Raw genomic sequence first — 144,179 nt, forward strand, 5'->3', positions numbered from 1 at the left:
GAATGAGAAATTCAGAAGTTACAGGAGAGAACATTCTGCTAGTCTCTGCTAGTCGGAACAGGAGCTTCAGACTTTTCGAGATGAGAGAGAGAGATGGGGTGGGACTCAGTTTGATTGATTGGCTAGGGGCCAATGAATTTGCCCAAAAGGCTGTACTCTGCCCAGTAGCAGATGGTGATTGGGTCCTGTCCCAAGGAGCACAGTTTGATTCCTGGAAGCATTGGGAGAAGGGCTCTCTCTTTCTCCTCCATGTTTTCTCCAGAAAGTGCTTTATTCCAGGTCAAATGGGTCTGAAATTGGCTGTGCCCTAGCCCAGGGTGTCGTCACAATACAAGCTTAGAATTGAAAGTATTGTCATACTGAAACTGTAAAGAGACATTGAACAGCAAACACTTCAAATGCAGGCTAGCTGCATTTCAGTTCATGAACACAAATTTGGGCTACAGGTAAGGTACATGTGGGCCGCTGCATGTGCTCTCTAAGCATTTAACATTCAGCAGAGAAATTCATTTGTGAGGGTCTTCTTGTAAACCTATTTAACGGGCAGCTGCTGGGCACTTCCAGGCAGCTCACTAGCAAACTGACTGGGAATTTTGACGGGCTCGCTGCTGACATAAAGAGGAAAAAACGGGGTTGGAGGGTGATAGGGTGCGACCGGTGCCTATCATTGGTCTGAGAAAACGTAGTGAAACTCAACATTCAGAATTGTCTCTTTAAAAAACACACATTTTGTTGGTGACCTGCAGGTTTTCCTGAACGCAGATAACCCGGACAAGCCATTTGTTACTCAGGAGCCCTCCAACAGGCTTTAGGCCTCTAGGTGTGGGTACACCGTAGAATAGCCGAGACCATTTATCGGCAGGTTGACATTAGTTTTGTGTTAATGGAATTAAATCAGTCTCTGGAACACAATGAGATATAAGGACCAGCACTGGGGTTAAAGAAGAAGAAAGAAAAGGAATTTTAATAAATAGGGGAGTGCCAGGTTGTCTGGAGAAGAGGGAACGTAGGTCCGCATGGTGCCGCAGTGGTTATCACTGCTGCCTCACGGCGCTGAGGTCCCAGGTTCAATCGAGGCTCTGGGTCACTGTCCGTGTGGAGTTTGCACATTCTCCCCGTGTTTGCGTGGGTTTCGCCCCCACAACCCAAAGATGTACAGGTGGATTGGTCACGCTAAATTGCCCCTTAATTGGAAAAATGAAATTGAAACTCTAAATTTGTTTTTTTTAAAAGAAGAGGGAGTGTGATGGAATCATCGGCCTCTGTACCTTAATAAATGTCAAAGAATGTCATTCCATTATAAATAGATGGAGTGACTCATGCATGTAGAATGTTTGAAGAACAATAAACAAATAGGAAGATTTGTGAGCAAGCCCACATGGAGTAGGCAAGTATTGAGAAATATGTATCAGCCAAATTTACTTAACCGCACGCAGAGATAACATGTTCAAGTGGAATCATTACCCCTATAAAGGTACTGCACTCCAGGATTTTTATCTAGTTTTGCATAAGGCTAAAGCGAGCAGTGAAAACAATATCGCTTGCAGGTCTCAGTGAGCTATTTGGTCATGAGTAATGATGGTACAGGTCTCATGGGCACCACAGGTAATGGGTTCTTAATTTGTTCAGCAGTTGTAATTATTAATCAGACACATCTGTTTCTTTCTTTTATTCATTCTTGGGATGTGTGGTCATTGGCTGGGCCGCATTTGTTGCCCATATCTAATTGCCCTTGAACTGAGTGGCTTGCGAGGCCATTTCAGAGGGGGCAAGTTAAGAGTCAACCGCATCGCTGTGGGGGTCTGGAGTCACATGTAGGCCAGACCGGGTAAGGACAGCAGATTACCTTCCCTGAAGGATATTAGTGAACCAGATGTGTTTTTATGACAATCCAGAGGGGTTTTCATGACAATCGGCAATGGTTTCATGGTCATCATTCAACCTAATTCCAGATTTTTTATTCAAATTCAAATTTCACCATCTGCCGCAGTAGAATTTGAACTCAGTACCCCAGAGCTGGGTCTCTGGATTACTATCGTAGTGACAGTGACAATACCACTGGGCCACTGCCTCCCCTCTAGAGCCCACGTACCAATGACAAAAAGAGAAAGAAAGTAAATCATCTTGAAATGCAGGCAAGGGCTCTAGACGCCTATGTTTACCAATATAGTGGGCGGGGGTGCACTTCAAGCTTGAAATGATCTTATACTTTGGCACCTGCTTGGCGTTTAAAAAAAAATGACGTCTGAACTGTTGACTATCTAAACCTTCAAACTCTGTTCCTGTACAAATGAGACAATTAGAAAGCAATTAAAGTAAACAGATCTGAAATAGGAAGGTGACAAGCCCGTCACTTCCTTTGAGGTCACCACACTGGACATCTGTAATTATGACAGTATCAAAAAGGGGTTGGAGAGGTTAAAGGCAAGATGGGTAATTTTAACCCCAGCAAATGAGAAGTAAAAATTTTCAAAAATTTCGACTTGACCCCAACCAACACCAAGCTGACCATTAACAGAGTTGGGGTAACCAATCCAATCTCAGAAGTTGAGTTGGTCAGAACGGCTTATAATGAGGCTCCATGTCTCTAATCTTACATGCTTTTTTTATTTTAACCCATTTCGCCCCTTCTCCCAGGCTTTGGGAATCCCAACAGGTAAAAGGGGCCGATTCATCAGGTCCATGTCTTTGCAGCACTGCCTGAGGGCAAGGAGGAACAGGATGTTTCCTTTAGACCCAACAAGCCTACTTGCTTCCAGATGCATATTCGCAAATGTAATGACTTAGACCAGGCCTTTGAGATTGGCCAATTGGAATACAAGTTCCCTGATACGAGTGGCCCAACCAGGGAACCTCTTTCTCTGTGTATAACAGGGAGTGTCAGATCCTCTCCACTCCCAGTGTAGGCAGCAAGCTGAATGCACATGGTCGTATTGCTGCTGGTTTTGTTAATAAAAGGAATTCTGGTGAAGGAACTTCTGCCTCCGTGGACTTATTACAGCAAACTCCCTCTGATCTCTACCCTGCAAATTCCCACCACCTCCATTCTCTGCTTACCTCCCCACAATGTGCCCTCTTCATATCTACAGGACATCCTAGAAACTTGTACCTCTGGGTTTCCTGGCCTGACCACCTAGGACCCTACTCCTGCTCCAAGTGTGTTTTTCCAGGAGTATCAGGGTGTAGACTTCAGCCAATCTCTGGGCCTGTATGATTCTTTTCAGAATGTTTGGGTTATCTTTCTACTGATAAACAGGCACATATTAAACCATTGAAGCATCATTGCTGCATACTACAAAGCCAACTGTGCTTGAAGGTGTTTCTTGGAGCCAGACCAATGAGCATGTGTGCATGTTCTGTTTTGGAGACCTGGAAAAGAAGTTTGGGTTCCAAATTTTGATTGTTTGCACCCACCGTTCAGGGGTAAAAAGCACCAGAAGTCTTTTTAGTGATGATGTTAATACCTGCAAAGAATGAGCAGTCAGGTCATGACACCAATTGGATGGAAGAACTACCATTTTGGAGCTCGATGCTCCAGTTAATGCCCTCTCTTAAACTTGCGGCCAAACACGCCTTCAACAGCAGAAGGATTCCTCAGAAGCTCTATTTAAAGACATCATCCTCTCCTTAAATTACAGGTTACACCCTGTTTGATTGCTTCTGGCTGCTGCTTCAATTCAACAAGCCTTTGGTGCTTTCTGCAGTTGTTTCAAGTTGCCTAAGTTTACAGGGAGTGGTGTGGCAATGCTTAGATTTTTGCTGACTTGAAGAGTTTTGCATAGCTAATTTGGTCCCAGACAAAGATGCGGTAGTTGGCCTTCCTCTTGGGGCGTGGTATGACTTGTAGATGGAAGTGAGGTCACGCAGAGCAGGACAGACTGATGGAGGCTGAAGGAGGTTGATGGTGAGAAAGGCTCTTAACAGGAGGTCATATCCATGCAGGGTGTTTGGGGAGAAATTCCTCTTCCTGGACCCCAATAATGATGAGTAAATGCAATCTCTGCACGTCACTAATGATGTTTTCACTGATATCTGCCACTTTCTGAGTCACACAGCCTCAGGGCAGGCCAAGGATCACGTTGCCAGTGATGCTGAAAGTGACCATGGCAATGAAGTTTAATGCCTTTAGATTCTTCCAGGGTGGATCTGTAGATAGTTGCAACATCTCCCAGTTTATCATCCACTGCTGTCTAGAGGGTGGGGAGGTGGGGTTCCAGCTACATCGGAGTCACCACCACAAACCAAAAGATGGCTCCTGAACAACTTGGACTATCTTCTGACTACATGACTGATGATCCCATTACACAAAACAGTGAAAGGGAAGAGGCAACAGCCCCTTTCTCATCAGGCTGTCCTTGCAGTAACCACAACCCCAATTCCCCATTGATCAATAGTCCCATACCTTGGCCGGGATTCTTCCCTACCGGCGGGGCGGTGGGTCCCGGCATGTTGGTGGCGTGAACCACTCTGGCGTTGGGCCGCCCCAAAGGTGCGGAAGTCTCGTACTTTAAGGGCCAAGCCCTCACATTGAGGGGCCAGGCCCCGCGCCAGAGTGGTTCCCGCTCCGCCGGCTGGCGTGAACGGCCTTTGGTGCCCTGCCAGCCGGGGCCGAAAGGACTTCGCCGGCTGGCGTAAGTCTGCACATACACCGGAGCGTCAGCAGCTGCTGACGTCATCCCGGCACATGCGCAGGGGAGGGGGTCACTTCCGCCTCCGCCATGGTCTTCACCATGGCGGAGGCGGAAGGAAAAGAGTGCCCTCACGGTACAGGCCCGCCCGCCGATTGGTGGGCCCCGATCGCAGGCCAGGCCACCGTGGGGTACCCCCTGGGGCCAGATCACCCGCGCCCCCCCCAGGACCCCGGAGCCTGCCCGCACCGCCAGTCCCGCCGGTCAGGTAGGTGTTTTGATTCCCACCGGCAGGAGTGGCTTGATAGCGGTGGGACTTCGGCGGAGAATCGCTGCGGGGAGCCCGCCGACCGGCGCGGCCCCGATTCCTGCCCCCTCTGGTGGCGGAGAATTCGGGACACGGTGGGGGCGGGATTGACGCCGGCCCCCAGCGATTCTCCGACCCGGCAGGGGGTCGGAGAATCCCGCCCCTGATGTTCCCTCTGTCATTGACCATCACAGCTTTCTCTTGGCCCAAGTGCAGAAATATAAACCACCACAAATTAAACATCCCAAAGCAAATTTATGAATGAGATTGTCATGATATTGCACACTGCAATCAAATAATCGGACTTGCGCATTTCCTTACTCCGCATCCTGTTTGTGTGTTTGCCTGTCCCACTGCTCTCCCAGTAGCTGCAGCATAGCTGGTAGAAAGTTGACTTTCAGTCGGAGAGATGTGTTTGGCCTGGAGCTCTGGGTTCAAAATGACCGGCTGCAGACTGCACCATCTCGGCATGCACGGCAGTGAGAACAGTCGTCAGTCTGAGCTGGTTGGCTGACAGGCAACAGCAAGGGCACTGGCAGGGTGGCAGCGGTGAATGGATGAACACTGCCCTCCTGAGAGAGGACAACAAGCTCTTGTTCCAGGCAGCCACTGACTTCCACAGAGCTGCACCTCAGCAATCCCAGTGACCTGCTGGAGGACCATTTGCTAAACTGCTGTGAGGCCCGGAAGACCCCCTGAAGGACTGGTAGCAATCTGGGCCGGCATTGCAAAACTCTGAATCATAGAATAGAATCATAGAATTTCTACGGGGTAGAAGGAGACCATTTGGCCCATTGTGTCTGCACCAACCCTCCGAAAGAGCACCTCACCCAGTCCCATTCCCCCACCATATCCCCGTAACCCCATCTAACCTTTGGACAGTAATGGGAAATTTATCATGGCCAATATTTGGACTGTGGGAGGAAACCAGAGCACCCAGAGGAAACTCTGAAGCGTCCGCTGCAGCATTTAGACATTGGAGGGCATCTGTTGCCTATGCAATGGGCATGAAGAAATCAGCCATCAGATGTTGCATCATGTTTGTATCAATAAATGTGCAAATGACGTTAGCTGCACTGGAAAAGAAGGACTCCACGCTCTGTGTCATCTTGGTGCTGTCTCCTACATGCTCTTTGACATTAGCCAAAGGCTTTCTGGCAGGCTTCCCAACACACCAAGTATTTTGTTGTACATGTCCATTAGCATTCTTATATAGGATGCACCATTAAAGTGCTCTGTGCCACTGGTGCTCTCAGCCTGGGGCCTCACCATATGCAAATCTCATCTCTATGATATCCTCTAAATTAAATGCAGTGCCTGTTACAGAGCTGAAAAACTTGCATTTGTGTAGGAGATTTCGGCACCTCAGAATATCCTAAAGTGCTTGATTACTGTGGGAATGCAGGAAATATGACAACAAATTTGCGCAAAGTAAGCTCCCACACACATCAATGAATGTGATAATGACCAGATGATCTCTTTTTGAAATCTTGATTGAGGGATTAATATCGGCCAGGATATTGCAGCTGACTCACTAACCCCTTCTTTGAATTGGTGCCATGAGATCTTTTACATCCCCATGAGAGGGCAGACGGGTTTAACACAAAAGATTGCACCTCCGACAGAACAGTATTCCCTCTGTATTGCACTGAAGAGCCACCTTTGATTGTTGTGTTCGTGTTCTGGAGGGGGGCTTGAACCCACCACATTTGGGGGAATCAGAGGTAAGAGTGTGGCCAACTGAGGCACCAGTGTGAGAGTGAGTACTCTAACCTTAGGTATCAGAGAGGAGAAAGACATAGAGGTCGGGCAGTGTCGCAGGGAGACTGTTGAAAGTAAGCAATGTACGCCGATTGTATCCGCGGCTTGGAGAGTAAAAGAGAATGTGGGACGTGCGGGAGGTCGAATGTGGGAATGTGAGAAGGATTAAATATGAGAAGGCTGTCACCTTTGATGGTGCAGCCCTGCCACTGCCCACGGCCTGAGCAATGGGATTTAGAACGTGCAGGTGCACCTGTCCCCTTCTGGTTAACTCCCACTGCATCTGGTTATGCACAAACACGTCCTGCACGAGAGAATTGCTGTCTGTAAAACTCCGACATTTCGACCAGTTTATTATCCAAACATTTTAACCAGGTGCCCTTATTTGGGAGATGAACAAAGGACAAACACAATTTCACAATTCAACCCAAGTTTATTTCAAAACACAATGAAACAGTTATCCCTTAAATGCCCCTAACAATAGTATGGCTTAAGATTCTTAATACTGTACTACCCATGCCAGTGAACTGGATTGAGTGCAGCGCCAACCCTCTCAGTCTCAGTCATCTCAGGTCCTTCGTCAGCGGAGGTGGATCTCGCATGCTACTTCTTTCTGTCCTCTGGTCCGCTGTGGAGTCTCCTCTGCTGCCTCTGCGACAGGCCTTCACTGGAGAGAGTCCTGGTGGTCAATTCTTAGTCTACTCTCCATGCTATTCCAGAAAGTTCTCTGGCCCTCAGCCAATGAGGTCTTGGGGGTGGGGATCGCACACCCAAAGGTGTTGCCGATTGCAACTCTGCAGGACACCAGGAACCCATCCCCAGGAGTCCATCTCCAGGTATTGTCTGCACGTAACCTTACTCCATATATGGTAACGGCAGGAAATCTGGGTGCCAGAAAGTCTGGCTTCATCTGGGGAATCCACAACAATCGATCCATTTGTATGGAACCGATTATCTCCTGATGTCCTGATTACAGGACAGGCCCAGACTTGTCCCGACTGTCTGTCTCTGCTCAGTGGATTCAAACTTGGCTGTTCGAATTCCCATTAGGTCTGCCTGGGGGCTGACTGTGGCTGTGATTTAAAATGTCCAATTCTTAATTTAAAGTGTCCAATTATATATCGGGCCTAAAAATCAGGCCGTTGTCCATTTTACCACAGAAGTATGTCAGTGCTGTGTAATGCTTTGGTCTTGTGGATGTCGTGATTTAAGAGCTGGAAATCTGCGTGAGATTGTGAGTGCAAAGTTCGTAGCAGTGCTAGGCACGAGGCATATGAATGTCGGATGTGAGATCTGATAGTGATTATTGAATTAAGGAGTGACAGGCTATTGGTAGGTCTGGTATTCAAAGGTGCGTCATTGGCCTTGGCCATTGTATGAGATCAATTGAACTTCTTGCTATAGACTATGCGGAGAGGTTGAGTCATTTAGAATTATGTTTGTTGGAGTTTCGCAAAATGAGGGGGAACTCTACATACCGTTTGCATATCATTAGCGGGCCTGACCTGGTATTCTCCCGGGTCTCTGCGATTCTCCGCCTCCAATACGCCGACTTCCTGATGGCACGGTCCACTTGTGCTTTTAAAAATCGTGAAACTGGTGTTGTGGCTGCTGAGGGAGAGTGAGGGTACTGAAAGTGTCCATCGCCATAGTTGCTGACAGTTGTGCTGCTGGCTGGGTGCTTGTGCCAGGGCCGGGGGGGGGGGGGGGGGGGGGGGTGGATGGTGGGGGGGTGACCAGGAGATGGATTGTGGGGTCGGGGTGGATGGGCATGGAACACCATTGCTGCGGCCGGAAAGGCAGCCATGCAGCTGCGCACACCACTAATAGCCCACTGTGGACTTAGGGCCACAGGTCGTATAGGTGTCCCCCCCAGGCCAGCCCCCTTAGGTGCCCTCTGGCTCCAGCTGACCCATCAGCTGTATGGGCGCGCTCCAGCACAACTTGTGCCATCTTGGTGGCTTGGATAAGTTTGTGTGGGAATTGTAATGTGTATGTGCGGCTGCAGCTTGTCAGCCTCCCGAGTGTTGATCATGGACCCGACGAATCCCTCACCGTTTTTAATTGGAATCGATGGTGTTCAACACGGCGCTGGTGCTAGCCCCTCTACAGTCGCTGCATTAGTCCAGGTTTGGTGCTAGATTTGCTGTGTGAAGGTCCATGAATCCTGTCTCGGTGTCAACACTAAGGGGGCGATTCTCCGTACTCACGACGGTGCGGAGAATAGCGGGGGTCGTAAATTTTTACGGCCACGCTGGTCTGATGCCCTCCCGCTATTCTCCCCCCCCCCCCACGCCCGCCTCCCGACACGAATCGCTGCCCGCCGTTTTTTTACGGCGAGCAGCGATTCTCAGCTGGCCGATGGGCCGAAGTCCAAGCCCTTTACGACCGTTTTTAGGAACGTCAAACACACCTAGTCTGACCGTTCGTAAAAACGGCCGTAAAGTTGTGATCTTGGGAACAATGGCACCGATTGGCACGGCAGTACCACGGCCGTGCCAAGGGTGCCATGGGCCCGCGATCGGTGGGCACCGATCGCGGGCAGCGGGTACTTACCCCGCGCATTCTTTATCCTTCCGCCGCCCCGCTGTATCCATTCGCGGGGCAGCTGAGGGGCATCCCGGCCCGCGCATGCGCGGGTTTCGCGCAAATGCGCGATGACATCATCCGCGCATGCGCGGGTTGGAGTCTTCCAATCCGCGCATGCGCGGGTGACGTCATGTGACGCGTCAGCCATCGCAAACTCTGGCAAGCGGGCTTAACGAAATTCGTTAAGCCCGCGATGCTGGAGTTCACGGCCGCGGCATGCTAGCCCCGACCGGGGACCAGAATCGGTTCCCGGTCGGGGGGGGGCGGAGGCTGGCGTCAAACCCGCCCGTTTTTGACGCCAGGCTCACGATTTCTCCAGGTTTCGGAGAATCACGCCCTAAGTCTCAGGAACATAGAATCCAGCGAGCATGTTTTCAAAACAGAGGACGCTGCACGTTCCTCTTCCTCCTCCAGAACGTTGCCCCGCTGCTCTCCCAGGTTGTGGAGGGCACAGCAGACCACAACGAGGTGGCAGATCCTCTGGGGCTGTACTGCAGGACACCGCCAGAATGGTCCAGGAAGCTCAACCATATCTTTAGTAAGCCAATGCACAGCTCAATAACAGTCCGGGTGAAAATGTGGGCCTCATTATAACGGGACTCCGCCTCAATCTTGGGCCTCCACATTGTCATCATCAACTATGACCTCAGCTGGTATCCCTCGTCCTCCAGGAGGCAATCTGGCAACCTGGGTGGTCCTTGAAGACCTTGGGGATCTCCGAGTCCCCCAGAATGAAGCTGCCATGCATGCTTTCAGGATTGCGTGCACACATATGCATGATCACGAGGTGGTGGTCGCACACAACTTGGAGATTTCAGAAGTGGACCCCCTTTCAGCTGATGAAGGGCACTCTTGATACCACGGTGCTCTCAAGGGCGACATGCATGCTATCGATGGCCCCCTGGACATCAGGTGCACCGGCAATGGCGGTGGTTCCTGCCACCCGGGCATTCTGCTGGACCCATTCCAGGTCAAAGTGAATGTAATGGGATAACCGGGCAGAGAGAGCATCCGTGACCTCCTGGATGCACTTATGGGCTGATGATTGTGAAATGCCACACAGGTACCCGCTTTGCCTTAGAATGACCCAGTAGAGAAAAGGTTCAGGACTGCAATGACCATCAAGGTCACCGCGAGCAGGTGTCCTCCTCCACCACATGGCTTCAGGTCTGTGTGGACGTGGTGCAGGTGCCTCACTGTCCCCATGGTGAGGCAGAGTGTTCAGCGGCACATGATGTCCGACAGCTCATTGTAGAACATACAAGGTCTCCTTCTCTGCTGCCTTCTGGTCCCCTCCTCAGTCTGATGGGCAGCCGGGTCTTGAGCCTGGCCAAATGCCCCCTGTTGTTCTGGTGCAGGCGCCAGGCTGGGTTGCCTTGCTCCAGTCAGCGAGTATTAATAAAGATTATTGCCAGCTCGAGTGGCTCTATTCCAAATTCATCGTTACTCTGGGAGGAAAGGCAGGAGAGAGAGATGGTCAGTAAGATTATCCATCCCAGGACCCTCAATCCCTCCCAACACCTTTGTCCTCATGGTGCTGGAGGCTGACAACCCTGCAACATCTCTGGTGGCATGCACCACCTGAATTAGCACAACACACCATCGCTCAATGACCACGGGCACTGCCTGTGTCATCTCATAATCGCCAATGGCCTCCCATCCGGCTGCAACCTCCCATCACAACAGCAATAGTAGGTCCTTCATGCGCTGTGCCTCATCAACACCTAAGTGAGGCATGATGGCTCCTGAATGCCCCAGTGCAGTTGGGTGGTTGCCATTGCGAGATCTACCATTCCTGATACCCAACCCCAACCTTTAACCCTCGACAATTAAGGATTCCACCACTAATCCTGACTTGGGGAGTGAAGCAGCTGACAGTGTTGAAGGATATATGGTGATGGTCAATTGGTTCGACGGGTATGACTTACAGAAATGTGAGAGGGCACAAATCTTTTCAAAGGCAGATGAAGGCCAGACAAATATGCACCATGGATACTCAGCCCTGCCACAATAGTCAATGCACCTGAGCAGCCAGTGCATGACCTATGACTTAAAAACCAATGGGGAGTCCAATATGGCCCCACCTCCCCCACCATTTACATGACTTCCCCCCCCCCCCCCCCTTCTCTATCTGATTGACATGCAGCCAGCACCTTGGAGAACAGCTTTCTGTCTGTCGACTCCCTCCTGCCCAGATCAGGAACCCTGATCACTCAGGGCATTGACAGCAACATGTGGGAGATTGTGCTCAGCTCTCATGCAGAGAATAACAGTGGCTGTGAGATGATCCTCATGAAGAATCCTTGCACTTTTATTTCTCAGTGGGCCCACCTGCTTGTATGGTGAAAACTAGCTTTCAGGAAAGGCATGCAGTTCAGATTAAATTGAAAAAAGTTTACCTTCTAAAAATCATGAGCTCAGATATAACAGATGTGTATTCTAGGAAAATCTTCTGAGTTTATGGAGCATGATGTGCTGTGTTAACATATGAAGTGTTCTATTGATTGAGGCAACAGCTGCCAGACCTGGAGCTTGTAATGGAATGTTAGCAAAAAGCAACACACCCTTTAAAGCTAACAGAGAGCAGAGTGGCCATTGCAACTTGCCTAGGCTTTGAAATTAACCTAAAAATTGAAATACTTCAAAGGTTTTCCAGCAAGCTGAGACCAGCCACGTGACCCCCATCCAAGTAGAAACCCCCAACCCGAAACCCTCCAGCGCAGTCTGAGCACCCCCCAAGACCAGCTCCCTTGAATGTGCCCTACCCTCCTGCACCATGACAGTGGCTGACTTGCCCTTATGCATACTGGAGCTAAGTGCTGAGTGCTACTGACTTCTGTGGTGATCCACCACTGTGTAATTGTGTGTGTGCCTGTATTAGGGGATGTACAGCAGTACCTGCAACAGGTACGTCGGTAGCCCCTGCCGGCTAGCTCCGCCCACAGGGAGCCGTATAAATATGTATGAATTCTCCTGAGCTGCCATTCTACCAGCTGCAGATAAAGAATAAACATCTCACTGTAATAAAGCCTCTCTTGTACCAATTCAAGTCTTTAAGTGCAATTGATAGCGCATCAATTTATTACAGTGAGATTTTCCGCATCATGGACATCAGGATAAAACCAGATCGCTCTGGTAGGGGGCCTCACGGTAGCATGGTGGTTAGCATCAATGCTTCACAGCTCCAGGGTCCCAGGTTCGATTCCCGGCTGGGTCACTGTCTGTGTGGAGTCTGCACGTCCTCCCCGTGTGTGCGTGGGTTTCCTCCGGGTGCTCCGGTTTCCTCCCACAGTCCAAAGATGTGCGGGTTAGGTGGATTGGCCATGCTAAATTGCCCGTAGTGTAAGGTTAATGGGGGGATTGTTGGGTTACGGGTATACGGGTTACGTGGATTTAAGTAGGGTGATCATTGCTCGGCACAACATCGAGGGCCGACGGGCCTGTTCTGTGCTGTACTGTTCTATGTGCTTGCAGCTGGATCCGCAATCACCAAACGCCAGAAAAGACTTTAATCCAGAGAAGTGTCGGAGTACTTTAGGTTGTACCGAGGGACCAGGCAGGGCTGCCCGCTCTCCCCGCTGCTGTTTGCGCTGGCCATAGAGCCTCTGGCGATGGCGCTGAGAGCCGCAGAGGGTTGGAAGGGGATGGTGAGGGGCGGGGTTGAACACAGGGTTTCTCTTTATGCAGACGACCTGCTCCTGTACGTGTCGGACCCAGATGGGAACTATACTGGGAATGCTGAGGGAGTTCGGCCAGTTCTCAGGATACAAATTAAATACGGTCAAGAGTGAAATGTTTGTGGTCCAGGCAAGGGGCCAGGAGAACAGATTGAAGGGCTACCGTTTAGGCTGGTTGAGGAAAATTTCCGGTATTTGGGAATCCAGGTGGCACGAGACTGGGGCAGGCTGCATAAGTTAAATTTGGCCAGGGTGGTGGAGCAAATGAAGGGAGAGTTTCGGAGATGGGATGCACTCCCGCTGTCGCTGGCAGGGAGGGTGCAGACTGTAAAGATGACAATCCTCCCTCGATTTTTGTTTATTTTTCAGTGCCTCCCGATCTTTATCCCACAGTCCTTCTTCAAAAGAGTTAACGGGCTGATCATGAGCTTTGTCTGAGCGGGAAAGTCTCCGCGGGTGAAGAAGGCAATGTTGGAGAGGAACCGCAGCGAGGGAGGGCTGGCTTTGCCGAGTCTGGTCAATTATTACTGGGCGGCCAACATCGCTATGATAAGGAAGTGGATGGTGGGTACGGGGTCTATTTGGGAGCGGGTGGAGGCGGCTTCGTGCAGGGGCTCCAGTTTAGAAGCCCTGGTCACGGCTCCTCTACCGCTGCCGCCGGCCAAGTACACCACCAGCCCGGTAGTGGTGGCGACCCTGCGGATATGGGGCCAGTGGAGGAGGCATGTGGGGGAGATGGGGGCGTCTGTCTGGGCGCCAATCTGCGACAACCATCGGTTTGCCCCCGGCAGAATGGATGGGGGGTTCCGAGTATGGCGGCGAGCAGGGACGGGAAGGGTGGGTGATATGTTCCTGGAAGGGAGCTTCGCGAGTTTGAGGAGCTTGGAGGAGAAATTTGGGTTGGTAAGGGGAAATTATTTTAGATACCTACAGTTGCGGGACTTTGTTCGTAGACAGGTCCCATCTTTCCCGCTCCTCCCGCCAATGGGGATCCTAGACAGAATAGTCTCTGGGAGGGATGAAGGGGAGGGTAGAGTCTCGGGTATTTATAAGGTGCTCATGAGGGAGGAAGGGTTCCAGACAGAGGAACTGAAACTTAAATGGGAGAAGGAGATAGGCGGGGAAATGGAGGATGGGCTGTGGGCAGAGGCCCTGAGTAGGGTAAACTCGACCGCGACATGTGCTAGGCTCGGGCTGATCCAATTTAAGGTCGTTCACCGGGCCCATATGACGGTGGCTCGGATGAGCAAATTTTTCGGGATAGAGGACAAATGCGCTAGGTGCGCGGGAGGACCAGCGAACCATGTTCACATGTTCTGGGCATGCCCTGAGCTGAGGGGGTACTGGGAGGGATTTGCGGGGGTCATGTCCCAGGTGCTAAAAACAAGGGTGGTGATGAGCCCAGGGGTGGCAATTTTTGGGGTTTCGGAAGACCCGGGCGTCCAGGGGGAGAAAGAGGCCGATGTGTTGGCCTTTGCTTCCCTGATAGCCCGGCGACGAATATTATTGGCGTGGAGGGACTCGAAGCCTCCGAAGACTGAGTTGTGGCTTGCGGACATGTCGAGTTTCCTGGGGATGGAAAAAATTAAGTTCGCCTTGAGGGGTTCTGTGCAGGGGTTCACCCGGAGGTGGCAACCATTTATTGACTTCTTTGCGGGAGAGTGAGCGTCAGCAGGGGGGTGGGGGGAGGGGGGGGGGGGGGGGGTAGAGTAGAGTAGGAGGGAAAATATGGCGGGTAGTACCGGTGGGAGGGGAGCGGGCTTGTGCAATATGTTACGGTGGAAGTATTGAAAGTACGTGGATGTTTGCACATTTTTGCCTTTTTTGCTTCCTTTCTGATGATGTCTGTAACTGTTTATAAAGCCAAAAACTACCTCAATAAAATTGTTTATTAAAAAAAAAGACTTTAATCACTGGCTGGCTTGCTTCGAGGCTTATATCACCTCAGCGGATCCCGCACTGACGGAAGCTCAGAAAATTCAACTTCTCTACTCAAGGTTGAGCTCCAGCATGTTCCCGCTGATACAGGACGCGTCGAATTATCCACGTGCCATGGAACTCAGTAAAGAAAATTACGTCCAGAAGACAAACACTCTGTTTGCAAGGCATGTACTCGCCACTCGCGTACAACTACCTGGTGAGTCGATTGAAGACTTCTGGCGGGCCCTTATCCCTCTAGAACGGGACTGTGGCTGTCAGGCCATCACGGCCACGGAATATTCCAATCTCCTCATGCGTGATGCATTCGTGACGGGGATTGCATCGGACCCCATCCGGCAACGACTGCTGGAAGGGGCCACCGTCGACCTAATGGCGACAAATATTTTAGCGCTCTCCATGACGGTCGCTTCTCGTAATGTAGAGTCCTACCCCGCTCGCCGCGAGCCCACCCATCCTACCCCTCGTGGACCCCTCAACCAACCCCCCTGACTGGGGCCGCTCCCGCACAGTATGCCTGCGCTGCTCGCCACACTCTGGGGGTCCCCGCTGCTACTTCTGCGGCCAACAGAAGCACCCCCACCAGCGTTGCCCGGCCCACGTCGCCACCTGTAAATCCTGTATCAAGAAGGGCCACTTTGTGGCGGTGTGTCAAGCCCGCGCAGTTGCCGCTATCACGCCCGACTTCTCTCCCTTCCCTCAGCCGCCATCCTCTGCTCCCGGGGCCATGTGCGACCAGTGGGCGCCGCCATCTTCTCCCCTCAGGTCCACGTGCGGCCCATGGGCGCCGCCATCTTGCGCCACCCCCACAGCGTGCGTACCATGGGCGCCGCCATCTTCCCCCCCAGGTCCACATGCGGCCCATGGGTACCGCCATCTTGCCCCGCCCCCACAACGTGCGCACCATGGGCGCTGCCATCTTGCCCCGCGCCCGCAACATGTGCTGCATGGCGCCATCTTCTTTCCCACAGGTACTTCGGACGCCGCCATTTTGTCCTCCCCTCGGGACTGGACCGTGGGACCCGGGTCGCTGCCGCTCCTCGTCGGAATCCTCGGACGATCGCCCGCTGCTCGCCTCCATGACGCTGGACCAGTCCCATCCTCACAACTTGGCCACCGCTTCAACGACGGTGCTCATCAACGGCCACGCGACCTCCTGCCTACTAGATTCCGGGAGCACCGATAGCTTCGTCCACCCGGACACGGTAAGGCGCTGCTCCATCACGGTCCATCCCGCCAACCAGCGGATCTCCCTGGCTGCCGGATCCCACTCTGTCCCCATCCGGGGTTTCTGTCTGGTCAACCTCACCGTACAAGGTGTTGAATTCAGCGGTTTCCACCTGTACGTTCTCCCCAACCTCTGTGCGACACTGTTACTGGGCCTGGATTTCCAATGTAACCTCCAGAGTCTCACCCTCAAATTTGGCGGGCCCCTACCCCCACTCACCATTTGCGGCCTCACGACCCTCAAGGTTGACCCTCCCTCCCTCTTCGCCAATCTGACTGCAGATTGCAAGCCCGTCGCCACCAGAAGCAGACGGTACAGCACCCAGGACAAGACCTTCATCAGGTCCGAAGTCCAGCGGCTGCTTCGGGAGGGTATTATCGAAGCCAGCAACAGTCCCTGGAGAGCCCAGGTGGTGGTGGTTAAAACTGGGGAGAAACACAGAATGGTCGTGGACTACAGCCAGACCATCAATCGGTACACGCAGCTTGACGCGTACCCCCTCCCACGCATATCTGATATGGTCAATCAGATTGCACAGTACTGGGTCTTCTCAACGATTGACCTTAAATCCGCATACCACCAGCTCCCCATCCGCAAATCGGACCGTCCCTACACTGCCTTCGAGGCGGACGGTCGCCTCTATCAATTTCTTAGGGTTCTCTTCGGCGTCACTAACGGGGTCTCGGTATTCCAAAGAGAAATGGACCCAATGGTTGACCGGTACATACTGCGGGCCACGTTTCTGTACCTGGACAACGTCACCATCTATGGCCATGACTAGCAGGACCACAACGCCAACCTTGCCAAATTTCTCCACACCGCATCTCTCCTCAACCTCACTTATAACAAGGAGAAATGCGTATTCAGCACGAACCGCTTAGCCATCCTCGGCTACGTAGTCCAAAATGGACTCCTGGGGCCCGATCCCGACCGCATGTGCCCCCTCATGGAGCTCCCCCTTCCCCACTGCCCCAAGGCCCTCAAACGCTGCCTGGGGTTCTCCTACTACGCCCAGTGGGTCCCACAATACGCGGACAAGGCCTGCCCACTGATACAGGCTACTCAATTTCCCCTCACGGCCGAGGCACAACATGCCATCGCCCGTATTCGCTCAGACATAGCCAAGGCCGGGATGCGTGCAGTAGACGAGTCACTGCCCTTTCAAGTAGAGAGCGACGTTTCAGATGTCGCCCTTGCCGCCACTCTAAACCAGGCAGGCAGACCCGTGGCATTCTTTTCCCGCACCCTCCATGCCTCCGAAATTCGACATTCGTCTGTTGAAAAGGAGGCCCAGGCTATCGTTGAAGCGGTGCGGCACTGGAGGCATTACCTGGCCGGCAGGAGATTCACTCTCCTCACTGACCAATGGTCGGTAGCCTTCATGTTCAACAACACGCAGCGGGGCAAGATCAAAAACGATAAAATCTTGAGGTGGAGAATCGAGCTCTCCACCTATAATTACGAGATCTTGTATCGTCCCGGCAAGCTCAACGAGCCCCCAGACGCCCTCTCCCGACGTACATGTGCCAGCGCACAAGTGGACCAGCTCCGTGCCCTGCCCAGCCTTTGCCACCGGGGGGGTCACTCGGTTGTACCACCTAGTCAAAGCCCGCAATCTGCCCTACTCTGTCGAGGAAGTACGGACAGTCACCAGAGACTGCCAGGTCTGTGCTGAGTGCAAGCCGCACTTCTACCGGCCAGACTGCGCGTGCCTGGTGAAAGCGTCCCGCCCCTTTGAACGCCTCAGTGTGGATTTCAAAGGGCCCCTCCCCTCCACCGACCGCAACATGTATATCCTTAGTGTGGTCGATGAATTCTCTAGGTTCCCATTTGCCATCCCAGGCCCGGATTCCATATTCGCTCTGTTCAGTTTCCCCGACTATATCCACAGTGACAGGGGATCCTCATTCATGAGCGATGAGCTGCGTCAGATCCTGCTCAGCAGGGGTATCGCCTCCAGCAGGACGACCAGCTACAACCCCCGGGGAAACGGGCAGGTAGCGAGGGAGAACGGGACGGTTTGGAGGGCCGTCCAGCTGGCCCTACGATCCAGAAACCTCCCAGTCGCTTGCTGGCAGCAGGTCCTCCCTGATGCACTGCACTCCATTCGGTCTCTACTATGCACTGCCACGAATAACACGCCCCATGAACGTGTTTTTACCGTCTCTAGGAAATCTACATCCGGGGTGTCGCTCCCGACTTGATCCGCAGCTCCAGGGCCGGTCCTATTGCGTAGACATGTCCGTGTCCACAAGGCGGACCCTTTGGTGGACAGGATATGCCTGCTCCACGCAAACCCCCAGTATGCCTACGTGGAGTTCACTGACGGCCACCAGGATACGGTCTTGCTCAGGGACCTGGCTCCCTCGGATGCCGATCCCACTCCCCACACCTCCCCACCCACGCGCCACCCTCCCCTCCCCCGGCGCTCCCAGCATCAGCCCCACCAGGTCCATCCCTCCTTCCCCTGCCCACGCTAGAGGACATGGAAGATTTCAGCACGCTCCCGGAGTCATCCAGCCACTGGCCAGCACCAACACCGCCAGCACCAACGCCGTCGACACCGCCTGTACAGACGTCGCCACCACTGTTGCGTCACTCCCAACGAACCGTCAGACCACCGGACAGACTTAACCTCTGACGGGCACCGGGTTGCAAGATGCACAATTAATTTTTGTTCCCCCTCCCCTCTGTAAATAATTCACGGATTCTGTATATAGTTCCACGTCACCCCCGCCGGACTCATTTTTAACAGGGGGTGAATGTGGTGATCCACCACTGTGTAATTGTGTGTGTGCCTGTATTAGGGGATGTACAGCAGTACCTGTATTACAGGTTCGTCGGTAGCCCCTGCCGGCTAGCTCCGCCCACAGGGAGCTGTATAAATATGTATGAGTTCTCCTCAGCTGCCATTCTACCAGCTGCAGTCAGAGGATAAACATCTCGCTGTAATAAAGCCTCTCTTGTACCGATTCGAGTCTTTAAGTGCAATTGATAGTGCATCAACCTCTTTGTTCCCTCGGATCCCTTGGCGCTTTGAAGAACTAGTAGTGATTTGCGCCCGGGTGACTTCCTGCTTGGGGTGGCATGGAACTCGCTAATCATATGTAAATGCACGCAGATGCATGCTAGTCAGCTTCTTGCCCTTTCTGGGCAAGATCCAGTTCGCGGTGGAGAAGGAACCGGGAAGATCACAAACTATCTGCCACAAATCTACTTTTTGGGCTCTCCCAGAATATTTCCGACAAAGCAGGATTTGCTCCAGCGCAACGTGGCCGGAAAATCGCCCCTATGTTTGTATTTCTCCTCCTTTTCAGTTCCTCCACCAATGCCTCCAGTGCAGTATCTAGAGGTGCTATGTTTTTTCGTCCGATGTCATTTCGTCCAACGACACTTCGTCCACGTCTTTTGGTCCAACGTCTTTTTGTCCGCACGTCTTTTGGTCCTACGTCTTTTTGTCCGATGATTTTTTTCGTCAAAGACTTTTTGTGACTTGTTACGTTTTTTTGTCGGATGATTTTTTTTGTCAAAGACTTTTTGTAACTTGCTTATTAGCACTCCACTCCACTCCCCACATTAACTTTTTGTAAATAGAAATCTTCTCTAATGCACATAGCAAGGTATAATATGCAATAAAGGATTTTTATTACCGGTCTCTTTCCTTTAACGAGCCTCGTTAAAGGATAGTTATTATCGTTCTCTTTCCTTTAACGAGCCTCATTAAAGGATAGATATTATCGTTCTCTTTCTTAATTCGCCCATCCCGAAATGGCAAAGTTCATTGTGTCAACGAAGAGCAAAAGGAAGGTAGCTGATGGAAATAACTATATCAACGATTTTCATTCGAGCAGTCCAAACCTAGGAAAAGAATACTGGAGATGTGAGAAAAGAAGGCTGTGTTCAGTGCGGATTCACACGGTAACGGAAAACAATGAGCCTAAAATTATTTATTTCTCTAATGAGCACCTTCATCCAGCTGATGTCGATTCGTTAAATGCTAGAAAAGCAGTTGCAGAAATAAAGCATGAAGCAGTGGAAAACATAGCAGCAAGTTCGCGTAGCATACTAGCAGCCAAGTTTACGCAGCTATCAGAAAATACCTGCTCTCAACTCCCTAGGTTGCCCGTCGTCTCAAGGACTATTCAAAGGTGCCGACAAAAAAATTCTGGATTTCCCGCTAATCCTTCGGCTAGACACGGTTTTGAAATACCTGACAAATATTGTAAACTTGACAATGGCGAACAGTTTCTGAGATACGATTCGGGCGCCGAGGATCAACAGCGCTTACTAGTATTCGCATCAGAAAGTGCTCTTCAGGATTTAGCATCATATCGTCATTGGGCATGCGATGGGACATTCAAGATTGTGCCACAATAGTGGTTTCAACTGTTCTGCATTCATGTACAAGTTAAAGGAAGCAGTTTTCCACGGGTCTTTGCATTACTGCCGAATAAAAGAAAGCAGACATACAAATTATTTTTTGACCAATTGAAAATTATGCAACCTAATGCAGATCCGATTGATATCATGGCAGATTTCGATTTCAATTACTTGCATTTTAGCAATTAAATTCACTTGCTGTATTGTATTTGCATTTTATCAATTAAATGGTTTTATACGGAGTTAATTTGTAATTGGATAAAAAGACGTTGGACCAAAAGACGTGCGGACAAAAAGACGTTGGACCAAAAGACGTGGACGAAGTGTCGTTGGACGAAGTGACATCGGACGAAAAGACGCGACACGGTATCTAGAAATGGTGGAGATCACTCCCCCACGTATCACAGGCTATATTCACTTCCCGTGTGGCAGTCACCGCATGTTCCCGCCACACTGCTCCCTTCTTTCAGAGGTTCAGGCTGGCTTTAGCCACAAAGCCTTGCTTTAAGGGGTGCTTGACATGCACGATACTGGTACCCTGCTGATTCACTCGCCAATCAATACGTAGCAAGATTATTGATGCTGGACACTGAAAGTATCGGAAATAATAAACAGCATGGGGTTGGCATGCTGCCTACTACATTGAATAGGCCAGGGTTAATCATGCATCCCAATCTCACAGAGGCTATCGAGTTTAAATTTTGAGTCTCCATGGCCTGAGTAAGGCAATATCTTGCATTACACTCAACATTTCTGCCTACGAGTTGTAGCGATTTTAATGGAAACCTGTACACCAACAGTTATCTGAACGTTGTGATTTGCTATTGCCAGATTTTCCCAAATAGTTGCTCAAGAACTCATTATGGCCAGAGAAAAGAGCAGCTGGCTTATCTAACTTCAGCCTCTATCTACCCTCTTGAGATGACTCTCTGTATCCCTGGAAGCAACCTCATTTATTGTGCCGCACTGTTGCTGAAGTCAGGATTGCTATCAGTGGGAGCACAATGAAAGGCCAGCCTTCAGAAAGTGCTGACACATAAGTTGGAGTAAGTTACCCGTGTGCATGTGGCAAGTACATCACTGGATTATAAATAGGCTAGCACAACCATATAAGTTTAGTAAAGATTTTAATTATTTGAATTGAGTGCATCTGAAGATGTTACAACTGATGAATGTACAAGTTACTCAGACACAGGTTAAACCAGCACACTCATAATTAAAGTTTAATTAAAAAAATGTAATGTGACATTTGAGAGCAGCATTGACCCGAAAGATTCAGTGCCTGTATGAAAAAAGGGATACAGAACGTCATACCTAATTAAGACAACCAGAACAGCTAAGCTTAGAGTTTGTTGTGTACGTAGCCTTTGATTAAAACTCAGCAAACTAAGCATTTGCTTTTCTTTTGAGATACGCTAAGTTTTGAAGAACCCTTGACATTTACTCTCCACTAAAGCTGAAAAAGAAAACAGTGCTTCAGCAGTTCAAGCAAATCTGTGCTATGGTTGCATGTTCTGGTTCATCTAAAGATACTGCTCCTTGATAGTCATGGTATGTATGTGCTTTCTTCTTCAATATTTCACTGTGTACGCAGTCACAGTCAGGATTGTGTTCCTGGCTTTGCAGCAGTTAAATCAATCACAAACCCTAAACGGAATAGGAGACCCTGGCTGGTTTGCAATTCGCCCATTGATAACTCGACATTCAAACATTTTGCTCCCATTGTGAACTTTAAAAGTGGATTCAGAAAATGTGCATTGGCTATTCTCCTGTTCAAAGGCTACTAAAATGCACTGTCACCTGCTCAAATGAGTACTTTTCAGGACTTTATTTCCACAAAGTGAACCAACTAAAAGAAAAGGTCCAAACGCTGGGATTTCCATGTACAGATTCAGTAACTTTAGTCCAAATGAGTAAAATTTGGTAGAATACGGGTTATGCAACCCATTGCTACAACCTTGACTTTATTTTTTTTCAAATGGATCGCAGTTTCATTAATGCCCATTGGGTGCTTGGTCTTGTTTATTAAAACTGTTGTTGAGCTACAATTTGGGCATCTTTCGACTCAACGGACGTCAACACACCGGGGTTCCTTCGGTGAGGTATATGCAAACCCTGTTCCAGGTGAATGAGAAAGGAAACTGCTCCCCATCACCCCATTCTATTCTCTGTCTGAATTGGCCAAAGTGCAGTAGTTACACTGAGATAGTCACAGGTAGGGTCACTGTGGTGAAAGAATCGCATACTCAATTTACAACGCTACCAAAAATAATTATATCCACTTAAAGAGATCAGGGATGTTTGAAAAAAGTAACAGTTATGGATCATATTTCATTAGGTATGACACTGTCTCATTAGTAATAAAGATCGATATGTCGTTTGCTTAAAAGTATACCACTGTACCTGTTAATGTAATTTTGAATCACTTGAGACTTAACAGTTATCAACAAACATTTAATTCAAATATATAAGAGAGAATTAGGGTCATCACATTGCAAATTGGAAACTACATGAACTTTTTCTTTCTTTGCACAGAGTTCACCAACACATTGAGTAGGCCTGCAGCAAAGCTTTGGACCCTGTAATTTATTTTTAAGGCATACGTGAAACTTCACAAGTTATTTAAAGTGACACTGCTGCATAACTGTTATACTTTAAACACATAGGGTACCTCACCAAAATATTAGTCCATCTTGATAATTACCGATGTTGACTACAATTTTAAAATAAAATAATTTAAACAGAAGAGACAGCTTTCCAGTGTGTGCAATAGGCAAGGGTTGTGACCCAGTCCGCATCTGGTATGTGTGGGCACTTACTCTTCTTTTCGCTACCCACCCATGGAGTTAACTTCCCGATGAAAAGGTTAATGCATTGCCCCAGTATCACGTGAGCATGAATGCTCCCGAGCTATTTATCAATTCAAGTTCACCCCCTCACAAAAAGGGCCCAAGCCAGCAAATGATTTCACCTCATGTCCTCCCGAGTGAAACAGGTCACACCACTAGGGGCACGTTTTCCTTGTAATCTAACGGTGCCACTGCACACACCGAACAATACGCCACATAAGCAGCAACGTGTGTGCAGTAATGATTTGCATTTCGGATGTCATGAGACCATCGCTATGTGTATGCTACGCAATCTGGCCGCAGCAACCCAGGTAGAAATTACAGTATTTAATTCTTCCACCTCACATGAGACAACTCAGTAGTTATGACAACAGAATTAAGCTACCTCACATCCTTTGTTTTTGCATGGCGTGCCACAAAGAGGCTACAGGCCACGCAGCCAACACTTCAAAATAGGAGAGCACACCTGTGACATGAGTGTGAATCAGCTTAACTTAGCTGCAGTTTTTTTTTAAGAAGAGCCATGAATGCTGGAAACCTGAAATCAAAATAGAAAATGTTGAAGTTACAAAGCAGGACAGACAGCAGCTGAAACCATAACTGTTATTTCTGTCTCAGATGCTCACTGGGCTACTCTGCAAATTCAACCTTTTCTGCTTTTACCTCAACTGTGCAGAGATCTTTCAGCTCTTCCTCAAAGGTAGAATGTCCAGTTATCCAATACACTACAGCTTAAATTCTGTGATAACAGAAGCAAACTATGGCTACGCAACGATCCTTGAACAGACAATAATCATGGAAATTCCTGAGAGGATTGGGAGTTTTGGGCGGGTAGAAGAAGTACACATGATGAAGAGCTTTTATTCTGAAACTTGGTTCACCGGCTTAAGTGGAAACTGAAGAGCTGTGTGTGATTGTTGACCATTCAGTCAAACTGGACACACCCAGTATAAGGCCAAAGAGTGGCTAAGATGGTTCGGTTTCTTTTGTTGGCCAGTCATTAGCACTAAGGGAAAATTGACTGCTTGAAACACATCCATGAAGCACTCCGTCATCTGCTTCTACACTGTGGTATCAACACCCCATCCTTTTTATTAAAACCAGCAAGCCAAGTATTTATAACCAAGAATGAGGAAAAGAATTCTTGAAACATTTAAAATAATTATGCAGCATTGCAACTTTAGATGGAACTAAGGCATATGGGTAAACACCCTGTGCCAAATTACCTTTAAGTTGAAACATATAAATATGGTTTTAAGATTAAAGTGAATACAAGACAGTACCTAACACACAAATAAGCAGTAAGGCAACAACAGTGTTGTAAACTAAAATCAACCACATTATACCTGATTCACACTGGGGTCCATTGCTCTAGTTCAGGGAATAATCTAACATTTTTGAAACTATATAGGGCTGATATATTCAGCACCTTTCTACCACTTAGGTTCTCTTTCGCACAAGGAAATTTCTCTAAATTCATTTTCTCTATTGATCACAACAATATTCAGTTCCAAATTCCTACCCTATATGGCTATATAATGCAGGACTGGATATAGTTAACACATTGGTAACTTTTGAAATTGCCTTAGAACATCACAAAAATCTTAATGTGCTGACAAAACACGATTCTAGCCCTGGAATCCATCTTAGTGAGTTTTCTTTTCTGAATAATGATCCATCTGTGTAGAAAGGCCATTTGTGTGTCCATTTGCAGCTATTGTAGAACCGTTTAGACAGTCTTTCCTTTCGAAAGCGCTCTTTCTCTTGTAGGTCTGAAATTGTTCAAACACAAAAGAAAAAAGAATGAATGGGGTCTCTTTTGCAAAGCATAGCACAGTGAGCCCACTTGTAGGCATTTCTACTGAATGAGTACCTTGTATACAAGCAATTCTTCTTATGAACTCAGATAGAGGTGTATTTATATGAAATCCCATAATATATAAAGAAGAAGTAGTCTCTCCCCCAGTTTCTTGCATTTCATGAAACAGAATATAGTTTTGTATATAGGGTTGGGATCATGGGTAAAATGTGCCTTCTATACTGAGACTTTGGGCACGATCGAACAAAGAAACAACAGAATCCTGCTCTGGGTGGGATTAGTGGGGTTGTTCCTGGCGCCTGTACTGGTGGGAACAACCCCGCTATCGAACGGCACTTTTTTTTCGGGCCTCAGTGGGGAAGGCCTGCTCATCAGTGCAGGAAGAGATCGGGGTGCCATTTAAACTCAACCCCTCGACGCGACCCCCCAGATCACCCCCTCCCAACTCACCTGTCCTCGAGACCCCCACACCCCACCTCAGATGGGCGCAGGCAAAATGCCACCTGGGCACCTTTGTACTGCCAGCATGCCACACTGGCAGTGCCCCAGCCATCCTGATCAGGCATCAATTCAACTCCTTTATTTTCATACCAGTAATTCTTTGCCAGGCTTCACCTTGTATGTCATTATGTCTGTGAGATTGATCAAGTGACCTTCTGCTTTCCTTCCATAAAACTCTTTATAAACTGCTAAAAATGTGCTGGAGACTGGCTAAACTGGACTAAACTGAGTTACAGTGAGAGACTGGGAGAACCCTCATAGAAGTTCAGAAACGGTGAATTTGTAATAATCCAAACCTGTACTTGTGAATTTGTAACAATCGTTTGCCTTATCAATAGGCCTATGTAGTAGAAATCTTTTTCCAGTGCCTATAACACTGCGATTTCCAAAATGATTTGAAAAAATCCGTTGAAGTCATTGTGTTTCCGTGATATATCTTGATGCCATTTTCAGGTGTTTAGGGCCAAAGAGAAGTGAGGGAAAATTCACTCAGATGGTTTCTGAAGAAAGAGACTCTGAATGAGAGGCCAACCTCTCTGACTTGTTTTAATGAAATGTCATGGCAATTGGGCAGAGAAGCTATGATATGATGTCCTTTGACTTCCAAAAAGACTTGGACAAAGTTCTGGATGAAAGGTTTTCAGATAAGCTAAAGGCTGTGAAGATCCAAGATGAATTTTTGATGTGCATAAGTATTTGGCTTAAGGGTAGAAAACAAGAAGTACTTGTTTTTATAGTTATTATATTGCAGAGGGAGGGAGGTGTTGGGACATTGTTCTAATTTCCAATAATGCTTTAGAATCAGAAGCCCAATACAAACTGGCCAACTTTATCGGTGATAAGAGAGGTGCTGGAATCGAAGGAGGCAGATCAGAAATTTAAAAACAAGGGGCGAAATTCTCCGACCCCCACGACGGGTCGGAGAATAGCGGGAGGGCCTTCCCGACATTTTTCCCGCCCTCCCGCTATTCTCCCCCACCCCCCGCCCAACTCCCGACCCGAATCGCTGCCGCCGTTTTTTTACGGCCGGCAGCGATTCACAGCTGTTCGATGGGCCGAAGTCCCAGCCCTTTCCGCCGTTTTTACGAACGGCAAACACACCTGGTCTGGCCGTTCGTAAAAACGGCGTCACAAACTCGCTTTTCATAACCATGGCACCGATTGGCACGGCAGTACCACGGCCGTGCCAAGGGTGCCATGGGCCCGCGATCGGTGGGCACCGATCGCGGGCAGCGGGCCCGATGCCCGCGCACTCTTTCTCCTTCCGCCGCCCCGCAGTATCCATTCGCGGGGCGGCTGAGGGGCAACCCGGCCCGCGCATGCGCGGGTTTCACGCAAATACGCGATGACGTCATCCGCGCATGCGCGGGTTGGAGTCTTCCAATCCGCGCATGCGCGGCTGACGTCATATGACGCGTCAGCCGGCGCTAACTCCGGCAAGCGGGCTTAGCGATATTCGTTAAGCCCGTCATGCCGGAGCCTACGGCGTCGGGCTGCTAGCCCCGACCGGGGACCAGAATCGGTTCCCGGTCGGGAAGGGGCGCGCTGGCGTCAAACCCACCCGGGTTTGACGCCAGCCTTACGATTTCTCCCGTTTTGGGAGAATCGCGCCCAAGATATTTCTGGGGAGAACAATGACATAGGAAGCTTAATGCAAATAATTGTGAAGGATATTTTATAGGAAGGAAACTGTCAATGGATGTATCCCATGTTGAAGCTAAAGTTGAATTCAATCTAGCTCATTGAATCTCATAATGTTCAATCAATGAAGAGCAGCAATTAGCAAAGCCAACAGAATTTACATGCCATGAACAGTAGACTAGCAGACAGAGATAGTCCTGCTCAGGTCACACAGTACTCTCATCAGGCCATACGTGACCATTAGTTGCACTAAGTTACAAAGAACTGACAACATGATTTCCTGCAATGGCTGGAGGCAGAGTGGGAAAGAGCCATAAACTTGGTCCCTGGTGTCAAATATCTGAATTATGAGAAAAGACTGGATAGACCTGAGCTTTTTAACATCAAAGGAAAGTGTCTGAGAGTTGATCTTATATAGGTGTATAGCAGTTAAAAGAATGGAAAAGATGGGTGGTGCAGTGGTTAGCACTGTTGCCTCATCGCTCCAGAGACCCAGGTTCAATTCCGGCCTCGGGTAACTGTCGGTGTGGAGTTTGCACTTTCTCCCCGTGTCTGTGTGGGTTTCTACCAGGTATTCCAGTTTCCTCCCACGGTCCAAAGATGTGCAGGTTAGGTGGATTGGCCATGTTAAATTGCCCCTCAGTGTCCACATGTTCGGTGGGGGAGTGGGCCTAGATAGCATGCTCTTTCGGACGTTCAGTGCAGACTCGATAAGCTGACTGGCCTCCTTCTGCACTATAGAGATTCTGCGATTTGTCTGAAAACTATGTGAAATTCAATTGTGAGAGTAGCTTTTTTTTTTCTTTTTTTTTAAATTTAGAGTACCCAATTCATTTTTTCCAATTAAGGAGCAATTTAGAGTGTTCAATCCACCTACCCTGCACATCTTTGGGTTGTGGGGGCGAAACCGACGCAAACACGGGGAGAATGTGCAAACTCCACATGGACCCAGAGCCGGGATCGAACCTGGGACCTCGGCGCCGTGAGACTGCAGTGCTACCACTGCGCCACCGTGCTGCCTTTGTGAGAGTAGTTTAAGGGGGCATAGCTCAAACTGGTAAAAGGTAACTTTATGAACTGAAATTAAAATCGCTTGTCACAAGTAGGCTTCAAATGAAGTTACTGTGAAAAGCCCCTAGTCGCCACATTCCGGCGCCTGTTCGGGGAGAATTCTTCTCAACATAGAGAGAGATAATCCATGTAACAGACTTCTGGTAAGAGTACTAGAGGCAAAAAACCTGGAGACCTTGGATGCTGGAACAGAGACCTTCTGAAACGGGTCAAGCACTTTTCCTCATTCTCAATTACCTGCCGATTTTGCTGTGGTTTACTTACAGGTTAAGACGACTAGTTGGAATAAATACAGTTGGCTAGAGGCATTAAATCTCAGTTGGCCCAAAGTAGTATGCGATAATGGTGGAGATAGAATAAAGAAAATCTATGTGGAATATTTCCCCCAAAATAGCCCGCCTTCTGACAGGTACCAGATAATAGGTGGCTTTGATTTGAAAAAATTACAGGCTTGGTTCTCCGGCCTCCCAGCCGCCTGTTTTCCTGTGGCGCCCCATACGCTGGTGGCTGGACTTTCTGCTCCCACTGCTGTCGACGGGGGGGGGGGGGGGGGGGCCTCGGCAGCACCAGAGAACCCGCTGTCAGCAAACCATTTACAAACCATTGAAAGCTGTGCTTCCACTCACATCCCCCAGATACAACTGAAAGTACTTACCTGAATATAGAAATTAGTGAAGAGAATAATCAGAGAGATCATATAGCCGATCTGAAAATACAGCCAGCCGCTTGGAAACCCACATGGCCAGAAAACACCGAAACTGGTCTGAACTATCGTCAGGACAAACTGGAGCTGAAAATATTAGAAACCAAAATAGAATTTGAATCTAAAAAATAATAAAGCAAAGACAAAATAAAATACTAGATATGGAGTATCATCCTAAACAACTGAACTGCAGAGCTATTTAATTTATTTTTGAACTTGCCATATTAATTACAGAGATTTTGGCAGGTTTTATGAATTGATGACATTGGATGTCATTCTGTGTCACGTTGAGGGATCAGTTTGATAATTAAAGTTGAAGTTTGTATGGAGGCCAACTTTATTGGAGCTGATCACATATTCTGCCATAACTGCCCAAACTTATTTACACCTGGAAACAGGATATCTGCTGAACCAACAGCAAAATAACGGATGTAAGTTATTGCTGCTTGTTACCACTGCTGGCAACTCCTTTCATGATTTTCACACGCCAAATGTCAAACTGTAAATTTATCTGGGTTTTTTTTTGAGTGTCTAAATTAAGCTTGATGCCAGCCCCACAATCCAGATTCCTTCTTTAACACAGACCTCGACTTGTTTAATTAGATATTTTGCTGAACCTTATCTTAACAGCCCCAACATTGAAGTAGCACCTCAACTACTGCCTATATTTGCTCATGAGAGTGAAAGGAGAATTGCCCCACCAATAGTCAATTATCAGCATTTTAGAAAGAGATCTTTGACCTTTGATTGTTGTGTCTAGTCAAATTGGGAGTGCAATTCTTTTAGAATCTGTTTGCAATTTGCTGGAAATGTAAATCAAAGAAAACATTTTTGACACGTTCATAAAATTTCTCATGCATATGAACCACAGGAAATTTCCTCTCCACCTCAATCTTCTGCCCTCAGTTGGTACAATTTTAACCCTAACTTATCCCAGCCAAGAAGTGGATCCTGCTCAAAAATCGCACCCTTCAAGTGAAACCTCAGGGGTAATGTTCCACTTCTCTGCCTAGTCACTAATCTAGTGGAGGAGCCTGCTGGTCTATGGATTTCAACAAGATGAAAATCGGGCAGTTCTAAGTAGCCAACGCTCCCCCACCCCTTTCTCTCTCTTCGTCTCTCCCCTCACCCCTATCATTTCTGCATTGCTTAATTCATCTCACATTTTGCTATGCATCACTCTTTTGGAAATCTGAATCACATAATCACATATCTACTACTCCAAATATATCCAAATCTTACTTAACGCTGAACACTTCCGTCTCACCATTTCATTTATTCCAATTGTTGGTATAAAACTGATCGGTTTGATTCCTTCTCTTGCCATCCTAAGTTTTCCTCGATACACAAGTTAAACATTCCCAGCTGAAGCATTCACTCCCTCCACTGCTGAGGCACACACTGAGGGGCAGACCATCAACAAAATGCACTGCAGCAACTCACCAGCTCCTTAGACAACACCTTCCAAACCCATGGCCTCTATCACCTAGAAGGACAAGGGCAGCAGATGGATGGGAACACTACCATCTGGAAGTTCCCCTCCAAGCTACACCTCCCCACCCCTCCCCGACTTGGAAATATGTTGCCATTCCTTCACAGGCGCTGGGTTAAAATCCTGGAACCCCCCCCCCCCACCTAACAGCACTGTGGCCGTTCCTACACCACATGGATTCAGCAGTTCAAGAAGGCAGCCTGACCACGACCATCTCAAGGCTAATTAGGAATTGGCGATAAATGCTGGCTTCGCCAGCGATGACTACACTTGGTCAAAGGGTAAGCAAAGATTCCTTGCAGTTATCACAAAAATAACCTCAAATAATACTTGGTTTAAAAAAATTATGTAGATTTTGCGGTCAGTGGTGGAGGAACAGCACTCATCGTTCACTATGCTGAAAGCTGCCCACAGAATTTTTGCCAGCTATTGAGGATCACTATGTGTCTGATCTAGCACAATGCTTTCTACAAAGGACCTGTGGCATTCATAAGCAAGGCAAGTAACAGTAAGGCTGTTCAACTACTAATTATAATGAAAGCAAAATACTGCGGATGCTGGAAATCTGAAATAAAAACAGAAAGTACTGGATAAACTCAGCAGTTCTATAAAGAGTCATATGGACTCGAAACATTAACTCTGTTTCTCTCTCCATAGATGCTGCCAGATCTGCTGAGTTTATACAGCATTTTCTCCTTTTATATCTGAAGGATCATCACTGATTTAAATTACATACAGAACGCAAAATACAGCGAAAGATAGATGTGATTAAGAGAGAGAGACAGAAACAGACAGAAAAAATGAAATAAAACATTTAAAAATCTCCAACAGTAATTAAATTCTGAAGGAATGAGACTCCACAACTTTAAAGTTGAATTTTCAGCATCAGAGAAGTTGTATGGCTGCAATAATGACCGATTACATTGTTTAAAAACTCACTTGAATCTGAATGTCAACTTTTCTCGGCATGTTCAGTCGATAACTACAGGGTAAGTATAGCCATGTCATGCCCTTGTAATTGGCGAGGTATTGTTCCAGCAGAGCACATGGAAGAGCAACAGCTACTCATATTTATGTAGCACATTGTATGTTCCAAGGCACTTCACCTGAATGTTATCGAACAAAACTTGACACTGAGCCATATAGGGAGTTATTAAGACAGCTAACCAAAACTTTGGTCAAAGCAGCATCTTAGGAGAAAAGAAAGGAACAGGAGGCAAGGGAGGGAAAGATTTAGAGAGCGAATTTCAAGCCTAGGGTCTTGGAAGCTGAAGGCATGACAAGTAATAGAACATAGAATATACAGTGCAAAAAGAGGCCATTCGGCCCATTGAGTCTGCACCGACTCACTTAAGCCCTCACTTCCACCCGATCCTCGTACCCCAATAACCCCTCCTAACCTTTTTGGACACTAAGGGCAATTTAGCATGGCCAATCCACCTGACCTGCACGTCTTTGGACTGTGGGAGGAAACCGGAGCACCCGGAGGAAACCCACGCAGACACGGGGCAAACGTGCAGACTCCGCACAGGCAGTGACCCAGCGGGAATCGAACATGGGACCCTGGCGCTGTGAAGCCACAGTGCTATCCACTTGTGCTACCATGCTGCCCATAGTGGAATGATTAAAACCATGGAAGCTAAAGAGGCCAGAATTAGGTGAGCACAGATATCTCAGAAGATTGTAGGGTTGGTGGAGATTACAGAGCTTGAAGAGGCAAGCCCATGGAGAGATTTGAAGCTAAGGGTGAAAATTTTAAAGGTGAGGAATTGCTTACTAATGTAGGTCAGAGAGCAGAGGGGTTGCTGCGAGAATGGAGCATGGTGCATGTTAGAAGATGGGCAGCTGTGTTTTAGATGACCTCAGGTTGACAGAGAGTAGAACATGGGAGACCAGCCAGGAATGCACTGGAATAGTCGAGTCTAGAGGTAACAATGGAATGATTGAGTGTTTCAGCAGCAGATATGCTGAGGTAGGGGACATTTTCAGGCAACGTTATTGTAGTGGAAATAAATGGACTTAGGCCAGGATTTTCCAGTTCCGTCCTTGGTCTTAGTTGGGTGCAGCTATGTGGGCAGAGGCTCATCTGGAGGTCAAATATAACGGCAAGATTGCAAACAGTCTGCCTCAGCCAGTTGCTGGGGAGAGGGATGGAGTTGGTCTTTTGAGACTTTCCTGTCATAAACGACTGGTCAACAAATCCACCATACTACACAGGAATATAGACTTCGTAGGTTCTTTGGCCCTTTGAGCCTTTCCCACCATTCAATGAGATCCTGGTTGATCTGGTTGTGGTCTCAACTCCACTTTCCTGTCTTCCCTCCATGACCTTTGACTCCCTTGTCCAGCGATAACCTGACTAACTGTGCCTTGAATCAATTCAATGACCCAGCCTCCACTGCTTTCTGGGGAAGAGAATTCCACAGACAAACAACCCTCAGAGAGGAAAGGAAATCCTCACTTCTGTCTTAAAAGGGAGACTTCTTATCTTTAACATGTGTCCCCCTGGCTCTACCTCTCCCACAAGAGGAAACATCCACCTGGCATCAAGCTCCCTCAGGACCCTGTACGTTTCAATCAGGTTACATCTCATGTGGGTCATGGCCCAACCTATTCAACCTTACTGCACACGATAAGCCCCAGGAATGAGTCGGGTCGGCCATCTTTCAACTGCGTCTAACGCAATCATATCCTTTTTCAAATAAGGAGACTACGCTCTGTAATGTAATTCTTGCATGTGACCATCCTTACACATATGTGCCCGTTGAAAATATTTGGACCTTATGCTTGATGTTTTTCGCTAATCTTCTTACGTTTATAAATGTACTTAAATGGTTGTTACCATTTGACCTCTGGAGGTCATCGACACTTCACATACCTTGGATCAAAACTACCAGCAACCTGTCTCTTGATGCCAAATCAGCACCAGGAGTTCCAAGGCTGCAGCTACCAACAGCAATATGTCAAGTATGGAGCAACAGCAAACAAACAATGGGTCATTGAATTGATGAAGGCTTGATGTGTACAAGGCTTGTTTTGTCAGCATCCTTCTATACAGCAGCGAGGCAGCCAAAACTTATCTAAGTCAAGAAAAGCGGCTGACCAGCTTCTGCCACTCAGATGAATACTGGGCATCTCCTGGCAGCACCAAGTGCCAAATATGAAAGAACACCTGATGCAGGGATCCCCAGCATGTTTACCCTCTCAACAGTGGCTCCATTGGCTGGGTCATGCGAGCTGAATGAATGGCGGCTGCATCCCCAAAGGCATGCTCTATGGTGCGCCTGCCATCGGCACGAGGCCATCGAGCCACTCATGTCTGTGGTAAAAGGATGTCTGAAAGTGAAAGTTCCAGTTGCCCGGGGTCGAAGTCGATGCATGGGAATTCCTCGCTGCTGGACACAAGCAGTCAGGAGGGGCATGGGAAAAGCAAGAGGACAAAAGAGATGACCAGACCGTGGAAAAGAGAGCCCACCCAAAGGAAAAGAAGTTCAGTTGACCTCAGGCCACTGCTCTTTACCTGTGCCAGCTGCAGGAGGAAATGCCACCCATGAATCAGCCTCTGCAGCATCAACAGACAGTATCCAATACAGAAGTGACAAACGGGCACACACCATCATCTCCCAAGGCAGATGAGTGCCAAAGTATTTATCTCTCCAACTGTCTTCAATCTCCATGGTCTCTTACACTGTGGACATTTCAGAGAAGTACAGATTCCATAACCTCCTCTCCCCTAAAAGATTATATCCACGGTGGCACAGTGGTTAGCATTGCTGCCTCATGGCGCCGAAGTCCCAGGTTCGATCCCGGCTCTGGGTCACTGTCAGTGTGGTGTTTGCACATTCTCCCCGTGGTTGCGTGGGTTTCGCCCCCACAACCCAAAGATGTGCAGGGTAGGTGGATTGGCCACACTAAATTGCCCCTTAACTGTAAAATGAATTGGGTACTCTAAATGTATAATAAAAAAAGATTATATCCAACTTCACTGTTCAACTTCTCGATTTGGGGAATTAAAGAGTTCCTCATGTCACAATTTCCTCTCACTTTGAAAAGAGTCCACATCTTGTTCCACCCATGAACCTGCTGGACTAGATTGACTTGTTTTCTCTCCCGATGTTATTTTTCCAGATTCTTGCGATGCACTGTCAGAATCCTTTTCTGTTTCGCTTTGCCACACACAATTTTAAGATATGGCATTGTCATTTTATTACAGGCTAGCACATAGATAATTAATACTTGGTTACCATCTAGGACTTGTACAGATAGTTACAAATTGTAAAATGCGCCGTGCTGTACATAGCAGCACGGAGTTCAGATATGGTGTGAGGGGGGGAGAAAACTGCAGATGAATACTTGGACCAAATAATAATGCAGACATTGTGTTCCAGCTCAAAAGGATAACTGTAACAACAGCTCAGGGCAGCACGGTAGCACAAGTGGATAGCACTGAGGCTTCACAGCGCCAGGGTCCCAGGTTCGATACCCTGCTGGGTCACTGTCTGTGCGGAGTCTGCATGTTCTCCCCGTGCCTGCGTGGGTTTCCTCCGGGTGCTCCGGTTTCCTCCAGTCCAAATAAGTGCAGATTAGGTGGATTGGCCATGATAAATTGCCCTTAGTGACCAAAAAGGTTAGGAGGGGGTTCTTGGGTTATGGGGATAGGGTGGAAGTGAGGGCTTAAGTGGATCAGTGCAGACTCGTTGGGCCGAATGGCCTCCTTCTGCACTGTATGTTCTATGTACTATGTAACAGCTCTCTGCTATTGACAGATATCCATTAAAAAAACATGCACAAGATAAGGCAATACCAGGAACATGACTTTACTCCCAACTTGCTGGTGTCTAAGTACAATGATGTTTACTTACCAATTGTCCTTGAGTGATGTATTTCTTCCACCAAAGATAAGGTCGCATGGCTGGGATTGCAGAAAGACCGTAATATGAATACATCAGCACATGAATGAAACTGTTGAGGGTGGCCCCAAAGAAAGCTGCAAGCACAGGTAGATAGTGTCAGTTGAAAACAACTGAAACGCATGCAAGAAAATACATCAATGTTAAAATCTGGAGAATATGAAAGCCAAGAAACTCTAGTCTTGAAAAGCAGTGTGTACAATCATTTCAAAGGGATCCAATATGCATTCTCATCCTCCTGAGTTCTGTAGATAAGAGGCACTATTATCAACTCTGAAAAGATAGAGTTTACATTTAGGAAGTCACATTGTGAAATTTTAGACTGTGTTATAAGAACATAAGAACTAGGAGCAGGAGTAGGCCATCTGGCCCCTCGAGCCTGCTATCATGGCTAATGATTCCGATTAAGTTCTGGTTGCATAATAAAGGCACAATCGCCATCACTCAGGAAGTTACATTGTGATACAATGGATTTTCTTCTGGATGGGTTCGTAAGTGCGGAGTCAACACATACTATTGGATTTCTAAACCGGAATCTAAATTTTATAAGCACAGAGTAGGAAACATCACAACAGTCCAAATGCTAGGGGCAAGGCTTAAGATTCAGCTTTTTGGGTTCCCTAAGATTTGGACTTTATAAAGTTGAATCACTTCTTCAAGCCTGTATTTAATTTCTTTTATCTATATATATGTCCACCACCAACTGGATTGTCTACATGACAGAAACACAAAAGATCACAAGCATCAGATGAATATTTTGCCAGCGGAGTGTCAAGAATTTGACAGGCCACACACTGTCAACACAATCTGCACACTCCTTTCAATGTTAAAATCTGGAGAATGTGACAAGGTGTGAAAAATTACATCTCATTTGCAATTAGCAATGACTGAACAGCAAATGTTAGTAATACATGCACTGGATGTTTGGTGTTTCAGCTTTTGCAGAGCACTGTTCATTTTTTAAAGGGTTATGTACACCTAAATCAAAACGGCCAGAGAAGTCAAATAGGTTCATCGAACATCCTAACCACATGGGTATAAAGGATAGTAAAGAACATTATTCAACTAACGAGGTACCTCGACCGCATAAAGAGGCAATAAAAATTTAACAACCTCCATTTGATCTGTGGATTAAGGAAAGGCAATCATGGGTTGTATTTTATGTTTAAATGGATGCTTTACATAATTTCGAGCAAGCCAGTTCTTCAATTTAAAGACAATTTTAATTTAATCAAAAGTTATTTTCAAGTAAACCATTTCAGAATACACAGATGCTTGGTTATTAAATTTGTAAAACTGTCGATTTGAAAAGGAATACCGCATCTTTAAAGAGCAACTAAACCCAAAATAGCCAGAATTACTTTTTTTCTTAGTTTCCTTGCAACATTCATCCATGAACAGTTTGCATTTATAGAACGTACATGGCAGGCCCAGTCACTGTTTCACACTGAATACAGACATCAATCAGTTCAGAGGCAATGACTGTAGAGTTCACAAAGTGGAAGGGGGGGGGGCTATTAAGGCTCCGAATTTCTGCCGCTGAGTTGTTGGAACTTTGGAGGAAGTGTTTGCGTGGGTAAACAGGATTACCTCTGCACTTCTGACCAAGTTATGTAGCGCAGTGGCGAAAAAAAGTTCCGAATAAATTCAGTGCCAAAGTTTCAAGCTACTGCATTGAGCAGAGGAATAAAATAAAATGTCCATCAGGCCTGGATTTAGTTGCCCTTCAAAAAATAAAACTCCCAAATGAAAAAGAAAGACCGTTAGCTCGCTTACAGTGACCACAGGGCACCCAGTTCATAACAAACCACCAGATGTTGAACATGGTGGCATGGTGATAGACATGCAGAACTGTGATCTGATGGTAGTTCTTTCGTAAAATGAAGAAAAAAGTGTCCATGAACTCTATGACTTTAGAGAAGTAGTACCACCATAGCACACGGATAATCTGTGAAAAAGAGGGAATAATGCTCAAATATAGTTTATCATGCATGCAGCATAAAAACCATCTGCCTAATAACTTGTGCCCTTTTCACGTTCATCAATTCATTTGTTGTCCAGAGGCAAATCATTTGATCAAGTAGGTTGTAAAACACATCATGGGACAAATGTCATTGTGCCATCTGGCAAATTCTGTGCTTCACACACGACAATAAATGGAAGTCGTCAACAGTAGTACCAAATAAAAATGTTCTTCCAATCTGTATCCTGTCAGGATGGGTCAGTTTGGCCGCACAAGAATTCAAAATGAGATCAAAAATCTTCTGACTAAAACGGGATCGCAAAGAGAGGGCTTATATTTTCAAGCAGTGAAAAAGGGCACAACTGCTCTTTTTCCCTTCAGAGGTCCCGGAGTTTAGTCGGGATACACATTCCGCTATTCCTAGCAGCGACACCAGCCATGTGCAAAACTCCACAAGAGGCTTTTGTGGCACATGCTTTCAAATCAAACACCAGCATTTAAATCATTGAATAAAAAAGTTTTGTGTTACTGCAGGTATTTACTGCAGACCATATACTATTGTACTATTACACCAACATATGGGCTATTTCATTATATTTAAATAGCAGTAAAACCGAAAAACAACTTAGTTCAATTTCCAATAATAACACCAGGCCTGTATCACAACATTCGAGGTTTAGCACAGGTTATTATAAATTCACAGAAGCCTAGACATTTCTCTGACAGAAATGCAAATTAGCGTCACTTATGTTAATCTAGATAATAAAGATCATGTAAGAGATAGTCATATTGCACAATGTGACTACTACATAATGGAAAAGCTAATTGTATCAGAGTTCCAGTCATCCCGGACAGAGCATGCTTACAGCGCAAACTAGTCTTTCAAACGGGGCAAAGAAGGCGTGTCCAGATGTTCTGAGAGCATGTGGGGCGTGGCAGCAGAGGGTGAACAGTGAAGGAAAAGTGGATTTAGCTTTCAGACCTTCTGAGTAGCTGGTAGAAGGTGCAACATGAGGGGGAGGTACTGTCACCCCCACCCCCACCCCCGCTCCCTCCCCACGACTACGCATGATAGGATGCAGCTTGAGCGAGTAAATACTCTGTGCCAAAGTTGATGAACCTGGGAGGATCTCTGCAAGACTTGAGTATAATCCATAAAGGTAATTAATATGCAGCAGAGGCATCTGTCAAAAGATTGGTGTGCACTTGTCATAAATGGAAATGAAAAGAACTCAGCCCTGACAAACTGATTATGCAGAACAGCTTACCCATGAGAAAAGATTATGAGGAAGTTAAGAAGTGCATTGGTGCTATGAGAACAAAAAAACAAGGAGGCCAATGAGATGAATGTGAAGGATAAATACAGGAAACAACTGATACTGAAGAGGATAAGGAGATTATGCTATCAAGTCCATAGAAACCTGTGTACCTAAATCTGGGATAAAAAGCTCAGGTATAGGTTTCTGTCCCGCCCATCATTGAAATTATCGCAGGGGGACAGATAATTTGATGGACCACTTAAAGGTCTGTTGACCTTGGGTGGGAATTTCTGTTCTTGAGGTAGGTGTGAACGCAAAATCCCGCCCCTCACCTCAATAGTGGTGACCCTAACACTACTGTATTGCCACACTACTAGTTTGATTCACTAATGTTCTTCAGAGAAGAAAATCTGCCATTCCTACGTGGTCCAGTCGATATGTGACTCCAGACCCAAAGCGATGTGTTGCAGCAGCATTCTAGAAGCTCAGCACCATCCAGGTCAGGATCCAATGCCACCAGTGTGTACCCACCTACATGATGCAGCAACTGGCCAAGGCTCCTTAAACAGGACCTTCTAAGCCTGTAAACTCTACCATCTCGAAGAACAAGTCCAGCAGATGCATGGGAGCTCCACCACTTGGAAGCTCCTCCCTCACTCACACCATCTTGGGGGAGATTCTCTGGTTCCCCAGCCTTGTGTTTTTTGGCAGAGCGGCGTATGCTGACGGCGAGATTCTCCATTCCCGCCGCCTGTCGATGGGATTTCCCACTGAAGCCACCCCACGGTGCCGGGAAACCCGCGGGCGGGAGTGTGCTGCGAGCGGAAAAAGAGAATTCCGATGGCCAGAGAATTCCGGCCCTTCTCTTCGAATGAGACCACTGATCCTCCAGTGTCATCGAGTCAAATACCTGGGAGATCCCTTCCTACCTGCACTATGGGTGTATCTATACCATATAGATTGCCATGGTTCAAGAAAGGGGTTTGCCACAACGTTCTCGAGGGCAATTAGGGATGGGTGGCAAATGCTAGCGTTGTCAGCTATACTCACATTTCATAAATGAACAAAATAAATTGCAGCATGAATTCAGATAATCATTTTGGATAGTAAGTGAATTTAGCAGGATATATCAAATTCCCTTAGAAAGCCTAATATGTCACACAGGCAACGCTACTCCTGATATTTACTGTGCGCTATACATTCTTAGTTTACGTACAGGCACTGGCAGCAATACCAGACAAGGCAAATTATGTTCACCCAGCTGTCAAATGAGAAATTACTGGTGGTGAGAGCAGAGCTGGAGTATTAGACACTAAGCTGGAGGGTGTATACCATAATGTTCATTAGTATAATGCTGCTTCAATGAGATATTCTGAACATCACACACAGTGATGACGATGAATAGTTCTGATGAAAGGTCATCGGCCTGGAATATTAACTCTGTTTCTCTTTCCACTGATACTGCCAGAACTGAAGGGCCTTTTTGGCATTTTCTGCTTTTATTTTCTCTGTCAGTGTTCATTCCTCAACAGACATCACAGGAACAGATTGTCTGGTCATCATTGCATTTCTGTTTGTAAGAACTTGCAGTACGCAAATTGGCTACTGAATATCCTGTCTTGCAATAGTGGCCACACTTCAAATGGCTGAGGAGCAACTTGGGGCTGTCCTGAGGTCCTGAAAGGTACTCTATATAAATGCAAGATTTTATGGCGTCCAGGGTTAATATTGAGCATTCCCTAGGCTGCTCCTTACTGACTGTACATCACTGCACCTCTGGTGGGTCTGTCCTGACAGTGACATGCCCAACATGGAGGAATGTAGCATGTTGCCAGAAAGGTATGGGGCTGGATTCTCAGACTTTGAAGCTATGTCCCCACGCCAGCGTGAGAACGGTGGGGTTTTACGCCAGAAAAAATGGTGTAAAACGATCCCCGTTTTGCTGGGTGTTAGCATGCCGGAAGTGTACAGCTCTAGCTGCCGATACGGCCCTGAGAATTGCCAGGACACTGCGGACCGGCACTGAGACGATAGGCCACCCACAGATCGCGCGCGCCCGCGGATCGGTGGACCCAATCGGTAGCCTGGCCGTCCTGGAGGCCCCCCCCCCCCCTGAATGAACCACCCGCCCTCCACCAGGGCAGCCGCGGATTGAGTCGGGAACTCGGCCAGCTGCACTCAGTGAATCGCTGTGGGGGCCTCTTTCAATGGCCCCCGACCAGCACCGCGTCGACCGCGCGCGCGTGTTTGGCAGCGATTCTCCAGGGACCGGACAATCGCGGGAGCGGCTTCGGACCCTATCTCGGACCCGAGGCTTGGAGAATCCTGCCCAAGATCTATGCACATTTGGAAATGAATGATCTTATTAGCAACAGACAGCATGGTTTTGACGAGGGAGGTCATGTATCACTAATTTAATTGAATTTTTGAGGAGGTGACAAAAATGATTGACGAGGGAAGGGCTGTGGATGTTATTTTCATGGACTTTGGTAAAGCATTTGATAAGGTCCCTCATGGCAGGCTGGTGCAAAAGATTAGATCACATGGGGTCAGGGGTGAATTAGTTTGATGGATCCAGAACAGGCTTGGCCATAGAAGACAGAGGGTGTTTTTCCGAATGGAGGTCTGTAATGAGTGGTGTTCCGCAGGGATCAGTAATGGGACCACTGCTCTTTATAATATATATAAATGACTTGGAAGAAAACGTAGCGGGTCTGATTAGCAATTTTGCGGATGATACTAAGATTGCAGGAGTTGCAGATTGTGATGAAGATTGTCAGAGACTACAACAGAATATAGATGGGCTGAGAAATGGCAGATGGAATTTAACCCGGACAAATGCGAGGTGATGAATTTTGGTAGTTACAATTCAGGTGGGAGCTATAAAATAAATGGCAGAACCATCAGGAGCAAAGAGACACAGAGCGATCTGGGTGTGCAGGTCCACAGATCCTTTAAAGTGGCAGCACAGATGGAAATGGTGGGAAAGAAAGCACATGGCATGCTTGCCTTCATAGGACAGGGTATCGAGTATAAAAGCTCAAAAGTTATGTTACAGTTATATAGAACGTTGGTTAGACCACATTTGGAGTACTGTGTCTAATTCTGGTCACCGTACTACCAGAAGGACGTGGAGGCTTTGGAGAGAGTACAGAAAAGGTTTACCAGGATTTTGCCTGGTATGGAGGGTATTAGCTATGAGGAGAGATTGACTAAACTGGGATTGTTCTCCCTGGAGAGACGGAGTCTGAGGGACGACCTGATAGATGTTTCTAAAATTATTAGGGGTATAGATAGGGTGAACAGTTGGAGGCTTTTTCCCAGGGCGGAAATTACAAGAGGGCACAAGTTCAAGGTGAGGGGGGAAAGGTTCAGTGGAGATGTGCAGGGAGGTATTTTACACAGAGGGTGGTGGTGGCCTGGAATGCACTTCCAAGTGAGGTGGTTGAGGCAAATACGTTTGCGACCTTCGAGACTTATCTGGATAGGCACATGATCAGACGGGGAATAGAACGATACAGGCGGTTGGTCTAGATAGGACTCGTGATTGGTGCAAGCTTGGAGGGCCGAAGGGCCTGTTCCTGTGCTTTCTTTGTTCTTTGTCCGTGGCCGCGCATGAGCTTGGCGGCGGCCTGCAGGGGCTGCGCCGTGCTACATGACGGAAGCCACTCGCGGAACCGGCCCAGGAAATTGTGCTGCTCCCTTTGGCCAGTTCGCACACCCGGACTATCCTCCCACAGTGCCCCCAGCCCCTGATTAAGTCCCCACCCTGCCTATGGATCGGTCCTCCCCAGACAGTGGCGGCTCTGTACTGAGTCTGCAGCCGCCACGCCGAGTTCCCAACGGATGAGACCACACACGACCGACGCCGTCAGGAACTCGGCCGGTCGGGGACGGAGCATCGGGGGCCGGCCTCAGGCAATATCCCGAGACAGTCAATACGTGGCGCGGCATACTCGCAGAGTACGGCGCTTTGGAGGGGGCAGAGCATCGCAAAAGTGGCGCCGCCCCTGATTTGCTCGGGAACTCTGATTCTCTGGCCGATCACCGAACGCGATTTCGGCATCGGCGACCGGAGAATCCAGCCCACGATTTTGTGATTATGGCTATGTCTGGTTGCTGCTTGACAAATGAGTGGGACAACTCTCCTAATTTTGACACAAGGCTCCCGTAGGTTAGTGAGGAAAACTTTTGCAGAGTTGAAAGGGCTGGATGTGCCTATGCCCTATGCGAATCTGATGCCAGGGCCATTGAAACTGCTGGTGGATCTTTTATCAATGATCAAAACTATAGAGACTGTTGCAGTACAGGCTCTCACAAGACTCATAACATGTTCACAATTAAAGTGAAAGTTCCATAAGTGAACTAATTCTTTTCCTTGGTCAGGCAAATGAGATCTTTTCCATTACTAATTTTAATGCTTTTGGACAAGGGCAACTGTGGATTCAATTAAGAGAACATCAAGAGTTTCAACTGTTTTCCCTGGTGCAGCCTTTCTTCTCCCTTTCATTAACCTATCTCAAGAAATTTTACCCAGACGTAAAGTATCTACTGAAGCAATTAACAGGTACTTACAGGCAACAACATCAAAAGCAACTAACTAGTACACTGGAATCCTTTTCATCTCCAAAGTCCCTGAACGTGCTGCAGCCTCCCACATCCGAGCCCATCTTTCCTGCAGTACTGTATCATGCTTGGTTCCCTCATTGGGTTTCCACTTCCCCCCCAGTACCAAAATGGCTCTTCTTAAAGCTTCAAACGGGACAGCATGGTGACGCAGTGGTTAGCATTGCTGCCTCACGGAGCCGAGGACACAGAATCGATCCCGGCCCTGGGTCACTACTGTGGAGTTTGTGCATTCTCCCCATGTCTGCGTGGGTCTCACCCCCACAGCCCAAAGATGTGTAGGGTAGGTGGATTGGCCACCCTAAATTGCCTCTTAATTGGAAAAATTAAAAAATACATTTTAAAATATGTTTTTAAAAACGTTTCAACCGGCAGCCTATATGACTGTGACTGCAGTACCCTCCTCATCCTCCTCGACCAGTCCACAGCACCTGACATATGTGGTCATCCAGAGTCGACTGTCGGTGTCCTTACTTGCCCCAAGCCCTGTTCACTATCACCCCTACCACCCTTACTGATCTGGAGTGGCACTTGGCAGCTTAAGGCACGGCCGCCAATGGATGGAGCGAACAAACAGGAGATGGTCGAGAGGCCAGGATTAAGTGCAGATACCTCAGATGATTGTAGAACTTGAGATGAGAGAGATAGGAGGGGCTTGAGAATTTTTAAATTGAGGAATTACTTAATCAGGGCCCAAGTTCTGGAATTCCATCTGGAAACCTCTCGGACTCTCCCACCTCTCTTCCTATGTTTAGGACGTTCTTTCAATGCCATCGCTTCGGACAAGCTTTTGGTCACCTGCCCGAATATATCCTTTGTGGGGTTCGGTGTCAAATGTTGTTTGAAAACGCTACTGTGAAGCAATTTGGATTTTAAAATTAAATTACAGGCACAATATCAATGCATGTTATTCTTGTTAACAGTCAGCTAACTTAAAAGAGCTTGTTGTATTGTCTACGCTCTGTATCACAGACAAAAACACTTTGAGGCTGAAGAAGAGCTCCTGGATTTGCGACAGAATGATCTCTGCAATTCATGGTCATTGCGGCCAAAGTAAAGTGAGGGGCAGAAACTACGGGTGGCTGTGCAGGAAAGAGAAGCTCATCCAGAAGAAGAAAAGCAATTTTTAAATAACGATGTCCCCTAAAGTGTCAGCTCAAATCAGTGTCTGAAGTGCTGCTGAAGGGCTCCAGCGGCAATAAGGAGAGAATCCATAACCCACATTAAAGTCTGGGTCATAATAACAATCAATCGTGTGCTGGGCCTGAGGCAGAGTGCCAGCAGCCGATGCATATGACAATGCTGTATGTGTCAAGCATCACTGTTACACCAAACTAAAATCGACTTTTAATCACTCAGTCCACTTAGTCATATAAAAATAATACGATACAGAAATATCCCCATGTGCATAAATGCACAAACTTGAGCGTCATACTGAACAGAGTAAGTAATAATGCTGAAAGTGCCTGTAAAAGGCAAATACCACCATTTTAGAAAGCTGATTGATGCTTGGGTACAGAAATAGTTTGAAAGCTGAGGGCCGATTTTACGCAGGGAGAATTTTTAGGAAGCAGTGATGTGGGGGCGGGCAAAGGGAAATCAGTTTTATATGGCACTACTGAAATTCTGTGACAGAATATTAACACAGGCGGTGAGTTTAATGACAAGAGTAATTTCTAGGCCTCAGTAGAAACTCAAGCAAACAACTGAACCGACAAAAAAAATCACATCATGCAATAATATTTATTTCTTCTTTCAACTAATCAAATCCGCTGGCTGCATTTTTCTTCAGCAGTGTGGTCCATCATGTATCTTTCAGGGCGGCTTATTTTTGAAACAAACGAGAGGAATCTATTGCTAATCGACAAGAGCGGGAAGTTCAGTTTGAAAATGTTAGATTTATGTAGGCAGAGATGTATATGGCACTTTCACACTGAGATCAAATCAGTGCCAAGTGGAAATGCATCACAAAACTGTCAACATAATTTCCAACCAGGTTCAACATTCATGCCCTTTTTACATCCTCTGCTAACATGCAACCTTAAGCCGATGACCCATTTAATCATTTACCAATCAGAGTAAAACTCAGTGACTGCTTATGCTGTCTCGGCAGGTGGATCCGTCCTCACATGATAGACTCAAGAACATTGGATTGGATTTTGTTTATTGTCACATGTACCGAGGTACAGTGAAAGTATTTTTCTGCGAGCAGCTCAACAGATCATTAAGTATATGAAAAGAAAAGGAAATAAAAGAAAATACAGAATAGGGAACAGATTAGCACGATTGTAAAATGAGTAAAAAGGGGATTTGTTAGGGAGAGCTCGCAGAGAGTCGCCATGCTTAGGCGCCATCTTGGATCCGTTACAATTTTGGACCCTTTACAATCCTTTACAACATCAATTCGATTCCAGTCCCTCAAAGGTAACAAAATAGAGTCACTAACATCCTTTCAAAGGGCAGCACGGTAGCATTGTGGATAGCACAATTGCTTCACAGCTCCACGGTCCCAGGTTCGATTCCCAGCTTGGGTCACTGCGCGGAGTCTGCACATTCTCCCCGTGTGTGCGTGGGTTTCCTCCGGGTGCTCCGGTTTCCTCCCACAGTCCAAAGATGTGCGGGTTAGGTGGATTGGCCATGCTAAATTGCCCATAGTGTCCAAAATTGCCCTTAGTGTTGGGCGGTTACTGGGTGATGGGGATAGGGTGGAGGTGTGGACCTTGGGTAGGGTGCTCTTTCCAGGAGCCAGTGCAGACTCGATGGGCCGAATGGCCTCCTTCTGCACTGTAAATTCTATGATGATTCTATGATGTTGCACTCCTGGGTTGGGCTCTGGGCATTTGTGATTGTCTAGTTATCAGGCGAGTACGGACTAGGTTCAATGTAGTAACACCCAGTTATTTTGTCACAGGGCGGCAAGAGGAACAAAAAAAAGTATGGAAAATAGACTTGCAGACTTCGTCAAACTTTTTCTTCCCATACTGTCAAGTGCGAAAGATATTCTGAAGTGTCTGTGGTACATTTGAAAGGCAAAGAGAGATAAAAGGAAAGAAAATCAAAGAAACAGTCATAATATCAGCCTGAGGATTTTACCAGGCTGCCGGTGTAACAACAAATCTACACTTGTATCACACAAACATTTGGCATTTTTACCTTGAGATCAGCTTCACCAGCATTATGAGTGTCCTGACAGAAAATACTGTATCCTCCATCCCAAACACCTCTGATCAACTGAGGAAACAAACAGACTGATTTGTAGTTATTGTTAAGTTTATCTCACACAGCTAACAAAGAGAAAGGCCTTTCCCCCTCCCCGCCAAATCGTTCAGAGAGACGTCCTCTCTGTCCCAACACATACAAAAGAACCACATTAACAAGAAAAGGAAATCTGTTCTTCCAAGCCTCCCTCTTCACTGGGTCGAGAGATCGAGGCCACCCAGTCTGGTACGGACTCTGCTCAGTTCGTTACATTTCCTGATGAACAGTTAAAAGTCTTTCTACAAAATTGGGAGAAGGTCTTGAATCCTCAGCGGGAAAAAAAGTGTGGAAGTGGAGTTGTGTAGCTGAATCGCTCAATGTATGAGGAAGACATTTTTTGCGACGAGTTGCAAAAACAAAACAACAAAACTACGGCCAACCACAGGAACATATCGCCATAATGAATTACAATATCTGTGTCCAACAGGGAGAGGGGTACCGGGGGATTTGAGTAACATTCTTAATAGAGAAGCATCCCGATCTGTTTTCACCTGTGAAAATGACAGAAAATGTTACTTGGACATGGAAAATGATGAACGAAGGTTTGAAATTTGTGCCAGACAACATAATTTCTCTAATATCACCTTGTATCTGGTACACGATATCCTATTCACTGTATTCCTCAGCCTAGGTTCAATTATTTACTTCCGAACCCACTGTCAAATACTGTCACCATCAAAGAAAAACACATGCAGACAGTCCGGAATACGTCCATGGATTTGCACATTGAATCAATTTTAAGTTGGGCGCAGCCAATGACATACAACATGCTCCAAAACACATCCATAAAAAGAACGGGCAATGTCACGCCGTTTTAATCCAGGCAAGACAGGGTGGGTATGGGTTTTGAAGGAAAGGCTCAAATTTTGGGGCTCTTTTAACTCCCCATTTTGCATCCTGACAGCCCGCCCAAAACAGCTGGCTAGGTTTGAGCTCAGTAAGAGGTCACCCACTAACACCCAAGTTGTGGGGTTTGGATGCGGGGGTGTTGGGGGACATGGCGGGGAGTTGAGGAGACTGGGGCTGTGTTACGCATGAAGGGGCCAACAGGGCAGCATGGTGGCACAGTCTTCTCGTCTCTCCTCATCCCCTCGGGAAAGGTAAAGGAGAGACTTAGGGCGTGATCTAATGGCCTCATCTCACCCGGCTCGGTGACCACACTGAGGCTGTTTGACATTTGCAAAGCTTGGATTGCCTCACGAGATCTAACCAATTCCACGAGACGTCGCTATCTGGATCTCGCCCTCACTGGGTGTGGCACAGATTAACATATTTAAATAAACTATTCAGCTCATTTAAATATGTCTACACCAGATCCTCCTGAGGCCGGAAATTAACAGCCTCGCCATGGCACTGTTTGGCACTGTTCCACACGAACATGGACCAACACCTTCGGGGGTCTTCCAGGCCTTTGGAGGCCCCTCTGGGTGGTTGGGTTTTGGACAGGGTAATACCCTGCTGGCACCTGGACACTGCAATGTCTGACACCTTGGCACCACTACCCTGGCACTGCCAGGGTGTCCGAGTGGCACTGCCCATAGAGTTCGGTGACATTGCCGCACGTGTAGCAGCAGATGATATTGGCAGAAGGTAGATGATGGAGGAAAGGGGGGAACCAAGGGAGAAATCTTCGGGCCTCCGGAGATGCAAATGTGGGGCAGGTTGGGTGTGGTTTGGGCTGGGGTCAGGGAGACAAGCCGACACCGGTGATGCACTGACTATGTAAGGAAAATAGGAATATAACCTCACAAGGGCAGCCCTTGGGAACCGGACAAGATCAGTGAGGAGATGGCACAGTTCAAAGTAGAATTACGGCAGAGAAGTTAGAGATGGTTCACCTGGTCCATGGCAAATTTCCTTTCAAGGAGACTTGTCAGTATTGTTGGGGAGGGTTTAAACTAGGTTGTCAGGGGCATGGGAACTAGAAGGCAGATTCAGCACAAATTCAGAGCAGGAAATGGGAGACAGAAAATGAGCAAGTGACCCTGGAAGGCAGGAGAAGCAACGGTTAAATGATTTACATCACAGACATTTGGCAACATTAATCAGTATTTATTTAAATACTAGGAGTATAGCAAACAAAGCCGATGAACTGAGGACACAGACAGGCACATGACAGCATGATATAATTGCTGCAACACAAATCTCGGTTAAAGAGAATAAAAATTACATCACAACATCCCTGGGATTTCAGACAGGATAGAGAGCGAGCTAAAAACTGGTGGGGTGTAGCATTATTGGTTAAAGAATAAGTTACAGCTTTGACCAGGGGGATGATATACTGAATGTAGCATCGAATTAAGGGTTGAGCTCAGAAATAGCGAGGCAGCCTCACTACCACTAATAATAATCTTTATTGTCACAAGTAGGTTTACATTAACACTGCAATGAAGTTATTGTGAAAAGCACCTCGTCGCCACATTCCGACGCCTGTTTGGGTACAGGGTGAGAATTCAGAATGCCCGAATTACCTAACAGCATGTCTTTCGGGACTTGAGGGAGGAAACCGGAGCACCCGGAGGAAACCCACGCAGACACAGGGAGAATGTCCAGACTCTGCACAGACAATGACCCAAGCTGGGAATCAAACCTGGGACCCTGGCACTATGAAGCAACAGTGCTAACCACTGTGCTACCGTGCTGCCTGGTACTAGAAGTGTACTGTAGACCTATAGTGAGATGGTGATAGAAGAGCAAACATGCCTGAAAATTTCTGAATGCAGTTATAGTATTGGACTTCAACTAGCTTAATATCAACTGGGATACGAACAGGCACAATAAAATTATCTTGAACTGCATTCAAGGGAACTTCCTTAGCCAGCAAGTAGCAAGTCTAACGAGAGGGGTTGCAATTCTAGATTTTGGCTTACAGAAAAGATGCTGGGCAAGTAGATAACATAGCAGTGGGGGACCATTTTGGAGATAGTGACCATAAGACTGTTAGAGGGGCTGGTTTAGCTCACTGGGCTAAATCGCTGGCTTTGAAAGCAGACCAAGGCAGGCCAGCAGCACAGTTCGATTCCCGTACCAGCCTCCCCGGACAGGCGCCGGAATGTGGCGACTAGGGGCTTTTCACAGTAACTTCATTGAAGCCTACTCGTGACAATAAGCGGTTTTCATTTCATTTCATAGATTTAGAATAATTATGGAAAGGGGTAAAGATAGAACAGGAGTCAAAGTTCTAAATTGGGGAAAGACAAATTATGAAGCTGAAAGGTGATCTGGCGCAAGTCGACTGGTTACAGCTACTTGAAGGGAAATCTGTAACAGACCAGTCAGTGATAGGCATTTTCCGGACACTGTGTTGTCAAAAATCCTGAACTTTCTCCCTGTGGATGTGCCTAAAGAACATGGATTGTAGGGGCAGCACGGTGACGCAGTGGGTTAGCCCTGTTACCTCACGGCACCGAGGTCCCAGGTTCGATCCCGGCTCTGGGTCACTGTCCGTGTGGAGTTTGCATATTCTCCCTGTGTTTGCTTGGGTTTTGCCCCCGCAACCCAAAGATGTGCAGGGTAGGTGGATTGGCCATGCTAAATTGCCCCTTAATTGGAAAAATGAATTGGGTACTCTAAATTTATATTTAAAAAAAGAACAAAAGAGAGAAAATGGACTGCAGCAGTTCCAGAAGGCAGCTCACCACCAACCTTCTGAAGGGCAATTTAGGGTGGGCAATAAATGCTGGCCTAGCCACAAAGCCCACATCCCACAAATTAATTTTTAAAAAATGTACCCACAAAGAAAATGGATGGTAATGCCAAATCCCGAGCCCTTGGTTATCTTGCACACAGGGCAAGAGAAAGCAGAAAAAGAAAACTTAGGGCAGTCACAAAAAACGTAGTATTGTTGAAAGCCTAGAAGAGTACAGAAAGCACAGGGTGAAGTAAAAAAGGTCATTAGGAAAAGCAAAGAAAGGGTATGAAAAATATTGGCAAGTAAAATCAAAGAAAACATAAAGGTTTTTTACCAGTACATTAAGAGCAAGAGAATAAACAATGAAAAGGTAGGGTCTAGCAGAGATGCACATGGTAACTTGGGCACTGGTGCTGAAGATGTGGCAGGGTTCTCAATGGGTACTTTGTCCCTGTCTTCACTAAGGAGAGGGGTTATGCAGAGGGATTACTGGAGGGGTTGATATCCTTGAAGCTGGATAAATCAGAAAGACCGGATGAACTATATCCCAGGCTTTTAAAATAAGCCAGGGACGAAATAACGGATGCTCTGAGGATCATTTTCCAATCCTCATTATATACAGATGAGTTACCAGAAGATCGGAGGTCTGCAAACATTATGCCATTATTTTAAAAGTGTGCGAGAGATAGGCCAATGTTCCAGTCACTCTACGGCTGAATTTTAGTTCCACCCAACTCCTCCACAACTTATAGAATAGGCTTCATTTTATTGCAGATTTAGGTGTGAGAAATCATAAATATGCTTGACAAACAAGTCTAGCGTTTGTTTTAATATCTTCTCATATTTTTCATTACTGAAATTTTTTAATTAAAGTGACTACACATTGAACATCTGGAGAAATTTGCCCTCACTTTACCTCCAACACTTTACAGAACTTACCAAAGCTCAATAGCAATTTCCACTCACACTGGTGACATGGGCCGGGATTCTCCCCTACCCGGCGGGGCGGGGGGTCCCGGCGTGTTGGAGTGGCCTGAACCACTCCGGCGCCGGGCTGCCCCAAAGGTGCGGAAATAGGGGCCAAGCCTTCACATTGAGGGGCTAGGCCCGAGCCGAAGTGGTCCCCGCTCCGCCGGCTGGCGTGAACGGCCTTTGGCGCCACACCAGCAGGGGCCGAAAGGACTTCGCCGGCTGGCGTAAGTCCACGCATGCGCCGGAGCATCAGTGGCTGCGGACGTCATCCCGGTGCATGCACAGGGGATGGGGGGTCTCTTCCGCCTCCGCCATGGTGAAGACAATGGCGAAGGCGGAAGAGAAAGAATACCCCCACGGCACAGGCCCGCCCGCCGATTGGTGGGCCCCGATCACGGGCCAGGCCGCCATGGGGGCACCCCCCGGGGCCAGATCGCCCCGCGCGCCCCCCCCTCCCCAGAGCCCGCCCGCGCCGCCAATCCCGCAGGTACGGAAGGTGGTTTAATCCACGCCGGCGGGAGAGGCTTGTCAGTGGCGGGACTTCGGCCCATCGCGGGCCGGAGAATCGCCGAGTGGGGCTCACCGACCGGCACGGCGCGATTCCCGCCCCCGCCGAATATCGGGTCACGGAGAATTCGGGACGCGGCGGGGACAGGATTGACGCCGGCCCCGGGTGGTTCTCCAACCCGGCGGGGGGTCAGAGAATCCTGCCCAAGGTGTCATGGGAATGTCACGTTAAGAAATGTTTGTCTTCTCCAGTGGCTGCAGTGATGTCATTGTGTGGGTGGAGCTGGGCTCTGGCTCTTCTTTTGACTTTCGTTTGAGCTGGAAGCTTTTTTCGTACCTGCGTTTTAGTTTCGTTTTCAGTTGGGAAGCTGCATTCAAACCAAAGAGGTGTATTTTGGTCTCTCTGCATGCTAAAGAATGTCTCCAGATCACTTGATGATTTCAAAGTAATACCTTTTTCTGTAAGGAATGCAAACCTACTGTCTTTGTTAAAAGATCTTTGACTTATGGATGTTGTTAGGAAAGTTACTAAGGGTTACCTATAGAGTACTGTATCTTTGGTGGTGGGGGGGGTATCAGTGTTGGTAGTTGATAAAATGTTTACTGTGTGTGTATAAAATGTTAACTGGGGATTGGAATAAATATTGTTTTTGTTTAAAAATACTTTAGATCTCTGTTGCATCACACCTGTAAAGTGGGCCCTTGTGCTCCCCATAACCAAAATCTATTAAAAGTTGGGGGTCAGGTGAACTCCATGATATACTTTGGTGTTCTCTAAAATCTCTACTGCTTGCCTAACATACAAACCTATTTTTACATTAATCATTAATTAAATATTAATGTTAATTAAACAATGGTTTAATTTTTGCACTGATGGCTATTAAATAATAATTAGATTTACCGTTTCTCATTATTTCGTGTTTGCACACTCTTATGTGGCAAGTTGAAATAGCCGATGCTTGTTTCCAAGTAGGGTAACCTGTCTCCGCCAAAACAAGGTCATCCAAATGTGCAAATACTAATTGCAACATTTTGACATTCCCTTGATGGTGCAAATTTGTAAAAAGCCATCTGCTCAACTATACGAGGGTAGTTTCCTCTTTGAAACTTCAAAATTGGATTGAGTATTCTGTGTGTGTCTAATAAGGCAGGGTTACCTAATTTCTTTATTGCTGATCAAGAGCAGGCAGTAGTTGTGGTGTCAAATAGAATCATTGGTCCCAGGACACCCCAAGATCAACTGGCATAGGTCATTGGGACAGTGAAATGGGGTCAGACAGAAAGTAATTTGGAGGGGGGGGGGGGGGGGGGGGGGGAGAAGAACGGCCAAGCAGTAGATATGCCAGTGGATTTAATGTAAGGCCCTGCCCCTCCCCATTTCATAATGCGGCGTGTAAAATGTTTAAATGCGTCTTTGCTGGCATGTCCCTTTAAGGATCACTGGTTTTGATGCCTGAAGAAATGGATCAAATGCATGCTTAGCACTTTCTGGCGTTAACCGCACAATCCAGTTTAACAAAGGGGATTTTAAAGAGGTGATTGGCTGACAGTTTGTATATCCAAACACTCCATTCCACGGGCATTTCTGGACACCTAATGGCGGAGCTGTTATCAATATAGCAGCCAGCAGCCTTCTGGCAAAGAATGAGTGTGCACACAAGTCCACCATGCTGGATACTTAGACACCTATCTTACTCTTACTCTTGTACAACTGGTGCAGTGCGACCCAATTTCTAGGTCAAGGGGTTCTGCAGTGCACATGAGGTGTGCTGTTCTGGCAGAAAGAACAGTCCGTGTGCCTGTGTGTTCACTCCTGATGTGGATCCAGCCTGGGAAGCCAAGTTAATCCGGATGGCCTAGGTCTTGTCACTGCTGCTGCAGAACAATAGCCAGAAATCCCAAATGTTGTAAATGATGGGTCTGGCCACAATGTCACAGAATACTTCAATGCAGAAAAACATTTTGACTACAAATCCATCAGGCAATGGTCCTCAATAATGTCGTTGAGGCCGTGCGAGAAAAATATGTTAGGTCCTGTCAGATGGTTCCATGAACAAACCGTCAAAGTCATTCGGCAGAATGCCTCACTGAAACTTTCAAACGAGCACCAAGACATTGTTTGGCTGGCCTCCCCGTCAGATACTTTGTGCACGTCCAGAGTCTCACCCCCTCTACAAGCTGTCCTCAAGGAGTCTGTGGTGAGGAAGAGAACGTTGTCCACCTCCTTCTGATATATGCCTTTGCAAAAAAAAGGTCTAGAGAGGCAATGGTTTTTGCCAAGGTTCATCCCAAGTAGTCCCGTGACACAGCTCTCTGTGTTTTATGGACTATTTTCACACACACACACCGAGATAAAAATCAACTGCAGCTGTAGGACCGTCAACTTGGTGAAAGAAGCTCTTTGGTCTGCCTGAAACTTGGTGGTACTCCAATGCAGAGTTGTCCTCAACTGACTGTTGCAGGCCATCACATTCCAAGGTCGAGGACCACAAGCTGAGGGGCGCAAAAATTTGGGGCAGCTGCCACAGAGGCAGAATGGGGAAAGGTCACTGTCTAAGTACACTAAGAGGCTGTGAGGGAATTGAGTAGAGGCCTATATGCGTGACATGAAACGTACATTGTGAATGTCATGTGAAACTGAATCGTGACACCTCGGAGTGGAACATGATGTACGGAGAAAAGTTGAACTCTATTGCATTTTCTGTCATTTTAAATTCAAAATGGTTTCCAATGTACGTTTACAAATTTTAAATAAAATAAAAAATATTTTGGAGGAAAAAAAGATGTGCTTGACATTGTCACTGGCACAATGGATATGTTTTTCCACTGCTGTGATGTGCATGTAACATCACTGGTGCAATGCACACGTGATATAATTGGCGTGATGAATGGCAGGATATAATTTTTTTTAAATAAATTTTAGAGTGCGCATTCATTTTTTCCAATTAAGGGGCAATTTAGCGTGGCCAATCCACCTACCCTGCACATCTTTGGGTTTTGGGGCAAAACCCACGCAAACACGGGGAGAATGTGCAAACTCCACACGGACTGTGACCCAGAGTCGGGATCGAACCTGGGACCTCGGCACCGTGAGGCAGTGCTAACCGCTGTGCCACCGTGCTGCCCGGAATGAGGGATATCATTGATACAATGCACAGGTGTTATCACTGGTGCTGTACACATGTTATCATTGGTGCAATACGCGCCTGTTATCACTGGTGCATTTTACACATGTTATCACTGCTGCATGATTTTCAACAGTATCCCTGATGTGACAGCAATCTCATTGATGTAGTGCCAGATTCTGGAGGTAAATGCATTTTAGGTAAGATAATTTGTTGACCCAGCTGGTCATATTGCTTCAGGCAATTGACTAATCAATATTGAAGCGGCCAGTAGGCAAAATGCCTTAAATTATTGTCAAATAAATTTGAAGTTGTGCATTATTAGGCCCATTGGATTAATGTCTGTGAATCGTGTAACTGTCCATGGACTGTCTTAGCTTAATATTGCCCATTATATCCTTGTTTGTTTTCTTTAGATTTTGTGATGTTCAAGATAAAATAAAACTGATTTTCACGAATCCTCTCTGAATTTGCTGTACTTTCTTTAAGTTATTTTTCGGTGTCCTGGCATCTGATGCTAAAGAAAATTTGAAAAACACCAGAAAGACTAGGGTTGTAAATTGTCAATATAATCTGATATTAAAACTACAACTTAATCAGGCACTGCAATTTGTCAAGAGGGCATGCAATTATTTAAAACAAATTGGGCGGCACGGTGGCACAATGGTTGGCACTGCTGGCTCACGCAGCTGAGGACCCGGGTTCGATCCTGGCCCCGGGTCACTGTCCATGTGGAGTTTCCATATTCTCCCTTTATCTGAGTGGGTCTCACCCCCACTGTCCAAAGATTCTAGGTGGATTGGCCACGCTAAATTGCCCCTTAATTGGAAAAATCATTTTCCTAATCACTGTGAGACATTTAGGAACCCTACCCTTCAACGAGGATTAATAGTGTTGAAGTGCTAGGAAGTTAGGTAGATATTTTGAATAATTTATTATTTTGATTATTTTGCCGAGCAAGTGTGCAGTAAAACATTGAGGCGCCATCTCTGCGAGGTTCAATAAATCTATATAATGTTAAAATTGACTGAGTCCAAAACACAATTTAGAATTTAAGCACAGCATCTTGATGGATTCTGCAGTGCAGTACTATGGGAGTGCTACATTGTCAGATGAGAAGTGAAACTAGGGCACAACTTGCTGTTCTGGTAGATATTAAAAATTCAATGGTACCACCAAAAACAAACAAAAAATTATTGTTGGTGTTCTGGCCATCATTTTTCTTTAAGCCAGCAAAACAATTATTAATTGGTAACTCAGTCCATTGTTGTCTGTGGGATCTTTCTGCACACAAAATGGCTACTTCATCTGCCGGTACACTAGTCCCGCCCTTCAAATTGGTTCATTGCATGCAAAGAATTTTGAATTATGTTTGGGAGAGATGATAAACCGCTATGTGCAAGGGATGTTTTCCTTGTACAGAGTCTATAAAGGCAGGCTTGGAGAAAACTTTCTTTTCTTGTTCTATGCTTTCTTGTATTCACTCTCCAGACATCCTGTTGCAATAATTTCTTCAGCAGTTAAATAAAGAATATGTAATAATACAATGGAATTAAAACGAATAGATATGGACACTTTTCAAACGGCAATGCTCAGATGTTGCGCAGAGGAGTTTGGTAATCTTTTAGCCAAATGGGTATTGCATAAATGCATTGAAAAAAGAGCTGGGTAAGGAAGTGAAGTTAAGAGTTCTTTGCATCAACGCAAAGAATTGAAATAAGTATTAATTTGAAAAAAAATGTACTCAGTACATTGAAGCAGGACATGGAAATGACGCAGTGTAAACATGACTAGTTCGCTACATAATCTTTTTTTAAAATTAAATTTAGAGTACCCAATTTTTTTTCCAATTGAGGGGCAATTTAGCGTGGCCAATCGATCTACCCGGCACATCTTTGGGTTGTGGGTGTGAGGCCCACGCAGGCGCGGAGAGAATGTGCAAACTCCACACGGACAGTGACCCGGGGCCAGGATTGAACCCGGATCCTCAGCACTGTGAGGTAACAGTGCTAACCACTGTGTCACTGTGCTGCCTTTCTCCACATAACCTTGTCTAATTATAATCTTGACATGTTGAAGATCATTTTAACATCTGCATAATATGCAAAACACAGAGAAGCGTAGTATTGGAAAGTTACATCTCAGTTAAGTGATTTCATTTTTAAATTGTTCCTTTCTTTCACGAAGGCAGTAACTCACAACAGCACTTCACTGGTATCGTGTCTGGATGCTCATTCTTCATAGCAGGTCCTGAACAGTGAATGCCAATAGGCAAATCTATTTCAGGGGCATCACAGCTGGGCTGGATCTTAAACCTTTTAACTTTCCAACTGGAGTACTGCATCACGATGAGGAATGAGAGGTTGACCTCTGATTTTTTTTTTTTACTTCTTTCATCACACTGAGACCCAGCTGCCCCCTCACTACAGTGCTTAATCCTGCAAAGGTCCAACACCAAGCAGGGATTGTAATGCGGTTCTAGGCCACATGGTTTAGCAGCAAGCCAACTGGGTTCAATTGCCTTCAAATTCTTTTTTTAAAAAATATTTTTATCCTCCTTTTTCACATTTTCTCCCAAATCTATACCCGCCAACAATAAACAACAAGCAGTAATGAATATAATGACAATCCCCATATCAACAACAACAATCCCATCCTCCCACCAACCCCCAAACATTAGCCCGCATGTTAACATGAACAAATAACAAAAAGGAATCAGGAATCACCCATAGTCACCATTGACACATACAGTCCCCCTTCCCCCAACCCGCCCAACCCCTCCCCCCACCCTCTAATGTTCAATGTTATCCAATTCTTGAAAGTGCATAATGAATAACGCCCATGAATTGTGGAACCCCTCCATCCTTCCCCTCAGTTGAAACTTAACCTTCTCAAGAGTCAAGAATTCCAACAGCTCCCCCCGCCACGCCTGGGCACAGGGTGGAGAGGTTGACCATCCCAACAGGATCCGCCTACAGACGATCTACGAGGCGAAGGCTACAACATCGGCCTCCGCACCCGTTTCCAACATCTGCTGGTCCGACACCTCAAATATGGCCTCCCGAGGGCCGGGGTCCAGTTTCACGTGCATGACTTTAGAAATTACCCTAAAAACCTCCTTCCAGTAATCCTCTAGCTTTGGACAGGACCAAAACATATGAACGTGGTTTGCGGGGCCTCCCCTGCAATGTTCACACACATCTTCTACTCCTTCAAAGAATCAGCTCATCCACGCCCCCGTGAGGTGTGCCTTAAATTGAGGGGTAATAGATATAGGACAGAGGTCAGAGGTGGGTTTTTTACGCAAAGAGTGGTGAGGCCGTGGAATGCCCTACCTGCAACAGTAGTGAACTTGCCAACATTGAGGGCATTTAAAAGTTTATTGGATAAGCATATGGATGATAATGGGATAGTGTAGGTTAGATGGCCTTTAGTTTTTGGACTTCCCATGTCGGTGCAACATCGAGGGCCGAAGGGCCTGTACTGCGCTGTATCGTTCTATGTTCTATATACCACCTTCAGCTGTATCAGCCCCAACCTTGTGCATGAGGTGGAGGCGTTCACTCTCTGGAGCACCTCACACCAGATCCCCTCCTCCTTAACCTCCCCCAACTCTTCCTCCCACTTTGCTTTGTTCCAAATTGTTTTTATTCAACACAAAAATAACAAGCAACTGTTAGACTACAAGATAGAGAGAGCAATACATGAAAGCACTGTGGGGGAGAAAAATATCAAATTAATTCATGACAACAGACAAAATGTGCACAAATGTTCTCACCTCACAAAACATGTATAAGGAAAGGAGCGTTAATCCAATGTTATAGACCACTAGTACTCCCCTAGAAGATAAAGGTGCTTTGTTCTGCATGTACTTTGGTCCAGCCCAAACCACGAAGAGGTACAGGAGACTAAGTATAAAAGTAGGGGGGTACTTATCTAGAAGAAAAAACCCCTCAACTCTTGAATCTGGAATAAGAGAGAAATCAATGTGAGAACAAGCTCTTCGAGAACAAAACTGCTTTCCATCTGCAACTATATATAATAATAAATAGAACTTAACTTCCAGTCAGCTTTGAGATAATTTACATAATACAGTACACATCAAGCATGGTTTGACTTGTTTACAACATGTCGAAAATAAGTCACAGCATGTTATCATCTTCCTCATGAATTGTGAAACCATGTGGAAAAATGTACAAACCAAATTAATACAAATGTTCTGTTCGTTTTTATCCTCTCCACAGTATCTGCTGATAGCATCACAGATTGGGTACATTGTGAGAGAAAGCATTGTAAATGGAATTACATTTTTTAAATTGCTTTTTGCATTTTGCTCATAATGGATTGAAAAAATTGTCATTATCTGAGCTACAAACTGAATAAACCTTAATTCCCCAGCATTAAGCAAATTGTTATGGCTCAGTGCACTGCTAAGCATAGCTAGTCAACAAGTTGTTCACGTTCACTACTCAGCAAGCTGAAGAGGAAGCTTTCAGGTCGAGACAGAATATCACATCGATAGGCTATCTCAAATAAACAAGGAGGCAAGGGAACTATTAGGCAACACTTTCTGATAAACTGCCTTCAATCATCCAAAAGATTCCAACATTAATACTTTAGTGGCAAAGGCTGGGTGAAAGCACGCATGCTGGGAACATCGAATTGGGAACAATCTGCCTCTTTCTCCAGAGGATTAGGCCGTTTTTCTCATTTCTTGCCCGTCATGTTGCTTTATTCGCAATTGTTTATGTTGCAAAGTGAGTTCTTGTTTAACGCAAGTGGCAAAGATACCCGATTGGATGTGGAATAAGGTATCAACGCTTTCTCTGACGGATAGTCAGTTCTCTGCACTTACCAATCCATGAGTGAAACTAGAGGGCAAGCGTGAGCCTTTAACTGCTGTTCAGATGCTTAAATAATGGCTGTAACAAAATACCACTAACAATCTATCCTTGCACAACCTTTCACACATGCACTAAAAAAGTGCCAAATAAAACCGAATGAGTGAAGAGAGTATGAGGAGGGAATAAAATGTCATAAAGTTATTATTCAGGTGAATGAAAATTCTTATCTTGGCCATCCCCTGTTTGCACATCTAGATCTTGGGATTTGTGTGCCAATATGTTAAATTCCCCTTTATGTGGCTCTACTCTACTCCCCTATTTCATTCTATTTGATGAGATTGTCTTCTTTAGATTCGCATTACCCTTCAGCACTTCAATAATGGCTGGGATGTCCCAGCCCTTCCCGCCAGCAGGACCAGAAGAACCTGTCAAATCATGCACCCCCCCACCCCGACGGGTTCCCTGGTGTGCATGGTTGGCAAGCAATATAAATGGCCGCTGACTTCAATGGGACCAGAACATCCTGCCAACAGCCAATAACGAGTTTCCACTTCTAAAATATCTATTTTACTAAGGAAGAGGTTGCTGACAAAATATTGGTAGACGCAGAGGTGGTCGATGTGGTGAAAGTAGATCGGGAAGGATGGCCGATATTCAGTGTGGAAATGTCGCCTGGCCCAAATGGCTTGCATCCCTCATTGCTAAAAGGCATTGGCGGTGGATGTAGTGGGAGGGCTTGCCATAATCTTCCCTTATTATGGGGAGGTTCCAGAGGATTAGAGGGTGGCAAACGGAATCACGGAACCTGCAGGAAAGGAAGCCATGCAGCCATTCATGTTTCCGTCAATTTTTTGAACAAGCTATCCAATTAGTTGCACCCCCACCCCCCCCCCCCCACCCCCCCCCCCCCCCCCCACCCCCCAACCACTTCCCCGCCCTTTCCTCAAAACCAAGCAAATATTCAATTGTTTTGAAAGTTACTACTGAATATGCTCCCATCACCCTTTCAGGCTGCGTACAGAGATCACAACAACTTGCTGTGCCAAAGAAAATTCCCCACGGCTCGATTTCTGATTCTTTTGCCAATCACGTTAAATTGGTGCCCTCGAGTTACACGTCTGTCTGCCACTGGAAACAGTTGCACCTTCTTTATCCTATCAAAAGTCAGTCACAGGGCAGCACGGTGGTGTAGCGGTTAGCACTGCTGCCTCACTGCGCAGAGGTCCCAGGTTCGATCCCGGCTCTGAGTCACTGTCTGTGCGGAGATTGCATATTCTCCCCATGTTTGCGTGGGTTTCACCCCCACAACCCAAAACATGTGCAGGGTGAAAGCAAATTACTGCGGATGCTGGAATCTGAAACCATAAGAGAAAATGCTGGAAAATCTCAGCAGGTCTGGCAGCATCTGTAGGGAGAGAAAAGAGCTCATGTCCAGTTCTGGACTCGAAATGTCAGCTCGTTTCCCTTCTTACAGATGCTGCCAGACCTGCTGAGATGTGCAGGCTGGGTGGATTGGCCATGTTAAATTGCCCCTTAATTAGAAAAAATGAATTGGGTACTCTAAATTTATAAAAAAGAAGAAAAAAAAAATCAGTCACGGATTAAGATCCCAGACTAAAAAAGGGAAACGTTTAGGGGTCTAAACGTTGAACTGGAACAGGTTGATTGGAAACGCATTTTGATGGATAAAACAGTGAATGAAAAATGGGAGATTTTGAAAGGAGAGATGAATAGGGTGCAGGCAAGGTACGTATCCATGAGAAATAAATAAAGGGTATCCAAAGCTAGAATACCCTGGATGGCTAAGTATTGATGATAAAATAAGGAAGAAAAAAGAGACAGATGATACATGTCAGGATAATAATAGCAATCAAAATCAGGAAGAGTATTTCAAATGCAGGAGAGAGGCTAAAGTTGGAATAAGGAAGACTAGAAAGAAGCAAGAAGAAAGGATTGCAGGCTGTGCTAAAACAAACAGCAAAATGTTCTTCAAGCATATTAATGGTAAAAGATTAATGAAGGATAGAGTGGGGCTCTTAAGAGACTAGCAGGGTAAACTGCTCACTGATGTGGATTGTATGGCAGTAGTGCTAAATTAGTACTTTGCTTCTCTCTTTACCAAGTTAGAAGATAGTGACAATAGCACAGTTGAAATTGTGCGTGTTGAGCAATTGAGCAGTATAGTGACATAAAGAAAAGGTGCCAAAACGCTGGCAGCACTACAGATGCAGAAGTCCCCAGGCCCGGATGAGGTGCATCCTAGATTGCTGAGAGAGGTAGGGGAGCATATTGCAGAGCCGTTGACAGAACTTTTCCAGGCCTCTCTGAACACAGGATTAGTCCTGGGGGACTGGAGGAATACAAATGGGGCAAAGAATAACGCAGGAAACTAAAAACCTGTTAGCTTGATATCAATAGTGGGCAAACTGATGGAGACACTTAGAGAACAATAGGTTAATACTAGACAGTCAATATGGCTTTGTCAAGGGTAGGTCATGTCTGACAAATTTAATTGTGTTCTTTGACGAGGTGACACAGGCAGTGGATGAAGGTAGTGCCGTGGATATTGTATATTTGGACTTTCAGAAAGCACTGATACAGTGCCAGATGGCAGGTTGGTTAGCAAATAAAAATGTTTGGGATTAATGGGTCCTTGGCAATTGGCTAAGAGATAGAAAACAGAGAGTAGGTATAGATGGGCATTTCTCAGAGTGGAGACGAATTGAAAGTGGTGTTCCCCAGGGCTCAGTGTTGGGACCCTTGCTTTTTCTGATTTATATAAATGATTTAGAAATGGATATTAAGGGCAAAATCTCTAAATTTGCACATGATACTAAGCTAGGGAGAATAGTGAATTGCGAGAATGATGCTGAGGAACTTCAGATGGACAATGACAAGTTGACCAAATGGGCAGACACCTGGCAGATGAATTTCAATGCAGCAAAATGTGAGGTGGTAATGTGTTTTGGTGGAAGAAACATGGGGAGACAATAATGGCTCAATGGTACAACTTTGAGGGGAGTACAGGAGCAGAGAGACCTCAGGGTTCAAATGCATAATTCTCTGAAGGTGTTCAGGCAAGTTGAAACAGTTGTTAAGAAGGCTTATAGCATCCATGGGTTTATAAATAGAGGAATAGAGTATAAAAGCAAGGAAGTGATGCTGCACCTCTACAAATCATTGGTCAGACCACATTCGGAGTATTGTGTTCAGTTCTGTAAACTTTATTTAAGGAAGGATGTGAAAGCCCTGGAGAGAGAGTGCAGAGGAGATTTACTAGATTGATACTAGGAATGAGGAATTTTAGATACATGGAAAGAGTGGAGAAATTAAGCTTGTTCTCCTTGGAGCAGAGAAGATTAAGAGGCACCCTTATTGAGATGTTCAAAATTCTGAATAATTTTGACAGGGTCAAGAAGGATATTCAGTTTCCACGAGTTAGTATGTCAGTGACTACGGATCAGAATTTTAAGATGGTAGGCAAGAGAGCTAGGAGTGAGATGAGGAGAAACTTCTTTACTCGGTATGGTGAACCACTGTGCACCTGTAGTAGGGGATGTACGGTAGGACCTGCACTACAGGTTCACCGGTAGCCCCTGCCGGCTAGCTCCGCCCACAAGGAGCCGTATAAATATGCGTGACCTCCTCCTGATCAGCCATTTCGCCAGCTGCAGCAGGAGGCCACGCATCTGACTGTAATAAAGCCACAGTTGTACCAATCTGAGTCTTTCGTGCAATTGATCGTGCATCACTCGGAGAGTTGTTGGGGTTTGGAATGTGCTCCCTGGGAGAGTGGTGCAGGTAGATTCCATAGCAGGTTTCAAAAGAGAGATGGATACATATTTGAACGTGATGAACTTAGAGGGCTACGGGGATAGGGATGGGGAATGGGATTAGCCGTGTTGCTCTTTTGGGAGCCGGTGCAGACATGATGGGCCGAAAGGCCTCCTCCTGTGCTGTAAATAACAAACAAACTGAAAAACCCTCCATGATTCTGAACACCTGTATTAAATCTCCTCTTAACATCCTCAGCTCTGAGCAGAATAATGCCAGCTTCTCTCGTCTCAGTATGTAACTGAAGTCTTGCATCTTTGGTACCATTCTGGTAAATATCCTGAGCACACTCTCATTGACATCCTTTCTAAACTATGGTATAGAGAAAAGAACACAATACTCCAGCTGGGGCCTAACCGGCGATTTTTAAAAAGAGAAAAAGATCTCGCTTTTGGTCCCTAATCAACTCCATCATTCCTTTGGCTATCCTTTTACTATTTATATGTTTATAAAAGACGTCTATGTTCCCTTTTATATAACCCATTAAATCTATTTTCATGCATTATCTTTGCACTTCTTATTTCCTTCTTCAGTCCTCCGCTGCACTTTCTGTAATCAGTTTGAGCCTGACATTTATCTTAAGGCTTCTTTCTCTATTTCAGGACAGTTGCAGCATAGATGTCAAATTGGCTAGGTGGCAGGAAACAGCAGTGTTGAAAGATTGTTTTTCAAGCTGGAGGAAAGTCTATAGTGGGGTTTCCCAGAGGTTGGTAGAGGAGCCTCCCTACTTCCACCCTGTATAAGGGCATGGTAGCACTGTTGCTTCACAGCGCCAGGGACTCGGGTTCAATTCCCGGCTTGGGTCACTGTGCCGAGTCTGCACGTTCTCCCTGTGTCTGCGTGGGTACTGAAAAGTATTTTTCTGCGAGCAGCTCAACAGATCATTAAGTACATGGAAGAAAAGGGGATGAAAGAAAAAACATAATAGGGCAACACAAGGTATACAATGTAACTACATAAGCACCGGCATTGGATGAAGCATACAGGGTGTAGTGTAACGAGGTCAGTCCATAAGAGGGTCATTTAGGAGTCTGGTAACAGCGGGGAAGAAGCTGCTTTTGAATCTGTTCGTGCGTGTTCTCAGACTTCTGTATCTCCTGCCCGATGGAAGAAGTTGGAAGAGTGAGTAAGCCGGGCGGGAGTGGTCTTTGATTATGCTGCCTGCTTTCCCCAGGCAGCGGGAGGTGTAGATGGAGTCAATGGATGGGAGGCAGGTTTGTGTGATGGACTGGGCGGTGTTCACAACTCTGAAGTTTCTTGCAGTCCTGGGCCGAGCAGTTGCCATACCAGGCTGTGATGCAGCCAGATAGAATGCTTTCTATGGTGCATCTGTAAAAGTTGGTAAGAGTTAATGTGGACATGCCAAATTTCCTTAGTTTCCTGAGGAAGTATAGGCGCTGTTGTGCGGATAGCGATGAGGACTGTCAGAGGATACAGCAGGATTTAGATTGTTTGGAGACTTGGGAGGAGAGATGGCAGATGGAGTTTAATCCAGACAAATGTGAGGTAATGCATTTTGGAAGGTCGGGAATATGCAGTGAATGATAGAACCCTCAAGAGTATTGACAGTCAGAGTGATCTAGATGTACAGATCCACAGGTCATTGAAAGTGGCAACACCGGTGGACAAGATAGTCAAGAAGGCATACGGCATGCTTGCCTTCATTGGCCGGGGCATTAAGTATAAAAATTGGCAAGTCATGTTGCAGCTGGATAGAACCTTAGTTAGGCCACACTTGGAATATAGTGGTCAATTCTGGTCGTCACACTACTAGAAGGTTGTGGAGGCTTTGGAGAGGATGCAGAAGAGATTTACCAGGATGTTGCCTGGTATGGAGGGCATTAGCTATGAGGAGAGGTTGAATAAACTCGGTTTGTTCTCACTGGAACGACGGAGGTTCAGGGGCGATCTGATAGACATCTACAAAATTATGAGGGGCATAGACAGAGTGGATAGTCAGAGGCTTTTTCCCAGGGTAGAGGGGTCAATTACTAGGGGCATAGGTTTAAGGTGCGAGGGGCAAGGTTTTTACATAGAGGGTAGTGGGTGCCTGGAACTCGCTACCGGAGGAGGTGGTGGAAGCAGGGGCGATAGTGACGTTTAAGGGGCGTCTTGACAAAGACATGAATAGGATGGAAGTAGAGGGATATGGACCCCAGAAGTGTAGAAGATTTTAGTTCAGACAGGCATGGTCGGCGCAGGCCTGGAGGGCCGAAGGGCCTGTTCCTGTGTTTACTTTTCTTTGTTCTTTGTTCATATCTGTTGGCGTCTAAATTATTCCACGTGCGTGGCCAAGAAAAAAATCTAAAGGGGTGTGTCGCTAAAGAAATTGCCTGCACACTTGGAAAAACACTGACAGGAAATGCTGGTCACTACACAAGCTTTCTGGCAAGTATATCAAATCAATCTACCAAGTACCCACCCTTCCTTACTGGGAGTTAGCTGAATCTTTTATAAGTAACTGGCAAATGGCATCTGCTCAAGGGATACATACTGAAAGATATTTAAGGATCCTATTCAAGCCCTGGTGTTGCTGAATTTTTGTGGATATTGAAAGCCTCATTGAAGACTATAGTGAAGAGTTGCTGTTCTTTAAGAGGCATTTGTGGTGGTTGGGGAGAAGAGGGGGGGTGGAGAGAGAAATATCACTTACAAGGAAGGCGGAAACGTGCAATTTCATAAAGCATCATCAAAGCAGAACAGAATGATTGGCAAATTATGGGACACGGGTTGAACTCTACTCCACAAGCTTCGGGTATGTGTATAACCAGAGGAATACAGCACAAATCCCAGGAGCTGTAATGATGTGGACACACCTAGAATACTGTGTACAACTATCTTTACTGCTCTATAGTAGGGATTTTCAGATAACGGACGAAATGTAAAAGGGACAACCAAACTGGTAGCCAGCTGAAACGTTTAAAAGCTTGGGATTGTTTACTGTGGAGAAGAGGAGGCTCAGGGCGCATATTATTCAAGGAATAAATTCAAGGCAATATAGAGAAACTGAACCCCAATATATTTGAAGTTGTGACGAACTTTGGAACTTGGGGATCTAGGCTCGATTCTAGGGAAGAGTACAGAGACAGATTGAACAGGTTCATGCAGAGGGTGGTAAATGTGTGGAATGAACCCAAGAGGGAGACAGATAACATGGAAACATTTAAGACAGAATTGTTTGGATATTTGTGTGTGTGGGTGACCGAGAGGTACTAGGTATTGACGCACTCAGGTGAACTACTTTTTCCTCCTGTAGTTTCCTAAATAATTTGATGAGCTAGTCAGTGAGTGAATTAACATTAACTTGAAGCCCAATTTTGCCATCAAATTAGGTTTCAATGAATTCTGCACCACAGAAACCCATTTTACTTAAAACTGCCATGTATGGGCGGCATGATGATGCAGTGGTTAGCACTGCTGTCTACGGCTCTGAGGATCCGGGTTCTATCCTGGCTCTGGCTCACTGTCCGCGTGGAGTTTGCACATTCTCCCCGTGTCTGCCCCCCACAACCCAAAGATGTGCATGAGAGGTAGATTGGCCACGCTAAATTTCCCCTTAATTGGAAAAAAATAATTGGGTCCTCTAAATTTATTTTTTAAAACTGCCATGTATGAGAGGCATACAGAGTGAATGGGAGACATACAGAAGAGTGAGGGGACGGAGGGGAGGGGAGACTTACTGAACAATTGCAAAGGAAAAAGAATGGAAGAGGTGAAAAGATAAACGGCAATTAATATGAAGGAGATGTAAACCGATATACAGGCAAACAGATCAAAAGAGGTGACTGGAAGGGTGGAAAGCAAACACAGAGACAGAGAGGAAACATAGAAGATTCTAGAGTTAGAGACAAGCAAAGAAACAGTAACAGAGAGGGTTATTTTTAAACCATGACATCAATTATTTATTTTCTGGTTGGCTATAGTGAAAGAATATGCAGGCTGTGTATTGGAACAAGTAGACTCGGAAAGCCTTTTGTTCAGGAGGCTCACAATCACTTTGTCAAAGCTTGATATGTGCCTCACCTTTTGCTAGAAAGCTATAAATGGAAGCTACGCGACACCTACACGTTTCCTTAGAACCACAGGAGAGGGGAAGTTGGCCACATGGCTGCATTATGGGTTCCGCTATATTAGGCTATTTGCTCTCTTCCTTATTTCTGCATGATTATTGTCTACATCGATTCTGCTCATCAAAGAATGTGAATAGTCGCTCCAAATTTCTTCACTGCCACCTTTCTGTTAACATTTCAAGACTCTGCCACTGCAAAGGACTTTGGAACCCTATTTGGGGGTAATGTGCACAGGCAGAAAGACATCACCGACTGAATGTCGTAGATCTCTAATGTTTCTCAGGCGCTTTATAAGACAATAAATCAGCAGCAGCCAACAGAGAGCGGCTGTTTATCTGCAGATTGCAGTCATTCCAACTGACTGAACAGTACACCGAACTGCTACCAATGGAAAGCACAAACTGGCAGAGCACCAAGCAAAGGCTAAAATGTTCATGTGAGAAGACAGGGGCAATGTGGGTCCCACCCAGTGGCAACCAGATAGAGACAGTCAACTTATTAAAGTTACGGCTGAAGCAACATCGAGTAAATTAGCAGCTTTCATACTTCATAATCATAAATAGTTAGAAAACCTATCAGCAGCAAAAGGAGTTGAAATTTTATTCCGTCTTTATTTTAGTTTACAGCTACTGTATTTTTATTTCCTGCATGTGAGGGGGTTAAAGGGCAGGACATGTCATCCATTCAACCAAAATGCAACTCTGCATTAACGCTTCCCTAAATGGAGATAATGGTATAAAGAAGCCAGTGTTTATATGACAGAAGGATTATTGTAAATTATGTTAGCATATTTCATTGCAGCGTTAGTTTCTGACTTTAAATAGGACAAGTTGCTCTCTGACCTCTTAAGCTGCTGCCTTTGCAAGGTTTCTCTAAAGTGTGCGTTTTCTTTCGCCTAATGTTTTTCACTACTTTTTTTTTAAAAGCCCTAAGACAATGAGCATTATTTAGGTTGAGATATGGATAGTTTCGAGGTCATCTGTTACAGCAGGACATATACTGCAACTATTCAACTCTTCAATCTGTGGTTTCAGCGAATTTGCACAGCTGTTACACTCTGGTAACTAAACACAAATGTTTCTTTCTCTCCACTTGCTCTGCAGTTTTTGTTTTGCCCCGTTTAGCTTATTCGGCACATGCCTGCCGAACAAAACATCAGGTCACGAATCAAAAATCTATACAGTGCCCAAAGCACAAAGCATTTTAAAGCAAAATATATTTTCATTGGAAAGACAATTTAACAGGGCAGCAGGTATCGTATGACAATTATGAGGCTATAACATAAATCAAAGGTTTCTGGGGTCACAAATCACAAGTGCTAAGAGCTCAAGAGGTAATAAAAAAATAATCACAGCACCAGAATACGGAATATGTATCAGAAATAACGGTAATATGGACCAGTCAACCTGCTTTATGAGAACGCCTTCTGATATTAATTTAACATCTAGAATAACATTTCTAAAATGTTCTGTGCTTACTCTAATGCTAAACTGAGCATGACGAAGATTGAATTATTTTAACGACACCTTCCGGCTCTGAGGGTGTTGTTTTTCTTACAGTGGTACTGCAGATTGTCACTCGGTAGACACAATACAATTGAATGCATCTTGCAGCCAACTGGGAAATGTAACCTGAAGGAACAAGGTAGCCTACAGTAGGCACTAATAAGGTTAACTATTTCTCTTCTATCTGGGCGAATATTTAACGTCTTTGTTGGTTAAAGTATGACATGATCTCATAAGAATCGAAATGACCGTGTATCAATAATATAGACCCGAGGGTAATATGAATATAAAATCTCACATCATGACATTACAAACAGTGCTTCCGGATCTATACAAAACTAGACATTGCCCTACCAAAACAAAAATCTCTCTTATCTTGAAGGCAGTGGTTCTGTTGGGTGACACTCCTCCAATACATCACTCAAGTGGCCACAGTTTAAACATGAACCTATAGTGAATATCGTGGATAGGTAGACTTTGGGATTCTGAAGCTGCTGACAAACTCCCTAACATCCAAACAAATGCACTTTCCACACAGCTGCATAAAAAGCAGGAACAGAGATCACAGCATTGTCACTGGGAAAAAGGAGGCCATTTGGGGGCAGCACGGTGGCACAGTGGTTGCACTGCTGTCTCATGGCGCCAAGGTCCCAGGGTCGTTTCCGGGCCTGGGTCATTGTCCGGGTGGAGTTTGCACATTCTCCCCATGTTTGCGTGGGTTTCACCCCCACAACCCAAAAGATGTGCAGGATAGGTGGATTGGCCACGCTAAATTGCCCCTTATTTGGAAATATGAATTGAGTACTCTAAATTTATTTTTTTTAAAAAGGCCATTTGGCCGACTGCATCTGCGCTGGCTTTCCAAATGAGCAATTCACCGAGTGCCATTCCCCCTCTTCTCCCCATAACCGTCTAAATTCTTCCCTAACATAATAATCCAATTCCATCTAGAATACCTTGATTGACCCTGCCTCCACACACTCTCTCTGGCAGCGAATATCAGGGGCGCGATTCTCCACTCCCCACGCCGGGTGGGAGAATCGCGGGAGGGCCGAGCGGCGCCCCCCTGCGATTCTCCCACCGCCCCGCTCCGAAGAATCGCCGCTTGCCGTTTTTCACGGCGACCGGCGATTCTCCGACCCGGATGGGCCGAGCGGCCTGCCGTTCACGACCGTTTCACGACGGCGGCAACCACACTTGGTCACTGCCGTCGTGAACATGGGCGCCAAAGGCCCATTTGAAGCTTGTGGGGGGCGGAGAGGGGAGTGAGCACCACGGCCGTGCTCGGTAGGGGACTGGCCCCGCGATCGGTGCCCACCGATCGTCGGGCCGGCGTCTCACAGCGACGCACTCATTCCCCTCCGCCGCCCTGCAAGATCAAGCCGCCACGTCTTGCGGGGCAGCGGAGGTGAAGACGGTCACCATGCATGCGCGAATTTGAGCCATCAGACGTCGTGACGTCAGCCGCGCATGCGCGGGTTGGAGCCGGCCAACCTGCGCATGCGCGGCTGACATCATATAGGCGCCGCCATCGCGTCATTCTCGGCGTGCCGTCTTGCCGCAAGCGTCAAGGCCCGGCAGCCGAGAATAACGGAGCGCCGCTCCTAGCCCCCCGGGTGGGGGTGAATACGGTGAGAGGAGCGGCCTCCGAGGCCGTCGTGAAACTTGGCTGAGTTCACGACGGCCTTCACGATTTTGCCCGGGAGCGTAGAATTCCGCCCCAGATCTTATCCACTCGCTGCGTGGAAAAGATTCTCCTCATGACACCATTACTTCTTTTGCCAGTTACCTTAAATCTATAATAATGATCTTTATTGTCACAAGTAGGCTTACATTAACACTGCAATGAAGTTACTGTGAAAATCCCCCAGTCATCACATTCCGGCGTTTGTTCAGGTACACAGAGGGAGAATTCAGAATGTCCAAATGACCTAACAGCACGTCTTTCGGGACTTATGGGAGGAAACCGGAGCACACGGAGGAAACCCACGCAGACACAGGGAGAACGTGCAGACTCCACACAGACAGTAACCCAAGCCGGGAATTGTACCTGGGACCCTGGAACTGTGAAGCAACAGTGCTAACCACTGTGCTACAGTGCTGCCCATACCTGTGGCCTTTGGTTCTCGATCCTCGACTAATAGGAATAGTTTCTCCCTATCAAATCCGTTAAAGCCCTTCATGATTTTGAATACCTCTATCAAACATCCTCTCAACCTTCTCTTCTCCAAGGAGAACAGTCCCAACTTCCCCAATCTATCTACATGACAGAAGTTACTCAATCTTGGGATTCTTCTGAGACTTTTCTGCACTCCCTCTGATGCCTTATCATCCTTCCTAAAGCGCGGCACCCATATTGGTACACAATATCCCAGCTGAGGCCAAACTAGTGCTTTATACGAACTTAACATAACCTTGTTTCTCTTGTATTCTATTAATAACTCCGAGGACATTATATTTATCAATTGCTCACTCAATCTGTCCTGCACCTTTAATGACATGCATATACACACCCAGATGCTTCTGCTCCTGCAACCCCTTTAGAAATGCACCCTTTATTTTATACTGTCTCTCCAGGTTCTTCCTCCCGAATTTAATCACTTCAAGCTTCTCCGCATTAAATTTCATTTGCCACCTGTCTACCCATTCCACAAATCTTTGTCCATTTGAAGTTCTACATTATCCTCCTCACAGTTCACAATGCTCCCGGGGTCTGTGCCATCTGCAAATTGCGCTTCGGACATGAACGTCCGGGTCATTAAAAACGTCAGGCAGAGCAAGGGCCCCAACATTGACCTAAGGGAAATTCACTATAAACCTTCCTCCAATCCAGAAAACATCCATTAACCAGTACTATTTCTTGTCACTCGGCCAATTTTGTACCCATGTTAATACTGTCCCTTTTATTCCATGAGCCATAATTTTTCTCACAAGTCTCTTGTGTGGCACTGTATCAAATGCCTTTTGGAAGTCCATGTACACCACATCAGCAGCATTACCCTCATCAACCTGTTCTGCTACCTCGTCAAAAAACTCCAGAAAATTGGTTAAACATGATTTGCCCGTAACAAATCCATGCTGGCTTTACTTAATTAGCCAAGGGACTATTAATTTTGTCCTAAATTATTGCTTCTAGAAACTTCCCCAACATTGACATTAGGTCTGTAGTTGCTGGGTTATCTTTACACATATTTTTGAACAAGGATGTAATGTTTACAATTCCCCAGTCCTCTGGCACCATCCCATGTATAAGGTAGAATGAAAAATTATGGCCAGTGCCTCTGTAATTCTCACTCTCAGTTCCCTCAATATGCGATACTGATGCAAATTACCTTAAAGTACAGACAGCCTATACAATACCTCCTCCTTATCCCACCAAAGTTGGTTTTCCCCTGGGGAATTATTATTACTCTGGATTGCTCTTTGCCCTTTTCTATAGCCAACCTAATCCAATAATTGGTCACTTAAGGGTCATATTTGAGTCATCCGCCACAGGTACAATTGTGCACAGATAGGACAGGGTAATGGGAAGACCAGCCAGGGAATTTTAACTGACCACCCTTCCACCCCGGTGCCTGCAAACCCACCAGCTGGAGACCGTAAAATTCTGCCACCCGGTGTCCAGGAGCTGTAGCCATAAGGAAGGGAGCGTCTTCAGCTTCAACACCCAAACAATTGAAAACTGAGACCAAAATGGAAGGGTTATTTAAGGATTCGGAACACAACCTCATTTGGATTGCTATAGCTAGAAATGGATTTTGTGTCAGTGAAGAAGGTACAGAGAACGGCAACAAACATGACTGATGGCAAAAACTATGAAGAAAAACCTTGACATCCCCGATATTTGCTTGCTGAATAGAAGACTTCAAGGAGATGTCATCCAGTTGTTTATAAAATACTAAGGGAACGGATGTCATTCAAGGAAGAAGGTGATGAGGTCAAGAACAATGAAGGGGACTTCCGGTGGCGGCTATGAAGGAGTAGGTCGCACATTTGGTGGCTCCCACTCAGGTCAGACCTTTGCACCTTTTCCCCCGATTTTTTATCAGACTTGATTTCAAAAACTGATGGTAGAGGCAATTGTTGAGTGGATTCCCACATCGGTGCATGGAGAGGTGAAGAAACAGATGAACAGAGAAGGCTTGGGCTGAAGCTGCAGCAGGAGAAAGCATGGCGGATGACCCGAGTCCTGGCTTGTCGACCCAGCGGTCAACGGAGCAGCTGATGCAAGTTATTCAGGAAGGCTTCGCCAAGCAGAAGCAGGAATGCTTGGACCCGATTCAAGAATCAATTGCGCGGCTGGAGCTCAGATTGGATGCCCAAGAACGGGCGATCCAGAAAGTAGAGAAGGCGCTGGCTGATCAGGAGGAACATCAAACTGCAGTGGAGTTGAAAATGAAAATGAAATGAAAATCGCTTATTGTCACGAGTAGGCTTCAAATGAAGTTACTGTGAAAAGCCCCTAGTCGCCACATTCCGGTGCCTGTTCGGGGTGGCTGGTATGGGAATCGAACCGTGCTGCTGGCCTGCCTTGGTCTGCTTTAAAAGCCAGCGATTTAGCCCAGTGTGCTAAACCAGCCCCTGCTGGTTTAGTTGGAGTTGGAGGTGGGGATGCTGAGAGCCCAGCAGAAAAGGCTTCTGGAGAAGGTGGAGGACCTAAAGCATAAGTCCCGCCGGCAGAACTTGAGAATCGTCGGTCTCCCGGAGGAGTCCGAAGGAGCGGATGCTGGGGCATCCATAGCGGGCATGTTCGAGAGGTTGCTGGGGGATGGGACGTTCTCCCAACCCTTGGAGGTGGACAGGGCTCACAGAGCGCTTGCGAGGAAGCAGCGAATGGGAGACCCCCCGAGGGCAATGGTGGTGAGATTCCACAGGTACTTGAACAAGGAGCGTATTTTACAGTGGGCCAGGCAGACATGGAGTTGTAAATGGGAGAACAGGATCATGCGGATCTATCAGGACCTGAGTGCAGAGGTGGCCAGGAGAAGAGCGGGGATCAATCAGGTAAAGTCGACCCTTTTTAAGAAAAAGGTGTAGTTTGGACTGCTGTATCCGGCCTGTCTCTGGGTCACGTATGAGGACCAACATTTTTATTTCGAGTCCCCCGAGGAAGCGATGGACTTTGCGAAAAGGAAAGAACTCATGGCGGACTGAGGACTTTGCTGTAGCGTTCATGTTAAAAAGTTTCTTGTTTTTCCTTTTTTGGACATTATTTGTAATGCCTTCTAAATTGATTTGGGGCCAGTTGCAGTGTTGAGTGAGTTAAAGCTTGCTTTTGCACTGATGGGGGTTGGAGGTGTGTTTGTTAGATGCTGGATCTTCTGTTTGATCTTTTCTCTGTTTAGCGTTTTTTTCTAGGGCAAGTGGTCTTTGTTTGAATATGTGTGTCTGAGTGGGGGGGGGATGGGGGGGAAGGTGGGGAGGGAACAATAGGTGGGAGAATGTCTGGCGCCATGGGCGGGGTCACCAAGCTAGCTGGGCGGGCCTTCTCACAGAAGCACAGTGGGGGGTGAGCAGATGTTATGCTTATCGAAGGGGTCGGTTTACATAGTCCTGTTACTGGAGGGGGGAATATTCTACTGACGAGGGAGAGACTTTTGCTGCGGGACAGAGAGTAGGTCAGGGGCGGAGGCTGCCTGGGGGCGGGCCGGTGGAAATGTGGGGCATGGACTTGAGACTGGCCCAAGAAAGGTGATGGCTGATTGGCGAGGGGGGGGGGGGGTGATGAGCCCCCCAATTAGGCTGATCACATGGAATGTGAGATGGCTAAATGGGCCGGTTAAGAGGGCATGCCTGTTTGCGTATTTGAGAGGACTGAAAGTGGATGTGGTAATGCTACAGGTGACGCACCTTAGATTATCTGATCAGATCAGATTAAGGAAGGGATGAGTCGGACAGGTTTTTCACTCGCGGCTGGACTCGAAGACTAGAGGGGTCGCAATATTGATTAATAAGCAAGTGGTGTCTGAGGCGGGAAGAATAGTTACGGATGTGCGATGCCGGTACATCATGGTCAGTGGGAAACTGGGCGCAGGTGGTACTAGTAAATGTGCGTGCGCTAAATTGGGATTATGTGGAGTTTATAAAGAGGATGCTGGAGAAGATCCCGGACCTGGATTGGCATAAATTGGTGATAGGAGGGGACTTTAACACAGTTATTGACCCTGGTTTAGACCGGTCAAGCTCAAACACGGGCAGAGTGCCAGCAATGGCAAAGGAGCTAAAGGGGTTCATGGAGCAGATTGGGGGTGTCGACCCATGGAGATATGGGCAGCCGAGAGTGAAGGCGTTCTCCTTCTAGTCACACGTGCATAAAGTGTACTCCCGGATTGATTTTTTTATTTTGAACAGGGCTCTACTGACCTGGGTGGTGGATACGGGATATTCGGCGATCACAATCTCAGATCATGCCCCGCCCTGGGTTGACCTACAGGTTAGCAAGGAGAATAGCCAGCGCCCGCACTGGAGGCTGGACGTGGGACTTTTAGCTGATGAAGAGGTGTGCGAGCGGCTGAGGAAATGTATTCAGAACTACCTGGAAGTCAACGACACTGGTGAAGTTTCGGCAGCGGTGGTCTGGGAGGCATTGAAGGCGGTGGCTAGAGGGGAGCTGATCTCGGTACGGGCCCACAGGGAGAAGGTAGACAGAGCACACACGGACCGACTGGTACTTTCTTTTAAGACAGGTCGACAGGAGGTATACGGAGACCCCAGAGGCAGGGCTTTTAAGGGAAAGACGGAGGCTACAGGTGGAGCTTAGCTTGTTAACTACAGGGAGGGCGGTAAAACTGAGACCAAAATGACCACAGCTTAGTAAGAGGGAGGCAGCCAGGGAGATAGGGAAAGTAAAGATGGGGATGGGAGCCTGGTTGGAGACTCAGAAGGGATGAATAAGGCGTTCAAGGAGTTTTACAGTAGGCTGTATGGGTCGGAACCCCCAGCTGGGCCGGAGGAGATGAGGCACTTTTTAGAGGGGCTAAATTTCCCGAAGGTAAACAGGGGGTTGGTAGAAGGGCTGGGGGCCCCGATCGGGTTGGAAGAGATAGCGAGGGTCTGAAGGCCATGCAGTCGGGTAAAGCCCCGCGCAGGAAGGGTACCCAGTGAAGTTCTATAAAACTTTCTCTGGGATATTGGGGCTGATGTTGATGAGGACATTCAATGAGGCAAGGGAGCATGGGGGGGCTTCCCCCGGCAATGTCACAGGCCACAATCTCATTGATTCTGAAGCGAGACGAGGACCCATGTAGCCACCTGGGTTGGCCACTTCCCGACTTTAAAATGGAGATTCGCTAAGAACGCAGGGAAAAATTGACAGGTACAGGGAAGCAAGCAGAATGCAAAGCTTCCTGTATATTAGACTCGCAGAAAGCAGACAGCACTGAAACTGACGCCATCTGCATATTGATGAGCGATCCCCGGGAACAATAGCAACAATTAAGAGTAATCAAGACCAAACCAGACTCCTCGGCGCCAGCAGGAGCCAAAACAAAAGAAGCCAACGACACTTAAGAACCGCCCAGCGATCAGGGAACAGCCCCAGTATTGAGGAAATCAAACCAATCAATTGGAACCAGGTACGGGGTCAGCCCAAAAGGGCGCGAAGCCCCTGGGGACTATAAAGTAGAGTCCCCAAGTTCAATTCATCCTTCTTGGCAGGTATTCTTGGCAGAGTCTCTCAGCAGCTCAAAACAACCCTTGACAGAGACCTGCCTAGCAGCTACACCAACAAGGAAGTGTCCAGTCAACACACGCTACAAGATAGACGCTCCTAACCCTTAGTCCATACCAGCTGGAAGCCTGCAGTCTCAGGATCGAATGAGAGGCCATTGTTCCCTGACCTAGTGGGTCCCTCTTCCAAAGCTAAGTATTGGCCTTTAGTGGTAGAAAAAGTCTAGTTCTGTAGTATTTTATGCATGAGTAGCGATTGACTGTGTGCATAATAAATGTGTTTTGATTTGAACCTTACTAACTGGTGTATTGAGTTATTGATCAGCACTTGAACTTGAACCTCGTGGTGGTATCATAAGGAAAGCTGGCGACTCTACAGCAAGGTGATTAAACAGAGCCAAATTATGTGTAAAGCACACTTAGCAAAACAAGCAACATTTAGTGGCGACTCTGCCGGGACTCGATTTAGAAGTGGCCCCCCCACTCCGAGAGAACCCAAAAATTTGAAATTAGAAATCCAATTGGGACCAGAAACAACCACAAGTGTTCAAGCAGTTCTGATTAATCCTCATAATTCGGAAGTGTGTTAATGCATGCGTAACTAACAGGGTTCTAAGGTAAAACTGATAGATTTTGTTGCAAAAAACTGTCGGGAGTTTGTATTCCGAAAAATAGCGAAAGCCGTACCCGTGTCTACAGCACTGCCTTAGTATCCTTTGTTCCAAATTTAAAAGAGAGCATACAGATAGGAAAAATGGCCATGAAGGCAATGGAACGCCTCATGAACCCTCAAGAATTCGTGGTCGCAGCGACCAGCAGCAGAGTAGGACAGTGTCCCGTTTGGGAAGTTGAATTGAGAAAGTACCTCAAAGGGAAGGGATGGCCCCTTTGGAATGACTTTTGCTCAAATGAGGAAACAGGTCCCGGGAGTATAGGATATACCTGGTGGGAGAACCTGAGCGAAATACACAAGAAGAGCTTAGGGAAAGCTCGTAAGCCGATTGCAATTGTGTCCTGTTTGGCATAATTGCGAGGCACAGAGGAGGTCGTTCGGACGCTCCGCAACGAGTTAGAAGAGAGTAAGGCTGATGTTAGCGAAGTAGAGAGCAAGAATATAGAGTTAAGAAGGAAGTTAGCAGCAAAGGACGGAGATGTGGATGATGCCAAGAGGGCACACCAGCCTTGTCTGGCGCATCTGAGCAGCTTCCAAACCCAATACGATAAGGCCGATCAGGACATACAACGTGTAGTCCTGGTAAGAGAGGAGACAGAGAAACAGGTAGAGGCATTGTGAAAGCAATGCAGCGATCTAAAAGCAGCATTAAGAGCACTCCATGCTGCCACCACGGAGCAGAGACAAAGCTCAGTGGATCACGCAAAAGGCCGGAAGCAGGTTGCAGAACTGCAGTCTTTGCTTTCAGTACAAAATGGGTTTCAAAGCACCTTTGGATCCCAGTTAGAGGAAGAAGACGGCCCTGATTGGCAAGAGCTAAACAAAACCGCACAAAGATATGTGCAGGGAACATGTGCGCAAGGAAAGCCCCAAAAGAGAAAAGCACCCCAACCCCCCACAAAGTAGATAGATCAGGCACCCATGAATCCAGTCGCCACCCACCGCACAGTCGCATCGGACGGAGAAGCACAATTTCTTTACACGACCCCCTTAATCATGACCCAATTATGGGACGCGTGCAAAAAGATCACACCGTTCCTCACCACCTCAGACCCCCACCAATTCTTTGCCAGAGTGAAAAAGCAGGCGACCATGTACGGCCTGGATGAACATGACCAAGTGAAGCTCACAGTTTTAAGTTTAGACCCTTCTGTTGTAGCAGCCCTTCCCGACCCACAGAACGTAGGAGGAGGCACCCTTGCAGAGATGCACACGGCGATCCTAGACGCGATCGGTTATAACAGAGGTGACCCAGTAGAAGGCCTGAATAAGTGCAGGCAGAAGAAAACTGAACACCCCACAGCGTTTGCTGGATGCCTGTGGATCCATTTTACAGCCGTATTTGGAAACTTAGACCGCGCCCATTTGTCCCCAGACAACATGGCCAAATGGACCCGCACCCTTATCTCCCATGCCACAGAGGCAGGACAAAGAGCTTGTACTAACTATGACCCCTCGGAAGAAACGCATAACGAGAAATGGGTTTTAAAAAGGTTGTCCCGCGCTTGGGAGCAATCTGTGCATAATAAACCCACGCTTAGGAAACCCAAAGAACAGCAGGCAGAGGCAGATATTCAAGCAGTTAAAGCACACCAGAACCCCGCATGGGTAAACGAAGGCAGGAGCAACCCCCCACAGAAACCACAGGAGTGTTACAACTGTGGACATCCAGGTCATTTTGCACGAGAGTGCAGTGCCCCAGAAAAGACACAGAGAACCCAGCAGACAGGCACTCTGAATAGAAACAGGACAAAGCCCATACATAGTGTAAGCACCCGTTCAGACCAGGCAGACATGAACGGCACTGACTGACGGTGTTCGGGCTCCCCCACTTGGGTCTGCGACATCCTTTGGGATAGGTCTGGCCGACCGGTTGTTGCAGCGAAAATACGGGAACAGCCCATCGAACGTCTTTGGGATACAGGAGGGTCCCGCACCACAATTAATTCCTCCAACATGTTCCAAAAAGACACGTGGCCCACTACAGCCACAATCACCCTCAGCGGCTTCACAGGCCACTCACAGCAGGGACACATCAAGGCCCCTGTACCCATTCAAATTGGTAATATTGCAACAAAACACCCCATAGTTTTAGTCGACCTGCCCCACACAGCAGAGCACATTTTGGGCATTGATTTCATGAACTCTCACAACCTGTCATTTGACCCAGTAAATCAATGTGTATGGAAAATGGCAAAGTTAGCCAGAGCCCTCGCAACGCTCACAGTAGGTGAGTATGCAAACAAGATTAGCGCAGTCGGTGAGTATTGGTTTGATCTGACCACACTTAGCACGGACAAACAGGTTAGGGCAGTTCTCCAGAAGAACAGGACAGCATTTGCAAGTCATAAACATGACTGTGGCAGGATGGCTGGTTCCGTTCAAATTACAGGACCTGACCCTAGACCCCAGAAACAATATGATTTCCCCAAGAGGCAGAGGGAGAAATCGCAAAAGTAATTGATAGTTTATTAGAGCAGGGCGTACTTAGATCAGTAGCCTCTACTAATAATGCCCCGATTTGGTCAGTGAGAAAACCCGATGGATCATGGCGACTGACCATCGATTACCGGGAACTCAATAAAGTCACCCCCGCAGTAGCCCCCAGGGTAGCCACAAGTCCCGAGACCATGCTCAAACAGGGACTCAACTCACGATATTTTACGGTTTTGGACATCAGTAATGGATTCTGGTTCATTCCATTGGCAAAGGCGCGCCAGTACAAATTTGCCTTCACTTTTAAAGGTCAGCAGTATACATGGACATGCCTCCCACAAGGATTCCACAACGCCCCCTCCATTTTCCACCGACAGCTGGCAAATGGTTTAGCTAATTTTTCTCGCCCCGAATGTCTGGTCCAGTATGTAGACGACCTATTACTGCAGACAGACACCAAGGCAGAGCACATTGCACTTCTGTCCGAACTCCTACAGCAAATTGGATGCAAAGTAAACCACAAGAAGGCCCAAATGTTGGAAAACAAAGTGATATATTTGGGAACGATTATCACGCACGGTAAACGCGAGATCGAGCACAAAAGGATTGACTCGATTATCAAATTGCCCCTTCCCCAGAATGTCTCAGCCCTCCGGTCGTTTTTAGGACTGGTTGGCTACTGCCGAAACCACATAGACGGTTTCACCACCATAGCAGCGCCCCTCTCAGACCTCCTAAAGAAAGGAGCCCCTTGGGAATGGCTTCCGCAGCATATGGATGCTGTGGATGCTTTGAAAAGAGCCCTCATTGCAGCCCCCGTACTACAGGTTCCAGACCAGCTTTCCCCCTATGCTATAGAGGCAGCTAGCACAGATCGCACCCTTTCAGCCATGCTCCTCCAGGAAGGCACAAACAGTTAAGACCAGTGGCTTACACCTCCAGAGTTTTAGATCCGGTGGAGCAGGGGTTCTCAGTCTGTGAAAGGCACCTGCTCGCAGTTTTCTGGGCAGTGCAATACTTTTCTTACATAACCGGACTAAACCCCATCACCATCCTAACGGACCACACCCCCACACAACTTTTATTAGACGGACGACTTAAGGACGGTACAGTTAGCCAGATCAGAGCAGCCAGGTGGACCCTTCTTTTGCAGGGACGGGACATCACTGTTAAAAGGACCAAGACCCACACTTTCCTACCCGACAACCTACAGTACCCAGGCACCCTCCATGAATGTGAAATCATCTCACAGCACCACAACACAGGCCCCTTTATTGCGAAGACACCCCCCAAAAAGATAGGAAGTTTACCCCAGAGCCCCCAGCACACAGACACGTGCTCACCCTTAAGGATATATGTGGATGGTTCTTCCACTATATTAGATGGAAAGCGCATTACAGGATGCGCCATTTATATTGAGGACGCGCAGGGACGTGCCCTAGAAGAAATCTTCTTAAAACTGCCAGGACACTTAGGCGCGCAGGCAGCAGAACTGGCCGCCATTGTATATATAGTAGATCACGCAGATTCCTTTCCCAGCCCAGCAGACATATACTCAGACAGCCTCTATGTCTGTAACAGCCTCACGGAATTCCTACCCCTGTGGAAAGCAAGAGGATTTGTTTCCGCGGACGGTAAACCCCTTCCTTCAGCCCCATTGCTCCGCAACATTTTAGACAAAGCACAGGACAGGATATTTGGAATTGTTAAAGTAAGAAGTCACCACCGTTCCTCCCCCCCTGGAAATGTGAAAGCCGACGCACTGGCTAAAGCAGGTTCCAGGCATGGATATTTTTGGAACCCCCCCCCGAAAGCGCCCCAGTAAATGCAGTTCAGGTCTCACAGACAAATATTGAAGATTTAATGCAGGCCCAGAAGCAAGATAGTAATCTCAGGGAGATTTTAAAATGAAAATTCCCAGCCCCGTACAATAGGTTTAAAAATGCACTGACCACACATGACGGTGTGATTCTAAAAGACACCCTTTATGTGGTTCCTGAACAGGACAGGAATGAGGTTATTTGTTTGTTCCATGATGGTCATGGGCATCAGGGAATTGACCCCACTACAACCCACCTCAGGCAGCTCTGTTGGTGGCCGAATTTAAAAGAAGACGTCACACACTATGTAGAAAATTGCCTTATCTGTGCCCAAAAAAATCCGGACAGATATTCGAAAAAAGCTCAGCTTAGCCACACCCGCCCCGTTAATGGCCCCTGGACTAACCTCCATATTGATTTTATAGGACCATTGCCCCCTTGCAGGAATGGTTACAAATATGTGTTAGTTGTCATAGACACGTTTACGAAATGGGTTGAAGCATTCCCATCTAGGACAAATACAGCTAAGACCACAGCTAAGATTTTAACCCACCACATCTTTACGAGATGGGGACTCCCCCGCAGCATTGAATCCGACCAAGGTTCCCATTTTACGGGACGTGTAATGAAGAACGTCCTCACGATACTTGGCATAACCCAAAAATTCCACATAGCTTACCACCCACAGTCAAGCGGTATCGTGGAACGAATGAACCGCACCCTAAAAGCAACCCTCCGGAAAATGGTCCAACAAAATAACACAACTTGGGATTCAGTCCTCCCTTTTGCGTTAATGTTTTTGCGTAATACTGTTTCAACTTCCACAGGTTTCACCCCACACACTCTCATGACCGGACGCCCCATGAAAGGCACAGAATTTTTATTAGGACTTGACTTGACCAGCCCCGAAGTGGCGGTCCTCACCCAGGGGAATGCAGTTAAACAGTTAGTTGAGAATGTTAAATTGGCTCAGCTAGCAGCCGCGGTAAAACTAGGCACCAGAAAGAAACAGAGCAAGGCCTGTTTTAACAAGACAGTGCATGCGACTGAGTTTGAGGTAGGACAGCAGGTCATGCTGTCTATTTACAACCCCAGCACATTCCTGTCACCCAAGTATTCGGGTCCATATTCGATTGCAGACAAAGTTAGCCCCTCAGTTTATAAGATTAAGTACCCTAACAGGAAGACTGCGTGGTTTCATGTATAAACCAGCTCAAGGCATAAGGCTCGCAGTCTAACCACGCACACCACGTCATGCTTGAGGCAGCAGACCACGCCCTGCCCACAGCAGACTTATTCCTACCCTCCCCCAGCACGACTGACCCATCCACGGACTCGACCTCGACTCCGCCCCCTAACTCCAGACTCCACCCCGGAATGGCCACAAGCAGAAGCAGCAGAGACAGCGACTGTGACACAGACGATAGCCACAGCACGCCTCCCTACTATCCATATACAACATGCCCCACACCCGACGAATCTGAACACGATTCGAGTGATCCCTTCCTGATCACATTCCTTAACAGCTCTCACCAAAGACCACCGCCCTACAATGACGACCCCGACTCCGTTCCCACTGAATTACACACGACTGTTTGGCACCATGACAATTCGTACAGGCTCGTCCGGAACGACGAGATGGACCCTAAGTCACACCATGCAGCTTTAGCAACCCTCATTCATTCAAGAGTATGGCATCCGGGAGAAGAGGATGACATTGAGTCTGACTCCCAATACGAGAACCCCTTTGCGACCCTGTTCGCAACAGATAACTGAGGTGTCCAGATGATGTTTTAAAAGGAACCGCTGAGGAGAGAAACAGTGTCTTTTCTGATGGAACCTGCACAATATTCGTTGCATGTTTGTTTGTTTTGTGTTTGTATGTGTTCTTTGTTTCAGTTCCACAGCTCCTACGGCCACACGCCACGTTTGTCCGCAGAAACCTCTGAGAACTTGCCAGCAGGCTTCTCAGCCGAAACCTCTGAGAGCTTGCCCGATCCCTGTTCGTAACTGCTCTTCTGGTTCGATGGTAGAACCATTACAGCAACCCCCCACGCTGACTACATTCTTGCCCGTTCTTGTTGGTCACCCAGGCAGTGGACAAACGGCAGTGGTTCCCGCCCTATCTGAGGACCCCCCTCTGGTCAGCCAAGCTCGGGTAGAGCACAGCCCGCCCTACCCAGGGATCCCCTCCAACTCTTACCCGTCGCGGCCCATACGCAACTCATTTCGGCACTCTTAGTTCAAAAAGTTTTGTTTTGTTTTCAGGTGACCCTTCGGTTGCCACCCCTCCTGATATTTACATCCACGAACATTTGGATGATAAATCGCACAGCCTGCGAGACGGTTCGCACTGGTTCAGTATTTTTGAGTATGTCTGGTCCTGAAATTCGATTTTAAAAATTTTTTTTAAAAAGAGGGAGTCACAGATGGTGACCAATTATAAAGGGAAATTGGCACTAAAGGACAGACATGCTAACGTACAAGATATTAAACAAGGTAGTAACAGAAACTATGCTTGATTCCACAGATTTCCAGAAGCTCCAGGAAGAGGACAGAGGAAGAGAAGGAAGAAAGAAGACAAAATGAAGAGAGCCCACGTGCTTTTAGTTATAATTTGCACATGGTTGCGCGCAAACATGAACCCCCTCACCCCAACCCCCCCCCCCCCCCCCCTCCCTCCCCCCACCCTCCCCGGCCGTTAATGATTCACTTCCCCGTAGCACCCAGAGCCCAGTGACAAGTAACAACACACCCTGTGTGATACGTTTATAACATGGTACTCCCTTTCCTATGTAATTGAATCCCTTTTAGCATTGGCGATGTTCTGCAGCATCGTGCAGACTATCCGCATGAGAAAATGGCGAAGGAGAGCCTACCGCGCTCGCACCCCGGTATACAGGATGAGATCCCCTATTTTCGGTTTTCACCAGGCCCCCGAGCCCCTGGAGATGTAATAAAGAACTTTCGTTTTGTTTTGCGTTTCTTGTTGTAAATAAAGAAATGTGTTTCGTTTGCAACTGAAAGATTGTACAACTCTGTGCTTGACTGCCAAGCCAGAGAAAAATGTGAATGCTGCTAATATTTTTGTATTGTTAGGAAGTTAGTATGATTGGATGTTTAAGTGAGTGTAGTTTATGGAAGATAGTTAGAGGTACCGTTTTTCTTGTTTTGTAATGCATGTCCCTTTTATGACATAGCGCCACTTAGAATTGTCAGTTAAAATTTTCTTGCATAGTTATGGTCAGTGTAGAGGCCATGGAAGACTGCTCGCTGGGTCAGGGAGGGAAGACGACGTAGTTATGTGATCCTTCACGCTTCGCGTTAGGGATCACAAGGAGGGAGTGTAGCCACCTGGGTTGGCCACTTCCCGGCTTTAAAATGGAGATTCGCTAAGAACTCAGGGAAAAATGGACAGGTACAGGGAAGCAAGCAGAATGCAAAGCTTCCTGTATATTAGACTCGCAGAAAGCAGACAGCACTGAAACTGACGCCATCTGCATATTGATGAGCGATCCCCAGGAACAATAGCAACAATTAAGAGTAATCAAGACCAAACCAGACTCCTCGGCGCCAGCAGGAGCCAAAACAAAAGAAGCCAACGACACTTAGGAACCGCCCAGCGATCAGGGAACAGCCCCAGTATTTGGGAAATCAAACCAATCAATTGGAACATAGTCCAATCAATTGCAACCAGGTACGGGGTCCGTCCAAAAGGGCGCGAAGCCCCTGGGGACTATAAAGTAGAGTCCCCAAGTTCAATTCGTCCTTCTTGGCAGGTCTTCTTGGCAGGGTCTCTCAGCAGCTCGAAACAACCCTTGACAGAGATCTGCCTAGCAGCTACACCAACAATAAGTGTCCAGTCAACGCACGCTACGAGATAGACACTCCTAACCCTTAGTGAAATGAAAATCGCTTATTGTCACGAGTAGGCTTCAATGAAGTTACTGTGAAAAGCCCCTAGTCGCCACATTCTGGCGCCTATCCGGGGAGGCTGGTACGGGAATCGAACCGTGCTGCTGGCCTGCTTGGTCTGCTTTAAAAGCCAGCGATTTAGCCTTGTGAGCTAAACCAGCCCCTGGCTACACCACCATACCAGCTGGAAGCCTGCAGTCTCAGGATCGAACGAGAGGCCATTGTTCCCTGACATAGTGGGTCTCTCTTCCAAAGCTAAGTATTGGCCTTTAGTGGTAGAAATAGTCTAGTTCTGTAGTATTTTATGCATGAGTAGCGATTGAATGTGTATATAATAAATGTGTTTTGATTTGAACCTTACTAACTGGTGTATTGAGTTATTGATCAGCACTTGAACTTGAACCTCGTGGTGGTATCATAAGGAAAGCTGGCGATTCTAGAGCAAGGTGATTAAACAGAGCCAAATTAAGTGTAAAGCACACTTAGCAAAACGAGCAACACCCGGAGCTATGTGGGTCCAGCAGGCCAATACCCCGATTGAAGGTGGATGCTAAACTGATGGCCAAAATCTTGTCCTCTAGGATTGAAGACTGTATTCCGGACGTTATTGGAGAGGAGCAGACGGGGTTTGTTAAAGGAAGGCAGTTGGTGGTGTAGCCATCTCAGATGGCCACCTGCAAAGTACCATGGGAATTATGGCCAACCCAGGACTCAGACAGACTCAGAGCCTGTGTGTGCATTTGCAACCCAGATAGGTGTGCAAGGTTTGCGGGAAGGCCAGCGAACCATGTCCACATGTTCTGTACATGCCTAAAGCTTATGGGATTTTTGTCAGGGTTTGCAGATGTCTTGTCCACGGTATTAAAAACAAGGGTGGCACCGAGTCCAGACGTGGCGATTTGCAGAGAGTCGGAAGACACAGGAATCCAGGAGGAGAAAGAGGCAGACGTTCTGGCCTTTGTTTCCCTGGTAGCCCAGAGACGGATACTATTAGCTTGGAGGGACTCAAAGCCCCCGAATTCGGAGACCTGGCTATCTGACCTGGCTAGCTTTCTTTTTTTTTTTTTTAAAATAATTTTTATTGAATTTTTCAAAATACAAACATTTTAACCCCCCCTACATTTACATTTAAATTATAACAACACAAAGTCAAACCCCCCTACTTAACAAGAAAGAGAAAAAGAATCCCCCCCCCCCCCCCCCCTACCCGCGCATCCCCCCCCCCCCCCCCCCCCGCCGGCGAACCGACAGTCAGACCAACTTATCATTTCTAGCAGCGTCCTCGGGCAGGCCTTGCCCGTGCCACCGCCGCTACCGTACTTCCTTCGTCGTTTTCCCCCCTCCCCCCCCCCCCCCCTCCCCCCCTCCCGCCCTCCCCTCCCCTCCCGGGTTGCTGCTGTCATGGCCTCAGTTTCTATCTCTGATCCAAGAGGTCTAGGAAGGGTTGCCATCGCCTGGAAAACCCCTGCACCGACCCTCTCAGGGCGAATTTGATCCTTTCCAATTGGATAAAGTTTGCCATGTCGTTTAACCAGGTGTTAACACTCGGAGGCCTTTCGTCCCTCCACTGAATCAGGATCCTCCTCCGAGCCACCAAGGACGCAAAGGCTAATATTCCAGCCTCCCTCGCCTCCTGTACCCCCGGTTCCACCCCAACCCCGAAGATCGCAAGTCCCCATCCTGGCTTGACCCTGGACCCCACCACTCTCGACACCGTCCCTGCCACCCCCTTCCAGAACTCCTCCAGTGCCGGACATGCCCAAAACATATGTGCATGATTCGCAGGGCTTCCCGAACATCTAATACACCTGTCTTCACCCCCGAAAAACCGACTCATCCTTGTCCCCGTCATGTGGGCTCTATGCAGTACCTTAAATTGAATGAGACTTAGTCGCGCACATGACGACGACGAGTTAACCCTCTCCAGGGCGTCTGCCCATGTCCCGTCCTCTATCTGTTCCCCCAGCTCTAACTCCCACTTATCTTTCAGCTCCTCTACTGGTACCTCCTCCACCTCCTGCATAATCTTATAGATGTCCGAGATCTTCCCCTCCCCGACCCAGACCCCTGATAGCACCCTATCACTCACCCCCCTGTCGGGGAGCGCGGGGAACCCCGCTACCTGTCGTCTGGCAAATGCCTTCACTTGGAGGTACCTGAACGTGTTCCCCGGGGGGAGCCCAAATTTCTCCTCCAGCTCTCCCAGGCTCGCAAACCTCCCCTCTATAAACAAGTCCCTCAGTTGTCTAATACCCGCCCTCTGCCAGCTCTGGAATCCCCCTCCTGTGTTTCCCGGCGCAAATCTGTGGTTCCCTCTTAGTGGTGCCCCTATCAGACCTCCCACTTCCCCCCTGTGTCGCCTCCACTGCCCCCAGATCTTGAGGGTGGCCGCCACCACCGGGCTCGTGGTATACCTCGTGGGAGGGAGCGGCCATGGTGCCGTTACCAGTGCCCCTAAGCTTATGTTGCCGCAGGACGCCCTCTCCATGCGCTTCCAGGCTGCCCCCTCCCCTTCCATCATCCACTTTCGTACCATCGATGTATTTGCCGCCCAGTAATATCCTGAAAGGTTGGGTAACGCCAGCCCTCCACTATCCCTACTCCGCTCCAAAAAGACCCTTCTAACTCTCGGGGTGCCATGTGCCCACACATACCCCATGATACTACTCGTTACCTTCTTGAAAAAGGCCCTGGGGAGGAAGATGGGCAGACACTGGAACAAAAACAAGAACCTCGGGAGGACCGTCATTTTAACTGACTGCACCCTCCCTGCTAGCGACAGCGGCACCATGTCCCACCTCTTAAACTCCTCCTCCATCTGCTCCACCAGTCTGGAAAAGTTCAACTTGTGTAGGGTCCCCCAGTTCTTTGCCACCTGCACCCCCAAATACCTAAAACTTTTAACTGCTCTTTTGAAGGGGAGCCTCCCAATTCCCTCCCCTTGGTCTCCCGGGTGTATTACAAAGACCTCACTTTTCCCCAGATTTAATTTATATCCCGAAAAGTCCCCGAACTCCGCTAGTATCCCCATTACCTCCGGCATTCCCCCCTCCGGGTCTGCCACATACAACAACAAATCATCCGCATAGAGCGAGACCCGATGTTCCTCCCCTCCCCTTGCCAGTCCTCTCCACCCCCCTGAACCCCTCAGTGCCATCGCCAACGGCTCAATCGCTAATGCAAAGAGTAAGGGAGATAGGGGACATCCCTGCCTGGTACCTCGATGGAGCCCAAAATATTCTGACCTCCTCCCGTTTGTTACCACACTTGCCATCGGAGCTGAATAGAGCAGTTTTACCCACTTGATAAATCCCTCCCCAAACCCAAACCTTTCCAACGTCTCCCACAAGTATTCCCACTCCACCCTGTCAAATGCCTTCTCCGCGTCCAGCGCTACCACTATCTCCGCCTCCCCTTCCACTGCTGGCATCATAATCACATTTAACAATCTCCGAACATTTGTGTTAAGTTGGCGTCCCTTCACGAACCCCGTCTGGTCTTCATGGACTACCCCTGGCACACAGTCCTCTATCCTGGTTGCCAGGACCTTTGCTAACAGCTTGGCATCTACATTTAAGAGGGAGATAGGCCTGTAGGACCCGCACTGGACCGGGTCCTTGTCCCGCTTCAAAATCAAGGAGATCAGGGCCTGCGACATTGTTGGAGGCAGAACCCCCCCCTCGCGCGCCTCATTGAAGGCTCGCACCAGCACTGGACCCACCAAGTCCACAAATTTCCTGTAAAACTCCACCGGGAACCCATCCGGCCCCGGCGCCTTCCCCGCCTGCATCTGGCCTATCCCTTTAATTAGCTCCTGCAGCTCTATCGGCGCCCCCAACCCTTCCACCAGCTCCTCCTGTACCTTTGGGAACCCCAATTTGTCGAGAAAGTTCTTCATTCCCCCTCTCCTCTTCGGCGGTTCAGACCTATACAATTCCCTATAGAAGTCCCTAAAGACCCTATTCACCTCTTGCCCCTTCTGCACTACATCCCCACCCCTCTCTCTCACTCCCCCAATCTCTCTGGCTGCATCTCGCTTACGAAGCTGGTGTGCCAGCATCCTGCTCGCCTTTTCCCCGTACTCATACGCCGCACCCTGCGCCCTTCTCCACTGCATTTCCGCCTTCCTAGTGGTCAGTAGGTCGAACCTGGCCTGCAAGCTACGCCGCTCCCTTAATAGCCCCTCCTCTGGCGCCGCCGCATATTTCCTATCTACTTCTAGGAGCTCCCCCACCAGCCTCTCCCTTTCCTGCCTCTCCTTCCTCTCTCTGTGTGCCCTTATGGAGATCAGCTCTCCTCTAATCACTGCTTTCAAGGCCTCCCAGACCGTCCCCACCTGCACCTCACCTGTGTCATTCGTACCCAGATAGTTCTCAATGCCCGTTCTCACCCTTCTGCACACCTCTTCGTCCGCCAACAGCCCTACATCCAGGCGCCACAACGGGCGTTGGTCCCGCGCCTCCCCCATGTCCACGTCCACCCAATGTGGTGCATGGTCCGATATCGCAATGGCCGAGTACTCCGTGTCCTGCACTCTCGGTATCAGCCCCCTGTTCAATACGAAAAAATCGATCCTAGAGTACACTCTGTGGACGTGGGAGAAAAAAGAATACTCCCTCGCCCTAGGCCTACCAAATCTCCATGGGTCTACCCCTCCCATCTGCTCCATGAACCCCCTTAACACCTCTGCCGCTGCCGGCCTCCTATTCGTCCTGGAACTCGATCTATCCAGCCCAGGGTCTAACACCGTATTAAAGTCCCCTCCCATGATCAGGCCCCCTGCCTCCAGTCCCGGGATGAGGCCCAGCAGGCGCCTCATAAAACCCGCGTCGTCCCAGTTCGGGGCATACACATTTACCAGTACCACACTCTCTCCCTGCAGCCTACCCCTCACCATCACGTACCTGCCCTCCTTGTCTGCCACCACCTCTGCCGCCACAAACGACACTCTCTTTCCCACCAAAATCGCCACCCCCCGGTTCTTGATATCCAAGCCTGAGTGGAACACCTGTCCCACCCACCCCCTTCTCAGGCGGACCTGATCTGCTACCCTCAAATGAGTCTCCTGCAGCATTGCTACATCAGCCTTCAGTCCCTTCAGGTGTGAGAAGACCCTTGATCTTTTGACCGGCCCATTCAGCCCCCTTACGTTCCACGTGATCAATCGGGTCGCAGAGCGACCCGTCCCTACTCCCTGTCGATTAGCCATGTCTTGTCCCTTGCTCGCCCCGGGTCATCCCTTCTTTTCTGACCCGCTTCCCATAGCGATGGCCCCCCCCCCCCCCCACCCCCCCCCGGCTCTCCCCTTCTCGTCCCTGGTCTTTCTAGCAGCAACCCGGTGTCCCCCCCCAGTCCCCTCCCCTTCCCCCCCCCCCCCCCCCCCCTGGCTAGGACCCCTCCTAGCCGCGATGTACCCCACATCGTACTCCCGAGAGTCAGCTGGTCTCCGCTGACCCGGCTGCTCCTGCCACATTCCGACTCCTCCCGGTTCACCCCATCTGCGCCCGTGAAAGATCCCCTTAAAACCCCCGAGAAAGACCCGCATAATCAACCCGCTCCCCCCCGTCCCGTCTCCCCAACTTAACGCTATAAATACAAATACCCAATGGCAACTAAATACATAAATACTTAACTACATACTTAAATAACAAAATAATTAACTAACTATCAACTAACCGCGTGCCCAACCATCACCTCCATCAAACAGTATAAATAACCGCAGATAACCATAACCCGAAAAGAAAAAAAAGAACCAAAAAACCCCCCCAAGCACCCAAAGAAAAAGGGTAGGAGGAGTAAATAACTAAGGGAAATTGGAAACGGGAAAAAACACCCCATAAGAAGCCAACGACCCACAATAGAGATTTCAACAGTACAAATATACAGAAACACCCAACAACTCGAAACCTTCAAAATATTCAGAAAAGTCAACCGTTCGAGAAAAAACACCCCAAACACTCCACGAAACTGTTACCCAGTTCCGACCTGGCCTGAAAAAGAAAAGGGCCACTTGCACAATCAAGAGTCCCCCGGCGGCTACGACCGCCGGTGCTCCCAGGTTTTAGTTCGTGTCCAACTTTTCCTCTTGTACAAAGGTCCAGGCCTCCTCTGGGGACTCGAAATAATGATGTTGGTCCTTGTAGGTGACCCACAAGCGCGCCGGTTGCAACATTCCAAATTTGATCTTTTTCGCGTGTAGCACCGCCTTTGTCCGGTTGTACCGGGCCCGCCGCTTTGCCACCTCCGCACTCCAGTCCTGGTACACCCTTACCGTCGAGTTCTGCCACTTGCTGCTTTTCTCCCTTTTAGCCCACCTCAGGACTTTCTCTCGATCACTTAGCCGCTGGAACCGCACCAGCACCGCCCTCGGGGGCTCGTTTGCCCTAGGCCTCCTGGCCATGACCCGGTATGCCTCTTCCAATTCCAGGGGCGCCGGACCGGCCCCTTCCCCCATCAGGGAGCTCAACATCTCCGCCACATATCCCGGGAGATCCGACCCCTCCAGGCCTTCTTCCAGGCCCAGGATCCTCAAATTTTTCCTCCTCATCCGAGTGTCCAGCTCCTCGAAGCGGCTCTGCCACTTCGTGTGGAGTGCCTCGTGCGCCTCCACCTTTGCCCCGATGACTGTGGCCTCCTCCTCCCTCGCGGCCATCTCCTGCTGCAGATCTTTAATCGACGCCTCTTGGATCGCCTGGGCTCCCACCAACCTGGTGGCCGTCGCGTTCATGGACTCTAAGAGTTCCACTTTCATCTCCGTGAAAAAACGGAGGAGAGCGGCCTGCTGCTCCTCCGCCCATTTCTTCCACTCCTCCGGTGCACCGCCGGCCGCCATTTTGATTTTCTTCCCCCGCTTTTTTTGGGGAGCTGCTGCCGTTTTTCTTGCCGCTCCGCTCCGGGTACCGACCATAAAATCGGTCTAGTTCTCCTCAGGGGACCTTCCCCCACCGGGATTCGTTTTTTCAGCGCCGTTGGGGCCCTCCAATTGGCCCAAAAACACCTTTGTTGCAGGAGCTTCCAAATGTGCGGCTTAGCTAGTCATAGCCGCAACCGGAAGTCCTGGCTAGCTTTCTGTCTGGAGAAAATCAAGTTCGCTTTGAGAGGGTCACTGTAAGGGTTCGCCCGGAGGTGGCAGCCGTTCGTCGACTTCTTTGTGGAATATTAACTGTCAGCAGAGGGGGGAGCCTGGGGGTTAGCATAGTTTAGAGTAGGGGGTTAGTAAAGATGTAAGGGAGGAAGACGGCTTTGTTGTTGTAAAACCATAAATATCTCAATAAAATGTTTATTCAAAAAAAGAACCATGAAGGGGGACATTTTCCTGAGGAAGGGTATTTGAATTGTGGAACAGGTTTTAGAGAGAGGTAGGCAAGACTGATTTGCTTCAATCCTTCAAGAAGATCCTCAATGAGTTTCTGGGAATATGGGTGATTATAGCATATGGAAGGTAAATGATTTTGAAAAAATAGCCAATGAGTCTGAGATTTTCCAAGGCTCGGTTTATTGTCCAGAAGGTGCCGTGGAGGATCTTTTGAACAAAGGAATTGCTAAATCCCTCTATTTAAACCCTCTGCCAGGAGATGAGGAAAGATGAGGAAAGGGAATGAATGGGTGGTAAAGCTGGAAGATGGTTTGGCGGGTTGGGCTGGGGATGGGTTATGGGACAGCAGCCTTTTCATTTCCCAGATGTATAAGCATAAACTTCACGCAGCACGGAGCCAGGATCGAACCTTGGTATTTTTACCTCTGCGTGGCTCAGTATCACCCCAGGTGGGGCAATAAGCTATCAGAGAGTCACTGGAGGATTTATCAACAAATGGATCACTCTGTGGCTTGGCCCTCGCAGAAAGGAGCTACATGGAGTGTATCTCAGGGAACTGCCAGCTTGCAGATTACAATTCACTGTACATTAAAATAGATGCAGGGGAAATCAAGAGCTTGCCAATGGCAGTTCTCCAGCGTGCAGTCACAGCATGCATCACTGCCACTGAGAGTAATGGATTGCAAATTTGTCTCTTTGATGATGAACCTATTGGGTTTACATATACAGGCCAAAAACAGCAAACCCTCTTATTTGTATGTGATTTATGCTTATATTTTAAATGTACAATAAACTTTATACTGTTCGTCACTGTACCAACCGGAATACTCTAGTCATAGGAGGTTCAGGACCAGGTCGAATAAAGAGACGCCTGTGCGGTGCTTCTCACTTTAGAGATCAGGCAGTGGCCACATTCACTGCAAATTGGATTTACTCAAATGGCTATCTCACAGCAGCCCAGTCCCCACATTTGGGCAGCTTTAGGGGCCGGAAAGCATGTTTGAGAAGTTCAAAGAGTGCGTGATGATCCTCACATCAGGATCTCAACAGTAAGCAGGTGAGGAAGTGGGAAACATGCCATGTTGTGTCCGGGAGAACTAGGCTCAGGGCCAGGTTGGAATGAGAGAGAGACACCTGATCCGATTTTAGTCAAATTGCTGCTGACTTTTTACATAGAACATAGAACAGTACAGCACAGAACAGGCCCTTCGGCCCTCAATGTTGTGCCGAGCCATGATCACCCTACTCAAACCCACCTATCCACCCTATACCCGTAACCCAACAACCCCCCCACTTAACCTTACTTTTATTAGGACACTACGGGCAATTTAGCATGGCCAATCCACCTAACCCGCACATCTTTGGACTGTGGGAGGAAACCGGAGCACCCGGAGGAAACCCACGCACACAGGGGGAGGACGTGCAGACTCCACACAGACAGTGACCCAGCCGGGAATCGAACCTGGGACCCTGGAGCTGTGAAGCATTTATGCTAACCACCATGCTACCCTGCTGCCCTGATGTACATCTGATTACATCTGATGTAAATTAAATTGTCAGTTTATTGGTGACTATTAGTTACCAACACGATACATTATAGATACAAGGGCCTGTGCATCAGTTGAGAAATCCACTCATTTTCTGGAAGTTTACAGCAAGCTTCAACAAAACTATTTAGCTTTCAGCATTTCTGAGTGCTGTCAGTTCCCCTCAGCATGGCCAGCCAAGCTTCCAGTGGACCTTCTATTTAATTCACCGGCACCATCTATTATGGGGATGATTTAGCATAGTAGGCTAAACAGCTGGCTTGTAATGCAGAACAAGGCAGCAGCGCGGGTTCAATTCCCGTATCAGCCTCTCCGAACAGGCGCCGGAAGGTGGCGACTAGGGGCTTTTCATAGTAACTTCATTGAAGCCTACTTGTGACAATAAGCGATTATTATTTGTTTAACTGAGAGCATTGTGGTTATAGTCCTGAGCAATGAAGTGAATCCCAATATTTGACTAAGCTAAAAATTCAGAATGTGAAAATAAAAGATTAGAAACCATGGGTTATATTTAGTTTTAAAATTAAATTTGTTAATAAGTTCTAACAAAAAGTTGTCAACCTGAAACTTTTCCTCTGTCTCTCGTTCCACAGATGCTACCTGATGTGCTGAGTGTTTCCAGCACCTTCTGTTTTTAGTTCTGCTCTTTGTCATCACTAACATCACCTAGTTTCATCTCCACAACATCACCTTGCCTGCACCCCTACCTCGGCCCATCTGCTGCTGACGTTATCATCGGAGAATCAACTATTCCAATGCTCTCGTTGCTGCCATCCATATTGTAAAGATCATCTCAAGCAAAGCTTTCCTGTCCTTATCCTCTCCTGCAGGAAGGCCCATTCAGCTGTTGGCTGACCTACATTAGTGCCTGGTCCAAATTTAAAATTTTCATTTGTGCGTTTAAATCCCATGATTGCTTCATGGCCTTTCCTTTTCTTATCTCTGTAATATCTTCCAGCCCAACACCTCCCCTTCTAAACTCTCTCTCTCTTACTCTGGCCTCTTTTGCATTCCCCCAACCCATCCATCCCACCTCTATTGGTCACCATACATTTACAGCACAGAAGAAGGACATTCAGCCCATCGAGCCTGCGTTAACTCTGCTATAGCAATTTAGCTAGCCTCATTCCTCTGCCTTTCCAACATTCCACTGCAAATGCTATCCCTTCTGGTGATCATCCAATTAATTCCCTTTTCAAAAACCATGGCTGAATCTGACTCCATAATTCCCTCCCTAATCCCCTCCATTTCCACACATCCCCATCCACCTTTTAAGATCTTCTTTCGAATCCTCTGCTTTGAGCAAGCTTTAGGTCACTTCGCCAAACATCTCGTTTGATTTGGCATTCATTTATCTGTGACATTTTCCTGCACTGAAGTTTATCGAGGGGTGCAAGCTATTAATAAAGAAATTGGAAAAATTATTTGAAAACTTTTGTCTTTTGGATTATAGGTCGAGGTTCAACCTGACACCAGAACAAAGAGGAGTGAGATCCCCACTCTCCCAGGCTTGGGATCAGGTCAGCCCTTTGGTCTGAGGAAAATTTGACTCTGTGCTGAAAAAAAAACGAGATGAGGAAATGCCATCAATGTTAAATCAGCCTCATTCCTCTGTGCCAATATATAAATCACTCAGAATGGCTGGCTTCAAAACTGATGTTTTAGGATGAAGTTGGCAAAACTAAGCCTATAATGCATTTCTTAAACAGTCATTTAAAAGATTTAGAAGAAACGGGGCTATATTAAAGATTCTCCTGCCTTCATGAAAGCAGTAATATCTCGTTAGGACTTCGTAGAGTTCATAGAATTTACAGTGCAGATGGAGGCCATTCAGCCCATCGAGTCTGCACCGGCCCTTGGAAAGAGCACCCTACTTAAGCCCCCCCACTTCCACCCAAACCCCTTTAGCCCCGTAACCCAAACCTTACCTTTGTGGACACTAATGGGAATTTAGAATGGCCAATCCACCTAACCTGCACATCTTTGGACTGTGGAAGGAAACTGGAGCACCCGGAGGAAACCCACGCACATATGGGGAAAACGTGCAGACTCCACACAGACAGTGACCCAAGCCGGGAATCGAATCTGGGACCCTGGAGCTGTGAAGCAACTGTGCTAACCACTATGCTACCATGCCAAAATACGCCGAACTTGCATTCATTTTTTCCAATTGTTCCAAATCCACAGAGTGTTCAGAAGTGGTATTTTCCATGATCCAGGAAGAGATAGGAAGATAGGAGAGGTAGTAAGAGGGAAGGAGAAAGATATGGAGGATCATTTTCATCTTTTCTGCTTGGCCAGTAAAATGGTAGAGTGGCTCATCCATGGGTTATAAATGTTACAATCCCAGTTGATGTTATAACTGGACGGGAAGATCGCAGAGTGGAACCCTGGCTCAAAAGACTGTAACTTTTACTTTCTATGTATAAAACGTAGAGGAACAGAGTCACCAGACTGCTAATTAGTTTTAAAAACAAGGAAAAAACATTTACTAAACAGAAGTTGATTATACAATATTCCATTACTCCCCCCTTAGCTTATCAAATACAAACCAATTTGAAGATTAACATGGATTGCAAAGTACATCTTAAGGTGCACGCAATAGAATCACAGTTGGAATTGAAGCCAACCCCCACACATACAAAATCTTTGTCCAGCATGAATCTAACCGTAGATATTTTAGCCTTCCAGGCACAGAAAGATTTAATTGAACCCACTTAAAACTATACCATATTACCCATGTTTATCAATATAAATATAAATTCCTTAAACTATATTTATTTTCCTAACATAGAGCTCTTGCAATTTTCATTTCTGGAAGATTCATTAAGTAGTTACTAATTTATTGCACAAACAATGAAGGGAGAGGTATTTGAGAGCAGACCTCAAATACTTTCAAGGAGACACTAAAATTTAAAACAAAGGCATTGATCTTAATATGTGTAGACAGGGGCAGGAGTTATTCTAAGGAACCCAGAAGTTCGGGTTTCCCAACATGCTGTGGAGTTTTGGCTCCACACGGTGAGCAGTATTGTTTTTAGGCACGATCTCTGCCTGGATGTGAGCCTGACTGACATAATTAGCGGGGAACACTCCAGAGGAGGCCGCAGCCTCAGGTCAGTCACCTGTTGCTATTGGAAACATGGAGCATAGGGAAGGTCCAACCCCTGACTCTGGAAATTGGAAGAAGAAGGTGGCGGGCTAATTTAGGGAGGGGGAGCTTTGCGGGGGCCGGGAAGGTGGGGGCGGGGGGGGAAAACAGGAGAAAGTTTGCAGACTATCCCCCATGAGCAATTGTTTTGAAGCCAAAGTATAATCACCAAAATAAATGTTGCAAGAGATAAATAAAAGCGGACATTCAGGCAACAGACAGTGAAAGGTTTGAATAATTCTACCAGTTTGAATGCTAGGTGCTAAAACCTAGACCCAGAGCTAGAAAGGTGAACAGACAGTGGAACAGGGATTGGAATGATGAGTGAATGTCTTGCAAAATGACTGTGGAACTGCTGGAAAGGATGATTTGACGAAAAACTGATTATGGATGTAAAACACGGGCAACTAAAAAAGAGATATTAAAAGCTACAAATCTCTTGAAATGTGAGGGTGAGCGATCCTTAGTGGTCTCAAACAGCAAACAGGAGAGAACTATGCCTACCAATTTCTAAAATAGCAAAGTCCAGTCCTCTGGGCGTCAAAACCAGCTAAGCAATGGTTCTGGGAGAAACAAGAAGCTAAGGAAATAAAAAATAGAAATTCCAGCAAGTGCATTGTGTCTGTGAAAAGGATTGACAGGTCGAGGTTTGGTGACAGAGCTGAAAGGTTAAGCTGCCTTTTCTCTTTTCAGATGCTGATAGAACAGCTGACTATTTTCATCTTGAATGGCCAGCATTTGTAGCTTTATTTTATTTATATCTCGTTGAGGAGATACTCGACCAGTAAATCCAAAGACGGCAGCTGGTGGAATTTAAAATCAGTTAATAAAATCTGGAATTGAAAGTTGATCTCAGTAATGGTGGCCATGAAACTATCGGCGATTGTCGTAAAAATCCATCTGGTTCTATTGCCCTTCAGGAAAGGAAATCTGCCGTCCTTACCCTGTCTGCTCTACTTATATGGTTCCAGGCACACAGCAATGTGGTTGACTCTTAACTGCCCTCTGAACTGGCCTAGCAAGTCATTCAGTTCAAGGGCAATTAGAGATGGGCAACAAATGCTGACCTTGGATGTGATGCTTGTTTCCCATGAACAAATAAATAAAAATAAAAACAAAATCAAAAAAACACCTGGATGAGAATGTCAACCGGATGAGCAGTATCAATAGCACACGCAAGCAACACTGACAATTCACATCATTTATGGCTTTAACGACTATGGATAATCTACTTCAATGGTGTCATAATATATGCAGTGCATCAGCAGCGATCATGATGTACAGAGATGCATTACTTAAGTGTCATTCTCTTGCTCCCAAATTTTTGGAGATTAAGCAGGCACATTAGCACAATTTTGTGTACAGTAATGGGTTTTTATCCAATGTATACTATACTGGAAATCATCTTTTAACTCTCCTCCCAGAACTCAAAAATTTTTAATCCATAATTGGGCACAGCTTTCGGAGACTTTAAGTGGTTTTTAGTCTCTGAATGTAACTCCAACTTTCTTATCTGGACATTTCCTCATGGGACTGGCATTAATCGTTATTAAACAGCTTACTTATCATTGCGTTCCATCGGGGTATAAACAAGAACAGGGGCAGGGAGTGGAGTTAAAAATTACAGAAGGCACGAGAACTTGAAAAATCAAAGTAGAGTCTGAAAAAGCAGAATGGACAAGAGGAGCAAAAATATGATCATGTAGAATATGAATGAAAAGATAATCCTGTACACTCGCTCCATCATTTAAACCATTTAGGGGTCCGTAGATTAGCCATAGTTAGGGAAAAACAATTCCTACTCATGAAAGCATCAAGAATAAGAGGGCACTGATTTAAAGTATTTGGCAAAAGAAGAAAAAGCAACATGAGGGAAAAAAAATGTTCACGTTGCGAGTGGTTAGGGTCTGGGATGCACTGCCTAAGAGTTGATAGAGGCAGGTTCAATCGAAGCATTCAAAGTGGAACTAGACTGTTAACAGAAAAGGAAAAATAATTTGGTGAGCCGCTGCAGACAATGATGGGCCAAATGGCCTCCTTCTGCGCTGGAACAATTCTGTGATTTGCGAACCCCTGAACGTTAAAGGTTCAACAGTTCTTTGAATTCTCTTGGTGGGTTTGCACATGAATATGCACAGGAAGACTACAAGACTAATTAAAGCCAATCCGCAAACAAGACTTTGATGAGAAACTGGAAAACTTAATCCAAGCAGACAATGTGGGCAGCGTTTAGATGATTTAGGCTTTAAAGAGTCTGTTCAGCATTCTCCGCTATATTATTCACCATGAGGAGCTTAAAGATTCTCTCGGTGGAAATTTGTTTCTGTCAGTGGGAAAATAAGATATTCATTAGACAGCACCTGATCAGTGTACATCATTTTTTTCCACTTGACAAAGGTGGTAAACAACAGAAAATGAAACACAAAACACATGACTAAGAGCTAAATACTCCACAACAGCTCCACGACATCTTGTAGAGCTAATCTTCAAACTAAAACATTTATTTTTAAGACGCCATAATGAAATTCCTACCACATGGAGGCAATTAAAATGTTCGGCACGTTATTGCTGAAGCAAAGACTAAAATAATGGTTTCAGATGTCAGCAGAGGATTGTGAAAATTGTTTGAACAATCTGCCATGTTGAAACTGAAAGGAAAGGTGCATTTAACAACAGAACAAAATTGAAGACATGGGTTCCAGAGGCGAAAAGTAACATGGGGCTGAAGAAACAGTGGCCAGGATTTTCCCGCTGATGCGATTCAATATTCCCGCTGGCAGCACACCCATGCCAGCGGTTTTCGCAGCGGCATGGTGTTGTTAAAACAGGAAATCCCATTGACAATCGGCAGGAAGATAGAATCCTGCCATCAGGGAATGGCTTGCGGCCATGAAACAAGCCGCTGGCGGACTGGGAAATCCCGCCCAGTGACTTTGACAATCTACCTTGTGGAACAAAGATCCAACACCTATACTGATACTGGCAACAGTTAGCGGTCATTTAGCAAAGAAATCCTCATTGTTTCTTTTTTCATTTCATTCTTAACTGTCATTATTCTTCCTCTTAATACACAGGGCTGTAAAATACTACACAACTGCCTCATCAAGCACTTGTTCTTATTACAGTCATTTGCTTGTTCTTATAAATAAACTCAACAGTCTGCCTGATATTCAAAACTGACTTAATAGAATAGAACAGCATTTATAATTTACAGTGCAGAAGGAGGCCATTCAGCCCATCAAGTCTGCACCGGCCCTTGGAAAGAGCACCCCACCTCCATGCTATCTCCATAAACCAGTAACCCCAAAGGGCAATTTAGCATGGCCAATCCACCTAATATGCACATCTTTGGACTGTGGGAGGAAACTGGAGCATCCGGAGGAAACCCATGCAGACATGGGGAGAACGTGCAGACTCTGCACAGACAGTGACCCAAGCCGGGAATCGAACTTGGGACCCTGGAGCTGTGAAACAACAGTGCTACCCACTGTGTTACCGTGCTGCCCCAGCATGGTGCTAACTTTCTGCAAGCACCCAAGGTAAACATGACATGGCAGGAGATGGCAGTTCATTGTCAAGAAGCTCCATTGGAAGAAATGAAATCTACAAAGGGATATTGCTTGTAGGGAAAGGGAGAGCAGCAAAAACGCTTTGGTGCCACCCCATTCGTTTCTCTTGTCACAATCTCATGATTCTCAAGAGAGAATATTTAGTATCATACATCAGCAGTTAAATAAGCTGGTAGAGGATGTACAACATGGGCCTCTGGATTACTAGTCCAGTGACATTACTGCCATCTCATATGCCACTATCTCCTCCCCCGTCCCCACTTTGCATCCTCAGATAGTTTGCCATTCGATAACCATAAAGCCAACTGCAGGTCACACCGAGGTGAATGGCATGGCTGTGTCTCATGGTACTATGGCTTGTAAGCCAATTCATTGTGGGGTTAATGAGAGGTCACCTTCACTGACAATGCCTCCCAAAACTCCATGGCCAACTAACACTGTTATCTGCAAATAAAAAGCATGTGCAAAACAAAATTAGATAAATTGGTCAATTACAATATAGAAATGTTATCCATCTTAAAAATAAAACTCGTCTGGAATTTCTGGCATTATTCAAAACTTCCAAGGGTCATGCTAATTAGCATGGCCAGCATAGTTCTTCTCAGCAACTGTTTGCTAATTATCTGAATTACAAATTTAGTACAGTTAAATGCCTGGACCCATTCAATGACTGCACTCATAATAAGATGCACATTACTGTCACCAATTGTGCCATCAGCTAGATTAATGCTCACTCAATGAAGTTTTACATCTTGTATGTACAGCAAAATATTAATCACACTCCTGCTGAAACGCTTGCCGGACAAAATACAAAAATATGCAGCCTATCAAAATGCCTACTTACCTCTTGGTCCAAACCATGAAACAAAATAATAATTTAGCGTCTGGTCCACAGCTTCCATTTTTAAAATCTATGGGAGTAATTAATCAAAAAATATATAGTAAATAAAATGCAACAGACGGCTATTTAGCAATGTTTCAATGACAGTCGGAACTTTAAATATAATTCCTCATTTTCTACATTATACTCAGAACATGCATGTTGCAAGAAACTATATTCATCATGAAAAGTCACAACCTGAAACACTTTCCATAGATGCTGCACGACCTCCTGAGAATTTCCAGCATTTACGTTTTATTAAGCCTGGAATTCTCTATGGGAAGCTGTTTCATACTGTTCAAGCTGTTCACTGAAGGTGGGACCGATGGTAGAATAGAATAGAATAGAATTCCTACAGTCCATAATAATAATAATAATAATAATAATAATGATCTTTATTATTGTCACAAGTAGGCTTAAAGGGGCTGGTTTAGCTCACCGGGCTAAATCGCTATCTTTTAAAGCAGACCAAGCAGGTCAGCAGCACGGTTCAATTCCCGTACCAGCCTTCCCGGACAGGCGCCGGAATGTGGCGACTAGGGGCTTTTCACAGTAACTTCATTGAAGCCTACTTGTGACAATAAGAGATTTTCATTTTTTCATTTTTCATATTAACACTGCAATGAAGTTACTCTGAAAATCCCCTAGTCGCCACATTCCGGCACCTGTTCGGGTACACTGAATGTCCAAATCACCTCACAGCACGTCTTTCGGGACTTGTGGGAGGAAACCGGAGCACCCGGAGGAAACCAACACAGACACGGGGAGAAAGTGCAAACTCCACCCAGACAGTCCATCCAAGGGCAGAACTGACCCTGGGTCCTTGGCGTTGTTAGGCCGAAGTGCTAACCACTGTGCCACCGTGCTGCCTTGATGTTCTAATCTAGAAAGCTAGTTGGTGAAGGGTGATACTGGAGTCAATCTTTACTCAGCCTTATATTTATTTTACAGAGTCAAACATTACAAACATATAACTCCTACCCTTACGTGTGCTCAAGTGAAACCCCAATTAATGACCTCCACTTATATATAATTAAACTCCACTGATGTACCAACCACAAATGAGAATTCAGCAAGCGGCCATTCTCCCAGCAGTTCCACCTCCATTAATCACGCCAAGCTACGCGGAGGCAAACACTCGCTGCTGCCCACCTCTGCCTGACAGGAAATCCTGGCAGCACGTATGATACGGTGTAGAACCAGCCCTACCCAGGGTCATCTCTCTTTGTATTGTAGAAGATCTTCGCTAACTCCAGGTCCAATGACATGATTTGTAATGCAGTGCTATGTGGCTATTGTCTCTCTGTGAGCATAAAGACTGCAGGCTAGATTTCTCAAGACGGCTTAAGTCTACACACGAATGGTGAGTTTGAAGTTGGTCTTTTGAACACCAACATTCCCCATTTCCCTCTGGTATACGTTGCTATTAGTACTCCAGCCAGCTGTTCAAACAACATCACCAAACGTACAGATACAAATCAGCTGATCGCAGCTGAAATTTCAAACGGCACTTAAGAGCATCCACAGACATTGGGCTGGATTTTCCGTAGCCCGACCTCGAAAACGTGACTGGCGATAGGCGGAGAATGGATTCCGACGCCGGAATCGGGGTAGGCGCCGGTAAGACGCCTGTCCACAATGCTCCACCCCTCCAAATGAAGAGGGTCTCCGTCATGGTAAAAATGGCGGTAGGAGGCAGAAAATGGAGGTCGCACCCTTGAAGAAGGCAACTAGCATTTTAACAGGGGCGGGATTGGATCTGGATCAGGATTTGCACATGTGTATTTCATAGAGGCAGCTATCAACAGAAATAGCAGCTGACTCCACTCATGTGTGATTTTGGTGTGAGAGGTGTCCGAAACCCAATGTGCAGATTAGACCTGAAGGAGCAGGTCCAAGTGGTTATGGACCCTTTGAAGTGGGGTTATGCCTGTTTTATAGGGGATTACTCAAGTGAATTAAATGTTTGTTGTTGTAAGTGATAATGTAGCTGAAAGAATATAAGGAGTAAATGGTATTTTGAGTAAAAACTTTGTTTTAAATTAAAGCCTGCAATAGACACTTGAAGTTTTATTTAATTTCAGCATGGGTCCTGAGGTCTGTTTGCGGTGGTTACTGGTTGAGTTGATGTCGTAAGTGTAAGGGCAAAAGGGTGCTGGGTGAAATTGGGCATGGATTGGTACTGAGTTGGCATAAGGCTCTGGAAAGATGAGTGGGGTAGAGGTTAGCATGGGGCTGTAAAGGCCCATGGAAGATACAGAGGGGCATAGGTTGGCATGGAAGGTATGTGGGACGAACGGGATGGGTAATGGGCATGGACTCACATAGATGGAGCATGGGGAATTTGTGGGGGTTGAGGGCTGTTTTCAGTTATTCTATGTGCTGATGCATCGAGTCAGGCCTTCTGCTCACCCTACCTCACCCAGCATCCTCTGCACTCATTCTGGGATCTCCTGTCCCAACTCCGAGGAAATCCCAAAACCTGGAATCAAAACTCTGACGTCAGTCAGAGGGTTACAGAAGTTTGATTCACAAAGCTAGAACTTCTCCCGATTTCGCACACCCATCAAACGGACACAATTCTCGGCTCAGCATTTGATTACCAAATTCGTAACGGCTGCATCGTTTTTTTAAGCTCCAAGATGGTTAACGAATTGCCCTTTGGACGTGTTTGCAAAACGGATAGAACAACCTTTACAGTTTGAGTTGAGGAGTCCTAAAACCACAAACTCCTATAGATATGGGCTGGATTTTACAGTCCCCTCCAGCATATTTGAAGGTGGGGCGGGGTTGTAAAACGTAGCTTCTGACATTTCTACCTGCTCCCAATCTATCTCCCATTTTATGGGGGGGGGGGGGGGGGGCGGATGCATGAGTAGCTTGTGCAAAATGAATATTCTGCTGAGGTTCTTGTTTATCTTTCAAGCTCTCCCGATCTTTATACCAAAGGCCTTTTTCGGAAAGTGGACACGATCATCTCGGACTTTGTATCGGCGGGGAAGGTGCCGAGGGTGGGAAAGACCCTGCTATAGAGGCAGAGAGGGGGGTGGCATGCTTGCTTTATTATTATTGGGCGGCGAATGTAGACAAAGTGCAGTGGTGGGGAGAAGGAGAAGGGGTAGAGTAGGTTAGGATGAAGGACGAATCTTTTAAGAGGTCTAGTTTGAGGGCTATGGTGACGGCAACATTGCTATTGGCTCCGAGTAGGTACACAGGGAGCACGGTGGTGCAGTCCACGGTGAAGATACAGGCTGGGATTCTCCGAAAGCCCGGCTAATTGTTGACATCGGCGTAAACATCAAAGTGGTGTACGCCGGCGTCAACGGGTCTCCTGGCCCAACAATTCACCGCTGTTCAGGGGGCTAGCCCAGCGGCAGAGAGCTCCGGCGCCGAAAGGCGGCCCTGCACGGCTGGCACAGATCCGCACATGTGCGTGGTTGCCATCTCCGCACCGGCGCGGAGCAACATGTCGAGGACTTTACGGTGGTAGGCCCCCTCAAGATCGCGGCCGCCCAGTATAAGGCCCCGCGGGCCTGGACCCGTGGAGGCCCCCGACAGGAATCAGATCTCCCCCCCCCCCCCCCCCCCCCCCCCACCAGGACGTCCACAGCGGCCACGGGTCCGAGCACCCGCCAGGTGGTACCAGGTTAGAACCACGCCAGGGGGAGTCGGAGGAACTCGGCGGGAGTTTGGCCCATCGCCTGCGGAGAATCGCCGCGGGAGCCTATCTCAGTGACCCCCGACCGGCGCCGTGAAGACCGCGTGGGCACGATTGCTGTCGATTCTCCATCCCATTATCGGAGCGGCGTGGTGAGAATTTCCCGTCCCTAGGTTGTCAGGATACACCCTGCTGGAGCAACTGCTGCTTCCGGATGTGGAAGGGGAGAGAAGAATTGGGGATATATACAAGTGGCTGGGGGAGCAGGGAGGTGAGGGGATGGTGAAGATCAAGGAGAAATGGGAAGCGGAGTTGGGAGGGGAGATCAACTGGGGAGTATGGTGTGAGGCACTGCGTAGGGTAAACGGGACCTCCTCTTGTGCAAGCATGAGCCTGATACAGTTTAAGGTGGTGCACAGGGTGTATATGACTTGGGCGAGAATGAGTGGGTTCTTTCAGGGAGTAGCAGCTGAGTGTGAGAGGTGTGGGCGGGGGCCAGCGAATCACATGCACATATTTTGGGGTTGCGAAAAATTGGGATTTTTCTGGGCCGGTGTGTTCGTGGTCTTAGCCAGGATAGTGGAGGAGGAGGTGGACCTGGACCCTTTGGTGGCGATATTTGGGGTTTCAGTGAAGCCGGAGCTCACGGAGAGGAGGAAGGCCGATGTCTTGGCCTTTGCCTCTCTGATTGCACGGCGGCTAATCTTTCTGGAGTGGCGGTCGGCATCGCCACCGGGGGTAGCGGTTTGGTTGCGTGACCTGTACGACTTCCTGTGATTAGAGAAGATAAAGTATGAGTTACGGGCTTCTTCAGGGGGGTTTGGGGAAAGGTGGGGGATGTTTGTGACTGTGTTTGAGGGGCTATTCGTCGCGCGGGGGATTGAAAAAGGGGAACAATCTGTACAGACTGTATAGTTGATTGTTGGGAAGTATATTTCTCGGGGTGTTTATTCGCTGTAACCTGTTTTGATACATGTTTGTAATAAAATACATTTTTTTTAAAAAGATGGCTAAGTGGCTAATTAATAAACACTTAGGTGCCTCATTCCACTTCTGCCATTTTAACTGTGGGAGGGGGAGGAACATACAGGTGCAAAGTCTGGTTGCTTTTACTGTGTGATCTGGTGTCAGGCAGGAGGGTAGACCACTCTTGAGGGTCCACTATGCCCATCAGTGGCACCCTCTGATGATCCTACTCCCCCCACCCCTATAGCCCCTGGCCTCTCAAACCCAAATCCCCCCCACCACCCTCGCTGGGGTCAGACTGCAAAGCGTAGCTGATACATCGGACGACCTTCAGTTTGTTTTCCGTAACCTCCTCTAATTTTGGGACAGAACAGGTTGTAATCCCAGAGAATGACAGATGGACGGTCCACTCCACCAGGATCTAACCACCGCCCCATGACATTCAATGGCATTACCACCGCTGATTAACTCACCTCCTGACCCATCCCACCCCCACCAAAGCCTGTCCACCATCTACAAGGCATAAGTCAGGAGTGTGATGGAATACTTGTGGTGAATGTGATTCACAATATATATAGTTGCCAATATCACTCCATGTATATATGTTCGTTTTCTACCCATTGTAAGTGCAGTTGCACTATCCGACCACCAGGGGGAGTCGCTCTGGGAGTAAGCGAGAGTTTGTACTGGGCTCCTCCCTTGGCTCTGCCCAGGACTCCTCCCCCTGGGACCAATGTATAAAGATCAGTGCCTTAGAGCCAGCCTGCCATTTCACCTGAAGTTCAACGACGAATAGGCTGGCTCTATTGTAAGTGTATTAAAGCCTCTGTTCAGATCCAACTACACGTGTTCGCTGAATTGATGGTTCCATCAATACTCTCCACTTGCCTGGATGAGTGCAGCTCCAACAACACTCAAGGAGCTCAACACCACCCAGGACAGAGCAGCCCGCTTGATTGCTCCTCCTTCCACAAAGATTCAATCCCCCCACCACCGACGGCCAGTGGCAGCCGTGTGTACCATCTACACTGCAGTAACTCACCAAGGTTTCTTAGACTGCACCTTCCAAACCCATGATCACTACCATCTAGAAGGACAAGAGCAGAAGATGCCTGGGCACACCCCCCATCTGGAGGTTCTCCTCCAAGTCAGTTACCACTGCAACTTGGAAACATATTGCCGTTCCTTCACTGTCGCTGGGGCAGCATCCTAGAACTGCCTCCCTAACAGCACAGTGGGTGTACCTTCAACTCAGGACTGCAGCCTTTCAAGGAGGCAACTCACCACCACCTTCTGAAGGGCAACTAAGGATGGGCAATAAATGCTGGCCTAACTAACGAAGTCCACATCCCGTAAATGCTTTTTAAAAAATGTGGTGAAGGAAACAATGCACCATCCCGTTGTTATAACAAATAGGAGGTACTCTATTAAATCATATATATAGGAAAAAACTACAAAACTGACAATAATGGTTGCAGTCCAGTAGTGCAAACAGCTCAGTGCTTGGCTTCCAACAAATGAGTTCAAACTGCAGGACAAACTGTGACTCAAAAACCTGCTGCACGCACCCTTTAGTTCTGAGTTAGATCATTAAATAAAATGTCACATGGAAGCAAGGTAACCTATCTCGGGAAGAGATGAACCCTTGCTATTCGATAGTCAATAATATTCCCACTATTCGAAATGAAATCTTTGCCGAACTCTGGTGAAATAACAATAAAATCAACAGTTCAAGTTTCGTTTCGTTCAGAAGACACGTAAACCTAGAGATTCCCACTGAAGGCCTGTCCATATAATATTGTGCTGCCTCCTGTGTCGACATTGGCATTAATCCATTTATTTCAAAAGGGTTGACCCCTCCATTAAAATTAGGAATGTCGTTCACCAGTAATAATTTGCAGCCAATCTCCTCTGAGCACTTTCCAGATGAAAAAACAAATCAGAAAAAATGGGCAGGCAAAGAAATGAATCTGAGGTTTATCTTTTTCATTCTTTTTGATGCTCTGTTTTGATTGGCACTGTATGCATCAATTGTTAAAACAGCCAAATGAACATTTCGGACAAATATAGGCTTGTTTTATTGATTTCCAAATATGTCTTGCTTATGCTCCAGTCAGTGAAAGGTTGCAATCTGCTGAATGACAGAACACAACGTTACAGACTCTTAAGATCGTATCAATTACAGATAAGATCATCTCAGGTCACTCCCTTTATTAATCTACACTCACAACCCTTTCTGTCTCTAGCCACATCTGGGGAAAAAACTCTCTCCCAACTCACAGACAATTCACAGGAGGTGTAACACCTGCCCCTTTACCTCCTCCCTCCTCACTATCTAAGGTCCCAAACACTCCTTCGGGCTGATGCAGCAATTTGCCTGTTCTTCTTTCAATTTGGTCTACTGTACTCACTGCTCCGAATGCGGCCTCCTCCACATTGGGAAGACCAAACGCTGGCTGAGTGACCACTTAGTGGAACACCTTCGCTGCATCTGCAAGCATGACCCTGACCTTTGTGTTGCTTGCCATTTCAATCCAACACCCTTGCTCTCGCGCCCACATTTCTGTCCTCAGTCTGCTGCAATGTTCCTGGGAAGCCCAGCGCAAGCTTGAGGAACAGCACCTCATCGTCCGATTGTGCACTTTACAGCCTTCTGGACGTAACTTTGAGTTCAAAATCCTGAGGGGAGAACTAGATCCACCATTTTGTGTTTTCCCCCAGTACCAGTATGTATCTTCTTCTCATGTTTTGCTTTCTGTTAGTGCTGACCTTCATTCTGCTATTAACACATACTCTGGACCAATGCTTTGATCCTTTACTACTGCCATTACCACACTCTTTACCTTTTGTTCCATGTCATTTAATCTCCCCCACCCGCTAACCCAACCCTGACCTTTACATTTGTTGCACTGGCTCTCCCCCCTTTTTGAACAGCATAAATCCATCACATTTTTGCATTTCTTCAGTTCTGAAGCATCATATTGGACTTGAAATGTTAACTTAGTTTCTCTCTCCACATATGTTGTTTTTATTTCGGTCCTCCAGAATCCACAGTATTTTTGCCTTTTTCATGGACAACCGTCCTTTCAAAATCCCAACTGGGATTATAAATGCTGATTATTGTCATTGATTATATATTTTATAGGTAAACAAAACCAGTTGTAGCTGGGAAATCAGCAGGGAAATGTGGGTCTTCTCCTACAATTGTATTTCATTCAACCTCTGGGTTCTAATGGTGAGGTGAACTTATGACCACTGAATGAATGGTATGTTCCAATATACTTCTAAACTCACACATAGAACATGTATGAAGCAAATCGAGTTCCTGTTCTAAATGCTCAACCTATACTAGGCAAGTACTGAAAAGGATCTGGCCCTTCACACAAAATTTTAGGTACCGTAACCCTCACTCTTCACCTACGATGACACATTACAGAACACCTTCTGTAGTGTATCATCACCCAAAAAAGACCGACAGCCCCTATAACTTAATTATTAAATAATTAACTAAGAACAGAGGGTTCTGAGTTCACAGCTTGATTGACAGCTTAAAGAGGCATTTAAAGGTTTAGCTGTATGAACAGGATTTTGATTGTAGAAGTGATTATGCACTTGAGATTCGAAAGCTTTGTTGCTTTCATGATTGGGTGTTTCCTTCACTCTCTGTGTAGTAAGAGCTGTATTAGATTTTTAGAAGTTAATTTTTTTCATCATACGACTCCTCAGGTCTCCACATAGTGCATACTGGGTGAGTTTGCATTGCCCACTTTGGGGGGGGGGGGTGGTTGTGAGGGACCATTGGGGTGGGGCGGAGGGGGGCTTGTGGGCATGAGCTGGCATAGAGGAATGAAGGGCCACGTGTGAAGAGTGAGGGTACCTATAATCTTCTGCAACAACTGGGACCAAGTGCCAGAGAACTGCGGTGGGACATCCACTCAGCCCACCAGAGCACTCGCCCGCCTCCGTATCCTCCGAGCAGCTGCTTTCAGGGTCCCGACTTCATGCGCAGCTCCTCCCCTCCCCGCTCGAGAACAACAATCTCACAATTTATGTCAATTTCCACCAAGGCAGGTCCTGCGAGCCGAGAAATCCCCCGACGCGAGCTCCTCACCTCAGTACACAAAGCCCAGCCCCATCTTAAATTTATGGGCCATAGCTTGACTCCCTCACAAATTGAAACATTTTCTCTAAATGCACACCATAAAACATCTGTCATTTTAAAAACCTGTATTACGTCACTACCCTCACCTTCTCTTTTCCAGGGAAAAGTGCTGCAGCAAATTCTCAGACTATTCTTGCAAATCCTTTTTCTGCACCTCCTCCAGGGCCTTGATAGCCTTTTCAAGAAATGGAGGTCAGAACTGTCCTCAATAAATGCAATCTGAACAAGATTCTACACAAGTGTTTGAATCATTTTATAAACTATCCACATAAGTAAAATTCCCTGGCAGCTATTATTTCACAGCTCAACGGTTCTTTGGGTTAGACATGTTCATGTGTCCTTCCTCTTTATTTATAAATTGGTATTTTACAAAATGCTTATGGCATTGTGCCTTATATAGCAATAGCTACAAAAGGCATGAGAAAAATCTGAGCAGAAGGAAAAGAACAAAGATATCATAGGGGCTGTGAAGCAATATTCCAACAACAAATTTAAGTAGCAGTCAAAACACCTGAGACAAAATTAAGTCAACAGAATAAAGCAAGACAACAGCGATTGTGTTGAGAGATTCAGTAAGAATGCAGAATAAGAAAACACGAATCAAGTCCAGCATCAGTTAGGGTCAGGATGACGTGAGGAGTTATGGGGAGAACAAGGAAAGGGTTTAAATATGGTTTTCAGGCTCTCAGGAAGAGGGTATATTTTCCAACAGCGAGGGTGTGTTACAAGTAATGCGTCGCTAAGCAACTAACTGGAAAAAAACCCTGCAATAATGGTGTCAAAATCACCTATTAAGCCCTTTAATTAACACACCAGAGTAGAAATATTGTTCAGTGCATCAGTCCAGCTGCCGAGCGTGCTGCCTGCAGCACTAAAGTGGGTGTTTGACTGTCGAGGTCCTTCGACATATACTGGACAGCAGGAGAAAATGGAGAGATGCCCTCCAGAAAGAGGAAAGGCAATTCACCACTACAGAGAGAGAGAGAGAGAGTCCAACAGCCGTGGGAGGAAATCACATGGGAGATCAACACAGCCTCCAGAAGCTGCCTTATTTGGAAAGATATGAGGAAGAAGGTGTCCAATTTCAGAAAATGGACCAAGTGAAGCAAAAACAACACTATCAACTCTCTGACGCGGTATTATATGGGTACAGCTTTAAAAGACCCTATGACCTTATATTCATACATGAGTGCTTGTGTCAGCTGTTCCACTTTCATTGAGATTGCTGCCATAGGAGACTACAAGAGTCAGTTAACAGAATACTTACACATAAGAATATTCTTAACCTGAAATTTAGCCAAAACACTTCCCAAATCGAAGCACACAAGGGTGAAAACGAAGATATTTCTTAACCTTAACAGCAGGCTAATTTTCTCAAACTACCTTGGCCAGTTACTCACTAACTAGCCTGAAAAAGAACTAGAACTGACTATGCAGGAGTACTCCTTTCCATTTTGAGTCAGCACCAGTTTCCTCGGCTGGTCATATATGTGTTTTGGTCAGACTTCTGTTTCCGTGACAAAGTTACATCTCAAACAATCTGTACAGTTCTTTACAGATATAACACAGACCCTCACAGTGGCGAGACTGGTGGCGACATACAGCAAATAAAATCCTGGGCCCATTTCAAGAATGCAACTATGAATGTTAAAAACTGGAAGGCCTTAAAGACCACGGTGCCAAACTTTGTAGTGACAACAATGTGTGGTCGTAATTACAAATGCTCACTGTGTCCGTGAGTTTTACTTTTAACCAGACACTGCCCTACTCGGAAACAGTATGAGTATATTAACCCCAATGCACCATGCACTTTGTACCATCTGGGGTCGGACCGCCCCCTCCCCCCAAGGCTTCCCCCCACAGGATGGACGCCGAGGTCCCCCCCGGGTAGGACCACATATGAATGGCGCCGGCGGGGCTTGGCCCATCCCGCACGGAGAATCCCGGGGGGGGGGGGGGGGGGGGGGGGGGCGGGTGCTTACAGCACCCCCTGACCGGCACCGCGCCGGTGCCAATGGCACCGATTCTCCGGTCACCGGAGAATTGGCGACGCGGGAATTGCGCCCCCTCCCCACCCCGGGCGATTCCCGACCCGGCCCAGGGTCAGAGAATCCCGCCCAACATCAGCACTGCTCAGTCCTGCCCTGGATTCTCCTGAGCAGCTCTCTGCAGCAGCTTGTGTTGTGATATCCTGTCCAATAGGTACACTGCCTAGTTGTGTATCTGGCCATCTCGTAATTTCAAGAAAACTATCCACCTTCAGAGTCCTCTTGCCTTTCTTGCCAGGAAAACGGAATCAGTTGTCATCCGTGGATGATGTTGCGATTCTTGTTGGAGCTGTACTCATCCAGGTAAGTGGAGAATACTCCTTCACACTCCTGACTTGTATCATTTACAAATTACAAAACCGTGCCAAAACGCAACACATATATTCACAAGCAAGTATCTTCGCTACAGCTGTGGTCGTGACCCCCCCCCCCCCCCCGCCCTTAGTCGGCATATATATTTTCCATTCCCTAATATGGCCAAAAAATAGTTACAAGTGCTTATTTACAATTTGGTTTTGGCCTTAGCTTGCACTTGAACTGGTCCCTTGAGGCTTTGTCCCCCCTGCTTGACCCTCATGTTCCTTTGCGTGCGTTTGCCATACCCTCCTCACTCCCCCCCCCTTTCCTTTTCCTCTCTGTCCCATGGCTTGCATGTGATCCCTCCCTCCTACCTCCCCCCCACTTACTCTACTGGTTTCTGGATACAAACAGGCCTTGAAACAATGTGGTGAATGGCTTCCACGTCCTGTGGTAGCCCTCTTCCAACACACAGAGGGTGAATTTTATTTTCTCCTGTACCCAACAAGTCTGGGGCAAGCCCAGAACATGTGGGTGTGGTTGGCCGTGCCTCCCTGGCACCGTTCACATTTGTCCTCCACCTCTGGGAAAAACCCACTCATTCGTGTTGTGGTTAGGTGTGCTCTATGCACCACCTTCAGCTGCGTTAGGCTCAGCCCTGTACCAGTGGAGGTGGAGTTTGCCCCTGCGCACTTCTTCAATTCAGAGTCCTTTCCCTATCTCTATGCCTAGTTCTTCCTCCTATCTTTTCTTTTTCTCATCCAGGAGGGAGCGCACCTTCTCCAACAGCAGCCCAACATGTCCGCACAGTTTCCCTACCCTAGGTCGCCTGCATCTAGCAGTTCTATGAACAGGTGTCCTGGTATCTGGGTGTTTCATTGTTTCTTTGCGTCGGACGTTTTTTGACCTGAATGTATCTCAGGTCCTTTTCTCTTGGTAACTGGAACCACTCCGTGAGTTCCCCAGGGTCATGACACTATCGTCCATATATATGTCCCAAACCGTCAGAGTCCTCTTGTCCTGTCTACACCTTTTGAAGGTGGTGTCCATTATTATGGAAGTGAACCTGCGATTGTTGCAGATAGGGACATGGTGGACATTTCCTAGACCGAAATGTTACCTCATTTGGTACCACTTCCGGAGCGTGGCTTCCCTGTGGAGGAATTCTCTTCCACCTTCACCCACTCCGCGCCAGTTTCCTTAACCTATCCCTGCACTCTTTCTATAACCGCCCAGTGGTAGAACTGTAGGTTTGGGAAGGCCAGGCCTCCCACGTTTCCTCTTCTTTGTAGAACCTTCTTTTGGATTCTCGCCCGTACCCACTACACACACACTCACAAAAACGTCATGATTAATTGGTTGACCTGTGTTGAAAAAGCCTTTGGGGATGTAGATCGGGAGGGATCAGATCAGGAAGCGGAACCTAGGCAGCACGTTCATTTTGATCATCTCTGTTCTCCTGACAATTGAGAGTGGGGGTGGGCCCCACCTCTGTAGTCTTTGACTTCCTCCGCCAGACCCGTCAGGTTCCATTTGTGGATTCATGTCCAGTCGTGGGTCATTTGGATCATCAGGAGCGGAATCTGGCCAGGGCTTGCTTAAACAGCATTCCCCCCCCCCCCCCCCCCCCCAAGCTGTGCCCCCCCCCCCCCCCCCCCCTTGCAGGTTCACAGGGAAGGTCTCATTCTAGGTTAAGTTTGTAACCTAAGAAGGCTCTAAAACAGGGGTAGGCAAACTACGGCCCACGGGCCGCATGCGGCCCGCCAAAGGTCTTTATGCGGCCCACCAAGATTTTTAATTTTAAGGTTAATGGTGGGGGCTGTTGGGTTACTGGTATAGGTTGGATACGTTGACTTGAGTAGGGTGATCATTGCTCGGCACAACATGTGTTTCATGTGAAGTTTCTACTTTAAAATATTAATTAATAAAAATGAAATGCTTGTTTTTCTTTAAACTGAGTTACTTTGTTTTTCAAATAAATGTGTTTCATGTAAAGTTTCTACTTTAAAATATTAATTAATAAAAATTAATTGCTTTTTTTTTCTTTAAAAACCTTTTATTCTGGCTATTTTAAATATTAATTATTTTACTTAATATACTATGCGGCCCTTTAAAATTGTGAATTTCTGAATGTGGCCCTTGCACGGAAAAGTTTGCCCACCCCTGCTCTAAACCATGTTAGGAGTTTCATTATCCTTTCCATGCTGGTCCGTGGGTTTGAGCTGTAGTTAAGCAGATCATCCGCATAGTGTGAGTCTCTATGCTCTCTGTCTCCACTTTGGATACCTCTCCACCCCTTCGCCGCTCTGGGGGTGATCATCAGTGGCTCGATTGCAAGGGCTAACAGCAGCGGGGACAGCGGGCATCGCTGCCTTGTTCCTCTGTGTAACCGCAAGTATTTAGAGCTGGTGGTACTGGCCATGGGAGCGCTGCACAGTAATTTCACCCAGGAGGTGAACCCTGGCCAATCCCAAACCGGTCCAGTACCTCTATGAGGTGCTTCCATTCAACTTTGTCGAAGGCATTTTCTGCATCCAGGGAGATGATCGCCTCTGGTGTTCTCTCCCCGGATGGGGTCATTATCATATTCAGCAGACGCATGATGTTCGATGCCAGCTGTCTGCTCTTGACAGTCCGTATGGTCCTCCGTGACTACCTCTGGCATGCAGCTCACCAGCCACCTCGCCAGGGCCTTCACCAGGATCTTTGCATTAAGTAGTGAGATGGGCCTGTATGACCTGCACTCCGTCGAACATGACAAGGGCTTTGGGGAAAAGGCAGTGGACAGAGACTCACTGAGTTGCTCTTGGAAGAAACCAGCAGGGACACGATAGGCTGAATGGCCTCATTCGTGTTGAAACCATTCTGATTCTTCGATTCTTGATGCAATTATCTGGTTCAACCACTTCAGAGTAAAATTATTGTTTTTGCTCCATGGAAACATCAGCCATAAGACAATGCACCCGCACTCTGAACTTCGACTGCATTATTGACGTGCACGCAAAAGAACAGCAGGAGATGGACTGCTCTCAAGTCTTTATCAGTGGCTGGTCACTAACGGCTTTGGGAAAGTGGAACAAGAAGCACCACTATGTGGACATGTTCTCCCTTGTACATAGGTAGTTCTGCAATATTTTAAGTTCGGCGGTCCATGGATTTTCAGGAGCCTCTCAAGAATTCTCCTCTTCTGCTCCATCATAGAAATACAGTGCAGAAGGAGGCCATTCGGCCCATCGAGTCGACACCGACCCATTTAAGCCCTCACTTCCACCCTACCTCCATAACCGACCCATTTAAGCCCTCACTTCCACCCTATCCCCGTAACCCAATAACCGAATACACCATCAGCCCAATAGCATCTGAGGGTCAAAACCATTTTAATGGATAACATAATTTTGTATAATTCCAGTCGGTGAGAGGATTGAGCCAATTTTTGGTATTATTAAGCACAGGTCAGAAAATGTGCATTGGCTGACAGAACCTGACATTCAGGTGATAACACCCGAATGCTGCGTAAGCTGTTCTGTTAATTAATGGGAAGGTGTGCGTTCAGGTACACTGAGGGTGATGCAAGTATAATTATTGACTCCTCATACTCAGCAAATGGGCACTATTTGGTGAAATTGTCTGGGCAGTTGGTGCTGTAGCCTAAGCTAGGATCAGATAATGGACTGATTTTTGTGAATGTGTAATCATTTTGGTGTTATTAGGAATGACAGGAAAGAGACACAGAGCACGATTCAACCACCGCGTTGCGCTGGGCTGATTGAGAGTCACCTGACTCACGATGCCTGGTGCGATCTTGATCACCCTTAACAGCTCATAAATATCCCAACGCCGCATTCACCCAGCTCCTGGGAGCCAACGCTCATGCCTGCGAGGCCTCGACCGTGCACCGATTAGCACTGGTTTCCACAAGCCAGGCTTGATAGCAACCCGGGGGTCCCCCCCGGGTGGTCAAGGACAGGGCAGAGTAGTACCCTGGCACCCTGGCAATACCAACCTGCCAGGGGCACTTCCAGGGTGGTCTGACTGGCAGTGCCAAGGGTCAGGGCATGAGGGGGGCCATGCCCATGAATGCAGGGGCGAGGGGGCTATGAAGGGGCCTTAAAAATGTACTGGGGATGAAGGAGGTGGGTCCTGAAAAGGGAGTGGGGGGAGGATTGTGGGGGACCCTCAATCTCAGCCTTTCAAAATGGCACCCCGATCTCTGAGGAGCCGGTCTTGCTGATGAGTTCAGCTCCCCAGTGCCAGAAAAATTTCAAAGCGTGGCCTCGACCAGGGAGAAACTCCCCAAGGCCTTAAAAAGCGGCTAAGTGCCATTGAATAGTCCATCTCGCCAAAACATGCCCGAAACCACAATTTGAAATTTGTCCATTGAATTAAGCCCATAATTTCACTGAAAAGTTCAATCAGGAATCGGATTTTAAAAACAATCAGGATTTGATTAACGGTTGGCCTGATCTTATTACACTGTAGAGAGTAAAGGAGACATGTTCAGCACACATTTCAAAGGATTGTATTGTCATGGCTCCAGATTCCATTATCATATTTCTCGATGCCCAGATACTGGGTAATAAAGGGACTCTCCAGGGGACAGTACTGGCACTACATCCAAGAGAATATTGAGGGTTGACCTAAAATTTGTGACATGCAGTACGCAGCTGATTTTACAACCAAGAGGAATGGCTATGACAGGAGATTAAAATTCTGCTCCATAACATTCTATGATGCTTTATTATGAGAGTATTCGCGGGAGAGATCACTGTTCACACATCTTAGTGTGCATGCACTTTATCACTTATCTCAGCCTGATCCACAACAGCAAAGTAACCATCACACCATACAGAGATAACAGGCAGAGACCGGCATTCACGGTATAAACAGCAGCTTAATACTTGATCATTGTGCAGGGACACAGATCAAAGAGACCGCATTCTCTTCATAGCTTTTATCAGTAAGGCGCACAATTACAGCATTGTGTCACCGATTGAATCTTTGCTTGAAAATTTATATTGAATTAAAGGTAAAGCAGGCTGTGTGAGAATTGAATTCTTGTTGCAGCCAAGACTATCTATAAGAGGCAACTTGGAATATTTTTGATGAAGTTTCCCCAGGAAACACTTTACTCCAATCTTTAATATCAACAGAACATTAATCTAGCCCCTTGGTTATTTTCTCCAGTCAGACCAAAATGACCTGGATAAAAATGATATAATATGCCATCCGCCTCATGGGCGCAATTTTCCCCACGGCTAACCACAAGCCCCACATATTTGTTTTGTTCCACGGGCGTATAGGTATTTGGAATGTGGATTTTCATGAATTGTGTACTTCGCTGATAATTTCGTATTAAAAAAAAAGGATGGCAGCCTTTTCACTGGCACGTAACTTTAACTTACATCTGGGATCAAATTATTCTCAAAAGACCTAGGTTGAACCATTCAGCGCAATTTCATAGAATCATAGAATTTACAGTGCAGAAGGAGGCCATTCGGCCCATCGAGTCTGCACTGGCCCTTGGAAAGAGCACCCCACTCAAGCACACACCTCCTCCACCCCATCCCTGTAACCCAGTAACCCCAATTAGCCTTTTGGACACTAAGGGGCAATTTAGCATAGCCAATCCACCTAACCTGCACATCTTTAGGGCTTGTGGGAGGAAACCGGAGCACCCGGAGGAAACCCATGCACACATGGGGAGAATGTGCAGACTCCACACAGACAGTGACCCAAGCCGGGAATCGAACCTGGAACCCTGGAGCTGTGAAGCAACTGTGCTAACCACTGTGCCACCGTGCTGCCCCAATTTTGAAATACTGAAAGCGGTCATGGCGTCTGGCGGAGGAATGGACACACGCAGATGAAAATCAACGCAGAGAGGTGTGGGGTGGCGATACATTTTGGGAGGGAGCATAAGGAGGGGCAATGCATCTCCACTGGTATCAATTTTAAAAGTGGTTGAAAGAGCACAGACCTGGGGGTATTGGTGCACAGGCTTTTGAAGGTGGTAGGGCAAGTTAACAAAGCAGATGAAAAAAACATGGAATCCTGAGCTTTATACATAAGAGTTATGGAGTATCATAGCCAATAGGTAATGCTCACCTATATAAAACCCACTGCAGCATTGTGTCCAATTCTGGGCATCCCACTTCAGATAGGATGTGACGTTTTTGGAGAGGTTCCAGGGATCAGGGATTGTTGTTACATAGTTAGACAGGAGATGCTAGGGTTGTTCTCCTTCGAGAAAAGAAGGCTAAGACGAGACTTGAGAGAGAGGACTAAAATCATGAGGGGTTGAGATCAGGAGTAAGTAAAGGAGAAACTGTTTGCAATGGCTGAAGGATCGCTAACCAGAGGCCACAGGTTTCAGGTGATTAACAACAGAACCAGAGGTGGCATGAGAAGAAATGGGCAGGATTCTCTGTAGTCCGATGCCAAAATCGTGGTCGACAATCGGGCAGAGAATAGACTCCAATGCGGAAATCGGGGCGAGCTTCGAACTCCAATAAGATAAAAATCACTTGTCCATTGTAGCGAAGTAACACAAAATAAAATTTTCACACTTCTGCAGAATATGCTCCAAAATATAACATCAGATTTGTACCCCTTATTAATAAATGCTTATCCAACCCCTGTACATGAGCAGAAAGTCAGCTTTTTGCACTTGGATGCAAGTCGGGCTTGTTCTGCCAAAAGCTAGTGCATGCTTGGCTTCCCCAAGAACATGCGATCCAATGCATTAAAGCTTCTCAGCAGGCTAACAGTGCAACGCTGCACCATCCGGGTTTCACTTGGCTAAGTTCTCTTCAGAGTTCTCTTCAGAGTTTAACAACACTATCTTGCAATTGTATAATGCTTCGCACATAGGGCGTGCTGGAGCCTTTTACAAAGTGAGAGAAAAAGAGCGGACAACCCAGAAACAATTAAAGGGAGAACCAAGGGCACAGAGGGAGAGACTGATTATTAAGTAATTGTGGTTTTCAGATTGAGTGAAACATACAGGAGGATAGAGAGAAAACGTGAGTCAAACTTCACCTTCTTTTAAATTTTTAAGAATAAGTAATAAAGCAATCAAGCTCCTCTTCTAGCAGTCAAGTCTTTATTGCAAAGTGATGGAATATAAAAGGTAGGAAAGAATCATTACAACTATAAAGGGCCTTGGTTATTTTTTTTTTAATAAACAATTTTATTGAGGTAGTTTTTGGCTTTATAAACAGTTACAGACATCATCAGAAAGGAAGCAAAAAAGGCAAAAATGTGCAAACATCCACGTACTTTCAATACTTCCATCGTACCGTATTGCACAAGCCCGCTCCCCTCCCACCCGTACTACCCGCCATATTTTCCCTCCTACTCTACTCTACCCCCCCCCCCCCCCTCCCCCCACACCCCTGCTGACGCTCACTCTCCCGCAAAGAAGTCAATAAATGGTTGCTACCTCCGGGTGAACCCCTGCACAGATCCCCTCAAGGCGAACTTAATTTTTTCCATCCCCAGGAAACTTGACATGTCCGCAAGCCACCACTCAGTCTTCGGGGGCTTTGAGTCCCTCCACGCCAATAATATTCGGCGCCGGGCTATCAGGGAAGCAAAGGCCAGCACATCGGCCGCTTTCTCCCCCTGGACGCCCGGGTCTTCCGAAACCCCAAAAATTGCCACCCCTGGACTCATCACCACCCTTGTTTTTAGCACCTGGGACATGACCCCCGCAAATCCCTCCCAGTACCCCCTCAGCTCAGGGCATGCCCAAAACATGTGCACATGGTTCGCTGGTCCTCCCGCGCACCTAGCGCATTTGTCCTCTATCCCGAAAAATTTGCTCATCCGAGCCACCGTCATATGGGCCCGGTGAACGACCTTAAATTGGATCAGCCCGAGCCTAGCACATGTCGCGGTCGAGTTTACCCTACTCAGGGCCTCTGCCCACAGCCCATCCTCCATTTCCCCGCCTAGCTCCTCCTCCCATTTAAGTTTCAGTTCCTCTGTCTGGGACCCTTCCTCCCTCATGAGCACCTTATAAATACCCGAGACTCTACCCTCCCCTTCGTCCCTCCCAGAGACTATTCTGTCTAGGATCCCCATTGGCGGGAGGCGCGGGAAAGATGGGACCTGTCTACGAACAAAGTCCCGCAACTGTAGGTATCTAAAATCATTTCCCCTTACCAACCCAAATTTCTCCTCCAAGCTCCTCAAACTCGCGAAGCTCCCTTCCAGGAACATATCACCCACCCTTCCCGCCCCTGCTCGCCGCCATACTCGGAACCCCCCATCCATACTGCCGGGGGCAAACCGATGGTTGTCGCAGATTGGCGCCCAGACAGACGCCCCCATCTCCCCCACATGCCTCCTCCACTGGCCCCATATCCGCAGGGTCGCCACCACTACCGGGCTGGTGGTGTACTTGGCCGGCGGCAGCGGTAGAGGAGCCGTGACCAGGGCTTCCAAACTGGAGCCCCTGCACGAAGCCGCCTCCACCCGCTCCCAAATAGACCCCGTACCCACCATCCACTTCCTTATCATAGCGATGTTGGCCGCCCAGTAATAATTGACCAGACTCGGCAACGCCAGCCCTCCCTCGCTGCGGTTCCTCTCCAACATCGCCTTCTTCACCCGCGGAGACTTTCCCGCCCAGACAAAGCTCATGATCAGCCCGTTAACTCTTTTGAAGAAGGACTGTGGGATAAAGATCGGGAAGCACTGAAAAATAAACAAAAATCGAGGGAGGATTGTCATCTTTACAGTCTGCACCCTCCCTGCCAGCGACAGCGGGAGTGCATCCCATCTCCGAAACTCTCCCTTCATTTGCTCCACCACCCTGGCCAAATTTAACTTATGCAGCCTGCCCCAGTCTCGTGCCACCTGGATTCCCAAATACCGGAAATTTTCCTCAACTAACCTAAACGGTAGCCCTCTCAATCTGTTCTCCTGGCCCCTTGCCTGTACCACAAACATTTCACTCTTGACCGTATTTAATTTGTATCCTGAGAACTGGCCGAACTCCCTCAGCATTCCCAGTATAGTTCCCATCCCGGCCACTGGGTCCGACACGTACAGGAGCAGGTCGTCTGCATAAAGAGAAACCCTGTGTTCAACCCCGCCCCTTACCATCCCCTTCCAACCCTCTGCGGCTCTCAGCGCAATCGCCAGCGGCTCTATGGCCAGCGCAAACAGCAGCGGGGAGAGCGGGCAGCCCTGTCTGGTCCCTCGGTACAACCTAAAGTACTCCGACACTTCTCTGTTGGTCCTGACGCTGGCCCTTGGGGCCTGATATAATAATTTGATCCAATCCACCAATCCCTCCCCGAACCCAAACCGTCCGAGCACCTCCCATAGATATTCCCACTCCACCCGGTCAAAGGCCTTCTCGGCGTCCATAGCCACCACTACCTCCACCTCTCTACCCGCCGGGGGCATCATTATCACATTGAGCAATCTCCTCAGATTGGCCGCCAGCTGCCTACCTTTCACGAACCCCGTTTGATCCTCCCTAATCACCTCCGGTACACAGTCCTCCATTCTACCCGCCAGTACCTTTGCCAGGAGCTTGGCATCTACATTAATCAGGGAGATTGGCCTGTAGGACCCGCACACCTCCGGGTCTTTACCCCGCTTTAATATCAGAGATATGGTGGCTTGTGACATCGTCGGGCCTTGGTTATTAATGGCTTGTCGTAACATTGTTATGCTTAAGAGATGCAGGTGATGGTTATTAATTGTCTTTGAGTATATATAAACAAGCGTCGGGCCGGAAATTACATTTTAGTTTGAGTCGTTAAGTTTTCTTTCAAAATTAGAATGTTTGTTACATTGCCACACCAGGGGCTGCCACCTCAGTCGATGAGTTTATTTTTTACCGCTTTTTATTAAAAGAGAATGGAAATAAGGGACAGCTCAGCCCCTGGGTTGAGTGTGAGGACAGCTACGAGACTGAAGAAGTTAATAAACTCTCTCAATGAAGAAAAGTGCTGCATCTTGGTTTGGGCTTCATTGACCGGTTTGGATCCTATTAACATTGGTGAAACCACACCAGGGAGACTGCGTACAGTTTTGGTCTCCTTACTTAAGGAAGCGTATACTTGCATGGGAGGCATTTCAGAGGTTTCTGGAATGAAGGGATGTCTTATGAGGAAAAACGAAGAACAATATAGCACAGGAACAGGCCCTTTGGCCTTCCAAGCCTGCGTGTCCTATCTAGAACAACCGCCTGTATCCTTCTATACCCTATCTGTTGATGTGCCTAACCAGATAAGTCTTAAAGGTATCTGCCTCAACCACCTCACTTGGCAGCGCATTCCAGGCCACCACCACCCTCTATGTAAAAAACTCTCCCTGCACATCTCCACTGAACCTATCCCCCCTCACCTTGAACTTTTGCCGCCTTGTAATTTTAAATTCCGCCCCGGGAAAATGCTTCCAACGGTTCACCCTATCTATACCCCTCGTAATTTTATAAACTTCTATCAGGTCGCCCCTCAACCTCCATATCTCTAGGGAGAACAATCCCAGTTTATTCAATCATTTCTCATAGCTAATACCCTCCAAACCAGGCAACATCCTGGTCAACCTTTTCTGTGCTCCCTCCAAAGTCTCCACGTCCTTCTGGTAGTACGGTGACCAGAATTGCTTTTTAGTGGCCTGTACCTCACGTAAGCATCATTTTTCTTTTTGCCAAGATCCGCAATTTCCCTGGTCATCCATGATTCCTGAATCCCGCCTTTCCTGTCCTTCCTTTTCATCGGCACATGCCTGTCCTGCACTCCCATCAACTGCTCCTTAAAAGACTCCCACATGCCAAATGTGGATTTACCCTCAAGTAGCCTCTCCCAAACAACAGCCTCCAAATCCTGCCTAATCTTGTTGTAGTCGCAGCACTGTCGCATAGTAGTTAGCACAGTTGCTTCACAGCTCCAGGGTCCTAGGTTCAATTCCCGCTCAGGAATGCTTACGAATTTGTGGTCACTGTTCGCCACATGTTCTCTCACTGCAACTTTGATGACCTGCCCTGGCTCATTCCCTGGTACTAGGTCGGTCTATCCACATATTGTTCCCTAGTACTAGGTCCAATATAGTCGGACTATCCACATATTGTTCAAAAAAACCTTCTTTGACCCACTTAACACATTCCTCACCATCCAGACCCCTAGCCCTAAGGGATTTCTAGTCAATATGAGGAAAATTTAAGTCTACCACTACAACAACCCTATTATTTCTACATCTATCCAGAATCTGCTTAGATATCTGTTCTTCAACTTCTTGTGGGTTGTTGGGAGACCAGTAGTACACCCCCATCATAGTGACTGCCCCCTTCCTGTTTCTGAGTTCTACCCACAGTTACTTGACTCTACCATGGTGTCCTCCCTCTGTACAGTTATTTATTTTTATTTTTTTTTTAAATAATTTTTATTGGAATTTTTTACAGAAAATATAACAAAAAGTATAGCAAAAAGCAGTAATATGCAACTAACAGCCCCATAACACCCACAATTCCCCCCATACCGTAACATCACATGTATCACATTCCCCCACCCACCCCCAAACAAGAGACCCTCTGTACAGTTATAATATGTTCTCTAACCAGTACTGCAATTCCCCCACCTCTTTTACCTTTCGCCCTTTCTCGCCTAAAACGCCTATGTCCTGGACTTTTTAGCTGCCAGTCCAGTCCCTTTTTTAACTAAGTCTCTGTTACAGCAACCACATCCAAGTTACGCACGTGAATCAAGACTTTAAGTTCATCTGTCTTACCTGTTATACTCTGTGCATTGAAGCAGATATATTCCAAACATTTAGGCCCACTGAGCTCGACCTCCCCCCAGCCTGCCCTTCCTCTTAGCCAGCCTGGCTCTGGTACCATGCTCATCCCCAGTCTCTCCACTTGCTGGTTTACTATTCTGATTCCCACCCCCATTGCCAAATTAGTTTAAACCAATCCGAACGATACGAGCAAACCTCCCAGCCAGGATATTGGTGCCCCTCCAGGTCAGTAACCCGTCCTTCTTGTACAGGCCCCACCTTCCTTGATAGACATCCCAGTCATCCAAAAATCTGAACCCCTCCCTCCTGCACAAGTTCTTTAGCCACATGTTCAACTGCAGGTTAAGGAGTTTGGGCCTATACTCATTGGAGTTTAGAAGAATGAGAGGTGAACTTATTGAAATGTAAAGTTCTAAAGGAGCTTGACAGGGTAGGTGCTAAGAGGGTGTTTCCCCTCGTGGGGGAGTCTAGAACAAAGGGGCATTGTTTCGGAATAAGCTGACTTCCATTTAGGATAGATGTAAGGAGGGATATCTTTGCTCAAAGGGTTGTTCAATCTTTGGAATACACTACCCCAGAGAACAGCGGGGACTGGTTGAATATCCTCAAAGCCGAGACAGACATTTTTTTTTATCTAGAAGGGGTCAAGGGTTATGGGGGAGCAGGCAGGAAAGTGTAGTTAAGACCACAATCAGGGAAGGCATGATTTGCTGAGTAGGGCGTGCGGATCAGGCTTGAGGGGCCAAATGGCCAACTCCTGTGCTCCCTAGTAACTCTTTGAACCAAACCAAGATTCTGAAGTGCTAGACTGCCTCTTTTATATAACACTGAGAATAAACTATAAGTCAAAGGTGTTTTATTTTCCCTTTCATCTTTTGCGAAGCTGATTATTTACCAGTGACAAAAGGAGCTCTCTGCTTTCTCAGCAAGTGTCTCGCACCACTTTGCTTGAATAGAAAATGCTCATCAAAGGGTTCAGTGAAGATGAAAACATGCCTCGAGACAAAGGAACATAGTAACAGGAGAAGGCCATTTAGCCCCTCCAACCTGTTCCATCATTCCATAGCCGATCTGCAGCCTATCTCCATGATCCTTTATCTCATATCTTTGGTTAACAAACAAATTTCAATGACAGTTTTGAAATTTAAAATATAGCTTGCATCAAACCTCGACTATTACTTGTATGCAGTGCTTTCTAAGCTCTTTTCCAAAAGGTCTGACTAATAATTTGTTAATGCCCCCAGTACGAGATTCCCCATCCAGCTGAAATAACATTTCCTAATCTACCCTATCTGCTTCCCTTCATACCTTGACTACTTCAATCAAATCACCCTTCAACCCGACCAGGTATTAATCTGGTAAACCAACAATGTAATCTGTCCGAGGGTACATAGCAGCTCATAGTACTCCTGGTATGGTTAAACCTGGGTTTTGTGCAGCTGTAGCATGATTTGTAACCCCCTAGATATAAAGGCCCAACATTTCATCAGCCATTTTGTTTATTTTCTGCACCTGTTTAGGACATTTTAATAATCTGTGTACCTCAACCCGGCAAAAGTTACAGGTGTACAGCAGCTGAAAGTTCAAGAATATTTAGGGCCTATGTTTTTCCAGTCGTCCATTCCTTCCTCTGTTTTGCATCAATTTTTCTCTCTTGCCCTCCTGAAAACACTAACCGCTAACCACCCCGCCCCTCCCACCCCCAAACCCCTGCTGGGTCACTCAGAGTTTCCGTTCCGCCAAATGCTTATGTGTAACCCTAAACAATGAGCATCTGTGACCAATTCTACCGCTGACAGCATCAGAGCCAAACTCAATTGCTGTTCCTGTGCTCAACTGTGTACCTTTGTCAGGAACCTCCTCCCTAGCAGCACTGCGGGGGTACCTACAGCACACAGACTGCAGCGGCTGACGAGGCAGCTCAGCACCACCTTCTCAAAGACAATTAGGGTTGAGTAACAAACGCTGGCCTCGCCAGCGACACTCACATCCCAGGAAAGGATTGTTTTAAAAATCAGGAGCAGCATTCCTTGCAGATTTGCCGGGCCTTAATCCAATGTTAATTGTTCTCATCACTCATCCTCAGTAGTGACGAGGATGGAACCTGCCAACCTTCCTCTTCTGATTGGCTCCGCTATTCACTGCCCTAGCCAATTACAGGTTAAAAATCCCTTATCCGAAATGCTTGGGGCAGAGTGCGTATTGGATTTCTGAATTTTTCAGATTTCGGAATATACAGCACATGTGCAGCGTGCATTGCGAACTGCACCTGTGCAGTGGGCGTCGGGAACTGCATATGTGCAGAATGTTGGGAACTGTGCATGTCCGGTGGCCGTCGGGAACTGAGCATGTGCAGAATGTTGGAAACTGTACATGTGCAGAATGTTGGGAACTGTGCATGTCCAGTGGCCGTCGGGAACTGAGCATGTGCAGAATGTTGGAAACTGTACATGTGCAGCACACATTGGGAACTACGTGTGGTAGTATGACTAGGGGTATTACGGTACCTGAGAGTGTGAGCTGCTATTGGTGTAGAAGGCTCGCTGCCCATTGCCCGTTGTCTTCTCATTGGTCAGGAGGAAGGTAGCTCCGCCTACGAGGCTGAGTATAAGAACTCGTGTTTTCCCAGCAGCCAGGTCATTTCTGTACTCCTACTGCTGGGCACACTTCTTGTAGATTAAAGCCTTCGATTCGGACTACTCCTTAGTTTCTGTGTTCATTGATCACGCATCACTACGCATGTGCAGAATGTTGGAAACTTTACATGTGCAGTGCACATTGGGAACTGCGTATCGCCCAGGAGCCTAGTGGTATTTCCCACTCGTGACATCACTTCAGTACTCAAAAAAAAAGTGTGGATTTTGGAATTTTTCGGTTTCCGGATAAGGGATGCTCAACCTGTACCAACATTTTTTTTCCCATTTTAGTAAGTGACTTTTCTGCCTTGTTAGGCTTTGTCAGAAGGGTGCAAACAGGAAAACAGAAGTGACGCCAAATAAATGACCTCAAATTTTGCTTCATTCCTCTGGAGGCAGAGATGCTGTTGGTTTGATACTTCAGCCATTTCAGACTGAAATAGGGAATGTTACGCACCGGAAATTGGGACAAAAGTCCTAATCTTCATTTTCATTTTATCAACAGCGAGATTAACATACAGCGCCACAGATTTCCAGCCATAACCTCCTTCACCCTGCAAACTACTTGTCATTTTTTCTCCCGATCAATTCCCAATTCGTCATATAAAAATAAAGACACGCACCGACAATACTTTTAGCTTCAACATGATTCTCAAATGCAGTTCACATCTGCGGTATCTTGCCCTGATGTTGCCAAATTGATTTTGGAGGACACGGAAATTTTGAGGAGTAAGAAATGACATGTTGAATGTATCTGAAAGGTTGGACAGCACTGCTCGTGAACAGAACAAAAGAGATTGCTGGAAATTACTTTGCTGTCTTCTACAATGCAACAAAGACACACACAGCAAGTTACTTAATTGAAAGACACTGTGTGCACAACACAAGATAACATCTGCATAATTATCATTTTGAGCACAGCATGAACTATGCTTTCTGACCCATTTCCACGGCACTGCAATCAAGCTGGCAAAGCTGGTTGAAAGGATCACTACAGCTTGGGGGGTTTGGGGGGAGGGGCATCGGTAAGCAGTGACATAGATGCAGCTAATTCCTGGACTGAGTACGATAACAAAAATAAAAAAACATGCCTACATACCCAGCACCATAGTTAAATGGGAGGTCCGTTTACAAGGGGAGGTTGAGCAAGATATTCTGAGAGAGCCTGTGGAGTTAAATGACACAGTAAATTGCCACCAATCTGGGGTCTTTACATTTGGGACTCTCCCTCAATAATGAGTATTTTTTTATTTGTCCATGGGATGCGGGTGTTGCTGGCTGGGCCAGCATTTATTGTCCATCCCTGAGAGCATTTAAGAGTCAAACCACATTGGTTGGATCTGGAGTCACATGTAGGCCAGATCAGGTAAGGACAGCGTTGCCTTCCTTAAGGGACATTAGTGAACCAGATAGATTTTTATGACAATCTTCTAAACGGTCACCTTCTAGACTTTTAATTACAGATTTTTATCAAATTCAAATTTCACCATCTATCATGGCGGGATTTGAACCCGGGTCCCTAGACTCTGGGTCTCTGGTTTACTAGTCCAGCAATAACACCACTACGCCACCAATTAGAGACGTGAAACAATCTTGGTTTTCCACACCAAGGGTTGGACTTTACATGCCCTCAACAGGTGTGCTTTCGCCGGGGGTGGGGTGGGGGAAGGTGGGCATGTAAAAATAGGGTAGTTCTAAACACTAACACCTCGCAACAAAGGCAGGAATGGAGGCTTCAGCAGCAGATAAGCTCAGGCAACGGCAGGGTCAGGTGATGTTACAGAGGTGTAAATGGGAGGTCTTAGTGCTGATGCGGTTTTGTGGTTGGATGGTCATCTCAAAGTCAATCAAGTTCATCAAGGTGGCGAACAGACAGGTTGAAACTCAGGTGCTTGCCATGGAGCGGAATGGAGTTAGTAACTGGGCAATGGAGTTTGGAATGGGAGCAGAAGACAATGTCCAAGCACAATCCCGACTCAGAACCAGACCGGAATATAAATGGCAAATCGCCATCTGAGTTGTGTGGTGGTGCTCCTCAGTTCACTGGGGAGTTCCGGTTGCTGCGGAAACATTCACTTTTACACGTATGTTGTAGTCTGGAGCTAGATTACGTATGTTGTAGTCTGGGGCAGCACGGTAGCATGGTGGTTAGCATCAATGCTTCACAGCTCCAGGGTCCCAGGTTCGATTCCCGGCTGGGTCACTGTCTGTGCGGAGTCTGCACGTCCTCCCCGTGTGTGCGTGGGTTTCCTCCGGGTGCTCCGGTTTCCTCCCACAGTCCAAAGATGTGTGGGTTAGGTGGATTGGCCAGGCTAAATTGCCCTTAGTGTCCTAAAAAATAAGGTTAATGGGGGTTGTTGGGTTACTGGTATAGGGTGGATACGTGGGCTTGAGTAGGGTGATCATTGCTCGGCACAACATCGAGGGCCGAAGGGCCTGTTCTGTGCTGTACTGTTCTAATTCTAATTCTAATAGATGGTGGAGTCTCCAACTTTCTTTCCATCAGAGGGCTGCCATACTTTGGAAAGACTTGGAGGTTGACATTCAAACTGTTTGGCTACATTATGAACACACCTCCCTTGGCCATCAACCCCTGGGGTGAGACTCAAACCCGGAGTTTCTGACTCGGAGGTAGGAGCGCCACCTATTGTGCTACCTCCCCTGACTTGTGTGTCAATTCAAAACCATCACTAAAATGTTTTTAACAAAACAAAACACTTTTGAGTCGAGGGGAGGAAAGTAAAGAGAAAGAAGTGGCCCTTGAGGCTAAGCTGCTTCATCTTGGAATTGTTCCAGAATGCCGAAAGCTGCAAACCATACCTAAGCCACACATTATGAAGACCTTGCATCATTTCAGGTGCCTGAGGGGGCAGGAAGGCAGCAAACATCCTCAGTTACCATAGAGATGGCAGGTGAAGGTTCAAATCAGTTATAAAAGGAAAAGCCTGTTGAGTGAAATTCAACTCTGATTCTTAAATAGTCTTCAGCTGCAATGTGAAGTATCGCAAGCTAGACACCTCTGGATGAACAGATGCGGCATTCTCTGCACTGCCTTATTCAAAGTGACTTGTTAACAGGAAGCAAGCAGTATTACAATTTTGGCTTTAATGAACGACAAATGTAGCGCCCAATGCAGGTGACTGTGATTCAGGGGCGGTGATGGCGTAGTGGTATTGTCACCTCTCAAGGGCAATTATAGATGGGCAATAAATGCTGGCTACACCCTGCGACTCCCATGACAAATAAAAAAAAAGGTTTCAGATTTGCTCTGGAAGTACTGGAAAATTGATGTTCGGAGTGATTTTGCAAGAAATACATATTTAATGGCATTTAATTTGCTATTGCTTTTAATATTCACTCAACATTGTTACCAACCCTCTTATAAACCGATAACTTTTCCACTAGCTGAAAGGATTACATGACAAGATTTCAAGTTTTAAAGCTGTTACCCGAAGCCTGTGCTCCCCTGAGACGGCGTCAGTGGAAGAGTCGAGGTAGGCCTCGAAACAGCTTAGCCAATGCTGGAAGATCGCGGTGGCGTCGGCTGCCTCTGGGTCCAGGTCCAATCGCTCAGGCTTAAGTGACTTATCCATCGTACTATCTTAGAGTATTAAATCGATGCACCATCAATTACACACGAGGCAAGTTGTAGAAAACGAAGTAATGGTTCACCACAATTGTTACCAACCACCTTATAAACCGATAACTTGTCCACTGATTGAAAGAATTACATGACAAGATTTCAAGTTTTAGGGCTGTTACTTTAAAAAATATATACTAAAAGCAACATGGCTAACCATGCGTTAAAAGACAATTTAACTACAGAAAATATCCCCATGTGACCTTCAATATGACCAATAATTCCACATCATGGTTATACTTTTACGTTGTCCCTTAAGGGGCACTTTATTCTCCCAGAACCAATCTAAAGCTATTCTCCACTCCAGGTGACCTGCTTCTTTTAGCTTTTCCCAACCGGATAACTTCTTATCCCAGAACTAATCTTCACAAAGTAACGTAGGAACACAGGAATTAGGAGCAGTAGTAGGCAATTCAGCCCTTCGAGTCTGCTTCGCCATTCAATCGGATCATGGCTGATCTCTTCCTGGTCTCAAAGCCACCTCCCCACCTATCTCCCATATCCCGTTAACCCGTTTTTAAAATCAGAAATGTATCTACCTCCCTCTTGAAACCATTTAATGATTTGAACTCCACCATACTACGGGGCAGCGAGTTCCAGAAATTCACCACCCTCTGCGATAAGTCGTGCCTCCTCATCCCAGTTTTAAAATTACCGCTATCAACTTATATCTGTGACCTCTTGATCTACATTTGATATCTATTTGCTTCATCAATCCTTTTTCGTATTTTATATACCTCTATCAGATTCTCTCTTATCCTTCTAAACTCCAGCGAGTATAAGACCAAACTGTTTAATATCTCATATGTCAACTCCTTCATCCCCAGAATCAATCTGGTGAACCTCCTCTGAACTGTCTCCAATGCCACCACATCCTTCCTCAAATAAGGAGACTAAAACTGGACACAATACTCCAGATGTGGTCTCACCAACACTCTATACAATTGCAACAATGCTTCTCTACTTTTATACTGCAGTCCTTTTGCAATAAGCGCTGACATTGCATTTGCGTTTCTTCTTGCATTTTGTACCTGCATACAGACTTTCTGCAATTCATGATCAAAGACACCCAGATCCCTCGCCCCAGATGCATTTTGAATCTGCTTTCCATTCAGATAATTTGCCTGACTATTCTTTCGGTCAAAATGGATAACCTCACACTTATCCACAAACTCATTCTGTCAAAGTTTGGCCCAATCTCCTAGCCTATCTATATCCATCTGTAAAATCTGTATCTCCTCTTCACTGCCTGCTTTCCCACCTATTTTAGTATCATTCACAAATTTTGCTGTGTTACACTAAGTCCCTGCTTGCAGATCATTTATATAGACTGTAAACAGATGAGGTCCGAGGAGTAAGCCCTGCGGCACCCCACGAGTTACAGTACGCCAACCAGAGAAGGACCCATTTAACCTGGCCCTCTGCTTTCTGTCAGTCCGCCAGTCCTCAATCCAATCTAATATTCTACCCCAACCCGCGCGATCTCACCTTCTGGATCAATCTTTTATACGGCACCTTGTCAAACACCTTCTGGAAGTCTAGATATACCACATCCACAGGTTTCCCATTATCTATCTTGCTGGCCATGTCCTCAAAGAACTCAAGCAAGTTTGTCAAGCATGACTTACCCCTCAGAAAACCATGCTGACAATGGTAGTTTGAGCTTTGTCTTTCCAAATGTTCAATCATCTCCTCCTTAATGATTGATTCCAGCAACTTCCCCACCACAGTGGTCAAGCTAAACAATCTATTGTTTCCTATTTTTTGCCTCGCTCCCTTTTAAAATAAGGGCATCACATTAGCATGTTTCCATTCCACCGGGACCTTTCCAGAATCCAGGGAATTTTGAAATATCATAACCAATACATCTACTATCTCTGCTGCCACCTCCTTTAATATCCTAGGGTGCAGGCCATCAAGTTCCAGTGACTTATTTGTCTTTAGTCCCATTAGTTTATTCAATACCTTCTCCCTAGTGCTGATTATTGCATTAAGTTCCTCTGCATTAACTGCAGTTCTTGGAAAATTTTTATTATCCTCTACTGTGAAGACAGAGGCAAAATATTGGCAATTCCTCATCTCTAACCCAAGCTATCTAAATCTTCCAGCCTCCTTTAAATGCTCACAACTCAGTCTCTTCAATCTAATGCAAGCTCTCATCCACGTTCTTCCTGGTAAACAACAGAGTAAGAATTTTCTCTGCTTTAGGTGCAGAAGTGGCTGCCTCCATCTCCTGCACTCAGTCACTCAGATGACTGCAGACTGGCTTGCATCTGTGAGATTCAGGATATCTGAGAAACCCTGAAACACTTTACTACATTGGCTCTCTTTGGAATTTTGCCTTCCTAAAGCTTTAAACAGATCATTTTAAGTACTGTTGTTTTCATGGCACCGAGGACCCGGTTCGATACCTGCTCCAAACTGTGGAGTTTGCACATTCTCCCCGTGTCTGCATAGGTCTCAGCCCCACAACCCAAAGATGTGCAGGGTAGGTCGACTAGCCATGCTAAATCGCCCCTTAATTGGAAAAAAAATTGGGAACTCGAAATTTATATTAAAAAATAAAGTATTGCTGTTTATAAAGCCTGACAGTTAGAATACCTCCCAGTGAGATTTTAAGGCAAACAGGATTCTAATAGTTAACACAGTTTCTCTCTCCATTGTCTACAGGTGTGAACATCTTGCACCTTCTCCAAACAAGTTAACCTATCCAAGAACCCTCCCCGCCCCACCCCAGAATGTTTAACGACCAAAGCACCCAGGCTTGTTGTCGAGCAGAATTTCGAGCACGTTACGTGACCACCTTCATTCCTCTAATTTACATAAATAAAGTCTTATAAACTTCGTATTTGTAAAAACACAAAGAAAGACTTGCAATACCACCAGATGTCCCAAAGTGCTTTACAGCCAATGAAATACTTTTGAAGTGTTGTCACTGTTGTAATGTGGGAAACATGCATTCCACTTGCGCACAGCATGATCCCAGAAAGAGCCATATGATAGTGACATTATGACATTGGTTGAGGATAAAAATTTACAAGGACATTGCAATGGGATCTGAAAGGGCAGGTAGGACCTCAGTTCAACATCTCATCTGATAGACAGTGTAGCACTCCCTCAGTGTGGCTTTACTTCTGTGTTCAAGCCCAGGAGTGGGATTAAAACCTGCAAACTTCTAACTCACAAGCAAGGGTTCTTACCATGAGCCACAGGTAACACCTGCATTGTTAAAAAAAGTGAAGAATGAAGCTTAAACTGATTTGTTAAATAATGCCCCGACAGAGTAAATGCTTTCCCAATATAACAGCTACCTCTTAGGTAACAGCACAACTGTCAACAGTGGAAGTCAAGACTAGTTCAACGAAGTGTGCCGGAAGGCATGCCAGGAGCAGCATTGTTTAATTGGAGGTGTCAATCTGGAGAAGGTACAACAGCGGCTTTCTCCATTGTCTACAGGTATGAGCTTCGTGCACCTTCGCGCAGTAAGTTAACCTAGGTCAAAGGCTAAGAATCCTGCGTCGAGTAACTCACCTCCTGACTTCCCAAAGCCATCCACAAGGTACAAATCAGGAGTGCCTGGATGAGTACGGCTCCAACAACACTCAAGGAGCTCCACACCATCCAGGACAAAGCAGCCCAATGGACTGGCACCCCATCCACCACCTTAAACATTCCTCACCACTGATGTACACTGGCAGTCATGTGTACCATCTCCAAGATATACTGCAGCAACTTACCAAGGCTCCCTTTGACAGCTCCTTCCAAATCCTCAACCCCCACCACCTAGAAATACGAGAGAAGCAGATGAATGGGAACACCACCTCTTTTAAATTCCCTCCAAACCACAGACCTGGAAATATATCACCGTTCCTTCACTGACACTGGATCAAAATCCTAGAACTCCCTCCCCAACAGCATAGCGGGTGGGTGTATCTTGCAAAAGGTTAACATCCCGAGAGACGCAAGCCACTCAGAATTTGATCAGTATGATTCCAAAGTGGGTTCCTAAATTGAATAACTGTCAAACTGTACTTTTACAGGCGGCATACATTTCGAGACTTTGCACTTAACAACTGAAGCAAGATTACATAACGGGAGCAATGACAGGAGACGCAAGTTCGGATTATAGGAGTGGCTGGTGGCACAATGCCCTGGACAGTATTCATCAGGATCCAGGAAAGTTGTAAATTGCAAGATTGCTATCCTCAAAGTAGGACAGTAAGTCACAATCAATCCCGAGATTCCCAACAAATGTTGAAAGTTACCCAGTTACGAAGGAAGGTCAATCAGGAGGAGGAGAAAATACAAAATAAATTGAATATCAGAGATTGTAACGGAATTGCAACAGCAACTAGAAAGGCATTTATTTAGTGCTAATCCCATTCTCAGATTGGGAGTCTTTTAAATTATAACTGGATTCAATGGGGTGAATACAGAAAGGCCATTGCCATTGGGTGAAGAATCCAAAAGAAGCAATGAAATGAAAGGCCTATTGCTCCGCTATCCCAAATATTTATTGTTGTTAAGTGACAAAGGATGGGAGACCATGGCCGGGATTCTCTGTCCCGCAGTCGCACCCCTGCCGGCAGCAGGATTCTCTGTGTCACCAGCCACTCCTATAATCCGAACTTGCGTCTCCTGTCTTCGCTCCCGTTGTGTAATCTTGCTTCAGTTGTTAAGGGTCTGACTGCACAAAAAAACAGGTGCGGCGGGACGGAGAATCCAGCCCATTTTTGGATGGTTGGTGTGAGTGCGCGGCCGGCAGAACGGAGAATCCCACCGGCAGAGAATCCAGCTGTATGTTCTCCCACCGGAGCTGTATTCCACGTGTTTTATGATCCCTTTGCGGTTGTAAAGCGGGATGCAATTCAGTCTTCCACGCCATGAAAATTTCTGCATGGCGTGGAATACGAGGGATACCCAGGGAATCCTGCTATTGGGCCACCATTTTGAGCGGGCAGCCCGATGTCAAGGTCCGTGGCTGGCCATCACCCCTCCCGCACCGCAAATCGGACACCCCCCCCCCCCCCCCCCCCCCCAAAACCACATAGTAGCCCCTACACCAATACTTTGCCTGGCCGACCCCTCTACCCCAATCTATGGGGTGACCCGACCCTCCCACTCCCTGCCCCACAGGGACCCCTGTAATAGGGGGACCCGCCCCCCCCTCCCCAGGGATTCCACTAATAGAGAACCCCCCCCCCCCACAGGGCCACCAAACCTAAAGCAACCAGCTGCACCGACCCCTCCCCATACTAAGACACCCCCCCACCACACAGACCCCCTTCCCCCAACACAACCCCCCCTCCCCCTGCCAAGAAAAGGGACCCCTGTCTGGAAGCTAGAGAGCAGTCCAGACAGGGGCAGTGGGAATCATGATAGCTGTAATATTTACCTTGCAGCTCCAGGTGTCCAGTACTGGAAGGACTGATGCTATGCGTGCGTCTGGTTTGCACAGATCCACTATCTGCAGGCCATTCATTGATTTCAACGAGCGCTCTGCGATTGATAGCTCATTCAAATCAACTGCAGCTTTGATCCATTCATACCCTTTCAGGCTTTAGTGGCCTAAGTGGTGAAACCGCAACATTTGTAAACATTGACCACATCAAAGAGATGCAAGTGTTTTTTAAGCACTCAAATGTGTAATTTCACTGTACTTACGTCTCTTTGATTTGGTCAATGTTTACAATGTTTCCAGGGATCCCTTTTCTGCGGGGGGGGGGAGGGGGAGGGAGATGGGGTCCTTGGTGATGGGGGCCCCTTTATAGGGGACCCTGTAGGGGTGGGGGAGGTCTGCTAGAGGAGGCGTAGGCAGGCAGTGCATTGTTGTGGGGGGGGGGGGGGATAGTTGGCCCTCGGATAGGCTCAGATGGTCTCTACCAGTGTGGTCCTGGCATGGTGGACCTCACGGCGAGCCAAGGGAGCAACTGTTGCCACCATGGCTCACCGCGAAGCCCACCACGTCAGATTCAGGGTTGCTGACACCACAAGTGATCCGCGGCCACATGACTGCCATCCGCAGGGACCAAAGAATCACGGGAGGCCGGATCATAGGGCGCCGGGCCCGCTAAATAGATGCGAATCATTGAATCATAGAATTTACAGTGCAGAAGGAGGCCATTCGGCCCATCATGTCTGTGCCGGACTTGAAAAGAACACCCTACTTAATCCCATATCTCCACCCTATCCCCGCAACTCTGCAGCCCCATCTAACCTAAGGGCAATTTAGCGTGGCCAATCCACCTAACCTGCACATCTTTGGACTGTGGGAGGAAACCGGAGCACCTGGAGAAAACCCACGCAGACACGGGGAGGATGTGCAGACTCCGCACAGACAGTGACCCAAGCCGGGAATCGAACCTGGGACCCAGGCGCTGTGAAGTCATAGTGCTAACCACTGTGCTACCGCGCTGCCCCTCATTAAGACTCATTTACAGTTAGTTGCACCCCCCACACCAGTGCCCATCATGGGTCTCGTTCCCCCCCCCTCCAACGCCCGATTCTCCATCCCACTGGGGATGGAGAATTCTGCACATGTAAGCACTGAGTGGCCAGTTAATCTGTTTTTGGCTGAGGGAGGAATGTTAGCCAGGTCATCACCCTTCAATTCAAATAGTACCATGTGATCATTTAAGAGCACCACGAACAATGAATATTCCCTCTGTACAGAACAGCCAAGATTTGTTTAAATCCTGCATGGAGTTTGAATCCAGAATTTTATGGCAAAGGCTCTAACAACAACAAAGAACTGGGAGTGAATGGAAAGAGAAATTGGCATCTCATTAGTGTTAAGGACAGTGAAAAGCAAAATGTTTGTTAAACCCAATGTCCTTTTCTTGTTTCTAGGAATTCTAATGATTTGTTTCTTTGTTGCTTTTGGCACTTTTCGCTGCACAATGCGAACATAGGCAACTGAATTTCCTCAGCTGTTCCATCCGCCAGCCTTTGACCTCTAGTCCAGCAGGGGACAAGCAGAATGCCAACAACCAAGACACAGAAACACCCGACCAGATCAGAAATGGGATTTACCTGCCTGGCCCCGTAACGAGCACAGCCTTTCCCCTTACTCCTCACTTAATGATGGCACTATCCTTCCTTTTGTACTGGATCTCTCATTCAAATGGATATCACTCCGAAACTGACTTGGAATGACACCCACAGTGAATGGGTGCATCATCAAATGGGACAGGGTGAGTGTTCTTCGGCCTTATCGGTTAGGAAATCCCTCAGAGTTGCTTCACTCCTTAATCCTAACTTCAGCTAGTTTATGTACAAGTCAACCATAACTCAGTACGTAGCACTCACAGACGCAGGAGATTGTAGGTGACGTGCCACTCCAGAAATCTAACTGAGATGCCACAGCAGTACTGGGCAAGCGCTGAACTGTCGGAGGTGCCATGTTTCTTTTCAATGTTAAACTGAGACCCCATCTGCCATCTGAGGTGGCTGCAAAATATCCCACGGCACTAATTCAGAAAGAGTGGTCAACAGTTACCTCAACCAATATCATTAAAAGCAAGTATTTTCGTTGTATCTCAATGCTATTTGTGCCTTATGCAAATTGTCAGCAACATTTCCTACATCACACCAAGGCTGTGCTTCAAAAGGACTTAATTGGCTGTAAAGCACGTCGGGACATCCTGAGTTCATAACTGGAACTATATAAATACCAACCTTCCTTTCATACAAATGGGCTTTCCACCACATCGCCAAGAGTTAAGGCAGCAGAGTGGGAGCGGCACCCAGGAATTGGCCAACCATGGTTTTTTTCCTAACTTTCTTTGCATATGTTCATACATTCACACACACTTTATGTGTTGCTAAAGGGATGACAATGTCATTCTTACATCCTCTGGCTTTTCACTCACTTTGCAAACTAAATAATCATCCTGCAGCCTTTTCAAAACTCGGATTGTGTCTTCCCTGAATCCTTTGCCTCATCTTTTGTTCACAAATTGGAACCTAAATCTCTCCTGACCTTTCGAGAATGCATGAGTCCTTTGAAGGTGATGTGCCTCAATGGAACACACATCATTACAGAAGAATAAATGAATGCCTGGGCTCTTAGATTAGAATGACTTGTTTCACCTTTAGACAAGTGTTCTTTAAGTCCATCCTGGTTTATGAATAATCTCCCTATTAAGAATTTGACACTGACTGAATGTTTCAGGTGAATAGCCAATTAACATCCCAATTCTTTTTAATTTACCATCTTCGCTGATGCACACGCTTGTTATGACCATGTCTCACATATCATATTGCAATGCATATATTTCACTGCTTTAAAATCTGTCATTCCTTAACCCATCCATCTAATTGACCTAGATCTCTCTAAATGCTATCAATACCTTATGCACATTTCCCCCCAATCCAACTGTTATATTATCATGTTACTCAGGATAGCCTACTCGACATTATTCAAAAGTGAAATATTATGAATCACATCCAAAAATTTGAGATGATCATTTCCAAAACCCTGCATTGCTGGTGCGCATGTTGGTGAAAAGACTACAACACCGTAGCACTGGTTCTCCAACCAGCTCTCACAATGACACACGACTCTGAGAGTGCAGGAGTGATCCATTTACTCTGATAAATGCTAACCATAGGTAAGTGGTGGGTCTTAGAAGGTCATAATATCACTCCAGAGCTTGAGCACATGATCTAACGGACATTTCAATGCAGGTACTGAGAGAGTGCAGCACTGTCAGAGATTCCGGGCGCGATCGACCAGCCTCTGTCCATGCCAGGTACAAAAACGAGTGGACCGGTTAGATAGCAGTAGAGTTCGAAATCGGGAACCACGTCGGGTGTCGAGCAGTTTCTGATCTAACCAGCCTGCTCCGGTAAGAGAGATCAGGATCCCACCTGGCGTCGCAGGAAAACAATCATCACCAGTTAGAACCAATCTCCATACCTTTACGATAATGATCCCTTATCGAATGGCCCCACACGATCTAACCTACTCCCCAGCGAGCAGTCACTCAGTGCACCTATTTAAAACCGTGATGCCAGTGCAATGGCTGCTGTGGGGGTCCAAGGAGGTGCGTAGCAATTTTCGTTAGCACTGCTGCCTCACGGCGCCAAGGACCCTGGCTCGATCCCGGCCCCAGGTCACTGTCCGTGAGGAGTTTGCACATTCTCCCTGTGTCTGCGTAGATTTTGCCCCCACAACCCAAAGATATGCTGGGCAGGTAGATTGGCCACGCTAAATTGCCCCTTAATTGAAAAAAAAAGAATTGGGCATTTTACATTTATAAAACAAAGAGTAGCCATCTTCGAAATCGGACAGGTTGGAGGGCTCAATAGGGGTGGGGGGGCTCGATGGAGGGGGTGGGGGAGGCGACGGGCTCAGTCAGGGGGGATGAACCGTCATTACTGGCAAGATCGCCCATGTGCTGGGAGGGGGGAGAAGTGCTCAGCGCCCATGGGTCCGTCATGCCACCCCCCCCCCCCCCCCCCCCCCCCGGATCATGCATACCCATAACAAGAGCAGCTCTAGCTGCTGCCTGTCTATTTCACCAACATCCCCGTGAAGGAGCCCCCTCTGTGATATTATGGAGATGGTCACGCGAACCCCCGCTGACCTTGGCAGCTGCTTGCCGCACTGCTAATGGGGAGTTGATAATTCAAGTAATGTGAGCACTTCAAAGCTTCCAAGAGGCTGCAGGTTAACTGTTCAAGAAACAAAATATTCCCAAGCGGCTGCAGGTTGTGTGTGCTCTGTGTTCCTGCTGTTTGGCTGCAAAACTGCTTGAAGATGTGGGGCGTCATTTAATGGCCACACTGCGGCTGAAAGGCAGCTCGCCGCGATGCAGCATGGCCGATAAAACCCAGGAGACCCCGATCCCGGGATCTACCGGCTTGCAACACCTCATGGGACCTAACCTGAACTCTCGAGACGTTGTGATGTGAATCTCGCCCACTGTAGGCGGGATCACTTTTTAGCAAATCTGCATAATAAAGCGAGACAGCTCGTCTTGCTTTAATGTGCAGATCCCTGAGTTATCAGAGGCATGGGATCATCTCCCTCGCCTTGAGACCTCGGGCGAGCACTGTTCAACACTGTTCTCCAGAAACAGGGACCATCCTGACACTGCCAAGATGCCCAGGTGGCACTGCCAGCTGGCAGAGGCACTGCCAAGGGGCCAAGCTGGCATTTTTTGCACAGGTGCGATCAGGCCGGGGGTGCTCGGCGCGGGTTTTGGCGGGAGTTGGATCTCTCCCATAGTGCATTGGGGCTTGTGGGGGGGATCGGGGGGGGGGCCTCAGATATCAGGACGCCATTTATCTCTCGATACACTGAGGAGTTCCAGTTAGCAGAGCTCCTCAGTGTACAAAACAGGGCTGTGTGGCCTCAGCCACGCATTTCCCGCTGAGGCCCCTTATCAAATGCGAGTTGCGTTTTATAGCATTGTGTTTCTCGGCACTGTGCGGGCCGGGAAACAGGTGGCTAAACGTGCGGGCTATGGGACTTTGTTCCCATTTAGTTAAATCGCGCTCCGAGAGTTTTGTTTGCTGATGCCTTTTCTGCTTCTGAACCATGAAATGAGGCAAAGGAGAGCTGTGAATAAACCCTAGTCTGTAGAAGGGAAAGACATGCTTTCTCACTCCTTTGCTATGCTTTCAGTTACTGTGGCTCAGGTACTAATGGAAGCTGCCAGAGGGCGAGAAAGACGAGGATGCCTGCTGGTTACTGTAATTCCTGGGCCTGTGTTTCTGCTTGCAGCTGCCCTTCTGCTTTTTTTTTTACCTCAAGTGAGGCAAGGGGAGAATTTTGGCTGGTCTACTAGCGGGCTGAAAATGGAGGAGGATTTGCTCCAACAATTTGTTGATATCTTTGCTGAAATATTTTGTTCATTGACCTTTGACTGCTTATTGACTTATATCTAGAGCTGTGTTTTACTTGTTAAAGAGACCAGATGCCGGTATTGCAGCATTGGAGGGGCAGTGGCCCTATTTGATGTGCAACTCAAAGGTTGTGTCGGTTGCCTTTCTGGACTACTGGTGACTTTTTGTGTTAGTGGCTACCTGCTGCTCCCGGTTTGGGAGTCGTGCAGGTTGCTGGTATTTTTTGATTTCCTTTCGTACTGTTCTTGGTTTAACTGGTGGTGAATTGTACGCTTGATGTTGTGTTATTGTTGTTTATTGTTTCTCACCTAGCGGCTGTGTGCTTGCCAGTTGCAGCCCCTCCTGCTTCTGTGGCCCGGGGTTTGGCAAGTAACTCATGCTGGTGAAGGGGAGGGGTTTCTCTCTATCTCTCTCTCTCCAGCTTTTTCAGTGCCTTTATTGAGCGCCTCGGGCTGCTGCTGGGATCCGGACGGGAGGAGGTGGGGCAACGGCGTGTTGATTTGGTTACTGGTGACTCTGTTTTCTTATTACTTGTTTACTGGATTTGTTTATGCTATGAAGTTGCTATTTTCATTGTACCGTTGCCTGTTTTGTGGCTTCTCTGTTTGTTCTGTATTTTGTACGATGAACCTGTTCTTGGACTGAACTCTGCTCTCTCTTGGGAGGGGTGTTCTCTCTCTCTCTCCTCTGCATTGTCCTGTGTTGGTGTGTCCTTTTCTGGTGAACTGTGCTGCTCGTTTTCACATACACATCCACATGCAGACATTCGTTCATAAACTCGGTCACACACGCACACTCTCACCGACGTACACGCACTGCTTTCTACACACATGCTTTCCTATATACATATCAGCTGCCTTTTCACTGATGTGGGGCTGCTGCTGAGGTGGGGGAGAGGGGGGGTGCGTGTGCTGGCTTAGGCGCTGATGGTTTTGTTTCTTGTTGATTATGGGCAGCACGGTAGCACAGTGGTTAGCACAGTTGCTTCACAGCTGTGATTCCCGGCTTGGGTCACTGTCTGTGCGGAGTCTGCACGTTCTCCTCGTGTCTGCGTGGGTTTCCTCCGGGTGCTCCGGTTTCTTCCCACAGTCTAAAGAAGTGCAGGTTAGGTGGATTGGCCATGATAAATGACCCTTAGTGTCCAAAAAGGTTAGGTTACTGGGTTACGGGGATAGGGTTGTGGCATGGGCTGAAATAAGGTGCTCTTTCCAAGGGCCGGTGCAGACTTGATGGGCCGAATGGCCTCCTTTTACACTCTAAATTCTAAGATTCTATGATTGGTTATTGGTTTATTGGCAATGGTTTGTAGAGGGTAATTTCAGTGTATTGCTGTTTGCTCTGTAATTTGCTTTGTTTTTTGTATCACGGCACTGTTATTGAAGTAAAATATACCCAAGTGGATTTTTGATTGACAAGTGAGTTAAGTGTTACAGGGCATAGACAGAGTTGAGGCCATAATCAGACCAGCCATGATCTTATCAAATGGTAGAATAGTTTTGAGGGGCCAAATGGCAGTGCAAGCTTCAGAAGAGGCAGTGGCGTAGTGAATGTATCATTGGGCAAGTAATCCAGACATCCAGGGCAATGCTGTGGGAACCCAGTTTTGAATCCTGCGACAGCAGAAGGTGAAATTTAAATTCAATAAAAGAAATCTGGAATGAAAAGTCTAACGATGATTATCAAACCATTGACGATTATCTTAAAAAACCATCTGGTTTGCAAATGTTTTTCAGGGAAAGAAATCTGCATCCTTACCTGGTCTGGCCTACATGTGACTCCAGATCCACAGCAATGTAGTTGGCTCTTGAAATGCCATTCAGTTTGAAGGCAATTAGGGACAGGCAACAAATGTTGGCCTTGTCTGCACGTCGCATGAAATTATTTTTTAAAATGGCGGAGGAGGCTCAGGGAGCCAAATGGCCTACTTCTGCTCCTTCACCAGGATGTTACCTGGACCTGAAGCGTTTCAACTATCAAGAGAGACTGGATAGGCTGGGGTTGATCTCCCAGGAGAAGATTAGGCTGAGGGGGGGACCTGATTAAGGTGCATAAAATTATGAGGGTCATAGATAAGATGGACAAGAAGGTACTTTTCCCCT

General features: G+C 47.0%; 1 protein-coding gene across 1 annotated transcript; it reads right to left on the reverse strand.

Moving 5' to 3' along the window:
- Nucleotides 1-21,618: 21,618 nt before the first annotated feature.
- On the reverse strand, nucleotides 21,619-102,093 carry elovl5 (ELOVL fatty acid elongase 5). Its single transcript, XM_038800448.1, has 7 exons — nucleotides 102,027-102,093; nucleotides 58,614-58,801; nucleotides 46,496-46,573; nucleotides 37,271-37,442; nucleotides 35,447-35,571; nucleotides 29,045-29,179; nucleotides 21,619-25,129 (listed from the first exon to the last, which is right to left on the reverse strand). The coding sequence occupies exons 1-7, from the start codon at nucleotides 102,082-102,084 to the stop codon at nucleotides 25,004-25,006; spliced, it is 882 nt and encodes a 293-aa protein (XP_038656376.1). The 5' UTR covers nucleotides 102,085-102,093; the 3' UTR covers nucleotides 21,619-25,003.
- Nucleotides 102,094-144,179: the final 42,086 nt, after the last annotated feature.

Source organism: Scyliorhinus canicula, chromosome 6 (genome assembly GCF_902713615.1).
Source record: "Scyliorhinus canicula chromosome 6, sScyCan1.1, whole genome shotgun sequence".
Lineage (NCBI taxonomy): Eukaryota > Metazoa > Chordata > Chondrichthyes > Carcharhiniformes > Scyliorhinidae > Scyliorhinus > Scyliorhinus canicula.

Excerpts from the sequence above, each read along its gene's own strand:
- elovl5 (XM_038800448.1), bottom strand. The coding sequence starts at position 102,084 with ATGGAAGCTGTGGACCAGACGCTAAATTATTATTTTGTTTCATGGTTT. Across the intron at positions 58,802-102,026 it reads TTCATGGTTTGGACCAAGAG|ATTCAAGAGTTGAGGGGTTT; the intron begins GTAAGTAGGCAT and ends CTCTTATTCCAG. Across the intron at positions 29,180-35,446 it reads ACATCACTCAAGGACAATTG|CTCCAGTTTGTCCTGACGAT; the intron begins GTAAGTAAACAT and ends TAATATTTTCAG.